The sequence below is a fragment of the Gymnogyps californianus genome, chromosome 14, assembly GCF_018139145.2.
Source record: "Gymnogyps californianus isolate 813 chromosome 14, ASM1813914v2, whole genome shotgun sequence".
Taxonomy (NCBI): Eukaryota; Metazoa; Chordata; class Aves; order Accipitriformes; family Cathartidae; genus Gymnogyps; species Gymnogyps californianus.
In genome coordinates, this window is record NC_059484.1 from 10638351 (window position 1) to 10782529 (window position 144179).

A 144179-nucleotide genomic window follows, 5' to 3' on the forward strand; every position below is an offset into this window, starting at 1 on the left:
AATTAAAAGTGTCCCTTCTCTTGCCACGTTTTAAAGTCCTGTAACAAAGAGGAAACATGAACGCTTGGGCCATGGGATTTCTCTGAATTATTAATCGTGGGAACAAAGGAGCAGGAGTTTTCCTCGCCAGGAGTAAGGCAAGCGGAGCACGGCTTCTCCTTGGGACTATGCAGGAGGAAAAGGTGATGGCTCTGCTACTAATGGACTGGTTTAGCCAGCTTTTGATTGTTTTGGATACACTCAGGGATGCTGCAATGACTCAGACAAAATTGCTGCTTTGTCTGAGAGACACGTTTACTTCTCAGGGTAATGAGTTGATCTCCGCTCTGATTAGATTTCACTGCAGTACTCGTTACCAGTGGGTGTTGGCAGGAATGGGAGTGGTGGAACGTTTAACTCAAAGGAGAGAACAGAGAGGAACCTGCTCTGCAAAGGGATATTTAAAAAAAAAAAAAAAGGGCATTAATTGCAGCGTAAGCTGATCATACATAATAGCAACCTCTTTCCACCTTCGCTCAGACAGTTTCTTCAGCTTGAAGCAGACCGATCTCTGGCAGCTCTGGAGATCAGCAGGAAGCAAAGGTGATTTACAGCCCTACCAACACCTCCTTCTGCCCTCCCACTCCAGCTGCGCCGGGCAGACGCATGAATCCTACTGGGGGGGTGAAATTCCCAGGGCAGAGGGTGCAGAGAGGCTCTCCCCATGGCTTACGCCCTGCGAAGGCGGTGTGTGGGTGCCTGCCTGCCTCTGAGCATGAAAAGACCTTGGGAAGCTTGGGACGGGGTCAAGTTGAAGCACATCCAGCTGCAGCTGGGAGAGGAGCCCAGCGGAGCTCACCCCGAGCTCCAGCCGCCGAAAGCCCTGGTGAATGTCACTGCTGCTCTGTATTCATCTTAAATATTATGATTCATTACAGTACATGGGAGAACTTTGTCTCAGGCAAACATGACATAAGAGTACAGCTGGGTGAATAATACCGGTGACATTTTCTACGGCAATTAATTAAAACTGAAATTCCAGTTTGATCCGGTGCTCTTCAAAGGCCTTCTCCAGGCATTCCCACACAGCTAAGTAGTCCTCGCACCGGTACGGGTGGAAATACTGAGCTCACGTACACAAGTGCTTGCGGAGGAGCAAACTTTATATGGGCTCACCGTGAGCTTTCATGGTGGGAAAACTCCCCAGCAGTTTTACTTCTCACATTACAGAGCAGGAATGAATTCCAGCCGGATACCTGAATATCAAAGAATGATTAGAGGGTGAAAAATAAATAGCTTGTCAAATGATTTTGAATAATAGACAAAAACGCTGCCCACTCATGGGCTGTTTCAAACGGAGGGAGAAAAGAGCTTTGCTTGCCAAGGTCTCTCGCAGCCCATGTGCAACAGGCCAGCACTTCGGCGGGGTGCTCATAGATGGGTTTGCCAGCTCAGGGAGAAACTACGATGGCCGGATCAGACCCTAGCATTGGGGCCCAAATTGTTGGTCACTGCCAACTCCCACATGACACCCAAATTAACTCCCCCTTGGCCTACGTGTGTTGCAAGTTCCTCTCCTCTCCCCTGAACTCTTCACGCCATAGCTGGGTTGTTCACCCTTTCCTGCCCGTGTGCTGGGCTGGGCTGCTATTCCCCGCTGCGTGCAGAGAGGCAGAAAATAGGAGTGGAGCAGGAGGGTGCTGAGCTCCGTGCCCTGCTGTGGTGATGCCCGTCTCTGCCAAGGAATCCCTCTGGTCCTGCCTCGGGGCTCCTGTTTGGAGCCGTGGTTTATTCTAGCAGCAGCGTAACCGCCTGGGCGCACAGCGCTCCTGCCATCTGTCCCAAACTTGCCTGATAAATAATTGATCGCAAATGCTTTGCAAAGCAGCCTTGTGCCTCTGGTAGCTCCTCACCCCGGCACACATCTCTGAAAAGGGTCCTCTTCTCATCCCTCCCAGAAAACATCTGGTGACAGCACTCAGTCTTTTCTAAGCCTTCAGGAAACTTTTGATCAAGAAGGTCAGTGTCTCCTTGCTTTGCTCACCACCAATGGGCCAGGTCAGCGCTCCGCTTCTGTGTCAGTATAATACTTTCCACACCAACCTCCGCAGCTTCCGAGAGGTCAGGTCTGAGCATGAGTCACACAGTGCTGGCTGGTGCCATCGCTTTGGGTTGGAAATGGTATTTAGTCTCTTGAGCTTTCTGAGACGCATGTATTTTAGTCTCAAACCCTGCAAGATATGGGGATCTGTTTCCTGGCTCATCACTTGGGCTGGACCATCTCTCACCCTGGGCTCCCTCTTGTCCGGGGTATCCCAGAGAAATGACTGCCTTCATACACTGTCCCAGTCCTACCTGTCATGTCTGCTAGGCTGTAGAGTGCTTAGATCCCTTCTATGTTTTGCCTTCCTGTTCCATTTTTAAAACATTTCTACCCTACACCCCCATCTTTTTTTCCCAGAGCCTCTCTTGTGCTGGTAGGTACCTTCAAGGCTGCCCTCTCCCCTTCCACGTTCTTCCTCAAAATCCTTCTCAGCCCAGAAGTGCACCGAAAACTTCAGCAGTGGTTTGGCAGCTGACATGCTATCCAGATAACCAGGCTTGTTTCCATGTGGTCTTTGCAGGGAGTGGGGTGAGATGGTTGGCCTCCAGCCCAGCTCTTCCTTCTGGCAAGAACAGAAGATTGGGGGGGGGACGGACACACGACACATCTGAAAACTGATTTTCATTTAATTTTGAAAAAGTCACAGAAATGTCCAGACCATTTCATTAGACATTTCAAACAAGGCTTTTTTTTTTTTTTAATCCTTTTTTTGATTCAGGCTGACTTTTCCTTTAAAAATGTTCTGCAGTTTGGTTATTACGAAGTCCAGCAGGAAACATTTTTGTCCAGTGCAAGCTGCCTCTTTTTAACTTCTAAAATCTCGGACAAACAAAATTACTTATTCATTTTTACAGAATTGTCAGTAAACTGAAAAATCATTTGCTCTCATGCTCCCTTACCTGGTCTGTCTGTACCCACTTGTTCCTCTCATTCGTACCTCGCCACATTTTTGTTGGGAAGTGCTGATACACCACTTAGCACAACAGAGCCTCTTTCATTACTAAGGCCCGTTGGGCACTGTTGTATTACAATAATAATATTAAATGGTTTGATCCACTTCCCTCTGAAGTCAGTAGATGTCCAGCATAGCGTTTCTTTCCCTTTCAAGTCACATGATAAAAGATCTCAGAAATCCTCTCTTTACCGTGGCTTTTTTACACCTGTGCTGCCCAGTGCTCAGCACAGAGCTCATTAGCTGCTACCAGAGAGATGAATGCTGACTGGGGAAAGGGCTGAGTGCCAACCTCTCAGATGGAAATGGTTTCCAATAATTCTCCAGGGGGCATTTTCTGGGAGCATGCAGTTGTTTGCACAGTGGTACACTCATTTCAGCCTGTATCTGGAATAGTACATTACCATACCAAATCTTGCTACCGGCTCCTCTGTGCCAACGGGAATTTCTTCTTTAGCATTTACTTAGGAGTGCATCTAGCAAGCTCTAGCTCTGAAGCCCAGTGAAAAAGAAAACAAGAAGTTTTACTAGGGTCAGGGCAGCAGAGATGATCCCTTTCTATCACAAAATACATCTGAGTTAGGGTGTTCCCCCAAGCTCAGTATTGCTGTGACTGGGTAAACTGTATGAGCCTAAGACGGGAGAACTGCGCCGTGCCTTCAGCTGAGGGCATGTTTCTCGTGGTAGGGAAAGCGTTTCCTCCCTCTCCCCCTCTCCCTGCATGTTCTCCCTCAGCAGTGACAAACCCAACCACCAGCCCTTCCCAAGCGAGTTTTGTGTGCGAGCACAGGGAATGTGTTTATTTGCCTGCAGAGTAACAAATCTGAGACTTAATCAGGCTTCTATTTCTTTCATTGCCCGAGGAAACCTGCAAATCTTAAATAGCTTTTCTGGTCTTGTTCTTTACATTCTAGAGGGGATTTTTACAAATCACTGAGCATTTTGCTTTGGTGGGCAGGTTAGTTCATGTTGCAGTATTACCAGCTATTGCTGTTATGGCAAAGGATCAATAGCATTTTCCACTGTGAATGTGCCTCCCCTCTTTCTTCCCCGGTCCCCCCCAGCCTTTTTGACTTTGTGGACTTTGACTGCAAGGCAAGCGGTTCCCTTCACTTTGCGAAGCAGCATCTTCTCCCACATAGAAAATTAGTTTAGCTTGGGATTTTCAGTGCAGCCTAAGATGTGTAGGTGCACAAACCCCAAAATTAGATTAATCTAAATCCCAAAGCAGCTTTGGAAAATCTCTGTTGAGGTCCCTTTTATCACTAAGGGACTTAAAAGCAAAATAAGTTGGTGATGACTTCAGATGCCTGATTTAATGTCTAGAATATTTTAGTTCCTTGGTTTTTTATATATTTTGGTGGAGTGGATGGATGCCTCAGCAACAACTGGGTTAACCACTCAGTCTGCCAAGACAGCTGACAACAGGGTTCAGACCTACGCTGATGTTTGGACAGCAGTGTGAGAATTTGGTGGCACTGAAGCTGATGTTAAGGCCTGGGTCTGAAAAAAGCAAAACTGGGGGAGAGCAGGCAAAGTGTATCCCCTGGTTCTCTTTCGCATTACTGTGTCCATAGGTGGACAGGAGACGTGTCAGAAGCTGCCACTGCCCCTCTTCTGGACACAGACATGAGTGGGTCAGACCTCTGCTGGGCTGGGGCAGAGCAGGGCGCTCTTGTAGGCAGCCGAGTCGGATGCAGAAGTGCAAAGCGGCAGGAGATATTCTAGGCAAGGACTAAGGCATAAAAGCTTATTACATGGGTACGGCCAGAGGCAGGTGAGGGAGAGCATTACTTTCCCTGGCAGAAGTGTTCTGACAGCTGTGGGAGCTGGGAACTGGAAGAGCCGGTAGAGCAGTGTAGGAGCTCAGGGCTGGAGCGGTGGTACCTCGGCAGGGCTAAGCCAGCCCCTGCTGCCAGCAGCTCTGTATTTCACTGCCCAACGCCCCGTCCTCACCCCACATCTTCCACCTTCTTTTCCATAAGCACTGCATGCGAAGGGCATGGACACGAGGGCGTAGTTGGTGGGAGGCTGTGGAGCAACAGGAGGAACAGCCTGAATGGCTTTGAACAGGTAATACCGGCAGCGTTGTGGCAGAAAGGAGAAGTTTGCTACAGGCAAGTCACAAGGCGATTTGTGTTTGGATTAGTTTTCTCAGTGTGGGAATAGAGGAAAGGCTAAAATTGAACATACAGCAGAAGAAATGACAGGCCTTCGACATAATGTTGAGTCAAAGACTGAGTCAAGGAGGAAGCCAAGGCTCAGACTGGTAGAGAAGGGACATTAGTACTTTCTGCAAAAGAAAATGTGAGAAGAGAAGGTTTGGGGGAAAAGATCGAGCACATACTTGGTTGCATGGCGTATGAGGACAGTTGTCCTGTGCTATGGCTGTGTGTTACTCAGTGAGGCGAGCCCTGGTCTGTCTCAGGGTAAGAGGTACATGTTGTTCAGATGGGTAAAAACTACCACTGTCGTAACATGGAGCCCAGGGCTCAAAAGAGAGAGAGAGGTAAAACCAGATTCTCACCACTGAGCATCTCCAAATGCAGTCACTCACAAAGAGCTTTCCGAGTAGCTCAGAAAGTTATTCCCAGAAGCCATATTCCTCAGGGGACTGTCACGACACACACTCACTCGCTGAATTCACTTGCACATAATAACAGGTGAGGAATGCACAGAGTAATGTTTTTTTCTGAAGATAACTGAGAAAAGGTGAGTTGTTTCAGTGGGGATCTGCAGTTTTTCACCCAAATCAACAAAACCAACAACAAGACCTGAATCAGGACCATCCTGTTTTCAAAGATGTGCCCTGGGAACAGGAACAGGTACATAACCAAACTGGAAATCATTACAGTACAGGCTTGCATGTGTATGGTTTAAAGAAGGCATTCAGGTCAGTCTCCACCCAGGAGGGATCCAAGCACACTCTGTACTGGGAAGGGAAAAGTCTGAGCCAACTATGTAATCATTCTCCACCTTATCATTGCCCCAACATGACTAATGAGCTAGGGACAGTCTGGAGGGAATGAGGAACATGGAAGCAGCAGCAAAAACAAAGTAGGTGTTTGCAACACCTCTTGTTCTGAACAAGTGCACTGAAATTATGCAGCAATCCTTCCTGCAAAGCAGAGGAAATGGCTCTAGATTAGGTGTGAGATGATTTTTTAATTTCTCCCCCAAATTAGCAGTTGTTTTTTTCCAATTTGGGTGGGGAGAGGTGAGAGTGGAGGAGTTGTTATATTTCAACTTTGATCTGATCTTCTTGTCTCAAGACTTCATTTCAAATTCTTGTAGCAGACCCTAGAAGTCAAAATGAGATTAGTTTTATAACTAGAGTTGCTGGTTATGTACATCATGTGCTTACTCCATACACATGGCCCCATTGCTTATTGCTTTGAAGACCAGGTCTGAACTAGGTAGATTTGTGTGAGCAATCTGCAGGGCAGGGACATGCTATGTCTGCCAGGCGTCAGTGCTCCTCATCTTTCTTTTCAAGTGGTAGATCCCACAGGTCAGGGGTGAAGATCCTCCTATCCAGTTATTTATAAAGTGTCTTTTGACAGAGCTGTGAGCGAGGGAGAACTTGGCTGTATTGTCAGTGACCAGAGCAAAAAAGCCCTTGCTTTCAGGAACACTAAATTAACTGCAAAATAAATAAATAAAATGAAGAGCGAGCTCTCGTTACTGTGCTGCAGGCATCATTTATTAGATGCTGCTGTACTGCAGAGTCCTTATCTCTCCCTCCAGATAGTGTAAATCAGAACTCCTGTTGCTGAAAACCCAAGAGTGTTCTCATCTGTCAGAGATTTAGCTGCCCTTTTCTTGTATGTTTTCCTAGAGAGTGATTTTTTATTTTTACTTTAACCCTCAGCATACTCATCATTCATGGCTTACACACTCAGGAAATAAAGGGCCAAGGAGGGATGCTCCAAGGTCTTTTGTTGCTGTTGATGAACATTTCTTTCTGTCCTTAGTGAGAGGATCTCTGTCAAAGGCAGATGCTTTAGCCATGCTAAATACATGGTGCTTTATGCAGTGTAAGAGTCAGGGCTCACAGACTGGTTTCTCCTTCTCTTCCCGATCCAGCTGCAGTCATCAGGCTTCACCCCCCCTGCACTGTGGCTTTTAATATTATTCCTCTAATGGGCTTAATGATTTTTCCGCTTCTGAAACATGAATCAAGTACACAAATTACTCTTAAAGGTACTCGGAAAAAGCTGTGCTTTTATTTAACTCCAGTGACTTCTCTCACTGAGAATCAGTGGTACCTCAGCCAGAGGCAGGAGAAGGAGATCCCATGTGGAGGGGTGATCCATCTCAGCAGGCAGTACATTTGGTGATTCATCATTGCTTTACCTCGTTTAAATACACTTTCCATTCGTCCTGAAGACTTACTGTGGAGATGGGGCCAAAAAATCTACTTTTAATTAGTTAGTGGCTCTCAGACTACAGGATGACTCTAGGAAATATGTTATCTTCTTGGCCCAGTGGATCCCTGTGCGATAGTAAGGGGCTTTGTGCAAAGAAGTCCGTTACTTATAGAGCATGGACTTTATGTGATAACCTTGCTTTTTGGTAATACTATTTAAATACTTGTGGGTACATACTTTTATGACCATTCTCATCCTTCTTCCCTTGTGTCTCTCTTGTCAGTGGGTCTCTTGGCCTTATTAAACTTGATGTCTTTCTTTAAAGTCACTCCAGTGCTCTTCCCTGCCGTAGCCATCATGCTTACGCCATTCATAACTTATCTGTGAGAACTGTCAACAAGGAAACAGTTGAGTTTTGAGGAAAAAAATGATAGTGCCTTGTCTCCAGTAAGACTGTATGTTAACTATTTGGGTAAAAACCCCCAGATTTTGTTTGCAGCAAAGACGTGGTTTTAGTTTGATTCCTCCTTTCAGCAAAGGTCCTGAGTAAACCAAATTGCTGTATCTATTTTTACCCATTTTTAATCTGTCTGTGAAACAGAGATGTCCTCAGGTTCTACTGTCCAATCAGAAGAATAGAAAGAAACTTTATGAGGAGCTCAAACAAATTAAAATAAATGTAACATGTTGACAAACAATCTGAGTTGTGGTATAGACATTTAAAAGTGTAAACTGATCATATGTTTTTGGGTTGGTGATCACGGACTACGAAAAATTAAATGGTGCCTAGCTCTACTACAAGTGTTTTGACAGCTAAATGACATACAGGAATGCTAAAAGGAGGTTTGTTTGTATACACTGTATATACATGTGTATATATACACATCACTTTAAATATGAGTAGAAGAGTATACTGTATGTGTGTGCTATATGCATTCTGGACTGAGATACTCTGCTCCAATCTTAGTGCAAATGAAGTGTCAAAAACCCTGTTTTTCATTCTTGCATCTTTCAGAGACAGATTCGAACAGCTGTTTTGTGCCCAGAAAATATTAGTCTCAGGAAATGGAGGGTCACCAAATCCAATTCCCTTTTATGGTGATTTTGATCCAGCTGTATTTAGCTTTCAAAGTTTCTTAAAAATCCAAACAAAGCACCCATCACTTTAGGAGAACTTCAGAAAGCAGCTCTGAAGCCTCCTAGCAACAACTGCTTAATTATCTCTGCAGGTTGGTGTTCTTGTTTTAAGCATCGGTAAAGCAATCTGTCACCAACCCGAACACTCAGTGCTGTAATTCCTGGGCCAGTTTCTGGCGCTCAGCAAGAGCTGACTGTTGCAACACATTTTGCACAAAGAACAGGGTTTGGCTTGAAGATCTACAGAACCTTGGATGAATTTCAGTCCACAGCCTACAGTAGTAGTTGACTCTGCGACATACACCTCAGGAAAGCTGCCAGAATTAAGTCAAGGCTGCACAAGAAGAAATAAGCCGGTGGATTTTTACTGGCCTGATAGGTCAAATGTACCACTTTTACTGTCCTGAAGAACCATTTATTACGATGCCCAACCATAACAGCAGAAAGATAGCTTATTATTTTGGGTGCTAGCAGATGACCTGGGGACACTGGAATTGCTTTGCTACAGATTTATTGGGTGAACTGTGTCCAAGTCAATTGGGTCAAGGTACTAAAAGATGTTTAGATGCTTGAATACTGTTGATACCAACACAAATTAGATTCCCAGTTCTTGTTTAGGTGCCCCCCTAGTCTGCCTCCACTCCTCCTTGTCAAATGTGTCCTGCTCCATTTCCTTGCTCATTTTTCATAGGGTGCCAGGGCTAAAAGACTGCGAGGCACCTGCTTCAGTGGTAAACAGCATGTAGAAGATGTGTGGACTTTCCCCGATAGGTCTAAATTGATATAGCAGGAGATCACAAACCCACAGGTTAAATTGGGCTGGCTTATAGTAGATTGGGATGTAGCTACTTTTCCTTACTAATTTTGTCTTGTACTGCAGAATCTGTTTTGTGGGTTTTTTTCCTTTTAAAATTATGCCTTTAATGCTAAGATTAAAAGATTATTTTCAGAATGCAGATTAATTACATGCAGTGCAATTGGCCCGGGTATAGTGAGAACTTGAAAAACATCTCAGAGGCATACTTATGGAATAGAGGGTATACATACAAAAAGTACCAGGACACCAACCTCAGGGATGGTGCAAGTACACTGCAAGAGAGGACCTGCCTTTACTATATAAAATTGTGTTGACACCGAAGCTCAGCAAAGGTATTTGTAAACCTGTCTGGCTCGTAAGATTAAATACTAGTCAGTGTGTCCTGCTGTCACCTCATTAAACTTCAGCATTTACTGATAATTGCTGATTTCCATATGTTGTTGAATTAGCTATATTCTGCAGCTGAAAACGTGCATAAAAGTGGAGGAGTGATTCAGATGCAAGAAGTCAGCAGAGTCAGCTGTCTATAATATAACCTGGAAACACAATACGGCTTAGAAATGGGCTTGTGTGGCCTGAAGGATATAGATAGAATCTTTTATCTCTGTCAGATATAGGCCAGAGCAGCAAAGTTCAGATCTAGTTTTGGATTACTGAACTAGTTCAATAATATCCAGCAGGAACCTGACCTCACCAGACACCCTGTCTGTTTTGAGGGTTTTGGAGATCTGCTTCTCTTGCACACTTCTACCCCCATTAGACCAAGTTACACCAGTGTAAAGTATAGAACTGGGTCTAGATCTACCATCCATAGAACTGAGGGATGCAAACTGGAAAACCACAGAGAACATCTTCTGCCTTTTTAGTAGGTGGAGTTTAGACTGCAGCAATGGAAGACTCAGTTCTGTTACTGAAAGATTTAATTATTGTATTCATTTTTATTACTAGTGGCTTTTAGGGCACCAATATGTTATGGGGTACTGCACAAACACAGGGGAAGAAATGGTCTGAAGAAACAAGAGAAGGGTTAGAATGAACTGAAAGATTCTCCAATGTAGAGAGGATGCCGAGGTATGCAGGATAGGTGATTAGTGTAAGGGAGCAATGCATAAGACTGTGGTGGAGGACACTTGAAATTCCAAACTCTAGAACTGCAGATACTAGACATTTCATGTTTCTGATGGGTTTTATTTTGCTCCTCTCCCTTTACATGGCACAACTTCCATTTGTTTTTCAGAATTTCAACTGTAAACTTCATATTCTCCCCCTCATCCTGCTTTTATCTTATTTATATCCAGGAGATTCTGTGCTTCTCTCAGGGCTGACATGCCCTGGCTTAAACTGGAGCTGCCCTGAGGATGATTTTATATTTAGTAGCTCCTTATGAGCTGCTCTCATTTGAAGCAGCCCAGACTGCCTGATATAATATCTACTGCGGAAATCTCTCTCTTGCCTCTCCTGATAGCAGTGTAATGATAAGGCTGAGCTTGAGAAGGGGCCAGGGCCTTATCCAAAGCGTGCCTGGGTAGCAGAGCCTTGCGGGGCACAGTTTCTAGCCCCTTTATGCCATCAGAGTAACCCACAAGATCTGTGGTAAGGGATTAAATTCTGTCCCACAAAATCTGTTGCCAGGAGAGCACAGCTATCAGCTTGTATCATTCAGAATATACCTGTATAAAAGGCCTAACCAAGTGCAACCTCTGATATTCTCCCCTCATATGCTGGGGTTTTTTTTCTGCATTTATTACAAGTTGGCCCCTTCTTAGAGTGGTGTATTTATTTGGAGGGCTTAAGAGAAAGAGGTCTTCTGCAGAAGTGATACAAATGCAAAATCACCTGGCTTCTCCCATCTTTTGGGTGTCAGCTTTTTAACAGGGAGCTTTCAGGAATCCACTTCTCGGTTTTTATACAAAGCTCCTGGCTTTAGTACCCAGGTGCTCTGATATGACCATTGCTCCCCATGCCAAGTCCTTGTGATAGTGATGGGGTGGAGCTCTGACCTGCAGCTTTCCTCTTCCCAATGGAAAAGCCAGCAGTGAAGGTTCACAGGACTGTGAAAGACCCACAGCTCTCCCTCCAGACACCCCACTGGGCTCCAGTCTGCAGCAGACAGGCCAGTCCCTTTTAAATTGGTCCCTATTTCAAGCCTGCGATGCTTTTAAGTATGACAGCGTGTGGGCGGGAAGTGGTGTATCAGATGGAGCACTGTCTCAGCTCTCAGCATCGTGAGCCTGCAGAATAAAGAAATGGCACAATATTGCCTCCGTGGAGAGCAGCCTTTCCTGGAACATTTGACTGAAGCAGCAACGTGGTAACACAGACGCCGGTCTCTCTAGATTTTGTTCCTGGAAAAGCCGTTCAATTATTGATAAGGGTCGCACTGACATCACCCAAAGACGACGAGGCTCTTGCTTGCCTTTAATAATTTCTTACTCAGCAGATCTTTCACTTACAGCTCAGCAGAATTGGCATTGCAGACACATCAGCTGAAATACAATATGCATGCTGGAAAGACAGACAGGCGACTGCCCAGCTTTTTCATTTGCAAACTAGAAAGGAATATAGAGCCGGCACCCCAGGTCGATTCTGCTCTACAAAATGCTAACTGCCATTATGGAGTTGGCACTACCAGGTTTTCTTTCCTGCTGATAACGTTTGGTCCTTGTTCATTGTTCAGAGCTGCCCTTCAGTTCCTCCTCCCCCACTTATCACATATGCTGGAAAGGAGGATTTCCCAATAAAGGTAAAGAGAAGGGACTGATACTAATGCTCCAGATCTAATTCAATTTAACAAGCACTACTCTAGCTAGTAAAGCTGCTGCTGTTTTGTTCAAAGTATAGTGCTGACAGCTTATGCAGGGAGGAGCATTAACCCCATCTGTTCCTTGTACGAGGTTTAGTATTCCAAGAGAACTTTTTTAATTAGAGAGAAAGCTTTAAGCCTAAATGTCCCTTTGAGACCTGGGACTGTCTTGGGTTTGTTTCTGTGAACGTGCCCTACAGAATCAGCACCAAGTGGGAAGCCAGGTGAAGCTTTGGAGGACCCCCATGGGATTCTGGCACTCTTAAACCTGAACCCATAGCAAATTTGGACCAGAAGTTGAACTGCCACCTAAAATAAATGCATATGAAGAGTCCCTTTTTTAACCTGTTTTATTGTTCATAGACATTTCTGAGTCTCCTGGTAGTGGCTGCCATTCACCTAACTAATGGGATCACTAGCTGCCTGTGAAGTAAGGAGGCTAATGATTGAGACTCATTAGAAAATGGAAGAGAGTGACTCTCTTATCAGCAGATCTGAATGCCAGGCGGGGCTTCCCATCAGTTTGAAAATGTGAGACCTGTAACTTCCCAGAAATTCCAGGCGGTGCTGCAAAATCAAAACCGTGCACCAGTGTCATACCTAGGGAAGGGTCAGCCTGGTCATGGAGTTTCAGTTCAGCACTTCCATTTTGTCTGAGGTCTCTGCAGCCTCAGAAGCTGTCAAACCAACTGCTTTTCCACTTCCACGTAGTTTTAACAGCAAGAGTTACGTGCGTGTTTAAGGAACCTGTTTACCGTGCAAAGGTAAACAGTCAGGTTCCATTTTCACAATTACTCCTGTGTTAGAGGTAGATGAAAACATTGGGTTGCCAGTGCTACTGCGTCACAGACGCAAACAATTTTCATCAGGGTGAAAGCCCGGATGATACCACCATGGCAACCAATTTTAAACAGAAACAATAGGCCAGCTCCTTCGCTGAAATAAAGGCACAGGACCCGAGGATCTGGTTCCATATTCCTACAACAGACAATACACTTTTTGAGCATTCATATTTTCTGTGTTTTTATTGCTTCTTTCCTCTGAGCATCTCAACATGCTGTTTGCAATTTATATGCAGTAAATACGGAATGAAGCCACCTCTGTGGGGCTAGCAGCAGTCAGAAAACAGCATGGTGGATAGCAGAAGTTCTTGCCAACTTCTGTATCTTTCCAGTTACAGAATCTTTAAGTCCCATGCAGAGAAGCCAGTCCAGTTTTACCCTTGAAAATCTCCAAAAAATAAACAACAAATCATTAATGTTGGAAAGATGAAGTGCTGAATCATGCCTCCCACGCTTTAGAACTTGTGTTCCACTGAGTCTAATTACTATATATACTTGCTACATAAATCTTTGAGCAGTCTCTTCCAAGAATATTCACTGTGAGGGTTGAAAAAGAGAAAGTTCTGATGAACAGTCTAACATGGGGACAATAGTTCTGGCCAAGCTCACTGGAACCTAATGTTGACTTATCTCATAGGAACGGGATTTTATTTGGCCCCAAACAACCTCAAGCAAACTTGAAATTGCCGTGAGAACAGTACAGTCAATGTGTAGATGACTGAGCATATAGAAACCGCAAGAAAATGTTGAACATATTTTTAAGCATTTTAACCAGTGTCTTTTGTGTATCCGAAACGAGGTGAAAATATGTTAAAATCCCACAAGCTCTCCCTCTCCCTTGTTGCAGCCAGCATGCCCTTAACAGAGTCAGTGGGTGTAGAAATAGGAAACTACTTTTTGCTTTTGCTTGCATCCCCATTGGGGATGGGGAGTTACTATTTAAAAAAAAAAAAAAAAATTGCTAACCTACAGCAAATTCAGGAAGGGCATGTATCAAGTACTCCACAGCTCTTAATTCTGAGAAGGAACTTCAATGCTCTGGCATTGTTTTCCCCTGTGCCATTCTTATCTGACAGGTAGTATCAGTTTCCAGAAACTATGTGGGTTTATTCTGTACTTTGTATTCTAATATAAACGGAGCTGAATACTTGTCATAGTCCTTTGGGCAGGGCTCCTTACTGCTGCAGAGTTTAATATTGAGATTGGCAACACTAAGTTAGCTGATGTAATCCGTTCCATTACAGATATTTACAGCACGCCATATTACAATACAAAGGCAGAGGTTTAGAGAGTAAAAAGATGTGACAAGCCAAAAAAGCCAACCCATTCAAAACTGAGGCTGACACTGCAGGGGTCTATTCCCCTCACTGTACATTCACAAAAATTTCTTTTAATGCCATTAGGAGCATACGTGATGCAAAATTCAGATCAGGCATAAAGCAAACGGCAACTCCACTGATGGCAAACAAAGTCACTGTTACACGCACTGCATCTGACTGTAGATCTGTCTTTAACATTAGCCAGTGACTCATGATCACCAGCATGTATTGTCCAAAGTCACTCCTAGGTTTCGCCATTCTTTGGCCAAACATCACAAGCCTTGGCTTATTGTAACACAGGGGAAAGGAGCAGCACAGAGGAGTGTTTGTTCCTCTTTCTAGCAGCCTCTTTATACTCCTGCAGTAGCCCAGGAGCTGATACAGTGATCTGTGAGTTATTACAAGTCAGAAAACTATGTGCAGCTTATTTATGCTTTCCAAGTCCTGGATATTTCCTCCTTGAATTTCTTGCTTACCTCTAAGTCTCATCAAGCCTCATCAAGCAGCTCTTTCAGATTCGAGGGTAGAAGCTGAGTGACTCCCTACCTGTTTAAGAGCCCATTTCTTTCCTACAGCTCTCCTGGAGGATCTGCGGCGTCTGTTGTGCAGAATCAGCACTTTCATTAGTCTTAATGGAGCCTCTTCTTGTGGAAGACACCGGAGAGGCTTCGCATGTAACTGAGGAATTTCTATTACAGACCATCGAGGAGATATACACCCCACACTGCCTGGTGCTTGTGATTTGAAGTGAAAAAAATACTGATAATATGGTATGAATGCAGTGCTGTGTTTCCGATACAGATGGGCCCAACCCAAGAGCTTGTTTCCCTGAATTTCTTAAAGTTCAAGGGAGGTTGGAGCCAAAGTGCTTAACTGAACAGTCTAATTTTGTGTTTAGTTTTATTTGGCATGGAAGTGGCAAAATTGGCTTTATGAAACAAATGTTGTTTGCCATACCATTAAATCAGTTTCTTGCCTTTTGCAATGGCTTCTCAGCGCCGTTGGTAAAAGAAATGTTGCTTTTCCAGTCTATCATGTAAAGTGATTTCAGCTATGTTTTTTCCATTCCTGACCTCTGCAATGCTTGCATTTTAGACAGTTTTATACACTTATTGATTACCTGATGTACTGTTCTAATTTCTAGGAAGTAAGAACATGGCCCTTAAATCATCCAGACTCTTTGAAATGTTTTAATTTCCTCAAGTAAATAGAGCATATTTTGCCAGGAATCTTAAACATATGATACATGGATCTGATTCCACTTTTACCGAGGTCTTGTATAACTCCCTTCACTTCAGTGAAATTACTCCTGATTAGCATTGACAATCAGGCCCAGAATATGGGGAGGGGAGTGGGTTAATGCCCTTTTTTCTGACATTGAGTGCTTTAAAAGCACTCTGAGACTGTAACCCATTACCATTTCTCAGTAAGTGCCCTCTGAGAGGATTGGGAAGGATTGAAGAGTTTTTAACCAGTAAGTCACTTCAGGTCTTTCACAAAACAGTAGCGATTTAGCCATTTCTAGCTACTGGCTGTTTGGTGATTAGGTATAGTTGGTAAGCTGGTGGTCTCAGCCACCGGTGGACAAGTGTCCATGCCACAGCCGCTGCTATCAAGTTAGTTCCCTTGCTGGCAATCTGGAAAGAGGGCGAATGGAGCATGGGTCTGGTTCTCTTCCCAGGCTTTGCAAGTTTTCCTGTCAACCAGGAAGGAAAGTGTTTTATAAAAATGCTTTACAGAAGTGTATTATTTGCCTCATCCAGAATTGTCATGCTCCAGCACCTAAATACGAAGGCTGATATTCTCTAGCAAACCCGTCAAACTCCCACACCGTAGATGACTCCTACAAGTTATAAGCACTCCCAAAATAGGGTTGGATTTTCACAGTGATAATTGAGAGCCATAAGTTTCCACCAGGGAGGCTCTGTAGGTGGGAGCAACAGCAGAGACTGTAGTATCAACAGAGTCGAGGCTTTTTACCAGGATGTTATCTAATTTTATTATAGTTTATATACCTCAATCCTATCCATGTATAGACTTTCTTTAGCGGATGTCTTCTGTACACAGTTATGGACTCATCTTTTGCCAGTGTGAGAAGAACGCTAGGGGAGCTAAGCAAAAGACTTTGTCCTTATGACTGCCCTAAGCCCTGGTTCAGGGAAATGTTCGTATTCAGGACGGTGCTTAAGCTTTATGGACATTGTTGAATCGTGCTGGCTTCAGTGAACTGATGACTAGAAAAAATGTTCATGCAGGGTTTTGTTTTCCTTCAAAAGAACTGAAAAGGTTACTTAGTGCTACCACTACTAAGGAAAACCTTAAACCGCCACCAACCACTCATTAGCTCAGTTCTGATGTAAATATCAGAATATTTAAATGCAAGTTAAATAACGAGAAGCTAAACAAAGCAATATTCTCAGTCACTGTAAGCAATAATTGTTGTTCTTTTGGGACTATATGGCCAGAAAGACTGAATCAAAGAACACTTATGAGTCACATTCTTATATGGTACACCGCCACCTCAAGCAAATAACACCAGAGTTGCATTGCGGGAATTGCTGTTGAGATCAGAATCTGCATATAGATATTCTGTCTCTCAAGTTCTGAAAGTACTGTTATATTTCAAGTCAAAGAGAAAAGAGAGAACAAATAACACAATTTATTGCTGCAGATTATTTTTATGCCTGTGTGCTCCATTTAAGAGAATAATCTGTAAATGACTTATTATCAAGAAAAGTTATTTGTTTGCACTAATCAAGCCTTAAACTTGGAGGCATAATATGGAACTAATTATTTTTAACTAACTAATCAACATGTTTCATTCATAAGTTGGGATTTATCAATATAGCACATGAAAGGAGAGAACATATTATTATTTCAATTTAGATAATATGCAAAAAGCACTGTGTTTGTAATGGCCTGCTTTCACTGAATATAATCAAGCTCCAAAGCTCTATTACAGGCTGGAAATAGCAGCAGCTTACTTTAATGAGATTTCTGGCTCTGGGCCCCAGCTGTTCGACGCAAGGCTCTCCCTTTGCTCTATGACCTACCAATATGTGCTGTCACCAGTAATGAGACAGGACCTATTTCCTAACATGGGGAAAAATTGGAAAGCATGAGTTCATTCTACTCTGTCGGTGGAAACACACCCTCTTTCCCCTGCAAGGCAGAAGGAGGGGAACACTGAATAGGCAACATCCCCCCTTCTCCCTTGCCAGTGGAAATATGACATGAAACCCATAAGGTAGAGAACTCAAAAGTGAGACCGAAACTCTCTTAACTCGTCCCCTTAGCACATGGAAAACCAATGTTCATTAGGCGCATACAGAATACGTCTCTCCCCTGTGAAGTACCCCAGCAGAGGACTTTACATTATCTGCAAGGCATGGGGAAGGGCGAACAGTAGCAGACTTAGGCTCTGAATTTTATGGATTTTGTGGAATTATGCTCATCTCAGAGCCGTGTTGGGAATGTGCCAGGAGCCAAAGAGCTGCACTTAATTTGCCTAAAATGGAGCAGATTACCACTGCTCTCCTTTTTAATAATGGAGATGCAGCCTGGAGACTACAGATTCCATCAAGCAACGCTCCAAAACGAGCCAAGCAGCCCAGGTGCTGCGCTGGAGACAGAGCATTGCACACTGGGACCCAGCCCCGAGGGCTGGGTCCTGAAACGCTGCAGTAAGGGGTACTGTGACTCCCGGGGGCGAAAAGAAGACCAATCTCACTTTGGTCACTCTGAATTGAACTCTTAATATTGTTCTCTTTGCTTTTTTATTATTATATCCCACACTTTTCAGAAAGTCTGTTCTTGAAAATGTTTGATTAGCTAACATTTGGGGGTTTTTATGCTATTTTTATCCTTAAGCTGTCACTTGGATTCATTAACGCTTCGCACGTGAATCTGGGTTTTTTAGGACAAGAAGCCAGTGTTTTTTCCCCTGAATAGCATTGTTAAGTATTTCAGGAATCTAAAATCCACAAACTATTTCTGTGCCCTGAATACAAACCTCTTTGGAAAAAGCCGATGAACAGCATTTTAGTCAGAAAATTGGAAGGTGTGTGCTTAATGCAATTTGAAATTAAATGATTTGGTGCTTTTCAATTTGTCTTTTTGCCCTTCCCAAATACCCAAAGGCACTAGCCCACTTTGTAAATGAATAGGCTATGAAATCTTATTTTGAGAAATGAAGGTGTCACCGAGTTGCAGTAAAAATTATACTTAGCACCAGTGCACTTTGTAAGCCCTGACTAATTGGCCCTTGCAACAGCCCTGATGCATTCCTCCTTTATTAATAAGAATTAAATAACCAGTTATTTTATTTTAGAAGTGGAAAAAAACCCCCCAAAACCCAAGAGATTGAGAAGCTAAGTCTCCATAGCATAAACAGCTTCTTTCCCATTAAATGCACTGAACGACTACTGCCTTCCAGATGCCTCTTGGACAACTGGTGGGTGCCTGCGGACAGGCTCTCCTGGCACACCTGGGGCTGGCTCACCCCCTGTGCTCAGGCTCAGCCTCCCAAATACTTGGAAAAGGGCACCCTGGCTGTGCCCGAGGCCGTGCTTGCAGGCTAACTGCGTTCATGGCAGACGAGCCTGTCTTGAAAGGGGTTTGGGGCAGCCCTTATCATACAGACCAGGCACCAGAGAGGTATCTCCCTCTTGCTTCCCACGTGGATGCAATGCTGTGATGCAGTTGTGATCAAAATTTAGGAACTTTCAGCTTCAGAAATCCCATCTTAGCACAGAGATATGCAAGGCTCTCTGCAAAAGCCTGCAGTGGGCAGACATCCCTCGTGTGCTTTTTTCCTTCTACAGTTTCAGAAATAAAATTATAAAGTTAGCTTTCAAATTTGCATTTTAAAGCTCCGTATCTGTGTGGAATTTTTTGTCCAGCTTGAGGAAGCAGTATCCTTAAATGAAAAAAGAAAAACACGTTTCCAAAGGCCACATCACCAGATTTTGAAGTACGGTGGTAAGAACATCACCGCCTTCGCAACCTACCTATTTCCTCTTCTAAATTATTTATGTATTTATTGTATTTTACATGAGCCATGGAAGCTAGAGGCATTTTTGCAGTGTCAGGTCATTCTAAAGTACATTCCATACAAAGAATAGGGCTGGAAAATACAGTTGTACATAATATTCTTCATTAATATTACATAATTACTGCACACAAAATAGTTCTCTGGGCAGTGATAAGGATTTTTTTCATAAAGAGTAAAGGCTCCAAGGCAATGTATTCCATTAAGGGGTTGCTTAACGTGTGAGGGTACATCAACATATAGTACCTTCATCCAGTTGCAGAAAAATGACGAAGCCAGCTTAGCCAAATGAAGCCATTAGCATGTATAATGTGTTTTACACAAGAGTTAAATGGTTTACTGGGTTTATAAAATCATACTTTGATATTGCAATGACCAAGCTGAGATATGATCCAGCAAACAGCAGTTGCAGCTGCATCAGCACAAAAATGAACTGTTGGATTTTCTCTGCGGCCTAGAGAACATTTTCTGCAGTCTTTGAAAATTGCTCTGAAATAAAAAAATTTTCTCTAGGTGTAGGCTAATATTAGCTACTGACAGCTTGCCTAGAGTTTTTAGCTCAGCCTTCCTGGAGCAATTATTTAGGATAAAATGTTGATGCAGCTTTTCAGGTCTGTTGGTTGCCTTTATTACCATTGAACGCGAGCAAGTCCTGCATCTTATGTGACACAGTAGACCTGAAGTAATGTGGAGGAACACCTGAGAGACTAATAATCCCATAAATGATCCCTCTGAATTTTAGTATAGCCCAGTGCACCCTTCCTAAAGTCCCTGTGTTGTAAGTATAGTGTTAATTTTGATTTTTAATTTGGTTTACTAAATTGTGTTAATATGCTGTAGACTGTTGTATGGACAAGATACAACCATTATTAATATAAAACTGGAGATCTGGACACCCTGATAGGGCTTTTGACATTCAAGAAAACATCAGGCCTTGTTACAGTTTTTGATACGTAAGATACAGTTGATAATTCTGCTCCTAGAAAAGAGATTCTTATCCTCTTTCTGCTCCTTTTCTTTTAAGGCAGAAGATGACTTTAAATGTACGGCAGTGAGACTTGAATTCTCAGGTTCCCCACCAACAGTGTTAAATAGGTGCATCAGTCTGATGTTTCTGTAATCGGCAATGGGTGCAGTGTTAACGTTTGAAGTTCGTGTGTTGAGTCACCGAGGGTTCACCTTTCTTTCCAGATGACACTGTGACAGCTGCAATCAGCAGATGCATGAGAGCTGACAGTCCTTTGAGTTAAAAAAAAGAGGGTTGCTGGCAAGGCATTTTCCATAAGGAGTTCCTTCTAAGCTCTGTAAGTCATTTCACTTCTTAGCTCAATAGGACCTTGATTTGTTAACACTGAGGGTGTATCACAAACCGCACATCTGCTCTCCCGGAGTCTCCCAGGATGAGGGGTGTGAGTGACTGAGCTGGAGAGGCTTCTTCTCGGGGATTCCATTTTTTTCAGGTTTAGTTTATCTGTGAGCTAGTTCTATTAAATTATCGTTAACGATTCCACATCTTATGGGTCATATGACCTTACCAAGGCTATGCGGTCCACCTGACAAAATTGTTCTGTTTTGTCCTGAAGATTTTCCCCTTTGCTGTGTTTCATTGGGCGTGTAAAACTGAAAGGTTGAATGGGCGCTACACCAGACCCAAGCGAACCACAGATCTCAAGATTGTTTCTGACTGAGTAAAAGTGAGCAAACAGATTTCTCTACACCAGTTCAGCTGTCCTCAATTTTTCCTGTGACCTGAGTCACAGTCAAGCGCTTATTGGGTGACGTGTTACGGTGAGACCGTCAGAATAAAAGCAGGCTAAGAAATCTAATCCTCAGAGGAGAGCAATATGTTCCCACTTGTGATTTAGTCTCACAGTGAAGAGGTTGTCAAGGGGCTTGCGATCCTGGAGATTGATTCTGGGGGGAGCCTGCTTCGTGCACAGTGCCATTGGCAGTCATCAGCTAAAGCTGCCTAATGATGTCAGCCGGAGTGGCCAGGGGAATCCTCTCCTGTAAGGTAGCCAGAAGAGTTAAATTGCTTCCAGAAATGAATCCATTAGGTGCTGATAGTGATTAGTATAAGGTACCATGATAACTCAAAGTACTTCATGTGTAATTCAGTCTGAAATCCCTTTCCGATGAAAGGTATTAGATACATCACGACTGAGCTGCAGGTGCCTATTTGGTGGATGTGGCAGCAAATCTGGGGACTGAATCTCACCGCTGTACGTGAGCAAATGCTATTGAGAAAACTCTCCCCCTTCCTCCCCATTGAAAATATCCTTGGATATTTATTGTTGAGGTAAAGGGAAATTTAGGATTAAATTTCTAAATTAGTTAGACTCACATTATTTAGATGCCCAAGGGTTTTTTTGGTTTTTTTTTTAATTATTTCGAGCTTACGTTTCAAGTTTCATCCAAAAGTTAGGTCATGGTATTAAGCTACAGGAAAATCAGTGTGTCACTTGCTACATGATAAAGGGTTCATTTGACTGTGCAAAGATTTGAGCTTATGGCTTGAGTGATTTAAAAGATCTTCTGTATACCGTTAGCTATCTGTTGAATTAGAGCAATAAGAAAGTTTTTAGGAATGCTTGTCGCTATTTTAATTTGCCTGTAATGAAATGCAACAACAATATCTTCATCACTCCATGGAAACTAGCCGGGTTTTGCAGTGTTAGACAGCTGGGAAAGGAAGATTGTCTCCTGTAAAACAAGGTGGCAAATGAAATTCTATTGCTATTAAAAGTAATTAATTTTAAAATGTTGGACAAATGTTTAAGCTAATCATGTAGTTGATTTGATGATTAGTTTCTGCAAAACTTATGTGACAATTAAAAAAAAAATCCTGTTGGTTTTCACGCATTCCAAATAAAGCTCAGACACATTATTTGAGGCTCTCTTTATGTCATCCAGTCATCAAAGTGGCAACTTCCTCACCAGTTGTTAAATGCACTTATTTATAGACACTACTCACTTTCTTCAGTGATTTATTCTTCTTTGCAACTAAATGTAGTGACTGCAATCCCTGGATATTGTTCAGGCATTTTTCCTCAAAGAGGCTGAATAAAATGACACAAATCCCGCTGGGCAGCTGATACCATCAAAATGTCAGCCGTTAAGAAACCTCCCATGGTTTCAGCAAACCATGTTTGTCAAGCAAAGTGATTAAAGTCAGATTTTGGAAGTTCTGCTCGTATCACTCTAGTTGATCTGCATCTACCCTAATGCATTGCAAGGGTGCGCCTGAAATTAAATTAAGGCCATCTACTCAGTCTTTCCCAAACTATTCCTGTAATAGTAATCTACTGCTGGAGCCAGGTTCATAGCTTCTTGACAGAAGTGGTTGTTAACCCTGAATCTGATGATGATGATAACAGTAACAGTATGACTAGAAAAATACAGAGGAAAATAATATTTAGTATCAGATGGGCTCACATAGGTTGCAAACAGTAAACAAAAGCAGAAATTATAACCCAGTAATTACATGTTCACAAAAAATGATGTTTTCACCATATGTAAACAAGTCCATTTTCACACATGGAAAAAAGGTATATACGATTGCAAAGAAAAAAGTTTATGTAATAAAAAAGTTGAGAAATACCAGGTTTGGTAAAAGTATCTGTATCATCCAAACCTAAAATCAGGTGACTGAGTAGCCTGGAAAGAGTCTTGGAGGAAGTAGTAGTGGACACCCCACTACTAAATGAAAATTATTCAGGAAATGTTTCTGCATGTTTCCTTTTCCACTTGATTTTTCTACTGGTGTATCTACATGTAGCTATTTTAATTTCACTATTTTGTGTTATTTAATTTTGAACTATATTTTTATTTGCATATTTTAATTTGTAGATGTGCAAAAAGGGCACCCATCCCAGAAATGAACTATTTTACAAAATGGATCTGTAGTACACAAATGTTTTGATGCTTGCCCTTGAACAATCCACATTCCTGTGCAAGAATGAATTTTAAAGTGCACGTCAGTTTTGGACCCATGGTTGTGCCCACAGACCAACTGTATATACAAAAAGCCAATCAGATGTGCAATGTGTGGTGTTATCCATCTGGTAATCGCAGTTGAAGTAAAACTGGAATTTCACTTTGTATGCCTGGCAGCTGGGGACAACCAAGCCCATTGCTTTTATACAGATTTGCTATGCATGATGAAGTAATAATCACTAAATGTTTAATAAATAACAGAGCTATATAAAACACATGCGGAATTAATATTTTATGTTATGCAACTTGCTGTAATATGCATTCACTTTCAATCCAGAACTTCCTAAAGTATACTAGAAACCAGGGCCTTTGTATTGGTTACTCGGACAGAATTTCTCGCTGGGGCAATCCCGTCCTAAGGTACCACGCGCTCAAGACAGTTTTACACTGGGCTGAGGTGAAGGTATGGTGGTCCAGGAGGCACTACACGAGCCACAAGAAAGTTCAAGATATCAGAGTAATGCAACAAAGGTCCTGTCTTCCCACCACCGCTCCGGCTCCGAGAGCTGCACTTCAGCGCGAACGCGTCTCTGTAATCCCCCTCCCCATAAACACCTCTATTTATAGCGCTTAAAATGTTGTAATGGCCTCATCCATCATCCCGAAAGACGAGACTTGCTGGCTGTCACAGCTCAAACCTCCTGTCCCTTCATTGACAAATACGGCTGAAAATCAGAAAAATCCCCCTTCAGCCCATGGGAGAGGCAGCAATTCCCCTCGCGCTGGATGGGGAGGACCTGGCCGGCACGGCGTGGGCCCCGCAGCAGAAACCATCCCTGAAAAACTCCAATCTGCTGCCCGTTTATTTGCTTCTATCTGCTCGTATCTTTCACTCGTTAGTTTTTTGCCTTTTTTAAAACCAACGTAACATAAGTTACTTGGGAAAGCCTTTAAAATACCTAAGTGAGTTGGAGTTTCAAAAGACTTTCAGATCGACCATCTCGGAAAACTCCCAAAGTTTTTCACATATTTTTAATACGACCGTCTGCCATTGTATCTGAATTCCATGTTTCAAGAGCTAAAAAGCAAGCAGAAGTCAGGTATTGTGGTATTTTCTCCACGTAAGTTGCCCTCCGAACATTTCGTTACATCATTTTGCTGACTTTCCGTTCCATGAGCGAGATGGCTCCAACGTGGTGGCCAGGCCTGGGCGGTTTAGGGAAGGTAAGGTTCGCTAGAGGGGCCTCAGCCCTTGGGTGCCGAAAGGTGTTACAAACAGGCAGCGTTTCAGGTAGGATTTGATTTTTAGATATTAGCCATGATATTACAGCAGGGCATGACTGTCAATGGACACCGGCTTGGGGTGCCCGCCACCAGCCCGGCCTGTCAAGGCCCGGCCCCACCGCCGGCCTTGCGCCGAGGAGGATGACCTGCCCTGCACAAAGATGGCCGCTCGCGGCGGCAACGGCGCCCCTCAGTCCAAGATGGTCGCCCCGCCGGCATCCGTCTGACCTTTTGCCCATACTTAGGATGGCTACCAAGCTGCGGGAGACGTGCCCAAAACAAAGGTGGCCGCCCCAGCCAGGGTGTTCCCTGCCCCTACCAAAAATGGCGGCGCGAAGCGGCAGCCGGCGGGCGGGGCGGGGCCTCCGCCCGGGGAGCTGGGGCCGGGGGCGGGGCGGGGGCGCGCCCGCCGCCGAACCGGAAGTGCCGCGCTGCCTCCTCCAGCTGGTTGTCATTTCGTGCGGCAGCTCGGTCCTGAGGAGACGGGGCTCGGCAGCGGCCGGGTGGGGAGGAGGGAGGCACCGGCTGCGGCACCGAGGCAGGAAGCGGCGGCCGCTGGGGGGGGTGGGGGGAGGGGAAGGAGACAGCAAAAAAACAAAAAGAAAAAGAGGCAAAACAAGGCAGCAGCAGCAGCGGAGGCTCCGCCGGAGGACCCGTCGCGGCCAGGCTCGCCGGCTACCGAAGCGCCTCCCGACTCCCCGGAGCCGGTGTCGCGGCAGCCCTCCCCCCTCTCCTGTCGCTCTTGCTCGCGGAGCCTCCCCCCTCTTTCCACCTCCCGGCAGCAGCGTCCCCCGCGGCGACCCTCCCGGCGCCCGGCCGGTTTACATGAGGGGGAAGGAAGCCCGCCTGGAGCCGAGAAGACGCGCAGCAGGGGAAGGACTGCTCCGAGGAGCCGCCGCCGCCGCCGCCGGACCCCGCGCCCCGGTTAGTCCGCCGGGCCCCCCCTCCGCTGCGCCCAGCGGCCGAGACCCTGTCCCGTAATCTCCGGGCGATTTGGGAGAACCGGTTAAACACCTTCCATGGGGGAGAGAGGAGCCCGGCCCCCCGCCGCCTGCACCTTCCCCTCCCTGCCGGAGGCTGCTCCTCTCCTGAGGTAAAAAAAATCCCTCCTGCCTTCCCCGACACCAGGACTCTTGCGAGGGAGGGGGGACACCGCGGGGGGCACCCCACAGAGACCCGGGGCCTGGCGAGCCGAGCCTGCCTGCGCCGCCCGCCCCTGCCCCGCTGGATGCCGAGTCCCTGAGGAGGAAAAACACACACACGCATATCCACTCGGCCTTTCAGCCAGGGGCTCGCTCGTCTGCAGGGAACCCACGTATCTGGGTGGAAGGAGGCGAGCCCCGCACCAGAAACCACCCTCCCAGCAGCAGTGAGAGCAAGAAAATCTCCTTCCCCTTCCTCCTGCACAACTCGCTGTCCCCTCCCTTCCCTTTTCCCGAACGCTGAATGCTGATTTCTGAGATGAAAATCTTCCTCTTCGGACAGCCAGGACTCATATGAAGGGCACGCAAATACTGGATCATAAATAAGAAGCGAGTCTGGCAAGCTCAGAAACCCAGCCCAAAAGGAGCAGCATCAAGAATCCACCCTTCTCCTGCACAACTCACTCCCCACCCAACACACATAGAATACTAATTTCCTGAGATAAGATCTTACCCCTTTAAACAACCACACACGCATACACACACACACAGAGTGTATATTATTACTAAATATAATAGGTTAAACCCAGCAGCACGGGAAAAAGCCTCTTCTGCAACTCACTCCCCCTTTTCACCCTTCTGAATGCTGAGATCCTGAGGTAAATTTTTCCCTTGCTCACAGCAAAGACTCTTTTTGAACAGGACACAAATATATATTAGATTATAGAGATGTATTAAATTATTCCAGATTTAAATCTATTTTTTGCTGCCAAGGGGTCGGGGGACCAGACGTCATTGTATATTTCTTTTTTTTTTTTTTTCTTCCCTCTTAACTCATTTATGGGCGAGTCAAGGCTGCTGAGGAGGAAAAAAACAGGATAGTTAGAATCTCTTTATCCTTATTCCCCAGAAGCTTTTTCTCTCATTGCTGTGCATTTCCTTTATAAAAAGGAAACCTCTTATGTTGTGAACCAAAGATTTATTTTTCCCTTCCTCCTGGCCAAAGGAAGGAAGCAGACATAAATTGACACATTTAAATAGTTGAAGAGATCTATCTTTTGCAAAAAACAAGCATCTTTATCCAAATCTGAAATAAATAGCGTGGAGGGAGAAACTGGAATATCTAGCTAAAACCAGGATACTTGCTAATCTTGCCTCAGAAGAGGACGAGGTAAACACTAAACATCAACTTGTTCTTACAGGGAGGATTCAAACCCTAAATATAATAAATGGGGGATTACGGGTTTGGAGTGTTAGTGCAAAACAACACTGGAAATAAGTCAGCTTTTCCAGTCAGATTTCATCCACATCTGCAGCCTCCACACCACCATCAAAATGCAACCCCCAGCCCTGCTGCTTTTATAAATAATAACACAGCTGCCAATGGCAGTAGTGCTGGGTCAGCTTGGCTCTTTCCTGCTCCAGCTGCCCATAATATTCAGGATGAGATTCTGGGGTCAGAAAAATCTAAAACTCAGCAACAGGAAAAGCAAGAGTCCCTAGAAAAACAGCAGCTTTCCCCTGGTCAAAGTCAGGAAGCAGGCATGCTCTCTGAACCTGAGAAAGCTAAAACTGAAGAAAATCAGGGCGATAATTCTTCAGAGAACGGCAATGGAAAGGAGAAAATAAGAATAGAATCGCCGGTGTTAACAGGATTTGATTATCAAGAGGCTTCGGGGCTAGGTACTTCGACACAGCCCTTGACATCCACTGCATCTTCTCTGACTGGTTTTAGTAACTGGTCTGCAGCTATAGCTCCTTCTTCTTCTACAATAATCAATGAAGATGCAAGTTTTTTTCACCAGGGAGGGGTCCCTACTGCCTCAGCTAATAATGGCGCTCTGCTGTTTCAGAATTTTCCACATCACGTCAGCCCTGGCTTTGGTGGTAGCTTTTCCCCCCAAATTGGACCCCTCTCTCAACACCACCCTCATCACCCCCATTTTCAGCATCATCACAATCAGCATCAGCAACAGAGGAGGTCTCCTGCAAGTCCTCATCCACCTCCATTCACACATAGAAATGCTGCTTTTAATCAGTTGCCTCATTTGGCTAATAATCTTAACAAGCCACCTTCTCCATGGAGCAGCTACCAAAGTCCATCGCCTACACCATCTTCATGGAGCCCTGGTGGCGGTGGATACGGTGGGTGGGGTGGGTCCCAAGGTCGAGACCACCGCAGGGGACTGAACGGAGGGATAACACCCTTGAACTCCATCTCGCCCTTAAAGAAGAATTTTGCAAGTAATCATATCCAGTTGCAGAAATACGCTCGACCCAGCTCAGCCTTTGCTCCCAAATCGTGGATGGAAGACAGTTTGAATAGAGCTGACAACATTTTTCCTTTTCAGGTGAGCATACTCTGTTATATCCATCAGAAAAACAACATGTAAGTGCATTAAAATGCCCTAGAAAGGGTTGGATGTTTGAACAGTACAGTCTGATTGTATGACTTCTGTGCTTGCAACTAAAAAAAAATATATGGCTAACTTGAAATGTCATAGTGTGAATTAAGATCTGAGCTGTGAATCATGGGGTTTTTTTAATAGTGGTGGTCATATAAGTATCTGTTGCCCACCAGACATCTGTATTAGCCAGTGTCCTTCAGCTTCATGCTTACACACATACAGAAATAGCCAATGGACAAATTTAGTTACAAGTAGCAAGCATATCTACAAAAAGGAGTAAGGAAAAAGTGCTGCCTGATGAAGTATGAAAGATCTGAGGCCTTCTAAAGTATTTGAGGATATACCGCATCTGAGAAAAAGTATTAAGTGATTGTATTTTGATTTACAGTATCATATGGACTTGTAGTGCAACATAATTTTTGTAGCATTTTTTGGAAACTTTGATTTTTATTTTTTTTTTTTTTAATTTACATGATGGTAATCAACGCAGTTTGCTTTCCTCAGTAATGGCAGCAAATTTTGGTTACAGGCCATTAAATCATCACCAAAAATAGATCTGGACGAGTGTCAGTTGGTGGTCTCCTGTATTTTAATATGGCCTTATCCTGGCAGGAGGCAGGTTGTCTGGCAGTTCAGCCTCTCCTTCTAGGCTGACCTTTTATAAATTTGAAAAGAACTGTATAATGTTGAACCTAATTGCAGTAAAAATTAAAACAGAAGCACTCTTCGTCTGACCACTGGTTAAATCTAGCTTGTGTGTGTGTGTGTGTGTGCCTTTTGTAAACTCCTTTAGGGTGAATCCAAAAACCCAAGAGTTCTTTTACATTTAGAGGGTTGTTTTTCAAGATCTTCAAATGAGGGCAGAAGTAAAAATTTCAAAATGATTGCAGTATTTCTAGCCATGCTGTAAGAACCAGGGTGACCTACTTTAAAATAATTTGAAAGATCTGTAGATAAAAACCGTGCAATATGTCTCATGTTATAAACCACCCTGAAGAAATATATTTAACAGTGACTTTGTGGATTCAGACATAGGAACAGTTCAGTTCTCCTTCGTAAACTGTTCAGTTTCCGTTTGGTTTGCAGGGCCTGCCTATGCAGCCTCTGACAACAGAGCAGCTGCTGGCAATAACTTTCCATTAGAGACCTTTTTTCTACTGCAGAGCTACTAGCTGGTTCAATATCAGGTAGAGCCCCTGTAAATTTAGAATGCATAGTAATAATTGATTTTAATGTCAGGATTTGTAATTAATATAATGAACCTGTGTCCAGCATACCAAATTTATACACTGAAACCATTAGAAAAAGGGACACAGCTGGAGTCGGTCTTTTTTCAGCCTCACTGCAGCGAGACTTGGCTCACAGTTTAATTCATTCTGTACCCTGACACATAGCTCATGTTCAGAGTGACAGAATGAGATCAAGTGTGTCCTTGCTGCTGTGTATAAGGCCCAAATATATATGCAGTGATAGAAATGTGCTTGGTTTGACATCAAGGAAATTTCAGGAAATTGGCAAAGTCAACCTTGACTTCTGGGTTGTGTTCCAAACATAAAATATCAGACACACGTATTTTGATCATAGTAAAGAAATAATTTTTGTGTAGCATGTTGGTATCTGTTTACATAAACACTAAGATGGAGCTGTACATGTCAAGACCAAGTCTGACACTCCTTCATGCCAAGAAAAGGAAAGTGTTGGAGTGCTTTCCAGTCTGTTACTATCACTTCTGTGAAGAAAAGGGCAGGGCAGCAAAACAGGACTTCAGCACTGCAGACCTAGAAAGATGCTGATTAATTTTGAAGCCATCTTGGACAACTGCTTTTTATAACTTTTTTTGTATAAAATCTTTAGCTCCTTTGGTCACTTAGTCATTTGTGTGTTGGAAGCATACTGAATTTTTGAAACGCTGGAAACAAATGATGTAAAATTTGACCTTTGATGTCTTTTTATTTTTTTTTATTATGCTGATTGTATGCCTGACTCAAAGCAGAAATAAGGAGTTTTGCTTATTGTATGTTTGTGTTCATGCATATATATATGAAGTATCCTTGATGATGCAATCATGTACTGGACAAGGCTATTTTGTTACTGGAATCTTCTTAGATTCCTGTTTAGGAAATAATTGAAAGCTGTCTTTGCTGCAGCAACATAATGGAGTAATTTGATACAACTATCCCTTTCATTTAATATTTATGTTTTGCTGCTTAAATCATTAACAAGTGTTCCTGCAATGTAGTGAAAATTAGTTTCTTTAGAAGGCAAGATGTAAACCAAATATTTGGGGATCACTTTCTTTTTTCTCAAAGGTTGTCTCTACTCCAAAGCTTGGTGAAACACACAGAAGTCTATGTTTTGATGGAAATCTTAGGGTAACCAAGTGTAAGTGCTCGTTTCCTCTTTGGCGAGGACAACATTGCATAATGTCCCTAAAAGCCACTAATGTGGACTACTGCTCACTTCAAATATTTCTGCCCATGGCCCTTAGACACTTGCGATGAAGTGGGCATTCCAAATGGCGCAGATGAAAGGAGAATACTGCGGTCATCTGTTTGATAATCTTGCAATTCGATGATTGCTTGCTTGGTATTGAGAGCTGCATGCAAAACATTGTGCTTTTTGTTCTAAGTGTTTTTAATTTGGAATTCTGTCTCATAACGTTTCAGAAGTAGCATGTCTAGGAACCTCTTGTTGCAGAGATGGAACTGGAAGCAAGGTCAGAGAAGAACTGTTACCAGATCCGTTAATGAAATTAAGTTTTGATATTGTGCTTTAGCCACTGGGCAGGCTTCCCCCTTCAAAGATCTTTTGAAAAGAGAAAAGCCATTGTTCTTTGTGTGTTCATTTGAAAAGGAAATGGTCTCCAAACGAAAAAATGGTTCTTGAATTAAAAAAAAAAAAAAAAAAAATTGAGTGTTTTGGATATATCCGCCTTCCCTGAGAATTAATAAATGAAAATGCTTTGACTATGACTATTGCATCTTACAAAGTTACTGATTTTTTAAATAATTCTTTCTAAATCTCTCCCAGCAGCACTGACAAACTAAGTTCTCAGTAATTGCATTTTACTGCAGCATTGCCCTCAAGATTGTTTTGGCTTTCCTTTTGCTATGTACTTGCACTTCCTCATGAGAGTGGAACATCCTGCCTGTTATGCAATGCATAAATCTTGCTTTGATAGGCATTTCCAGGTTTCCAGATCTCATCTTCAAATGCGTGACGAAGTTTTTTAAATTGGTCTTTGAAGGCACAAGAAGTAATAGTGTTCAGCTTTCTGTAAAAATGCTTAAAAATAATTTGTGTTTCTTCCTGGAATCAGGCTTGAAAATAACTGCCCATTTCAAAGAATTTTGTACATGACAGCAGTTCATTATATCCACTTGTTCAAAATGTTTTTTCCTTTCTTCTACAGTGGCTAGTTTCCAGGTATATAACCCCTTCCAAATCCATTGAGGGTCTGTGCCAGAGAGACTTTCTCTTCCCCCAGGCAGATATGGAATGTTTGAGAAAACACATACGTGATTACAGAATGTGTTTTAATTCTGAGCTATACATCCTGATTTGTTTGCCCATAGAAACGGGTTGATTTAATAAGTGCATTAAACAAATTCACAGGGAACTGGAATTAAAAAAATAACCTCTTGAATGCATTTGCCAATCTTTCCTCTTGAAGGAATTTTGCAAATAAATTTCTTTACCATGCCTCTATTTTAATATTTGTTCTTTGTTTTTGAGGAACCTTTTCATAAATCATGATGGCTGGTTGCATAAAATGAGGCTACTTGTTTTGCAGAATTTTATTTTTATTCTAGCAACAGCAATTATTCCAAGAAATTTCAAGCTATCATTTTAAAATAGAATAAATACTTGAAGTTGGATTTTTAAACGTCTGTTCACCCATTTTTCTATAACTACATCAGCTGTGTAGTAATTAGTGTTTTGTATGCCGTTCCCCACAGCTACTGATCTGTGGAATTAGAAGCACTCTAATGTGGTATGACATGCACAAGTTAAGTACTGTGGAAGTTAACACTGTTTTTGTTTTATAAACTTACTACTGATGTTAATACTTCAGCTTTGGCCCTCCTGTGCGTTTTTGACCTCAGGGTTTCTTTTTAAAGAGAGCTTTTGTTAGAAGCTATTTGAATTATGTTTGTATTTTCCTAAGATTAAAAGGAGTACTCTTATTAAGCATTTTGCTTTGAAAATTGCATGTTTAGCAGCCCAGCATAAAGACTGAGAACACAAGATATTGTGGAAAATAATTTCTGGAAGATACATAAAAAAACTTAATATGTAGCTAAAATAGAATCAGACATGTTACTGGAAATTTTTATAAAGGTCTGTAATTTCTAACACTTAAAAAAAAAAAAGTTGTTCAAGTTTGACTAAACCAGAAGTGCTGCCTCCCAAAAAAACTCCTATGTTATGCGTCACTTAACTTTTCCAGCTTTTTCTTATTGTTCCCTGGTGAAGCTATAAAAGATGATCAGGGCAGCATACAGCAACATCCTTTCAGGAAAAACCTGTTTATTCAAAGCCTTTAATTCACTGCATACTGGACTGGGAGCTGGAATACAGCATTTGCAGGGTGGTGGGAAGGAGGAGAAGCTTACCCAGAAGATAATCAAGTCCAAATTTGCTTCACAATTAAAAGAAAAATGTGGAACTTTTAGTACCTACCATATTACCTCTCCCTACACACTTTACTTTGCCTGAGACACAAGGCTTTCGAATTGTGGAAAATATGTACAAGGTTTCAGAAAGTTTCAGGCTTCCCGTGCTATAATGAGGGTAGCAAATGTAGTTGTGAGTTTTCTAATTTTCACAAGTATTCTAGCTTGACAAAGATTTAAATGTATAAAATAAGCCCCAGTTTTACAACTACACCTACTCCATGAATACTGCTTAATCACCTTCAATAAATTGCCTAATGGAATGGCATACTTTGCATTATTATTGATGCCTCGGTCTTCAGAGAATCATATTTTATAAGATTAGGCACAGCCTTAGCTACCAGCGAGTGCTCATACCTTGCCAGGCTTTACTTTTTGTACAGTTTGGGTTTTTAGCATTGGGAGGCCCATCGTGGGAAGCACTGAATAGAAACTCTCAGGTTCTGGGATCTTAATTGTTCAGGTGATGATAATGCTGTGATTAAATATAATGCATCTGCACTTTAATAGTTAAGTTAGATGTACATTTTTCTGATGTGCAAGAGAATTTAGGTATGGGATTTTTAAGTGCAAAGTATGATCTTCCTGTGCATGAAAAATTCATGTTTAATTTCTTTTGCATGGGAGGATGTCCCAGTATATATTGTACATGCTTAGTGCCAAGTGACTTTCTTTTTGGAATGAAATGTCTTTGGACTTTGAAAAATAAAATTGGAACAGGAATTAGAATTTAGTGATTTCATATTTACAAGTGGCTCCATTTTTTACAAGACCTCTAAACATAAAATAGTCTGTCTGGGTGCTAGTGGGGAAACCACTGTAGTCACAGAGGTGAAGTGGTTTGCCCATCTGTATGAATCCAATGACAATGTTGTGACATGAAGTCCTGAGTTCTACTCTCTATGCTTTAACAATGAGATTGCATTATTATGAGCACTCTACATACTTACAAATGATTTCTAGACAGTAGGAGAATCAGAATAATTTTATTTTTCTGTAGACAGAGCTGGCCAGTGTAGAGTTCAAAACTGTTGTTTGCTGTTGTAGAATATATACAGTCTCGATCGCTCTCTCCTAACCAGATCTGCTAGCTGTCACGTCTTGTATATTATTGTGAAAACAATACTGCTTATTCAAAATTATGTTTAATTAATGTCTTTTGAAATGTTGGCTGACATTTTAAACATAGTCATGTATTAAGACTGCAGGTTGATTTCTTTTTTTTTTTTTTTTTTGTGGCCTTGTGTTCCACCTGATGTCTTGCTGCCTCAGTTCTGTTTCCCAAGGATAAATGTGTGTGCCCTTTGAGGCCTCTGATAAAGCAACATTTTAGATGCCCTAAACAAATTTGTGTAAAGCCAAGTTCTTGTGATCAACCTGGGTAAATAATATCAGGCTGTAGTTAACTTATTTTGTTACTGAAGTGTACATACTCTGCTTTATTCCAGGGTAGTCATTACCCCTATATCTTTTCTTTATAAATAAATAAAAAAGTATACAGTAAGCAATCCAGCTCCATGGAAAGCACTGTAACTTTGTGAATTGATCCATTAAAAACACCACAATATTGTTATTAATTCTCTCTACATGAAGTCTTTTGAAGTAAACATCACTTTTTTCCTAAGTACAGCATGGCTTATGTGCTTTATAACTCATGACTAACATGTATCTGAGAATAGCTCACATTTAGTTACCAGTTAAGGATCAGTATCTTGACTGTTACAGCTTTTTTGATGTTACGGAATTAAATGTATAGTTACACATTTCTTCAGCAATATGGCCACTACCACTAACCTGTCATCAGTCTTTATATTAGGTATGTAATACATATATATATTTCAGATATGTGTTTCTGATAAAATGTGCTGGCCACCTTGGAAGTTAAGACTGGCAAAATTTGTGCTACTGTTTTCAAAGCAGTCTCACTATAAAAGGCCTTTAAATTGTATAAAAATTCTGAAAAACTACCAATGGTGACTTTCTCTAGTAGTGTGGACCCTTTCAGTATCAGGGCAAGTAGTCAACTAAATTAATGGAGTTCTTTTATAATAAGCACTGTGCAAACCTCTGAACCAGTTGAGCATGGCTTTGTGGCTGGTCTTTATTTAGGATGTACATGACTGACATCTTGTCATTGGATAGATGTATACAGGTTTACTTATATACCAAGTTCTTGAATTACTCTGCATTTCCAGAGAGGTGGACTGCTCCGTTAATTTCGGGAATATATCCAAATTCAATGTAACAGTAGTAGTGGCTCTTAGTGTTGTGCTTAACATGATTTGCTATCTTCTAATTGATAAGCAGAGACGTGGAGGAGCAAACTGTTCCAAACAACCCAGGAATAAGACTGATCTTCCCAGCGTTGAGGCTGGGGCAATTCAGCACCATGAATTGACAATGATGATTAGATATGCTGTAAGCACAGAGACCTTTTGTTGGAAAGATAGGCAAGAAATAGATAGTAATATATTGGTGTTTTGAGGATGCTCTAGCCTACGGCAGCCTTCTCCATTGCTATGACAAGTTACTGGAACCACTGGAGAATGTGAGTATGAATGTGGGCCACGTTTTAGCCAGTCCTCCTTTTGATGTGGTTGCTAATAGCTGCAGGTAGGAATATGACCAGTTAATCTCTTGTATCGGTGTGGAGGGTCGTGTTTTAAAATGTTTGCAGTACGATTAGAAGCTTATGGACCTTATACTACAAAAGTGACAGCTAGCTGGTTGACTCAGAAGGGGAAAACTATAAACTCCTCACCACAAAAAGCTTCCATTGGAGAATGTGGTGTCCCTATCAGCTAACCAGTTCAATTTTTTTTCTCAAATGTTTAAACTCTGTTCTCAATATTAAAAACTTACCATTGCAGCAAAACCCTCTGTTCGTTACTATAGCTCAACCCAACATAACACAGACATTATAGAGACAAGAGACTATCTTCAGGCTCACGTACACCTGTGCATACACAGCACAATAAACTAGAAATTACTCGGCCTGGGTTTCTTCCTTCATGTCTCTCAGACAACTGAAATGTTAAGTGCCACAAATTCAACACAGACTTGGAACTACTGAGGTTCTGCACTTTGTGAAATAAGAATTTTTTAGCTGTTCATGGGTTGGACTTGAGGTTAATTCCATGCAGAGAAACACAATACACAATGAAAGCCAGAATGGAAGAAGGAGTAGCTACTGAGGGATGTCAGGTTTTCAGAAAATGCTCCCACCTGTGGTTTAGGCTATTCTTCTCATGTTGTGAGGACTGCTGAAAATGTAGAGATTGTCTTCTAGCATCCATTCCTGAGTTACACAGCTGTTGGATCCTAATGGGTCCAGGATGCAGACCCAAGGACTTTCATTCAATCCTGCTAAGGTATTTTAGCGTAACTAGAGTTTGAAATAGTTATGAACTAGTAATGTATAAACCAAAACAATAAACTAAGTACTACCAGGAAAGGAAGAAACCAGTAGGAAATATGTGAAAGTAAAACACGGAATTTAAGAATTTAAATGCTCGTGATAGTTTCTCTAAGGTGCCTCAGTTACCTTGTAATATAAATGACCAAGGAAATAAATACTGTGGAGAGGCAGGGCAGTGCTATGCTTTTTATAGCAAATTTGATATTGGGCTAGACTAATAAAGCAAATGGTTCCAAACTCTGATCTTTCTCTGCTATTTGAAATGCAGCACATCCAGGTGGAAATAGTTCACTTGTTCTGTGTCAGTAATAAACTGTTCTGAAGACAGGAAAAATGTCAGAAAACTTTGTTGAAAAAGAGTGTTTTGTAGTGGTCAGAGTGTAACTTATGAACTTGGAAATGGATCAGGACTCTAGGAGCTAGTGGATTCCTTCTCTTAAAATAGTATTAGGTGTTTAAAGTCCAAGATGACTGATCATTGTCTGATATAAAGAATGCCTCTTGCAACACCGCAATCAATACTGCTTTAGCACTTCATCACCGGCGTAAAGGACATTATAACTTGATACACAACAGTCTTTGTGCAATACCGTTTTTTACTTCACCACTGGTTTTAAAAATGGTCAAAGCTGGATCTGTGTGCTTTGGAGAAATTTCAGCTTCACAGCTAGAGTTAGGGACAAAAAATGTATATTCACTGCTGTAATAACAATAGCTGTAGAGAAGCAGTTTAGAGCAAATTCTGTCTTGAATTGCTCACATTTTGCTTTCTTATTTGAACAGGTGCTATCCATGCTTGATCTCAGTTCAGAGGTGAATCTCTTAGCACATGAATGAAATAAAATCTTTAGAACTGAACTAGAGTTCTTCTTGGACACAGAAAAATTAAATTCAAGGTGGATTAATATAATTGTATAAAATTCTATCCAGGTGCTTCTTGGATAGGTGAATAATTTTGGGAATGAGAGTGGTTTTTTTTGCCTCCATTAGTGACCTTTTATGATACTGTAAAGATTTCAAAGTTTATCTGTAATTTCAGTTATTCTGAATTTGCTAATTAAAGTAATGCAGTGCTAGGATATTTCATGTTGTGTTACACTAATGTAGCGCCAGATTTGTACAATGTGGAATTTATTGTTTTAGTTGGGAAAGTCTGAACCATACATATGTTAAATGATGGCTTTGGTTAATATGAAGGAGAAATATTTGGTAAGTATACTTCAAATGGCTTGAGATAATGAAACAGTAAGGTACATGAAACATCTTGCCTCCCATTTGTGGAGTCCTCCTTCAATTCTAGTAATGCTTGGAATACCAAACTTGTGAAGTCAGGGAATTAAAAATCAGAGCTAAGTTGTCACCTAGTAAACCAGACTATTTGGGACACTACTGCTTGTATGGAATACTTTATAATTATACAGAATTTGAACTGACTGTACAGAATTAGATTATTTAAGTTGTTGGGGTAGTAGTTTAGGTGAAGGAAATTCTTTGTGTTTCTGGAATGTAGATTGTCTTAAATTCGGGCTGAAATACCTATTTTATGATTTCTCCTTGCAATTCTGTCTCCCAGGATATGATCTTTACTTCCTAACTGTGAAATTATTTTTAACAAAGTTTAACTGTATAGCAAGGAATACAAACTAAATAGTGAATTGGGGTTCTTAAATGGTCAGTTATGATAACTATAGATCAGATTCTTAAGAATATTCTGATTTTTAATATTCCTGTATCAGACTGACTTCAGTGGTGTATATGCTTTTGCTTAATTCTGCTGTTGCAATGTAGAACAAAAGTGAAGTTTTTATGTTTCAGATGGTCTTGTTCAACACTATGTGTTGCCTAAACTGGCTTTGTTTGTATTTGCTTGCAGGATCGCACAAGGACTTTTGACATGCATTCACTGGAGAACTCACTAATTGACATAATGAGAGCTGAAAATGATTCACTGAAAGGTAAATTTAGAAAGACTATTTCCTGCAGTAAATAATTGGGAAGACGTGCTTACTTAGAGTAAGAAACTTCCGTTTTGGTTAGGAAAAGTAAAGTTACATTGTGCACCTAATGCATGTTGGTCAGCTCGGATAGGCCTCCTTTTTTTCAGTTGTCTCTAGATGAAGCTGTTGCAACACATGAGCACTTGAGTGTGTTTTGTCTTTATACAAAACAACGTGAAACACAAACATAAGCTGATCTTTTGTGTAAGTTGCCAGTGTTGTTTTTAATAGATACAATGTGTGCAGCCTGTAAAAATGATCACTTCAGGAATCTTGTGCAGCTCAGTGAGATGTAACTTTTTGCTTAATAGTGTAGAAAGCTGAAGTCATAGTTCTTTCTGTCTTGGTGAAGAATGAGGTTTAACTATGTCATTTTGAGAAGAACACTGAGTATTTAATCGCAATTTTTTTTAGTTCTTTACCTCCCTTTTTGTTGCTGCCTTGAATTGCAGAATTCTTTGTACCATTGGGAAAGGAAAAGGGGATTGAACTGACTTGCAGTTAGGATTTTTTTTTTTTTTTTGGCAAAGGTAATCTTTCTTTGAAAATACCTCAACTTATAAAATATTCAAAGCATTGTCTACATATTTTATCTAAACCCTAAACCTGAATAGAAACTGCTTATGGTATACAATTTAGAAGTCTAGTTTCTTATTCTTGTTCTGTATAATGAGTAATCTATTTCAGTTCAATGGTTACTTGTATAGGTAAAAGTAGTCAAACTCTTACTTATGCTCATTATCTAAGCATTCAGTTTTGTTACCAGTCATGAGACCACTAAAAAAGAAACTTGCATTTGTGGTTTCTGAAAGTAAATTTGTTTCGATATCAAGGCTTGCGGTGTTAATGAAATCTGACTTGTTTTAATAGTGATTCTTGCTCAGAAGACCAACCTTTGAAAAAGTGGCAATAACTTGCATTTCTTGCATTCACCGTGGTCTGAAATGCAGCTTTCATTTCACATCCCCAGTACCGTACAGCAATTCGGGGTGATGAGAAACACCAAGAAATACACTTTCCTATTGAAATGACAAGGAGAGCTTGATCTAGATAAAAGTAATGCCAAATGACTTAAAAAGCCAAAATACATTCTCTCCTTATGTAGTGGGGGCCAGGCTTTTATTAATGACAAGTAGTAATAGCTTTTATTTGTTTTATATGCTCTCTGGCAACATCCTATGCTCCTAGCATTGTATACTGAACCAAGAATCAGGTGCCTTTCCTTGACTGCAGCAGCTGGGATTTGCCCTGAGACCTATTCAACTGTCAGGCAGGCCCAACCCAGGTTTCAGCTGCTGAAATCTGGCAAGATAACAACCCAAGGTGACATGGCTGTAGAACAAATAAAATTTCCCTGTAAATTTGAATTTAACAAAGTCAGGTTCATATGTATTTATATTCAGCAGCTGAACAAGGGTAGTTCTGTACAGTGCTATGATTTTTAGTTTAAACGCTTTGAAAAGATTCTTTGCAATTGAAATTTTTTTTTTTGAGTGCTTATCATGTTTTAAGAATGATGGAATAAGTGTGTCAGCAAAGAATACATGTAGTTCTGATATACGTTAATTCCTGCTTGAGCTTGATTGTTAATCCCCTCTGCAGAGTCATCTATGGTTTGTCTAAAGTTTTGTGTGCGTTGTATCATACTGATCGAAACAGTGATATCAGTCAGATATTGTTCTGGGAAGTATTTCTTAAGTTCTTTATAAATTGTTCTGTTTCGTGGTTAGTAGTTATAAAACTATAAAGAAAAAGCCTCAAAACTGAGATGAAAAATTTAAGCGATCCTACGTGAAATACTTTGTTGTGAAGTCTCATTTTTCAAGGATTTCCTCGGCAAAAACATTGTTTGCTTATAGTGAAATATGCAGTACACTGAATTTGACTGCTGCTTATCTGGCATAGCATACAGTAACTTAGTTGCTGTAATAGGAATGGATCTTTATTCAAACTAGCATCTACTGTGTTGTGGTAATGCTGCAGTGATCGTCCGTAAGTAAGGCGGGATTTGTAAGGAGAGGAAATACCTTTAGTTAAACCAACTGATACAGCTGGAAGAAAATTGTAAGTTGCTGGTACAAAACATATTTCAAGTCAAGTCTGAAGAAGGGCTCGTGATCACAAGCCTTTTGTGTTTTTTTCCATCTGTATCAGTTGGTGTATGGTTATGTCTTAGCACAGATTCTGTCTCTCCTGTTTTCACTTTTCTTGCCTCATCTTTATTTAAATTGATTGAAAGGAATCTTTAAAAAGCTTGGATCTAGAAATCTTAAAATTTGACAAATTATGGTTGTCAGTTCAAATCTTGCTTGCCATTTCAAACACCTGCAGTTAAATACGCAGATCCATAAGAAGTTTTTTGTTTTGCATTTTAAATGGGTTAATCAGTGCATACAGTGCTTTTAAACTAAAGTTGGATACTCTCAGAAAGGAAAAGCTTCTGGGTTTGAGACTTTAAAAATAGCCTGGGCAAGACACTAATAAAACATAGTGTAGAGAGCAATCTCAGAATGGCATGGAAATAATTTAGATGATCTAATAGGTCTCACTGCTATCTTGTGAGTCTTTTAGAGGCTTTAATATTGACTCAACATGAGTTTAGTATGTAACACTAACACCACCCCCTTTCGTATTGTAATAGACTTCAAGAGAAAGAGGTAGTATGTTAAAATATACCTTCAAAACAACTTAAAGAGTATGGACATGATAATAGATACCAGTCACAGTTTGGAACCTGCTGTCTCTTGGAAATAATTTCTATCTTTAAATGGTATGTTCAGAGCAGCAGGTTTTGGATCATGTAATAAAATTGTAAGTAGGAATTCTTCAAAATTTAACAAAATCCATTCACAGTGTGTACTTCTTGACTGAGGTGATTAGGCTGTGCTAGCCTTGGATATGTTTAGGACAGTAATAATTATGTTCTTGGGTTGTCTTGCTATATGAAATTAATAGTGTTTCCTGCTTGAGGTTCAAAGGTGAATCTTAAGTATTATTGATTCAGTACATTCAATATTACCTTTTAATGCTTTTGATAGGCATTTTACCATTTTTTTTCTTCTTTTTAAGGTATATTTTTATCCCTGCTCAAATCCTCTTCCTTTGCTGAGCAGCTGCCATTTCAATATGTTATTTTTATCCACATGAGTGAGTGTGCTGTGTGCTGCATAGCCAATGACAGCCTGCAGAAGCCTTTCCCTGGAGACTAATTGCATCTTCTTTACAATGTATTCGGCCTTCATGAGCTGAGCCTGGGATCCAGAGACTGATTTTTGAATCTGGGTCTTCCAGATGGCAATTTGAGCATTACTGTAATAGTAGTAGATTGACTAAATATTTCCTTGTTAAGTGACACTGAAATGTCTTTAAATACTTTAGAACCGCAGACTGTTTTATTACTGAAATATCCTATGGTTCAGTTCAGAATATAAGGTTATTGCCTGGAAATTATGCAAGGTGAAATGAATTAAAGCAGCAGGCCAATACATCTGCTTCTAGCAGTGCAAAGCACTCCTGTAAAATTTGGGTGTGAATAGCTCAGTATCTGCATGAATGCTATGAGTGTGAAATAGTCTCTAAAAATACTTATGCACAAAAAGGAAGGTTTTAGAAGTAGTGTAAGGTCAGAGTATACATACAGACACTGGGAGAGAGTGAAACAGCAGCTTTAAATTTGAGAGATGGAAAGCCAGAACGATAAGAACTGGCACCATTCAGGATTTCTCCGAGCAAGCGGATATACCTAACTGTATTTTTAAAGCAATCATCAGCCCCTTAATATTGATCTGAAAAACTACTTCAGATGTGAAGAAAGTAGGTAAACGTTATAAAGTGTTCTTTGATGAAAGGGATCAAAATAGTTTTGACAGCATTTTCTGAATATCGGATAAGAAACTGAACTAGTTGTTTCTTTTCTAGCTGTATGGATTATGCAACATGTTCATATTAATTGAGTAGAATGGGCCAGTTGGTTTCCTATATGATCCAGAAAATTAATGAGAATCTGGTGAGAATCAGTCCCAATTTTTGGCAAGGGCTAAATAACAAAGGCTATGATTCTTTTTAGGGAAGTGGTCCTTTATAGATGCACAGGACAAAATCTGAGCTATTTTAAAATGTAAAATAATAGATTTTGAGGTTTTTCTTAAATTTTAAAACCATCTTTGTTTTCATAGCAATGAGGAATGCTTGAGCTTGGTGGCTAAGATCAACCTTTCTTCCCTACTCTTGGTCTGTGCGAAGAGTTGTGTGATCTAGTTACTGGGTTCTGAAAGTCAAAGGTCTCTAGCAAATACGTACATCTGTACTGATGCTGCAGTCATCTTCACGCCTCTGCTGCCTCTTGTATGTGAGCGAGCTTTCACAGGGGAACCGTGGTGGTTGTACCTCAAACTCATGAGAACAGCATCAGTGATTGAGCTCGTTTGTGTGCCTTGTCTCAGAACAATCCTGTCTAAGGATTACTCATTTGCAAGTTTTTAATGTATCCAACTTAGGATAAAATGTACAAAACCTTTCGCTTCTACTGCACCAGGCTGTAGACAATTTTTTGTAGACAATTAAGGTTTGCTGTAATTGTCTTTGGAAACTGTCAATGAATTACTGTGTTGAATGTTTCCTACTCAGGATCTTCTTGAATTTTACCTCCTATGCAGTAACCAGGAAAGGCTAATGGGATTTGCAGACTTGAGTGCATATTAATTAAGAGGAAAACCAATTGTTTTACTATCTCAAAATATTGCTGAACTGGGTCTAATAGCAATAAACTACAACCCATGCTGATGGAGCTGTGATGGGGGAAACACAGTCTGTGTGAATTTTATTTGAAATCAGCAGCTCCCATTCCTGTTGCAATCCACTATTTTCAGTTAGGTTATAGTAGAAGTATTATAACTGCTATTAACAAGTAAAGGCATGCTTTCTTTCCAAATGCAGCTAATATTCAAAATTTCAGGGCAATATTCAATATTTTAATTTTTCAGTCTTTTGGTATGCTTTTTTCCCCAGTTTCTCTCTCGGCAGTTGAAGTGTTTGTTGATTTATCCCTACCTTTCCAATATTTGGGGTTTACCAGAGCCTTTTTCTAGAAACAGCCAACAATCTAGTAAGAAAATGAAATCACGTGCGCAACAGGAATGAACAGGTATCTTCTATTCATAAATACTGAGATCAGACCATAGATTGGATTCTAACCTTACACAGAAGTAATCACAACCATACATAATGTATGCTTTTACATTCATTGGCTATTATCTAATAAACTTCCAGCTTTCTCATTTAAATTGACATTTGCTTTTGTGGCTTGAACTAAATGCTTCTTTGTAAGAGATGCTTAATTTGATGAGGCTTAGAAAGGCAAAACTTGATTTGGAAGAAAAAAATCATGCCTCAAACTTGCAAAAAATATGAGGACTTGAACATAGCTGATATGCAGTGAGACATCAAAATAAAAACCCACCACACCGACTTTTCTTGCGAGGAGACACGTTCTATTGAGGATCCCTTCCGCGGTTCCCGAGCCGCGGTCGGCAGCCTCACCTGGCACTACCAAATACTCCGCAGCGGAGGTGAGCGCCTTTTTCATTTCAGACAGGGGCGAAGAGAAATGTTTTTTAAAGTGGTAGCCCGCTGCAACGTAGCTGAACACAGTCCAGTGTAAAAGCTAGCCCCCTCTGCACAGCCGATCTCGGGTTTAGAGGGGGCCCTCAGGCAGGAGGGGGTGTAGAAACCCCCCCTGCAGTTGTTGCCTGCGTGGACTATCCCGAACACTGTCTCTGTGCCCCTTCGGCTGCGGCGGAGCTGCTGCTGCTGCTGCTGCTTTCTGGCGTGCCTGTCCCTGGGCAATCTGCGCTGGCATATGAGGATTTCACACCGCAAGGTATCTTTGCTCTCCTAGTGGGGTTGCTCCTGTTCGGGCTGTGCTCAGCGATAGGCGACCGCAGGCATTGCTTCGTAATTGTAGCCGAACTTTTGCTGTGTTTTCAAGCTGGTGCAACTTGGCAAGACTTCTGTTGTAGTTAAGAAGGGGGAGAGGAAAATACTGCAGAGTATCACCTTCAGTGGCAGGTTCCAGTAACTTTGTTTGGAGCGTGCACTACTTTGAGCTCTGATTTAAAGGTCACCGTTTGTGTTGTGCTTCCTGAAGGCAACTTGAAGCCTGCGTGCTCTTCTCAGTTTGTGTAATACCGGTATTAAATAACAATGGAGACTTTTAATATGGCTGTATTCTTAAAGTCACAGGCAGGCCCTCCCCCCCCCCCCGCCCCGAATTCAGGCTTCTGATTCCTCACCTACAAAACCCACAGGCCCATCAGCAGTGCGAGTGCACTGAGTGTGGATTATTTGTGTAGCAAGAGAAAGAACATGGGCATATACAGGATATTTTTGACAGTTAAAGCCTTGAAACTAGACTGATTGCTAAGTTATGAAATGATTGCCTGGTTTTGTGGCACTGTATGCCATAAGAAAATGGAGTCAATTTAAAAAGTGGCTTTTAATTTATAGCAGTCTGGAATTGGCAGCATTTAGGCGGATGTAAATGAAACGAGAATTTGCCCGTTCTTTGGAAGACATGTGGACTGGAACACAGGTTGCCCTGAGGCAAAGGTAGAGTGTACTTTAGGTTAAGACTTTTGAGATTTTTTTTTCCTGATTATTCCTTGACTTTGGCACCTTAATTTTCTGTTACCAACTGCGAAAAGCCAAGACCCGTTTATACTATCTCTGAAAACATTGTGCATTACCTAATAAATAATTTAAACCATTTGTATCCGTGTACACTGATGCATATGATTTAAAAAATAAAGCAGTAGTTAAGTTACTGCTGTTCGTTTTACTGTTTGCTGCAAATTCTCTTATTACGATGAAAACTGCAAAAATCCCAGGACAGGGATGCAACATTCAAGATGGTATAATAAACATTTTTGTAATTATCTGCAATAATGTGGGAAATTATAGCACAATCCTAATTATGTGTGAAATGTAGCAGTTTAGTATTTGTTTTCAACGGTGGAAAATATCAGTTGGAAGAGATGAATTACTGTTGACATTAAAGTAATTCCCTTGGATTTATTGATACTCTTAAGTATGTGGGAAGTAGTTTGTAGGTTATGGTGCTGCTCAGAGTTTGGGGAATTTTTCAAAATGTCGACATTTATGTGCCTTTGGAACTGCATCTAGAACTTGAGTTTGACTTACGTTAAATATGTATAATGTTAAATATAGTACTGGAAGAAAATAAGGTAAGGAAACAGATACTGTTGGTTACCTATGCTGGTACTACTTCTCCACAAGAATTACTGAGTAGTTTAAACTTTCTGATAATGCCTGCGTTTTTATTGAAATACAGGTCTTGATAATGCAGATGTCAAACAACTAGATGTTTATACTTCACTACTGCAGGGTTTTGAGGTAGGGTATTAATTCAGCTGAGGAAGAGCAACACCTTGATTTATACTATCTGTCTAAAACGGAGCCATTGAGCAATAAGCTAAAGGGTATTAATGTAACCACCCTTTGAGGCCAGGAAATTCCTTCCCCTGCCACCACAGAGCAGTACAAATATCCCAGGGTTTTCTGATCCTGGTCCAGCTTTGAAATCAGTGTTACAATTCCTGTTAACTTCATTGGAGTATGAGACCTATGTTTTTTTTGTCCAATCTTGAAACATTTCTCATAGGCCCCTTGCCATGCCGTCCCATCTCCAGAGCCTGTATAGAAAATTAAATGCCTTTCATACTCCTTTAGACAAGATATGTCCTAGGAATGTATGTGCTGCAAATGATGTGTCAGTTAGAGATTTTTAAAACACGACAAAACACTGAAATACTGCTAAAAATTTTCATGGCTAAATCAGTGATTTGGTCTTCAGAAGTGTTACAGCCAACAAAATTGTGCTGAATTCCATGACAGCAGCCTTGCTAATCTGATTAAAACCTTTCTAAGGTTTTCTTGCTTTCTTTTTTATATTTTCATCTTTGTTAAATTAATTCCATCCCTTTGTTTAGAAATGTGTTTAATCTTCTGCCTTGTTTAATATCACTGTCCACCAAGTGGTGGTTTTTTCTGTTTTGTTTTGGTTTTTTTTTTCCTTTTTTCTCTTCTGAATTCTTGCTTTGATAATCTCTGACCATTCTGGATCATCTTCAAAGCAACCTTTAATTTGGAGCTGTATTCCATGAGTAGTGTCTGTTCCTTGTTTCAGAAGACAGAGAGCTCGCCTGCCTCCCCTCCCAAACTGCTGAAACTACCTGTCTTTCATCTTTTTGCTCACTTTGTTCACTTTTTTCCTTGATGTTGAATTGTTAGCTCTTTGAGTCTTTCGTTAGCCACATTTTGCATACTCTCTACCGTCACGTTTATCAGGCCAGAAATGGCATGAAAGGAGCAGAAAAAAAAGCCTGAAGTGCTTTTCTTAAACCTGGAGATAACGAAGAAATGGTAGGTATAATGAGAATAGGGATGAGTTTTGAGAAAAGATAAGGAGGTGACAGATGAGATATAAGTGTAAAGGGGAACAAGCTCCTAGGAAAGTCATACAGAAACACTTTGTAGTAGTGGGCAGTCTTTGCATATACCCAAGAGTGACTATGCAGCAGCCTGAAATCTGTTTTTTGCATGAATTACTTAAGATATTTTGAGAAAGAATTGTGATGCATATAGAATTTGTGTATTCAGTATCTACTTACTTTAATTCAGCATTAGGTAGAATGATGAGAACTGTTGGTGAGACAAATCTGAAAATACATCTTGCAGTAGATTTATCCATACTTGGCTTAATGTATTGTTTGTTGGAATGCAGACTGGTTAGCTGGGATGCTACTTTTTTGGTTGGTTGGGTTTTTTTTTTTCTTCACTGTAATGTTGATAGTTGGGCTTTCAGGTGGGTGGAGCAGTCAGTGCTGTCTGTACATATGCAAATGTCAAGTGTCTTTAGAGGTGCAGGGAGTGGTATTCTTTCAGCTTTACTTAGAAATCCTGTTAACAAGAATCCCAGCTCAGCAGTCAGATTGGATAGGTATGAGAAAAGGATAAATTTTGTGTATAGAATGTGAATATACTTGTGATAGATAAAATCAAATTTATAAAACAGTTTATAATACATTAATAAATGCCCATTAATTTATAGTAATGTTACATACAAATCTTCGTATTGTCATTAGTGTTAGTGTACAAATGATGAGGGAGATGAGGATAGCTTTCTGAAGGCATTTTAAAGAATGTCTTGGTTGTTCATGTGTCACTTTAAATTGTTATAATAAATAGTGTTGGTGTCTGGTCCTGTATACCATTTTGAATCTAGGCAGAGGAAATGAAGTACTGATTCCTTTAAAATACAGTTTTCTGTTTCTCTTCCCGTTTGGATTGGGTGTGGGGAAGTGTATAGTACAATTTTTTCACATATATTACTGGAAAAATTAGTGTCTTATGCTGTTTACTGTAAAAATAAAAAATGGGGAAATGTTATGCTGCAGAGACTTGAGCGTGCTTGTTGTTGACTTGCTTGTGTTACTATTTCCTTATTGTTTGGGAGTGAGGTAAGAGGATGCTTAAAAAAGGAACAAAGCCCTTATGTTGCATTCCAGGCTGTCTTGTGATCATTCCTTCCACAGACAAAAATAAGTTGCTTTGAACCTATTATTGTACTTAAGGAACTCTAGTTTTAAATCTTGCAGCATGTAAGTATATGCCAGTGTAAATCCAGCTCTTACAAGTCAAGTGCAGGAATTGCATTTCAGGTTATTCATTATTCATTAAAGCCTGGGCAGAATTCATGGCATAGGTATAGGTATGATGGTATAGGGAGATACCAGCATCTCTTGAGGTGAAATGCTACGTATAAAAAATCCAGGAACACAATGCACATGAACCATGACTGCGAATGGGAGTTTTGTGAAGTTTTTGCACCTCTTCCATATGTTTTCATAAGTTGTTCAATAAATTCTGTAATAGGTTCAATAAATTGTTCTTGTCACTTACAAAATAAATTGTCTAGCGATTTTTAGCATATGACATCCCATTCTTTCCTCCTGTCACAAAGTCCATCATTAGTATGTATTTTGGAATTTACTGAAGTTACCACATTTGAAGTAGTTCTGTGGCTGAGAACCTGATTTGCTCTTTGCTGGCAAAGCTGCGTAATGCTTTTCCTTCTCCCAGTTGCAAACTCTGCCTTTCATTTTTTATTTTTAAAGTGAATATAGTAATAGTTTAAGTGTTCAAAAGATAAATGCTGCCAGTTATTCCATATTATAAACTGGAAGACGTATTGAGGGAAAAGATTGGATGTTTTCGTAACTTCTTGTCTATTCTCCAGAAGTCATACATTAATACAAAATAAAGCTCAGTGCCACCAGCAGTAGGGTGCCTGCTTTTCTGAAATACATGTGTAATTTCAACTAACATCCAGTCTCCAGCAGAGGGTTGTGCTCCATAATTTGCTTTTCTGCTTTTGGTTTCTTATCTCTGACCCTGTGGGGGTTCCTGGAGGAGAGGCAAGAGTTATATTCAAATATATATGATATTTAAGAGTTCCACTTAAATTGATTTGCAGTAACCCAGTGTAACATAATTGGAATTACGGAAAAAAATATTGATACCTTGTAGACAAAGCTGTAGCTATGTTTAGGATTTACAGCAGATTAGGAGATGATTTCTCTGTATTCTTCTGTTTGATAGCGAAGAAAACTTCAAAGTTAGCTTTGAAGCCTCTGTATTTCTGAGAGGAGTGAGACTGGATTTGGTTTGTCACCTTTCATGAATAGTTAAGTGGTTGTTGAAATGTACGAAAGGTCACCTCTTGAGGTTCAGTCCGCGTGGTACTGTGTAGTCTGGCAGACTGAGAGCATCAGCAATAAGGGAATAATAATGGTGGTGGTTTTTAAAGCTCTCACACAAACCAAACTGCAGTGTTTTTATAGTTAACCTTCGCCCCCCCCCCCCCCCCCGCCCCATTTCCCCTTCAGACTTATGCTTGAATGGCATGCTGGAAGCATGTCTAGGACTTTTTGTCTCAGTTGCCCAATCTGGGAGTTAGCTTGAGCTTCTCACAAAGGTAGATTTGAACTGATGCTGGGCTGGATTGGCTGAGTTGGAAGCACATATGCCTTTCTGCCCTGGGTCGTGCAGTGGCAGTGGCTCTGGGTACCACTACAGCTGGGTTTGTGCAGTGCATGGGAATGAGAGCCAGTAGTGGTTCCCCCCCCCAAAGATTATTCTTTTCTGAATATAACTGCACAGTCTTTTCAGTAAGACAGTTTTGCTTTAGGCAGATTAAAGCCCTAAAATATTGGAGCTCATTGCACAAGCCTTGGAAACAGTAGCTTTCACTTCCACTGTTTCTCAGCTTCTCTGCCCCTCCACCCTGCCTGGTTATTTGATGTATAAAGTTGTCAACAATCAAACTATTAGAAGTTATTGTGCTGATAATCTGCTTTGTGCCATTCAGTCAGGTTCTACCTTTTTACCATGTGAACCCAATTAATTCAACGTAGTCACAGGTAAAACAGTGTTACCATCAGAAGAGCCAGCACTAAAAGGCTTTTATAGGTAGATTCTTTTCAGGGTTTTAGAAGAAAAGAAGCCTGTTTGCTAAAAAGCAATGTTGTTGGTTGTGTTTTGTGACAGTGACCTGGAATTTAAAGTGAAAGATTCTGCTCAGACCTGTACTCAAATGCTACAGAATACCAGAAACTTAATTTCGTTAGTGTTCTCGACAGAAGGAATGGGTAAATACTTGTCTTCAGGCATCTGGCTTTACTTGAAATAAAGCATAATACTTGCATCTACAGTACTAATCTTGTTTTTCAGCATTTGTTTGGACATTTTGGACATAAACTAGAGCTGTTTTTCTCGTCACGTGCTTTTTTTTTTTTTTTTTTACGTTGTGTTTCTTTAAAAATAAATTAGGAGGAAAAAATGCAGGTTTTGGCATCTCTGCTGCTTAATTTTGCAGAATCAGTACTTCCAAAGGTGTTAATCCTTGATTTTACTGTGCAGTCAAATGTAGTCTCTTTTCTGGTTTCATGCTGACTTTGACATTGCTAAAAGTGTGACAAATATACATTCTCCAGATGTATATATAGAGGTGTTTAATTTTTGTAAGATTGTTTTAGATTAAGAAAATACTATTTGAATGTTTTTCATTCTTTGAAGTTCAGTAGTGTTTGAAATCCACAAAATAGGGAATCTCTCATATCCCTTTTTAGTAGCTTATTTTTGAAAACAATTTTTAAAACAGGGATCTCATTTGACAATATCATAAAGATGGCTGTGACTGTACGACGCTAAGTTCTGACATGGAATAAGTTCACTGTCAGTGTAGATTTGTTAGAATTTTGATCAGTTTATTCTATATTGACAGAATTTATCCTGGATCAGGTATAACGTGTCTGTGACACTCTACCATGCGTCAGCTGTTGGTCCATAGTCAACATATGTGCTTGGGATAATTTGACAGAAATGGGATTATGTACTTGAACTAGGCAAAATTTTTGCACGCATGAACATGTCTTATGTTAACAATCATGGAACTGTAGCCTAATCCTTTTGTCCTTAACATTTTAGAACTAAAATGAAGGAATGCATAAAAACCAGTACTTTTTTGCCTGCCATGCAACACTTTATGACACTATCTGCTTTCCTATTGAAAATGTCATCTAAGACTTAAGTTGTAAGGCTCTTTTAAATAGGAAGAAATACCTTTGTGTATAATACACAGGTAGATATGATTTTTATGTTCTAATCTGAGAAAGTCTATATACCTCTCTGAAAATATCTGCCTTGGTCTCTGAATTACTCCTTCATATACAGAGATAATTTAACCAAAGGTAGGTTAAATATAGATTATCTTTATAATTTTGATTTTTCTGCTTTTGGTTTGGTAAGGATACGATTAGATTCTTCACTAGTGAAATAGGGCTTGAGATGACCTTACAGAACTTCTTGTGAAATGTACCGTTACCTGTGGTAGAAACATGTGGTCCACACATTACGTATGAAATGCATTGTGAAACATGAAGTGATGATAAAATCTAACTCTTGAGTTACAATCAACCCTACCTGCCCTCAGAGAGTAGTAGGGGGAAAAAAGGTAATAAAATACTATCGCTGGTATTTTAATGGCCTTGTGCACAGCATTGTCAATCTTGCTACAATTACAAAATACAGTTTAGTGTAGAATAATTTAGAAATAAGGCTTTGCTGTTGGAATGGCAAAACCAGATTGCACTTCAATTATTTTTCTATAATTTAAAAATAAAACTCATGAAAGCATAAATATTTTCTATAATAGATTCAAGGATATCTAGCTCACATTTAGAAATAATCCTGTGAAACTTTGATACTTCTGTTTCTCTAACAGTTAAGTCCTAAGTGAAACAGAAGACAGACCAGCACCAAATAACCTCTCTATCTTCTGTTTAGGGGAAGAAAACGACTAGCAGAGTAAACAGTTTCAGTGAAAGCTTGAAACTCTATGTTTGTATATTGATCATATTTGCCTTCCAGCCTAAGAAACTGGCCACCTCTGACCATCTACAGTTAAAAGTTTTTTAAATAATACGGAAAGGTTTCAATATAGTCTTAGAGAAAACCTTATTATCCCCCTTTTTTTAAAAATCTGGACTCTTACACTTTTCTCCATTTATATAATATTTAACAAATAGCTGACGATGGTATAGAGGCTTTGTTTTCCCTTCTACTCTTTACTGCTTTCATTTGCAAGAGTTGTAGCCTGTTTCCCCTGTAGTAGTTCCCTCATTTGTACTGCAGGTTATTGTTTGTCACTTTTTGTCCCTAAAAATCAGCAGCTAAAGTCATTACTTCGTTCATGAAAGCTTATGAAATTGGGATCACTTCAGCAAAATCTTGTTCAGCTTGAATATTTTTCCTAGAGCCTGTATGATTGGTGTAGAATATGAAAGAGTATATGCAAATTGACATAGGTTTCCTAGCTTTCCTGAAGCTGGATGGTGGGAACCTGTCTCAGTGGTAGAGCTAATGCCTGGTGGAAAGGTGTGATTGGGTCTTACTTCTTCTCACAGTCAGATTATGTAAAAAGTCAACATGAATATTTGTCCCTTTTAAGTTTCAAAAATATTTCTCTGGTAACTTCAGTGATTAATGTGCATAGAAACCTGAAATTCCTTGGAACTCACTAATGAAGCTAGTTTGGTTTGATCTTTGAGAGGAAAGAAATGAGAGCATATTAATGACTAATGCAAAAGATTGCAGTGTGGTACTATATTGGCCTCTGTGCCAAGGTAAAGAACAGAAGCCCTGCCTTGAGGAGCTCTTAGACTAAAGATATGAATTAAGTGCAGAATTGGACAGGTATTACATCAAGCTAGACTTTGCATGCCTTAAAACAACTATAGCAAGGTAGTAAGAATGAAGGTACAACCATAATTTAACTTTGAGCATTCAGTTGCTCTGTCCATTCCAGGGTTTTATGATGTTTATATTAATATTAACTATGGATGCTTGTATAATTCTCCTAGTTGTAATGTAGCCTTAGAAAGTTGGGATGACATTCACAGGAGATACAGATCATCTTGCTTGCTGGTCCCTTTGCTTTAAACAGTCTGCTCTTGAGCTGACCTTTTTATGTAAATCTTCCACAGTTAATGGCACAAAATACACCTGAAATTGCTACCATCCTGCAGATTGGAAGGCATCAAGAACCATTAAAGAGTGCCAGGTGCTCAGCCTGGGCACACTTTTTGCAGGACAAGCTTGTAGTAAGTTTGGGGTTTGAGTGATTTAGGACTCCTGTATACATTTTTCATGCTTCTTCAGCAGAATATCTTTGTCATTGGATTTATACAAAATTGCACGTGTGATTATACAGAACATGCTGACAGTCTTTTTGGGGCTTCCTATAGAGACAAGAAAGCTCAAGACTTTTAATTGGAGTTATGTTAGACACAAAAGATGTGATTTAAAAAAAAAAAAAAGAGAGGTGCCCAGGAGCCCATTAAGCGTCTCAAATGAAGAGCAGACACAAAAATTTGAGTGGGCTGCTTATTCATTAAGTTCCTTAAAATGAAAGACAATAAAACCAGCAGATTTTTTCAAAAGATCATTGGCTTTCTGTATGGCTTTATTTCTTACACAGAAAGGAGTGTTGCAGGAGGGCTGAGGTGACAAAATAATTGAAGGAGCTGCTAATAGCATTTTAAATTTCAGACTGATCTTATCAGAAAAATAACTCTGCATAGTTATTAATAAGCAGTTGAACCAGTTGCATAAACACTTTGTATTTTTTAGGTTTTGTAACATAATTCTTGCTCAAATATCTTGTGAGATTAGTAAATCTGTCCTAGGCCCTTTATGCAATTATCTGAAATGTTGAGGAAATGGGGAAAGGAAAAATAGATTTGAGGAATCTAAACCAGCGTTGTAGTTGTTTCATTTCTCAGCAGGGTATGGGCAAGCATCCTAATCTTCAGAATTAAATCTTTTTCTCTGGTTGGTAACAGTTACCTTAAGGCTTCATTTATGTTGCAGCTTAGCTGGGGTACTCCGGTAGCAAAGATTTCTCTTAATATGAAATTATGAAAGCCAGAGACAGAATTGGTAAATCACAGTTAGCTGTCTTCCTAGACTGCCAAAAGAGCATTCTTTAGTTTCAATGTTGTGTGTTACATTGTGTGAAATTAATGGCGTGTGATGAGCTCGGAATTCAATGAGCAGAGAAGGTTTGTATCTGTGCTGGACTGGGGTAGTTTATAAATGGTGGCTCCTGAGAAATGTTTTGAAATGTCAAATGTTGGTATTTTGTGGGTTAGATGAAGCAAATGCAGAAAATAAGAAGCAAATTGAGAAGACAAACCCTTAATATTTGGTTCTCAAAACCTCTTCAGTAGTATTTGGCACTGGAAATACTTCCTAGCTGGTGGCTGAGCTTTTTTTGTTGTTTTCTGTACTGGTAAAGGAGAAAAATCCTCTTGCCTTGAGTAACACAGGTGGCAAAGCAGTGAGGAGTCTGCTGACCTAAATTGTGGTCACAGATCCGCAGTGGGAATTGTATCTGTGCTGTGTGCTTTGTTGCCAAGAATGGGTGTATAAAGTGAAGGAGTTTGTGTGGTTTTGTTAGTAATTTAGAAACCACAAGCAAGATTTTTAGGGCTTTATAGGCAGAGCTGTTTTTGAAAGTGCTTGATGTTTTCTAAAACATGCAAAGGCTTCTGAGCTTTGTCAGAAATGGAGTAAGATTGCTGATTGCTTTCCATGAAAGACAAATTCCTTAAAACTTTCTACTTTGAGGACTATATGAGCATCTTGGATTTCTAAATTCAAAATTACCATGGAATAATTATACTTGTAAAGGCCCTCAGCCTTTAAGATTCTCCCATAAAGCCGGTACCTGTGTGAACACTCGAGAATATGCTCCAGTCTGAAGACTAGGGCTTCGTTATTTTGTATTCTTGGTGTTCATTGTGAGTATCTCTATCAGCAAAAGTTCAGAGAAGTAAAATGATCTTACAGATGTTAAATAATCATGAAGTAAATTGGATTGATATGATTTTTATTTTGAAAGAGGAAACGACTCCTGTTTTGTTGTGGTTTACAAATATTTAAATGCTTAAACTAATTGTCAGCCTCAATTTTGAATGAGGAAGCAAAATAAAATGCATGATGTGCTCAGAGTTTCTCATAGTACTTGCCAGGAGAATCCAAGTTTTGAAAACAGTTGGCCTGCTTTCAGATAAAGATTTTAATGAGATTAAAAGAGAAAGAATGAGCAAGTTTGATTAGAAAGTTTGGCCACATTCTGACAATGGGTCCTGTAAGCCAGCAAAGAAAAATGTTGTATTTTTTAGTGGTAGAATTGATTTGTTTTGGAAAATGAAAGTAGGAAGCAGTGGGTAACTGTCGAATAATTACAGCGAAGTGTACTAAGTTAGTATGAGAGAATCTATACTGTTGTACACAGACTGCAGGAGGTCTGAAAGGCAATTTTGGTGGCCCAGGTGTTTTCTCCTTGACTTAAGTTTTTCAGCTGGTTATTTGCCAGTAATAATTTAACCAAGGATTTTGTGGGTTATGCAAAGCTTTTATAGCAACCTAATTTCAAAACAGAAATTAACACAGTAGTCCTCCACTTCCCTTATGTTAGGGCTTTTCCTACAGTTCAGATGAAGATCAGTGTTAGAGTATGCTTGAACTTGGCAAGATAGAGAGCATGCTGGGTTGCAGAATGTGTCAGGAGACCTGGTGCGTGAGAGAAGATCCATTTACTTATAGGCATACACCCAGCAGAGGATTAAGGAATAGATTCAAAAATAAATATTTAAATTAAGAACTCAAATTGTTTTCAAAAAGTCTCTTTGAGTATACATATATACTTTGTCAGCCTCGTATCAACATGTTTTATCAATAAGTAACAGAGATGGTGCAAGGAAGGCATGGTATTGCGGGCGGTGGGGGAGGTCAGCTTGTGAACACCATTTTAAATGACCTGGAGTATGAAAAGGCTTGAGAATCACTGAGTTAGTATAAAGGCGATAAAACAAGGTCTTTTGGTCCTTATAACAATGATTGAAAGGCTGTTTTCTTTCTCATTTAACATGCAGCAAGGACATATGGGAGAAGGCGAGGTAACAATATTCCTATTTAATTTTCTAATGTTGACAATGTCTCATGGGAGAAATAACATTAAGTTGTTACTAGAGGGCAAACTCCAGAATTTAAGATTATAAAGGATCAGTTTCACATAAGTTTACATAGTCTGCATGCCATAAATAAACATTTTAACTGAATTAGGTAGTACTCCACAGTAGTAGTATTGAGGCTGAAATGATCACAATCCTTACAGTGGACATCATCTATATTGTTTGTTACACTGGAGGGCTACGTTGCTGTGTTTGTGTGTATGTTATGAATGCCAATGCTGGAGAAGTTTATTTTGGTTCTTTTGGGTGCTGATGGTTTTCTTGACGCAGCATAGACTGTAGTGAATATATGTCCTGGCCTGCTAGGTTAAAGAACCAGATCCTGCAAGCATGCTTGTTGAATTATCTAACAGCAGTGGTAATGCTGATGAACCTGAAAAGGTTGTTTAGGTATGGAGAACTGCTCCCTTCCAACAATACCTGCAGGATTGGGGTCTTCAGAGATGAAACAAATGACGTGTGTGTCAGTTCATTAGGGGAAAACAAAATAACATTTAAGTCTATAGTACAATAATCTTATCATAGTAGGAACCAGGTTTGCCTAGCTGATTATAGTTGACTTTTATTTTAATTAAAGGTATACAAAGATTCTTGAAATTTCAAATAAAGCAAGCTGACCAAGCCTTCCATTTTTTATTGGTATAAATTCTATGGACTGTGGATTTTATTGTATTTTTTCCTTTCAGCTTGTTAGGTGTTTGATTTTTGCATGGAAAATGTCTGGATATTGGAACTGGTCAAATTTTCTGTTTTCAAGATGTTTTCTTTTCTAAAATCAATTTATTTCAAAGGAAGGAAGCAAGAGTAGGATAAATTAACCTTACCAATACATTACTGTGGTAGATTGCAATGAATTCTGAAAAAGCAGACATAGTATATCACATCATAGGCAAAAGGAAATGTATCCTAAAACCTGTAGCACACTTCATTTATTTGCTTACTTTCCCTATATATATTTATTTATTCCTAAAATATTTCTTAAATGAGTAGAAGTCTATTCAGTTTGTTGTCTAGATATTGAATACTGTAACTAAAGGGTGAATTCATGGAAGAGATCAGCTTGTGTGCTCTATTTATGATGATATACAGTTGCATTTATAAATCAAAGAATCTTATTTAAAAGTAATAAATATTATTAAGGAAATCTATGATAAGGATTATCATAGAAGAATATTGGGCTGTGAGGGGAAGCATGCTTACAACATTTTCTCTTAGAGTGAGTCCATTAACAAAACTCTGTTGTAATATCTAAGTAAACTTGCTTCTAGGATTGACACAGTATTGCCTAGTTTTCAGTCTTCGTTTGCAGTAAATTACAGTGGGTCTTCCTGTTTTTATCAGGATATTTTTGTTATTTACAAGTGGGTGGTTTATGATATGTTTTGATATCAGGTAATTTAAATGTGTAATATATTTAGCTGGTAGAATTCTTGTTTTCCCATCTGCACCGTGAAATTGTATCTACTCATTGTAAGAAGCCGTTCACTGGAAAATGATACATACGGTTTAGGTTTAGTGATGTCTGCTATTGGGAAAGTCCCAGAAAAAAATTTGGCTTATATTCTCTTCTGTTTTTATACCTTTTTAAAAGAAATCTGATTGGAAACATGAAATATTATGGAAAATGGTCAACTTGAGCATCCATTAGAAGTACTGTTTTGTTTCAAATTTTCATTAGTTGTAGTGCAGTTACGAAGAAGGTAGCAACCTTTTCTCTGAAATAATGCATTTGAGTTACTGAATGATATTGAACGCTATAAGGGTCATGAAATTGAGAACATAACTGCTTATTAAGAGGGAAGATTGCAAGCAGTTCTACTGCTAATGCAGTAACTAGTGCATTTTTAAAAAAAATATTTAAACAGTGTGTGCTTTGTTCTGTTAGTATGTTTTTTTCCCTTTTTTTTTTTTTAACCCCCTGTTCAGGTCAGTCTTCACTGTTTCCAATGGAAGACGGGTTCTTGGATGATGGACGTGGGGATCAGACTCTTCACAGTGGTTTAGGATCACCTCACTGCTTCTCCCATCAGAATGGAGAAAGAGTGGAACGGTATTCCCGTAAAGTCTTCGTCGGCGGACTGCCACCAGATATTGATGAAGGTACACCCAGAAAATCTCATCCAGAACAGCTCCTTCTGGCTTAATGACAAAACCGTGGTGTGAAACCTTTTGTCTGTTAGCTAATGAATGATTGTTTTCCAAACTCTACGGAAAGGCTTCGATATGTAAATGGATCTTTGCATATTACCACTTTCAGTCCATGGCAAACATGAGATAATTCAAACCAGCTTAGGCTACAGCATTGTTCTGCCATTGAAGAACAAGATCATATGTTACCACGCATTTAACTGACTTCTACAGTATAAAAATTATAAAAAAGGGATATGGTGCAAAAATAAACAAGGAAATATCACCTGTTAAAACTCATAAATACATTGCTATAATTTTATAGGCACCAGAAGCCAGTAGTCGGAAAAGTATTGCTAGTAGTTTTATAAAGTTTGTATAGCATAGTAAGTCATAGCTCTTTATTTGAATGCTTATGTGTCGTTCTCAGAGGTTGTTTTCAGCAATAATTATGTCCTGTGGTAGCTTCTGTGCATGGTGAGGATTCAGGAATGAATCTGTGCAGAGGCAGTTGTGTACAGTGAGGAACCAGGAATTTGTGGTGGGTCCATCGTACAGACAAAGGTGACAGAATACTGCAGTTGTTATTTAAAAAAAAAAAAAAAAAAAAAATCACGCACAAATGTTGTGAAGCTTCATTTCATCAGAGTTCTGTATTCTGTATGTATGAGCATGCTGGTATAGTGGTTAAAAGAACTACAGCAACTGTAAATCTGAAAAGGTGCTTTTTCTTAATCACAGAATTGTTTTAATACCCACTTTTTGTGTCAGGGAGAGTGATTGTAGTGCACTGCAGTGTGTACTACTGTGATGTGACAACCTGACTTTCATGTCAGATGTAAGAGCTACTTTATTATTAAAAGGTCAACTATAACATGGTGTTTACAAGAGGAAAACTGATCTTAGAGTCTCTCGTTGTTGTTGTTGGAGCTTTGGTTTTTTTTTAACTTTGTCACTTTTGTGGGTTTAAAAGCAGATGAGCACATGAAGAGTTTGGTCTCTGTGGACCCTAATTATTGAAGAATAGGACCTTTCCTAAACCTGTGCTAGGAGGGTAGCTTGAATTTTTCAGAGTTGCTTCTGTCAGTGCTCTTCCTGTTAAATGCACAAGTGTGAATTAGAATAAGGAGTATACAATTTAAAATCTACATCACAGCTGAATTTTTGAGGTTTTTCTGATCCTGTTTCTAAAAGCATTTTCTGTAAGTGCTTCAACATTAAATTTGTATTAAGTGCTGTTTGAACAGAGATCTATTTTAAGAATAGATATGTAGTAAGTATTGTTCTCCTTGGTTTATATCTTCATTAGCATGTAACCTTGACACACTACCATTGCTGTATATGTTCCTGATGATCTGTAGTGCACAGAGAAGCTGTCAGTACAGTGGATTGTCAGTTGTTGTTTCATTAGCTATGTCATCAAAGAGTGTAAACAAACTGAAAAAGACATAATTAGTAACACCTTTTCACATTTCTAACCAAAATTGAGCATGGGGAATTGTGTGTTTGGAACCCCCAACAGCGTGCTAGTATGGAAGGCCCTGTAATACCATAAACAGAATACAGCAGTGCGGTGTGCCAATTTAAATGACGCTCCAGCAATGTGAAGTTTATTCTTTTTGTTTCAATTTTGTAATGAAAAATTCTTGTCCAGAGAACTTTAACTAGCAATGGTTCAAGTGTGTTTGTGGAGAAGGAAAAGGGAATAATCACTCATTTTCAAGAACAGAATTGCAACTAGAAGACTTCTATGGGACTAGCATATGCAAATTTATACCAGCAATTTGAGGTCAAAGGCAGAATTGAAATGGATGCAAGAATTGCTTCTTGATATAGTAATACGTTCTTGCCATCTCTCTTGTAAAATTACATAACTGTGTCCTGCAAGTTTACTCTGTTAGTTTGAGGTCAAGCTCAGATAGTGTTTGCACATGTGGCACTAGCATGTGATATGAACAAGCATGGCTGGATCTTGTGATAGTCCCTTCATTTTTTTCCGGACTTTCTGCAATTATAAGGCATTTTGGCAGAGGTGATTGCTTACTAGCTAGTCAGCAAATTGTCTCTAAACTCTTTGTGGGAGAATAGTTGAAGCTAGGTTATGATAGCTGTATAGATGCAGTGACTCCATTTCTGCGAATTAGTGGGTTACGAGCTTTTATTTATAATCATCAGTAGAAAGCAAAGCTTGATCTTTGACCTGTCTTGTTTTCTAATGTGTGTTCTGACTTGTCATAAAGATTCCCCATCAGCTGGTAAGCATTGCTATGAGCTGCTGAACCTTTAGGGTCACAGAATGTTTATTTATAGGATGAAGCTACCTGTATTCAGTGTTCTTCAAATGTCTTCCATTCAATTTATTTTAATTTCAATTTATGCCATTTCCTTTCTCTCTTTACAGATGAGATCACTGCTAGTTTTCGTCGCTTTGGACCTTTGATTGTAGACTGGCCACACAAGGCAGAGAGCAAATCTTATTTTCCTCCTAAAGGTGAATATCTGATAACCAATAACATATGAGCATTTTAGAATCATTTTTCTTGAGAAGACTCCATTTTAGACAAGATTTTTGTGACAATGACCCAATGTTTAGGGGGAAAAAAGTTGAATCCTTGGGATTGTTATAAACTGGTGGAATTTAGAATGTGGCTTTGCAATTATTCTGCACTAAAAGAATTCTTCCTTAACTTTCTGTTTTTACTTTATTCCATTTTCCTTTTTCTTCCCCTGTTGTTGTTCACTTTTGTAATAATAGTCAAGACTAGTCCTCTTTAAAGGGACTAAATGCCCTCCACAGAAGCTGGGAAGGATTTCTACCTTATATTAACAACCATCCTGGCAGGTTTGCCTCTACGGCTGTGGCTTTTGTTCAGTTCATACTGCTGGCTTACCCTTTTCGAAGGAAGTGGGGAGAGAGTGTGCTGATCAGCAAGCTCCCTGCTTTCCTTCATGTCTCTGCAGAGGACTTGCAGGAGGCTGGGTTGGAAATGTGTGAGAGCACATTAAAGTTTGTCCCTTACTGTGTGGTAGCATGATGACATGGTGCCAAGCATAATTCTGGGTTAAATTATTATCCTGTAGACAAATGGACAAAAGAAGTTATGTTTTTGTTTTCCCTTTCATAGGATATGCATTTTTGCTGTTTCAAGATGAAAGCTCTGTACAGGCACTGATTGATGCATGTATTGAAGAAGATGGAAAGCTCTATCTTTGTGTTTCCAGCCCAACTATCAAAGACAAACCGGTAGGTAGAAGTGTCAGGGCCTGCACAATTCCTGTATGATAACCAGAAATTGTCCTCTTCAGATGCCTTTTTTCCTTTTTTCTGTCTTCAGAGTGCTAATGTTTAAATTTCTTTAAGGCGTCAAATTAAGTTCTCAAAGAGAAGACCAACTTACTTATTTTTAAACTAGACATTGAGGTTTTTTAGTCTAGTTACAATTCATATTTTTGTTAGAAAAAAGTTTGCTAAATTTCACCATTGCTGATGTAATAAATATATTTCCAGACATGTATTTTATGCTTATTATTGATTAAAATGTAGAATTCATATTGTCTGAGTGTTGCATGTAACATGTTTTGACAGAGACAAATTAAATCCGAAAAAACATAATGTGGCATTGAACTGTAAAGTATAGTACAAATGGTTTTGGGGCTGATGCGAATCTGTTAGTAGTTGGAGAGACTTCTGCTATATTCCTATACTTCAAATTTGGCCAGCTGTAGGCAAATATAAAGCAGCTTGTTTTGCATAGTAAATAAACACGCAACTTTGCGCACTGGAGCCTGTTGCATTGAGATAACGCTAGTCTAGTGCTTACGCTTGGCTAGAACAACACGAATAGTGTAGATACGTGTGCACCAATGTGGTTCGTACAGCACGGTTCAGTCATGATTAAGTAAATGTGTAAGTAGAGGGTGAGTTTTTTCCTAGAAATTTGGGTAACAAGGAAGTGGTGAAATTTAGTATGATCAAATGGTCTGTCTTAACAGAGCTTATTACCATTTTGAGAAATGATTGCTGAACAAGTAGAAAATGAGTTTAGAAAGCACAGCCGTTTAAGAGGTTTTCATCTTTGTAGAATACTGTTTTAATTTATATTACTGAGATACTTTGAATTGTGAATGGTTAAAAAAAAAAGGCTTTTTGTCCATAGGTTCAGATCCGGCCTTGGAACCTTAGTGATAGTGATTTTGTTATGGATGGTTCACAGCCTCTTGACCCACGAAAAACCATTTTTGTTGGTGGTGTTCCTCGGCCTTTACGAGCAGGTACACTGCGTGTTCCGCAGCACTGGGCATGTTGAATATGCAGTCTGATTGGGGAGCAATGGGGAAAACAAGTTATTTCAGCAAGGGAAGTATTAAGTGTTCTTGACACTTAATAGCAGGGGACATGACTACAAATGGACTGTTTCATTTGATGCTTTTAGAAAAAATTACCAAGTCTACACCACTGTTTCGTTTTCCTTTCTGGTTTAGTGGAACTTGCAATGATAATGGATCGGCTGTATGGAGGGGTGTGCTATGCTGGAATTGACACAGACCCTGAGCTGAAGTACCCAAAAGGAGCTGGGCGGGTTGCATTTTCTAATCAACAGAGTTACATAGCTGCTATCAGTGCTCGCTTTGTTCAGCTGCAGCATGGAGAGATAGATAAACGGGTAAGGTCTTCAAGCATATTCTATTTTTGTTCAGTGCTTTCTCTAGAAATGCTTTTCCATGTAAATGTGTGTCATTGTGAAGACTGTAAATGTTATATCAGATTAATTGCATATTTAGGGCTAGATTGTGCCACTTAGATACAACACAGAATAAAAATGAAGAAGTGGTACAGAACTGTTGCTTCTGGAACGTGGGAGGCAACTGTGAAGCAGACTTTCTCAAATTGCTTAGCATAATGGGAAGCATGTCAGATGCCTTGCCCTTTTATAAGAATATTGCATTCGTCATATACTCCCACTGCAAGTATTTGCACTTGTAGTGTTTGTATAATGTCAGGGAGTAAGGTATCTGCCAAGGATGGAGCAGTTCTTACTCCTGTTCTATGTCTTTTGAGAGACTGGGCAGAATCTGGCCCTAGTGTTACACATTGTGTGCTGTGTGTTCCTAAAGAGCATCATAGTAACGCATTGTAAACTCATTAGTGTGCATTACAGCCTCACAGTCATCCTCCACAGCTTATGTAAAGGCTGTGTCTGGTTATTTTATTTCTTTATTATTATAAATTCAAGGAATATGCCAAATGGATCTGCAGTTTGCTTGCATCTGCCCTCTTCATCTATATAAAAAGTGACTTTGCCAATTACAGTGATCTTTGGGCGACAATTTTGAGAAACTCAGATCCTTACATCTACTGTTCTGTCTAATTCATGCTTTGTCTTTGGATTTTTCTTACATGACTGTCATTATTGATCTTAATTTTTAAGATCAAAATTACTACTATTTACTATTATTACTATTAAGATAAAATTACTACAGAGGAAAACCCCCAAAGTTGGCTGATTAGCTGATTATCATTTCACTTTTGCTTTGGCTATAAAGCTTGGGTAGAAGAATTGTAAGAACAGTTTGACTGTGGGCCTGCAAATTGGAATGTCTTTGTTCTAATCTTGGCTCTGAAATGAGTTCTGTACAGCTTTGAACAAATAATTTGGGCCGCCCTTGTGCAACTTCTGCTTGCATAAGCAGACGCTTGGGTGAATAAGTCCATTGAAGCTGGTGGGACTACAAATTTAAGTAAGTACTTGTGAACTCTAGCAAAGATTTTGCAATCTATTTCCCCTTCCTTGTCTCCTCCCAGTCCTCCTTATTTCCCCATTTTGTGTGTAGTTCAGAAGAAATGTGGGGAGATAAGTGCTCAGAGGATTCATTATAGGAGGGGTTGTGTGCATGAGAGAGATAAAAGTACAACAGTGGCAATACTACTTTTTATTAATAAGGTACTATTTATTAATAATTTTTCTAATAAAGTTTCTTTGTAAAAATAAAAATAAAATTAGTAACAAGAAGGGATTTCCTGTAAAATTAGGCAAGGAGGTGCTGCTAAAGGGTGTGCCCTTCAAAGAGATAATGCAAATTAAATGCTCAGTGGCCTGCAGCACCCACCACTGCAGACCTTATGTTGAGTGCTGCCACCCTAAGTGTGCCTGATGAAGTTGCTGTAATTTAAGCTTTTTCTCTGTAGCTGGGAAATTGCGCTAGACCTAGCACAAGTTAACAGTTGCAGGCCATATTTGGCACATGCACTTCAGCGCACACTGAATAAATGCGCTGAAGACTCTGACTAGTATCTATGGGTTGCAAACTTGCACAAAAACCAGTGCTGCAGTAACAGGCTAAAGCAAGCAGAGGTATAATTACCTGTGCTATAGTTTGGCCTCTGAATATGTCTGAGTAGACATAATAGAGCAGCAGAATTGCCACGTTAAGGAGGCCTGCATAGCATATTTGTAGGTTCTCCTCTTAGCACTTGTAGGAGACAACACTCATCAATGAATACCCAACCTCAAACTACATAGCAAGCTAGGTGATGAAGGGAGAATGTGGTGTTAGGAATATTTGTCTGCCTCTGCTCTTTTACAAATTCGTTCTTCTGAGTTGGCATGGAGGGGTGTTTGAGAAATGCAACTCTAGCAGTGGAAGAGGAGAAAAACTGAGGTCAAAAAAAAAAAAGGCTGCTGGACTGTCTTCAAGTAGTTTATATGTACTGTAAGCACAAATGACATCAAACTACTGCAGCGCTCTGGACTGTGATAAAATTGGGTAAGTTTAAAAACACAGGAACTTGTGAATGTCCTTATTTGAATGAGCTGGCATACCTCTGAGGCTTGTGAGATGCAGAAAGGAGCATCCCTAAGCCAGATGCAGAGATAACAGGTTAACAGTAGAGACACGAGTCACAGTCTGGATATTTGGAAATGTTTGTGAAAACATCTAATTAAATGAGCTTCAGAGAAGGCTCACAAACACTTCTAGAACAGGAACTTGTACCTATACTTTTTTAATGTGAAGTTTTGTTTTGTACTTCTGATATGTCACATGGACCTTTCACAGTTCTGTGGAGCAGAGGAATGGAGGTGATTACTGGTTTTGAGGTGAATCTGAGCCTTTAGGGGGTAGCAGTGCTGCAGTTGTGATTTAAACACGTAGGCATGTCTAAACGAGCTGTGCTGTAGCCAGCTTGGATACTGCGAGCAGCAAGGTTTGCCTCGCTGTCACAGAGAAAGTGCTCTGGAGTGCTGTGAGCAGCGTTTTGTAGCCCACAGTACAGCAGGCTTGGTTTTGGTATGCAAATGCCTAGATTAAAAAGCTAGTAGCCTGCAGATGTTGCAGTGTGGATGTATCCTTGGAGCACCAGCTGGTAAGTTCCTGTGAGTCATTATCAGTTAAGAACTTGAAGAAATTTTTCTTCTCCTTTCTTGTCTGCTGTACTGAATTACCGCTCATCATCTGGCCCTTAATGCCAACAGCGTAGGTGGCCATCAGTCCCATTTTAAGCTTTTCATTTGATCTCAACAAGATTAGGTGAGTTTCCTTTTGCTGAGAGGACTAAGCCACAGAAAAAGAAAACAGAAATGCGCTGTTTATTGAAGATAATAAATGAAATTTTTTAAAGTTGGAAATTCAGACATGGAAATTTGCAGACCATGTGCATATTTTATCTGCAGTTACAGTGTTGTGTAAACAGTTTACATTCCTACCTGAAAGGGTAGGAGCTTAATTGTGCATCACCATACTTAAAAATAAACCCCCAGAATTCTCCACAGTTTTGATGTGAGTCTGTGTGTCAGTTCTGCAGCGATGGGTTGATTGGTCCTTTCTGTAAATCAGTGACAGCATGTGTGATACTGATGGTCAGCATTGGTTTCTGGGTTTTTTTTAAGGATCAAGGAGGACAGTGGGAGCAGGGTTGTTCTCAAGTTAAGTGCCCATAGTTTTGGGTGTTTAATGGCTATGATCAAGTGTAATGAGGGGGAAGATCCTTAAGTGTAGTGTTCCCTACTACAGAACTGTGATCACAATCCTGCTAGAACACAGACAGTAAATAGTGTGGAATTGTCATTATCTACATTGTTATTAAGAATTGTAAACTTTCTTCTCATTTTCTGAATACAGGTGGAAGTTAAGCCATATGTCTTGGATGATCAGCTTTGTGATGAATGTCAGGGGGCCCGTTGCGGTGGAAAATTTGCTCCATTTTTCTGTGCTAATGTTACCTGTCTGCAGTATTACTGTGAATATTGCTGGGCTGCTATCCATTCACGCGCTGGCAGGGAATTCCACAAGCCCCTGGTGAAGGAGGGAGGAGATCGCCCAAGACATATTTCATTCCGCTGGAACTAAATGATCACTGCAGTGCTCATATGCAGGCCTCAAATTAAGTGCACTCTTCTGTTATCCTGATTGTCCCTACCCCACCCTCCCCTTTCTCTTATTCAAGATAGCATGTCCTTTTGTAGTAGTCTGTAATTTAACAATAGTATAATGAAAGAATGACCTATAATATGGGTATTTTGTAGAATCTTGTCATTGAAAACTGTATTGGGAACTCCTTTTCGTATTGATAACGTTGCAAGTGAGTTGCATTCTCTTGTCTTTACTACCGAGAGAACTCTTGATTTCATGCAACATTTTCTTAGAGGAGAGAAAAATATTAAGAAAAGAGAATTGAAACAATAGAGTATTTTGGTTTTTTAATTAAATTATTGTTAATAAAGAACATAAGAATACTTTTATTAAAATAACCGTGTAACAATAACACTATCAGTCTGTTCTGACACTTTTCCCCCAGGGAAGCCTGTTTTTGCCTCTCTTTTTGTTTCGACTTCAGATTTTTCCAGCAACAGATGAAATTAGCATTTACCTACCAACAGGAAAGAGCATGTTTAAAGCAACAAAAATGCATGAGCAAAGTTGAAGCAGCATTATAATAATGATCTCTTTTAAAAATCTGTTAAGGGTTTTGAGGCTGAAATTTTAGCTCAGTATGTATCTGACCGTGCCTCTGACTACCACCCACATCCAAATTACTAACGAGATAGGCAGAGCTTACTATATTTTCATCAAAATGATTACATTTTAAGAATTCCTGAATGTAAAAGTTGAGTAAAGTTACTACTGAGGGGGGAGTGCACCTTTTTTTTTTTCCTTTAAGAGAACTCAATTGTCTGGTTACAGCCCTAGAAATCCTACCAAAGCTAGAGTAATGACAACTAGTTAACTGGCATTTCCTCTCCTGAAGGATAAATATATAGATTTTATTTTTGATGGCTATATATAACTCTATATCCTAATATACTAACATTCATCAGGGGCCAGCCTTTGCTCTCCATTTTGACATGAAAAAGTAGAAAACCTAAAGATACCTCAAGGATATCACTGATTTTTACTGAAGTTTTGATATTCCGTTGTGTCACACAAACTAAAATTGACTGCTTATTCGTTTCCCATCTTGGATGTAAAGTTAGTTTTAAATACACTCTAACTTAGTTGTAACAGAAGGCATGAACCTAAGTAGTTTCCAAGTCTTGTTTTGCACTGTTTTCTGAATTTGTGCATGAAATGGTGCAAGTGTGCATATGCCTTTCTTACTCTTCCTGTAGAAAGAATCCCAACTAAGATTCCACCTCTTCAGAACTGAATATGGGGAAATAAAGAAACACAGGTATTTGAAGTGCCAACATTGCTAAGTTAATGCCTGCTTTATTATAAATAAGTTCTACCTTGAGAAGCATTAACACAGTACATGTTAATTGAATGATAAAGAGTGGGTGCAGGGGTTTAGTTTGAAATAGTTGAATGAAGGAGTAGTTCTGAAAATTATTTTTATTACTTTTGAACTAATGCCCTGGCCAACTTCTCAAATGATTATTTAGCAGTGTGCAAACAAACAAATGTAGTGGCAATCTTCTGAACTGCCAGAGCGGCATGGTACCATCTTAGATTCTCTCAAACCAAAGACTTGCCTCAGCACTGCTTGGAAAACATCTGCTCCGTTAAAAGCCTTTGTCGGCCCCCCTCATCCCGTTCCCCTAGCCCAGATTATCTTTATGAGAAGCAGTTTTTATTTTCAATACAGGCTTTAATGAACTATACCTTACCAAGTTCCAAAGGTCAAAATGGAGACATTTGCTGTCTACTAGTCAAGTATAGAAAGGGAGCTGCTTTTAATGAAATCCCTGAAAATATTGACAACAGTAATGCAAATGCAGAGTGCTCTTGTGTAGATTGTCAGGGACTTTTTTTTCTCTGAAGTACATAATTATAGTTGGAATGTTCCTTTAATTTTTTTAATGCTTGTAGGTGGCTTGGGGTGTGCTATTGTGCCGATCCTACCCAGTAAACAGGTGAGATGGGTTACCATTACAAGAAATAACACTGTTTGAGAACTAGCTTTGAATAATAATTTTCCCTTTGTACATGACCTGCTGAATTTCGGTACAGTGTTTTTGTAGCTAACTTATTTTGTCATGCACATAATGTATATTTGTTATGCACTACTTTTGTATATCTTGTTTTTCCAACAGTGAGCATTTTTAGGCACACTTTTCACTGACGGGATATCTCTTTATGCAATACCTCAATTTTTCATATTGCAAAGAGTAGCTTTTTGTACTTTTATTACTGAGAGATCTTCATATACTTCATTTTTTAATATAAATAATTTTAATAAATTTTATTTTCTTATATTCTGCTTTTTATACATTTCAGTGCTCTGCATACATTTTGAATTATGGATGTTGTGCACTGGCAATGCTATTTTAGAATCTGCAGAGAAAAGAAAGCATGTTGCTTAAACATCTTAGCCCAGCACCAGGTATTTGGTGTACATATAATTTAAGAAATAGTATATGTAAAGTTGAGAATTAAAGAAGAAAAGCATGAAAGTGACAAATGACACTGTCTTTAGACCCATGAAATTTAAATGCATAAATATAGTGTAGAAATTTAAAAGTCAAGAAACATCAAAATTGTCTACCGCTTCTTACTAAGTTTTTAAAAATTATACACAAATGCAGACGTTTTTGGTGAATGTTTAGCCATTTTTAATATTAATAAAAAATTGATGTTAGGTGTTTGATGCAGAAATGTGTCTGCTCTTTTAAATTATATTTAAAGAGTAAAAGAGAGCCTGCTAGGTGGCAGGCATGTAATGTTAGTATGCATGACTAATGTAAGAAATTGTTATTCTACTAATATTCACTTGTGATTGTGTGACAAGCGTGTTTACAGATTATTTGGTTACACTTCGATTTACAGGGCATAAACAATTATATACATTACTCTGTACTTAAATAGTGATTACATGTCCTTCTGATTACTTGGGATTTGTAGTTGGGGTTACCATGTAGCTCCAAACATAATTAACATGTAATTGGGTTACCAGTCTTAGGGTATCACTTCAATTTGCAAAGGGGTTAATAAGCATGTAGTTTTATCACACTAGCATGGCACTGGCCATGTATTTACAATGTAGTTACAGAGTAATTACATGGTTATTTTTGCAATGTAAAATAAAGTGTTTCTGATTATTTTATATGTAAAGGAACCCCACTGCCCCGTGCTTTTTGGTATAGTATATACTTCTCCATACACAGACCTCTGCAGAATGCAAATTTAAAACTTGCAGTGAATCGATTTAGCGTTTTATAAGGATGCTGTTGGAAAGACTTGATAATTCACCCCTTTTGTTTTTGAAGAGTTAAAACCTTCTGTTAAAAGGTGATTTAAAACTTGAATGTGATGAATTGTGGCAAGTTAACTTCAAGTTATGTGCAATACCTATTTCAGACTTCTGGAAGATCTTTGCAGTGTAATTCTTTGTTTTTAATTGCAGACATTTAAAAATGTCATTTTCTACTGTTCTAGTAAATCCTCTTTCTTGCTGGTGTTTCTAAAGAAGAGAATCAGAAATCAATCTTTCTACTAATGTAAATTTGAGATTATTTTTAAAAAAATGGAATAAAAAGTTTTGGTCATTTGCTTTATTTTATTATCTTATTTTAAAGCTACTGTGATAGCATTGTAAGAATTGGGACAATATTGTATTCAACTGTTTTATTTTTTATATTTTTAAATTTTAAAGTATAATTAGTTTTTATAATTTTCATCAGATTTTTTGTTATATTTTTTGGAAGTGAAACTTTTAGCAAGTGGGTGTCTAGTTTTTACTAATCCCTAATATGTTTTTCCCCCAATGTATTGCTCATATTATCAGAAGGAAAAGTTATTTAAGTATGTCAGTTAATTGTACTACTTGGCTGAATTTCCATATAGTTTTTACTGTGTATGGGGAGGTTGTAGTATTTATTATAGCATTTTAAATAAGGGTAATTCATTTTTTATTAAAGTCATTTTCACGTTTAAGTTCATATTTTTGTATGTTCTACTCTAAGTTATATAACACAAGTTACTTTTTTAAAGAGTTCATTTGTTGAAGTGCTAGTGAAAATTAATGTTATTAAATAGTTTGCAAATGACTATTTATACCAGTATGCATATAATTTTTAAATATTTGTAATGTGAGATGTTGAATGAATAAAACTTTTAACTCAATGTTTCTTCTTAACCTTTTTATTTTAAGCTTCCTGTAGAAACATGTTCCTTGGTGGCTGAAGCTCATAGGGCTCGGGGAAGTGATTTTGATGAAGTGTACGGCACATGTCTGGCTATATGAGGTGTAAAGTACTTTAGGCTAAGTTCTGCAGTCCTGTTCTGGTCAAAACATGGAGCATGGTTTTGCAGGGGGTGTGTGAGGGAGGGTATAACGGCTTGAGGGATGCCGAGTACCCTGAACACTGCATTAAATTGGTACAAAATCGATGTGCAATGCTGCAGAAATGGAAAGGGCGATGTCTAGAGGACTGTAGAACTGCTCTCTGTTGAATCAGGCTGTAAGAAGAACCCTTTTTACTGCTTGTGTCCAGACGTTGTCTTTAGGGAATGTTGAATGCTAACTACTTGGTGCTTGTTGAGTGTTCGTTAGAAATCTTGTGTAGCTTTGGAAAAGCCTTTCAGGAGTTTCAGCACTGCCATTTCTATTTTTTGCACAGCCTTAAGCATATCAACCTAGCCAAAGAATTGTAGTTGGATCACTTGTTTCCACTTAATGCTCTCTGCAGCTAATTCATAGGGGCAAAGATGAAAACCAATACACAGCTGCGAAATCACGCTAACTGGGCAGGTGACATGTTCAATGAGAAGAATACCACTGAGGCACATGTAATGCATCATGTCAGTCAGAAACCACTGTGCAGCTGGGACAAAAAGGTGACCAGAGTAGAGCCAAGCAAGATGTGGACAGACAAGGCTTCTTTTTTAATTGTCTCATGGTTGTGATCTGATACTAACAGAAGGAAAAAGTCTGGCATTTTAAAGAGCTTGCTAGTGTCAGCCTTTAATTTAAAATATCTAAACTTGAGATGTCTAAAAAGTCATGTGAAGTGTTACAGCCTTATGTATCTGCTCTTCAAGGACTATTCAACAGGAATTATGCATAAAGGATTCAAGAGTTTTGCATCCTCAGTGGGTAGAAATTCCCCAAACTTTGTTGGTCTTCTTACTTTGATACAAAGAGCTAAGCTTCAATGAAGTACAATTCTGATTGGTCTGGAAGTAGCTCTGCCAAGTGAAACTGTGAGTTGGAATATGCACATGTACCTTGTGAGAAAAAAACTGCTGCCCAAAATACAGTACTGCAGTAGGAATCGAACTGTGCTCACTGCACTGATCAGCACTTTGCTGTTGGCGTCTGAGCCGCTAATCTCTTGTGCCATCATCTAAGGAATGGTGTTGTAAATGTTAAATAGATGTTGAGTATCATTCTTTTCTGTGGGTGCTTCAGGAAATGCAGATCTTACAGAATTGAGCTATAACGGGATTAGTTCTGCAAGATGCTAATCACTCCAATTCCCACTGGCTTCAGATGATGCAAACTTAGAAGCTAATGCCTTTAGAAACTAGTTTTTAACAAGAATGCAAAGTTTCGCTGGTGACTCCGCGCAGATACTTCCAATCCCTTAAAATGGCTATTTAAAAATAAACAGAAAATGCTGGTACGCTTTGGATCAAGCATACAGAGGCTAGAGATGCATTGTCTGCCCAGTGAATAATGAATTCCTCAGTGCTTCATTTTGTGCCAGCCAAACAGCACCAGACAGCATTGACCCGTTTTTAGCGTGTGACTTGGCTGGTAACGGAAGCGTTATCTCTCCGTTCTCTGCGTTGGTATTGTTAGGAAATAGTCATAGTTCAGCCTCTCCCAGTGTGATAACAAGTTCTTGACATTGTTTTCAAGTGCAAATGGTCTTTTAGAAAGCATGTGCTTATCAGTGGTTTATCTGATCATGTGTTTTAACAAGTACGACAGACTTGAAATTTGGTCCTGGAATACCGGAGGTTTAAGTCTCTTGATGCCATGGTGGTGGCATTGGTGACGTCCTTCAGAAACAAGGTGCTCCCTGACTGATTTCAATTCAAAATGCTATAAACCTAGAGGTGTTTATCAGGATATACCATCTGATTTACAGTTGGGGATGCGTATATTCTTTCTAAAATTTCCTATATGAAGATTGCAAAATGCTTTGTTGCATGTTTAATAAATGAAATTTTATTACATAGGCAGAGGCTAAAAAATTCAACTCAATAAGGTGAAATGTCAGATGTCTGGAGTGTTCAAAACTAATCACTCTTGGTAGTGATGGCCTTGGCTGATTCTGAATTGCTGAGAAGTAACTTTCTAGGAAAGATGATACAACAAATCACTTTCAGGTTTCAGTTTGTCCTGAAACTATAAATAAATGCTACAGGCAGACTCCAGAAGATGGAGGTATGCCTGCTGGGCAGAATTTCAGAATTTCCACAGTACATGAATCTCAACTATTTTCTTTCAGCACAAACTGCTCCTCGAGCAGTCAGCCACCAGCTTTCTCTTGGGTGCTACTTTCACTAAATGAAGTGCTACATACCACATCAGTGAAGAAACTCTGTTTGGGTGGAGATGGATATAACCCATCTAGTACAGATTTAAAGGTAAGGTATATTTTAAAGAGAGTCTCTTAGCTGTCAAGTCATTGTTGGACAGTTTCTACTGTCTGTCCCGATTCTCCAGCTGCTGTTTATTCAGTGCTATGAAAGCCCGCTCAGCCACAGTCCAAAATGCACATTGCTTGCCTACAGGAAATCTAAGACAAATAATAGCCTCAGAAAGGATAGATGAGGAAAAAACACTGACATCTCTTCCTCTGTGTAAAATAAGCTGATTCAGTCTGTCAGTATGAAAAACAGCCTCTGGGATAAGAATATACTTGCAGCTGTCTTTGCAGTCACAGAAATTGAAGGGGGCAGGGGGGTTGAATGGGTGCTCTAAATACATTACTGAACTCCCCATTTAAGATGGGGAGAAAGTCTGTCTGAAACTTGATGCTCCGATTAATGCTATCAGGTATCACCTGTTTTCATGACACATGAACTATAATTTGCTGACTTTTTGTAGGGCTTGTCAGACAATTTGATACTAAATGTTAATTTATTTGAACGTGTCACTAAGGGAAGCTCCCTCAGTCACCTTGTTTATGGAGCTTGGGAGACCATAGTGTGGTACTATTCTGTTAAGGTTCCTTCACAAAATTTGCTAGTCAAAAGTTCTCAGTCCTCCTTGTGTATATATATAAAATATGGAAATATATGATTTGTGTTTGATTGTGTTTTTCTTTCTGAAATTTAATTTTGGTGAGTCATGAAAGCTGAGATTAAATCCTCTGAACACAACGCAGATAAAGGGTAACGGTGAGAACCCATTTTGGGGTTTGCATTAATCTTAAAGTTTAAAATGGACTTAGTTTTATCGCTGTCAGCTATGTGGCATTTTTTAATTCCAAAACTGTATGGCAGGGTGAGTTGCTGTGCTTTTCATGTGAATGAAGAACATTGATTTTACTTAAATGGCAGACTGATAGCGTAGATGCAGTTGACACACGCTGCGTGCCTTAGTAACTCTTAACACAGTTTTGTAATCTGTGGAAGGGTAGCAATTCGCACATAGAGCAATTAATTAAAAAAAAAAAAAGTCTCCGCCAACCTTCTCCAACCCAACCTTTGAGAAAATGTTTGCTCAATCTAAATCACCATCTCATGCTGCTGCTGACTCATGAACCAGGATCAGTTTGCTTAGCACTTGTTTATGCCTTGCTATGCATGTGAAAGCATTAAGTTGTCAATTTAGCAAAGCATCATTTTTCAAGACAGTGCTTGTCACTTTAAGCACACGCCCAATATTGGTTTGTGTATGGAGTACATTCATGCCAAGTGTTTCTGAATTTTCTTTCAGTGAGTTAAATGCATTTTCTTAGGTTTTTGAGGAACATTCTCATTGTAAGCAGCAGGCAGTAGCCCCCAGCTTTGCTTCACCGGGCCAGCTGTTCACAGGCAGATGTTGCTCTGTACACACTGGCAGAATCAACTCGGCTCTTCAGTCAGTGGCAAGAAAATTTGCTCAAGCATTGCTTTTACAGGGGGATGTCTTTGGAGGAATGTGATGGCAGAACAAAGCAGTGACTGCTTCAATTTTCTCTGCAGAGCTAGCAATCCTTGGAGACAGAAGCCCTGCTCTGTTCCTTTTCTGGCAGCATCCTTATGTCTCTCGGGGTAGGGAGGGAGGGGATGTTCAGTATCTGGAACAGTTCTGCGAAGACCTTAGTACCATTACAAAGTGGACTTACTACTGAGGAATGAGTATGTTCAGTGGTATTTATACTGTAGTTAAATAGGACTGTCTCATATATGCAGACAGCTGTATTGGTGATTACGTTAGCCTGCAGGCACACTTTGGCCTAAGATCATGTTAGATTTCAGAAGAGAGGCTAAGAAAACGTGAGCGTTCTGTGCTTGGACAGACGGTCTTGGAAGACCCACATTACCGCTGAATCTAAGGATGATTTAGTGATTTTTGCTTTTTATATCCTGTACCGAACCAGTGTTCTTCCAGGATGTGAGAGAACAATATCTGGAGGTTTATCGTAGGTAGGACTAAACTTCCGCATCTGTGTGTTCACAGAGGGTCTAACTGCACATGCCCCAGAATTGCACTAGTAACATTTAATATCATAGTCCCTGCAGCCTAAAATTTGGTGAAGTTTTACTATCTCTGATTTGGAAACAAGGGATGTCATCATTAAATACCAATAACTTGCACATTTGTGTGGAAAAATGAAATCAGAGAAACTGAAGTCCTTGCCTGCCTTTTGCTGTATCCATGTGACTACAAGTCTTTCCCGGAAATAAGGCTGTTTAATTCTGGTGTTAAATCTTCGGTGCTCATTTTGCCTTTTTGGGTTTCCCCCACAGTTTTATTTCAGATTGGCAATCTCTATTTAAATACTCTAACACAGATTTCTTCTAAGCCAAGGGTTTCAGTCTCATTGACTTGGGTTTTGATTATAAATTCTGTGGATCTTCTTAGATCCATAATTTGAAAATCTCTCAAGGATTTGAAAATCTCCCAGGTTTGAAAATCTCTCAGGTTTGAAAATCTCTCAAGGAAAGGCTCAGGCTTTTATGTAACAAACTTAGTTTATAGTCTGCTAAATATTTTTATGCGCAGCATGGAGAAATGTGAAAATATGCCTCTCCTTATGACTGGTGTGGATGAAGTGAATCCCACATGTATGGTTTGTAAAGCAATCTGAGATATGCAGGTTCATTAATATGAAATGCAGGTGTGTTAAAATGGCAGCTGGCCATTTTATCTCTCTGCTGCACTGTGTTATTGCTTACATAATTAACTGTGAGATCCATTGTAAATTATGAAATTTTACAAGTAAGCAAAAGCTGAAGGCATAATGTATTGCTTCGATTTACCAGAAGTGGTGAGTTTTGTTTTTATAATGATTCCTAGTTATATTAATAAATGGTCCCCAATGTATTCTGTAAAGTAACCACATTCTAATAAAATACCTCACTCCAGCGACTCTTATTAAATATTCTGTGAAAATGAAGGAGATACAGTAATTGTTTGTGCTACTGCTGAGGGTATAATTAACAAGGTTTGACTGTAGCTGTTTTCAGAATTAGCATACTTTCCACGTAAAAATCCCTGTTAACAGTGTTAAGATTCATATTTCAGATGTATTCACAGTTTGCAGTTGATCAAGACAATGTAATACTTAATAAGCAATCTGCCTTGCCTGAATTATGTTGAATCATGTGAGTACTTTGTTTAACTCCATTGCAAAGAATCCTCATAGAAAAACAAATCTCCAACAGGAGAAGGAGTTTCCTTTTTGCAGGTTATCACTAGGGAATCAGGGAATCACTAAATGTGCACGCAGCAATGTCCCATCAGCTCCTTCCTTCCTTCTCCTTGGCATAAGCTGTAGGCTGGCTACCACCAAAACCTACCTTATTTTAAAATGATAGTCAAGGTTAATAGATGATGGTGCATACTTGGCCAAAGTAAAACTGAAACAATAGAATTCAGGAAACAATGCAAGTTCTGAGCTGGAGAAGCTGACATTTGAATACAAAACAAATCGCATGATGAGTTGCAGGCTGAAAGCTAAGAATCTGGTCTATTTTTAATGAGACAGTTGAAGATGTGGTGAAAAGCCGAGATGTTTGTTCAAATACAGAGATAGTGGCTAGGTGGTAGTCAGTTCACACATGTGGAAAGGAGGATGAAGAACAGTGTGCAGCTAAAATAGCTGAATTTTCCAGTTCTGCAGATCACTCAGAGATTTTTAGGTGGCATTGATTTTTGTCAGTAGCAATAGATCCTAAACGGGATCTGAGCTGAATTTGCATTTGAAATCGAAGTCCTGGCAATGTGCTGTTGGGAAAAGTGGACAAAACGTGCCATACAAGGCATTTGTATTAGCAGAGTCGACGCTTATTCCATAAATATAGATGCTGAGAAAACGACTGATTTGGCAGCCCTGCGGCCATGACGGGGCCATAGGAAGGAAGCAGCCTGCCAGTTGGCAAAGGGAGCTCCTGGTCAGGAAGATACAGCAGCAAGTGTTCATGCACAGTGCGAAGACAGTCATGGAATGAAAACGGTGCTGTTTAGGTTTATGTGCATGTGTTCAGCGGGGTTTTGTGGTGTGGACGGAGACTCGTGTATTTCAGCAAAAGGAGGGCTTTCTTTACCAGCGCTTTGTGATTAATGGACATGACGAAGTTTGCACTCCAGGATCAGTTTTTAATGAAGCTATTTGGTTGCCTCTCTCTGGGCCTAATGCCCCCAAACTGAACTCGCTGACTGCTACCTCACTAGGCCAATTTGTTAGCTCAGGTCTTTGCAGAGGAGGAGGGAGTCTCTGGTGTTTAGGGGTTTTTTTGAGATCACAGTTGATCTCAAGGCTACTGACTTGGTGGTTGTATCGTATGTGTGACCTCCTTTTTAGTCCGTACACTTTGGAGCCTGCAGTAGATGCCCTTTTGTCATTGGGAAATATCAAATTACTCTGGCAAACTGTCAGGCTGTGCCTCTGGAAGTTCTTTTCCTCTTTTTCAACGGCATACACAAAGTGCCTTTTTCTGACAGTGTATAAAATACCTGGAAATCCTGGGATACTTCGCAGAAGAGTGCTGTGGGTTTTTTTCCCTGTCCTGAGCTCCCCATCTTCATGTCAGGTCGCTGCAGGAGCAGGGACACAGGCTTGTTCGGTAGGTAAGGCTGCCACCTCGTGGGGTCCGTCTGCACAGCACCCTGCCCTGCCGAGGGGACAAGGTGACAGCAGCCCTGGAGACCTCAAGGACTCTCAGCCTCCTCAAAGGCTGGGGAAAGACTCCGGTTTGCGTCGTGAGCTTTTCGGATCCTTTCGCAAGGGCGACAGATTGTCAGCGCCATTCATATTGCTGGTGCTGCTAAAACAATTAGAAAAAGGTCTTCTCGGAGAATTTATTCTTTCTAATTCGTAATGCTTTCCCTCCTCTGAGCAGCTAAGTGTGCTGAAACTCTGGGAAATAATACAGAGCGCTATTTCAGTGCCAAAGCAAAACTCAATGGGACTTGTGCTCTTAAGTGGTTTGAGAAATCCCATTTGTCACTGGCCATATCTCATAAACCCACTGCTGCAGTGGGGCATGTCTCTTTAGAGCACCTTCACGGGAAGGACTCCCTACTGCGATGGGCATCCTCTCGGTATCGCGCAACGCGCATATACGCCTGCTGTTGCTTGAAGGACAAAATGACAACAGGTATGTAATGTTTCATAAATGTTGTTCAGGAGGTGGCTGGAGCCACCCACCCATGCACTCGCAGGGAAGTTGTTTGGGGTACACCGGTGTGAAAATTCATTATACCAATGCAGGAACTGCAGAAGCACCCACACCAAAGAGATGCCGCTTGTTCCTCTTTTGTAAATCGCAGCAGAGACAAACAATGTATCACTGCCTTCAGCCTGGAGTCCCCTATATCACTTTATCAATAACTTGCATCAAATATATCAATATATGACTTCAGGCAGCATACTTTGTGCTAAACCCTAACTAATGCTGGCCAAAAGCAACCTTGTGGAGCAGGTTACTACTGAGAGAGAGAGAGACTGGGATGGTACAAGGCCTGCTCCTATTCTGCACTAAGCTTGTCGTTCCTTCCTGCTCAGAAAGCAGTTATTTCTCCCTTTTTCACCATCCAGCTGGGACACCGAAATGGGACGATGGCAATCAGACAGGACTAGGCAGCAGGGGTGCTCTGCAGGTCCCCCCACGCCATGCCTGCCCAGAAGAAGGGGCCGCTGGCGCTGTGCACCCCACAGTGCGACGGCCGGGATGCCTGCCCCCCGAGTCCCCATCTCTCCTCAGCGCCCTGCCTCGGCGGGGCCTCACCGCCATCCTGCCCCACCACAGATGGAGCCTGGCTGCAGCCAGGGCAGGCCGCGCATGCAGCTCGTTTATGTCAACAGCTTCGGCTCCCACCGCTGCGGCTCCATCATCCGCTATGGCAGGGGCTGCCGACAGGCTGAGGTGGGCTGGGCTGGGCCCCTGCTTTCCCAGCCGAGCCCCATGGGGGAGGCCGGGAGGCAGAGGGCCGCCCTGGCGCCAGGAGACAAGGCCAGTCCTGGGCCGCCTGCTGCCAGTGGGAGGGTGCAGGTGGTGGGGAGCTGTGGCGTGGTGAAGCCTGTCAGCTGCCATCGAGGTACGTGTTGCTGAGCCCGGGGACCTCTCTGCCCCTGGGCATGGGAGAGCACAGGGCTGAGCCCCCGCCATGTCCCCCTCTTCTGGCGGGAAACCATTTCCCTGTGGTGCGTTGTTGATACTGTCCCACTAGGGTCTTCCCTCTCAGACTGTGCGCACTGAGGAGTGAAGGTGGCATGATTGTTTTTCTTTAATGTGCCCGGTACAGTCGGACTGGGTATTTAGGCAGGAGGTGGAACATGATGTTAAACTTACATGAGTGAAAAATTTAATATTTTTGCCCCAAACTCTCACATCGTTGAGCTACAGCGTCTCCATCCTGTTAAATGAGGTGGCTGCCTGCAGTGCAGCCTTCCTTGTCCTTTCCTGTGCTAGTGATAAGGCCAAAAATAAGCTACGTCCAACGGGGCTGCTCTGGTACACACCAAACTTCGGGGTCCTTCCTGCCTCTTCTCAGGAGGTTCCTGCCTAACCAGAGAGCCACTGTGCTGCTGGCTCCCTCGTTGCTGTGACAGCTCGAGGATGTTTCTTAATGGCTTTGTGGCTGGGACCAAGGAAACTTGGGATGGGCATGGGCGTGGGTGCCTTTTTTTATAAAAGCAAACAAAAAAGATTAGGCAGTTTTCCACTGGTTGTGATTTGTTACGAAACACAGCTCTGCTGCACAGGATGAAATGGAGTGAAAATGGAGAACATGACCTGGCTTCTGGAGAAGAAGCCGGGCTGTGAGCTGGAAAGGATGGGTGACACAGATAGGGTGGTCCTGAATTTTACTAACTTGTTGCTCTTGAGATGTTTTCATTTTCTTGTATTTTCTCCTCCTAAAAGCCATTTTTCAAAGATGACAAAGTGAAATGTTACATTAGTCTGTAATTAAAAGCACCAGTTCTGCCAGGTTATTATCTAAGTGATGCCAACCTGTGGCTTGGAGGCAGCCTGTGACTATCGGTAACTCAAAGCCTTGCTCCTGCGATGTGGCTGCCTTGGGTATCTGGTGGTGGGGCTGTGGTGGCCTGGAGGATGCTGCTTGGCCTGAAGCCCTGCTGCGGCAAGGGATGAGCCCGTGGCTGTGACCACGTTCAGCATCCCCACATGGGTCATCCTTTTGCTCAGCTCATGCCATGCCCTGCCTGTCCAGCAGCTCCCCAGAAAGCCACCATCCTCACCCCACTGGGAACTCATCAGAGTCCTTCCTCCTTGGGGCTATGTGTGTCCTGAGTCCACAAGATCAACCTGCCCTTCTTGCTTCTGTTTTTTAGTGCTAGCAGAGGTGATTTGTCTGGTTTCTTGCCTCAGTCTACTCACCTCCTCTTTGAGCTCAGGCAGAATTTTAGTAGCTGCCATAGCAAGGGGAAAAAGAGGGAATTAAAAACTAGTTTGTATTGCCCAGAAGCCTGTTGTCCTAATTTTTTGTTGCTGTACAGTTTTGAAATCTGTTTTGTGGAGTTTGAGAGACACCCACTTGCCTATTGGTTATAATGGAGAAAATAAGCAAGGCAATAGTCAGCATGATGTAAGGACTGACATCCTGTAATGTGCTGGGACCAGAAATAAATATCCCTCTGGAAGATGTACAGCTTCCTCAGGAATATATTGTAAACACTTGGAATATGCTTTCTAAACTGTCTTCCTAGGTGACCTTCGAGAGGCTAAGGCTGACACCTTTGACTTTCCCTTCCCTTCAAGAAATGTTGATAAAGTAATTAAACGAAAGAAGCAAAAGGTATAAAATGTGGGAGCTGAATTAGCTGCCTTTGCATTTGAGAAAATTGCTTCCTGCTTGTTCTGTGTATGTCTATGTGAGAGCATGAGGGAGATTAAAAGATTGAATTGGTAGTCTGTTACTGAAAACCATACTTACAGAAAAGAAAAATGGTATTATTTTCCCTCTCTGGAGGCTTTAAAATTCTGGCTCTCTTTCAATAAAGCACTTAAGTGTGTTCTTACCTTGAAAAATGAGAGTGTGCTGTTGACTTAAAGCCTGTACTGAAATGCTTTGCTGGATTGGGGCCAGGGTGCTGCACACCTTGCTGGGTGAAACCCAGCAGGGAACAGCTCTGCAGCTCCTCTTCCTCTTATGTTTCAAGCAAAGAAATCCCACAGGTTACAAATAAGCGAAGGCAAGAATCAGAGATATTAACACCATACTAGTAGCAATATGAAATTACTTTCTGTTTCACAAATGTATTTCTATTCCTGTTCAGTAGTTCAACAAACGCTTGAAATTTTAAAAGGCACATTTATTAAAACAGTAACCCATTATGAGATTTTGTAATGTGTGAAGTACAAGTAATCAGCTAGACTATAATATAGTAATGTCACAGATACTTGATTTAAAACCAGCAAAATACTACTGACTTCAGAAGAACAGCTAATAACATACTATAATACCGCTCTTCTAGTACATTAAATAGTCTTCAAAAAGAATGAGGAATATGTATTATGTTTTAGCAATAAATGTCCATGAGAAAGGAATTATCTTTAGATTTAAACTAGTTTCACGGATGGGGTCCAGCAAAAGTCATAACGTTAGCATGTTAACAGCCATTTATATTTGTTAGGCTGCCTCTCTGTCTGAGCGCCTTTGTCAACAGTTCCAATTTAATATTTTCAATGCACAAGTTTGAAATGTGCCCACTATAGATGGAGCTTTATGCCTCTAAAATAAAGGTCATCAATATCTATAAAACAGATTAATATAGATTTGATATGAAATAGGCAAGGCCATTGCTATTCTGGAATCTGAGCATGGGGTCTGAATTATGCTGCTGTTGAGGGATTACATGGGAAAGGTTTTGCTCCTGGAAAAATAAGCAATCTTATTTTTCCTCCCATTTTGGATAACTTTGAAGAGAGTTTAATGGCTCCACACACATTTTCATAAGATCTTCTTATCTAGAAGGGCACTTCACAAGTCCTGGATAAACAAGAGTTCTAGGCAAGAAAGGAGGAGGATATCTCATGTGGAAAATTGTGGAGTAATTTATGTTTTTTGACTTTTAAATAGAGGTGATTCTTCCAGTATATCCCACATATATATCCCTCCTCCACATCTCCCCATTCCCAATCCTCAACAAAAAAACAGTTGGACTTCATAGCCATGCTGGAAAATTCAAAGTTCTGCCCTATAGATGTTTTAATGCAAAATTTTTATTTGCTTCACTGAGAAAGTTCAATTTTATCTTTCAGTCCAAAGTCTGGCTTAAGGTCTGGAAAGTAATTTCAAAAATGCTTGAAGAAAATGAAAAGTTCAGAAGTCGACTCTTGACTTGCAGTCAGTTTAGTGGAGAAGGTAGGCAATGAACTGATAATGTTTTATTTTACTAGAGAAAACAAATTATTAATGCAAGTGCTTTGACTTAAGATCCCTAGGTTTAAGGTCCATTCAGCTGTTTGTTTTAGGTAGTAGGTTTTACAACTCACAAATTATGGAATTCATTGCATACTTTAGACACTTCTAGCCATATTTGAAAAACCCTTGTGTTTCATTGAGGGTCTTATATGTATTAATTTGGAGGAAGGATGGCAGAAGTGTTTGCTGCAGTCTAACGTTAAAGACATGAACATAAAATATCTGCAAGTTTTTCTGAACATGTGAAATATGTAATTAAACTATTATTCACAGATCGGTCTAAGGCAGTACTTGTATGAATAATAACGTATTTTTTCACATAGGAAAATAGTGGTTGGTTTCATACGGACAATAAATAAATTAGATGCTCCCCAAAAGTAACTGTAACACAATTTAACATAACCATCAAACATGTTCTCACACTGTGCCTTGAATACAGCTATTTCATTACTAGAAAATGACTCAGGAATTAAAACTGGTGCTATACATTGAGCCAACTTCAATTAGAGACATTGTAGTTGCTGCACAATTTAAGATAATACAGTGTATGCTTACAAATGTAATTGGAATTTCTGGCCTCACAGTCTGATGAGTTTTTAGGAAAGAGAATATACTAGTCCATGAAGAGTTACCAGGCAAGTTAAAAAATGGCATATTCACCCACAGCACTTCTGCTTACTGGTGCATACTGATTAGATTTCCACATACACGACAAGAAAATACTCCCTCAAAAAATTTCTTCATGAGAACAAAAGAAGTGCAATTCTGGTTCAAAACAGAAATCTGTCTACCTCAATGAATGTCCCCTGCGACCTACAGTGGATGTTATTGGAATAGTAGAAGAAATTCCTCAAAATGCTGCAACAACGTATTCCACAATTCTGCAAATATTCTGCGTTATGTGGAAAAGCACTTCTTCTGTTTGCTTTAAAACCAATTCCTGATTAATTCTGGTATTATGAGATGCTGGATATTAATTATGTGCTATTCATATTCTTTATACCAATCAAGATTCCATTGGCCTCTGTCATATTTCTATGCTGAGAAGTTCCAGTCTACTAAATCTCTCCTCATATGGAAACTGTTTCCTGGCTCTGATAATCCTTATTCTCTTATCTTTGCCATCAATTAAAATGCTATCCGCTTCTCTATATGGTGCATTGTTCATCCATATTATTGCTCATTTGTTTGCAGTAATGAGAGAGAGTAATTATTTGGAACCGTAACACTATGTCTAACTCATGCCTGTATAAGTGAGTACCTGCGATATACAAGAATTCCACAGGGCTGGGCATGGGTACCCTTCCTCCTGAACCCATCCATTCCTGCTAGCCAGGAGGGGTTTGGTGGAGGGGGTGTGTGTCTTTCGGATCAATAGTGTCTTAGGACTTTTTCTGCTATAACACCTGTTGCAGAAACCATTGTAGCACTGTGCTTCTCTACCTGATCTAAAGGTTTTGATCTAGCAGCTTCCACATACTTTCTCCTATAGCTTATATCATTGCAGAAGTTTTTGTGCACAGCTATTAATGTATGTAGGACATATACATAGATGTAGATGTAGGACACTGAAGAAAAAAAAAAGTCTTCCAGGATTTTTGTTTGCTTGCTTTCAAGAAAAAGGAGAACAAGAGACAAGGAAAAAGGAGTAGAAATCTTTAATAGGTGATTGCCTCCAAAATTTCAAGTTATTGTAAAAAAACCCCCAAAATTCTGCTGATACGTGATTTCCGAGGTGGATGTACCATCTTAACATAATGGCTGCTAATCTGCTTTTCTGTTTGTTATGGATATGCAATGATGTGCTGCTTTGTCCGGCTTGTATTTATGGACAGGGCCCATTTCCTTTTCAGTTACTCATTTCTTTTTGTCTTCTGGAGGGAGAGCATTATCTTTATATATAATTTCCAGTGACTTAAAAAAAAAACCCAACCCAACCAACCAACTAATCCCACCCCCCCAACTTACTCTATCCTTAATGGTAATTATACCTCATTTTTCAGCAGCTTTAATTGAGAATCTACTATTAAGCTCTATTTAGGTGAAAACCATCAATTCTAATACCTTCTTTCTAATTAGCAGATTTTACACAACATCAAATCAAGGAGATAAGTCTCCTATTGATCTGAATTTTTCATTAAACAAGAAGCAAATGGAATAATTTTAGCAGACATTTAGATATGGATCAACAAATCTGAATAAATTGGGTTCATTTTTATCTTTTTTTTTTAACTAGATTAATAAAGCTAGAAAATTAATGCTGCATTTTATTGCCTCTATAAATAGTTTTCTTGAGAGAACAAAAATCTACTTGAATTCTAATGCTACCTATTTACTCCTTGGAATGTTGCAATTAAGATTAGATTCAGTGTGGCTGAAAATGACAATGTGCTTCCACATAATATTCTCCCACAGGCAATAATATGAACCAAAGTTCACAGAATGAGGCATCCTACCTGGACAGGGTATGTACGTAGTCCATTAATTCCCAAGCAAGCTTTAATGCTAAAATAAACAAAACAATCATATTAAAAAGATGCACTGATATTGTTTAGTGTTATTAAGAAGTACCAGTTGCATACTTCAGTATTACTGACATTGGGCTCAAATGTTTTTCAAGATTTCAGTCAAGTTTGGGAAGCAGAATAGCTCTGTCCTCAGCAGGAAGGGCTGTGTGCATTGCCAAGGGTGGGAGGTGGATTTTGCCTTTTTATTGAGCTAAATCCTTCTGTGACGGTCTAAAGTAATATTTGAAGAATGTCAATAGAGTCTTTATTTGTCACACTTTATATCTGACTTTTTTAGATTAAAGGGAATGCACCACTTCACTTTTGTCATCTTTTTTCTCTAGGAGGAGTCCATCTTTGGCTGGGTATAGCAAGAAAATAAAGGAAGATTCAATTGAAAAGGAAATATAAAAGTAGTGAAAGTTTTTATTTTGATCTAGTTCTTACTGAAGTCGGTGGCAAGACTGCAGGTGATTTCAGTGAACACAGGTTCTCTGTTGTTTGTTTGGCATGCGTGCTTCTACTGTTTAAGAGGTTTGTTTTTACAGTGGCTTAAACAGCTCTGTTGCGAGATATTTATTTCAAGTCATTAAGTCTAGTGTTTCACTTAGCTATTAGTTTTCGAAAGCTTTTTAATGAGCATAATATTGTGACAGTTTGCTTGCAAAAGAATAGAGATGCACATTTAGTGTTGACTCTGTATTTATATCTATTTTTTTGTAGCTTGTCAGAATCATAAACAAACACAAATTCAGTAAGGCAGAACTCCACACAAGATATAAAGAAACACTTTTTTTCTTACTGATTTGAATAAATTTGACTTTATTGTATTAAAATAATACACAATTACCCTTCTGTTCATTCATCCATTTATACATGAATCTCAGCAACTATTTTGAATATGAAACCAGGTGAATGTTTTCTGTGTCACTGTTCATCGTGAAGCACATAATGATATCATCATAATCAGAAGGTATTGTTTATCTAGGTGACTTCAGTAACACGATACAATTTTCTTCTGTTATGGAGTTTCATACTTGAACTCTTGATTGACTGTTAAACCCTTTTAAACTAGCAAATTGTGTAAATGGAACATGAAGACTGCATAAAAATAGTATGTATATGGATTTCATCTCTGTAGATAAAACATGCACCTGTCACAATTAGACGTCCTTGGTTTCAATAAAAGGATTGTTTTCTCATTGCATAATGTCTTCTTGTTTGCAGATATGATGACTGGAATGTCAGAGTGTTGAGCTTTGATAACATGCTAATGATCGTGTCATTAAGCAGCAAAGCATTTGGAAGGGTTCAATCTCTGTTTTCTTAATAGTAAAACTGCAAGTATATAACTGGAATGTGGCTTTTTGATGACAGCTCTGGCATCAAGGTTCTTTTCTGATTCGTGGTTGAGTAATATTCTGATTTTACTTAAAATAGTTGACATTTCAGCTTGGAAAAGGAAGTGAGAAAGCAAAGTATTCAATCAAGATGTGATCATTTTTCTGGCAGAGCAAAAATGTCATAGTTCTTTGGTATTTTCAAAACACATGTTTGGAGTCACATGTATTTTTTATTTTTTAATTTTTTTTACCAAATGAGATGATCTCCCTGTTCCCACAGTTCTATCAATGAAATGTTTGCATGGGGAGTATTTAGTTTATAATCCTGGGCTGTAAATTGTAGAGTTGTTGCTCTAATGTTTCTTTTCTTGTAAACTGCAGCTGCAGTTGGTACCTTTACTGGTACAGACTTAAGGGGCCCTGGAAATGAAGCTTTTCTTCCAGATGCATAATTGTTACTTTTACAGGATAGATGAGATGCATTAACCTAAATCTCTGAATGAAATTCAGCCAACTCATTAAGATTATTTGGATGAATATAGACTTTTGTCTGTGGGACTATGCTAAATCATTTTAAAAGGAAGAAATTATAAAAGATAAATATGGCCCTAGATCATCCTTATCCATATACCTCTTACAATCTGGAAAGTCTGTACAGGTTGGTTGTCAGTAGCTGCCAGGGCTATCTGATAGTGTTTTACCTGCTTCCTGCAGCCACTTCATGCGTGTGAACAACCAGAAGGTGCAAGGGAAGACTCAGACCCCATAAAACAGATTTGATCTATTATTGGCACACATGTGCGAATGCAGGAGTGCCAGCTTCCCCTTTGTGTGTTCAGGGACCAGTGAGGTGCGATAGTCTAGCCCCGGCATTGCCCAGCTTCAGCGGCTTTGCTAGATTTTGTGGGGATTCAGAGTAGCCTAGACTTATGTGCTGTGCTGCTCTGTTTTCATCCAGGTGTGATTTGAGGGGAGGGCCTATGCAGCATTAACCTTGCCATATGGTTTTATACTTGTTAACATTCTGCTAATCAAGAGAAAGAAGTAACTACTGCCTTCCTTATTAATCCCAGAAATTCTATCTTCTTGCCTACTTGTCTTAGCCCTTGTCCAACATGCCTCTGTTCTGCTTTCACCTTGCTTCCAGCTCACTCCAGAATGCAGTTCATGTCCAGAGTGGAGGCTGGTCAGCAGCAGGGCTTTCTCAGCCTGCAACGTGTGTGAAACCGCAAGTAAGAGCCAGCAGCGCCTTCCCCAGAAACCCTGTGGTGGTGATGATATAACTAATTGGTTGGGATCTACTAATAGAAAAGAACTTTCAGTTGGCAGTACTTTGAAAGGGCTCTTACATTTCAGATGACTTTGGGCCAGAACAGCTAATGCAGTGGGGCAAAAAGATATATGCTGATTCAGGTTCAATTTCTAAGTCTTTGGGTGATGAAGTCTAGCTTTCTACTGTAGTGACCGGATTTCAAAGGCACTGTTGTGAACAAGGGTAGTCAGAGCAGTTAAACTGCTGAAAAGTCTGGAGGAAAACCTAGCTCAAGATATACAAACCAGACCAGCTGACACATACACCATCACCATCCGCTCAGACCCCTGTAGTAATGCTTTCCTTTGTTTAATTCATATGACCATTTAACTGCAAACTACAGAAGAGAACGTAATTGTAGTGTTGCATTAAAATATGCTTATATGATCCAAGTAACATGTTCAACAAGAAAAAAAAGGGTTGGTTTATACAGGAAAAACTTTATTTAAACCCTCTTTGTTAAAAGGAGTCAGAAATAAATACGGGAACCTCAGGGCACTAGATCATATACTTGAGATTCAGAAAACAACTGATCCTCCTCTGAACTCCTTAATCATCACTGCAGAACCAAAAGCAAGTGTCATACCATCCTGCTGTGGTTCCTGGGAAGCAGTGTTGTTCTTTCACATTCTTCAAAATGCGTTATCAGTTACCTGAAGTTTTTAATAACAAATCTCACTTGGAGTGTGAACCGAAGCAGATGTGCAAACATAAAGGTCACACTTTGTCTTTGCTTTGCCTTGTTTGCAGTACATAATTTACCTTTCTACACAGAACAAAAACTCTAGCTTATTCTAAAAGTTCAAAAATTTTTCACCTCAACCCTGTGAACAGTTGCCAAGAGATCTGAGGAGGCACCTTGCGGTATACAGGTGGGAGGGAGCAGCCAGGGCACACAGAGTAGCTGAAGGCATTACTGCTGAATTCTTGTTATCCGTAAATAATAGTGTCAGCCACTTGTCTCAAGTTCTTAAAGTTGGTCTGAACAAGTGTTCTTTTGTACTGTTTCATAAATACAAATGACTATATTAAGGTAAGCAATGGAGAGTAAGGGCTTTGGTTTTTATATTGCTATTCCATGCTAGTTAGAGATTTATTGGTAAAACAAAGTTTAGCTGGAAATAGCACATCTGCTGGGCCTGAAATGTTTCGATTGAAGTTATCCCATTTGGTGAGTTCTTGCCAAATTGAACTCCCCTGGTTCCTGGAGCACTTCCTGGCAGGTCAGCCCAGGCAATGCAACCTCCTCTGTCTTGGAGTAGTCTGTCCAATGGCACCAAGGACTGTCCAGGGCTTGGGGGCTTGAAACTCCAGCCAGTGGTCTTGGGCTACCACTTCCAACCTGCTGTAAAGCTAAAAGCAAGAAAATCCTGGGAGCTTGAACTCCACTTGGATTTCCATGTCTGGAAGCGCTAAGAAGCTTGGCTGAAGCAGGACTGCCGGAGCTCCTGCGCTCCCTGACGTGGAGCTGTGACTTTGGGCAGGCTTCCCGGGGTAGTTCTCAGCATCCAGGCTGCACCGGAGCCAGAGGGTCTTGGGAGCTCCCACAGCTACTGTGTGGAGCTGGCGTTCGCAGATGCTGCTGCTATTGCCAGAGACTGTGTCACTGATCAGCCACAGGCTTGGGAACTTGGGAACTGTGTTTTGGAAGTGTTTTGATGTTTCTGAAGTGACCTTTCTGGGAATTTCCAGTTTGTGGGCATTTTCAAAAGAGTTTGTTTCCTGCTTGATTTGGACCAAAGCCACCAATTCAGATAAAACCTCATTTCCTGCAAACTGAACGCTTGGCTTGCCAGACAGCTCTTCTGCTTGTGCCTCATCTGCTCTGGTGTTGTGGTGAATCAGATTCCTCCGCCCTAACAGCAGAGGTTCTGCAGTCCCATGGCCTGTGAGGTTATCATAGCTTGGCCATTACAACGTAATCAATCACCAAAGTTAATAATATTTCATTGCTGATTCCTTCCATGAAAAGATTTCAGCTCTTAAGCAAAAGTTGAGAACAGGATGTGGAGTTTCTAACATGGTCAGATTTCGGGAAAGTATAAGGTGACCTTTGTCTTCCCTGAACATTTACATCCAGTAAATGTCTTTGTCTTTAGGGCCCCCTCTGGTAGTCAATGTTCATGTTTTAACTTCAAAGCTTCTAACACAATTTTGCATGGACTCTGACCAAAGAATAGCCTTCAGCAGGCAGTTCAGTTCTGGTGCATTTTTTTGGGGAAGTGACTGAAAGCAAATTTTGGGCATATGTGACATTTTATGTGTGCAGTGGGTCCTTAAATACAAAACAAAGCAGGATGCAACTTTGATTTATAGCTCTTGTAAATAATTCTCAGTGACATGGGCAGGTTTGTGTATTATGTATATTTTCATTGCATAAGCACTTATATAACTATGATGATAGGAATTTGCATAAAAAACGAAGCAGCCATACTTTGATGAGTTTAACATTATAGGCTTTCCAGCAAATTGAAGTAGCAGGGGAACCTATTGCTTAAGTGGAAGCTTACTTTATGAGGAAGAGAGCAAACTTTATTGAAGCGTATTAAGGCCACAGTGAATTTTTAATAAATATTCACAGGAAGTTGCTCACTTGTTAGTGAAAGCATCACGGCCATCTGATCTGATGCAGAAAAATTCACGTTTGAAAGTTTCTGCCTGCCTTGTAGCTAGTGAAAATCAATGTGTGTAGCTGCAATTTCATGTTGTTAGGAGCAAAAGATATGGAGGTCCCTAAGGAAAAAGGGACTATACCTTGATCCAGAGAGAGGGTGAATACCTCCTGGAAGATGCTGAGTACTTTCACCTCCCATTGACTGTGGCACCTCTTAGAATGGGTTATATTGCTTCTTCTGTGCTGTACGTGTGGAGCAGATTAATGAGAGGATCTCTTCTTTCTCTAAATGTGAACCCACATGTGTGTCTCATCCGAGTGGTTCAGCTGAACTGCAGATGCTGCTGGGCTGCTTGTGAACATGGCTGATTTGTGTACTCTCCCAGAGATCATGACAAGAATACATTCATGCTGTGAATGTGTGAAATTTATTGCGCACCTGGCATTCCTGCATAGACAAGGAATGGAAGCAGATTAAAAGAGCTGTGCAGGAAGATTCACTAAGGCACTGACAAATGCTCCTTCTCTTCCAGAACGTTTGTAATCTCTTGTATTTTGAAAAGAATAATAAATTAACATGGCTTTTTTTTCCTGTTCTGCTGTATGCTTGTTTTCTTGTTCCTAATGTGTGTGTGACAGGAAGTCAGTGGCGCCGATGTAATTCTGTATAATGGATGAGCTCCTCCACAGCAATGACTACAAGTAGTTAACCCCAACTTAAAATGTACGTGATCACTTTTTACACCCCTTGGTATTTTAAATTCCTTCAACTACATAGAGGGTAAAAATTCTTGACTATGGTGCTAATTTGTCTGTGGAGTGATCTCCCAAGGAAAAGAACATAAATGCCCTCCTCGCTTGACTCTGTTGTCCTAGACTGAGCAAAACAACGGGGGATGAGCAGTGAGGAGCAGTTTGGAGCATGGGCAGGGAACCTCTACAGGTCTGCAGTTCCCTCAGGCAAGCATTTTAGTGGCAATAGTCCCATATTTTGGGTTGAGGTTGAGGTTGTGGTGAGATTCCTTTCCATGTTGATGTGCTCTGTCTAAATGTTACTTTCCATCCACATCGTGGTGTTTTCCCCAGGAAAACACAGATCTGAATTCTAACTGTATACATTTGTTAAGTCACAGGACTCGGATCAGGGCTGGGTTTGGCTTAAACTGTCTCCTGAACTTCTGTACTGGTTTTCATTGTTGTATTAGACTAATTTTGAAATGAATTAACATGAATGTTTGAGAAACAAACATGATCTTTTGGTAGAAGAGTCTGAGGTGGATGATGTTACTCCTGGGATTGCCCTACCTCAACTACTGTGACTCGTCTGACTTCCTGAGACTTTGTCCTCACTTTGTGCCTTTAAGTTTTGTAGTTTCTCTTCTTAGTAATTCCTACTGCCTGTTCACATGTTTTCAAATATTTTCATTGAAAGCCTGATCCCAGTTTTTCAATTATAATAATGAGCAAGAACACTATAGGGAAAAATGCATGGTGTGCAGGAAATTTATTTTATGAAAAGAGACAATGAGCATAAGAATTTCATAGATCAAGGAGCAAGTAAGTAAAATAATATTCATTAACATTGAAGAGAAGTTGATTTATATGTTCAGGCTTGAACTGGGTAGAGGTTGAACTACTCTGTGACTGACATTTTGTTTACAAGTTGCAGAATTTACAACACAGTGAAATGATATACCCAAGCCCTATTACAAATATTATGCCTCTTAACAACAGCCAATAATCTTCAGTGTAAACTGATAATGAAAACAATAATTCTACTCTGATTTGTTTAACTGGAAATAGAAAATAATTGTGGTGGGTTGACCCTGGCTGGACGCCAGGTGCCCACCAAAGCCACTCTATCACTCCCCTCCTCAGCTGGACAGGGGAGAGAAAATATAACGACAGGCTCATGGGTCGAGATAAGGACAGGGAGAGCACTCAGCAATTACCGTCATGGGCAAAACAGACTCGACTTGGGGAAAAAAAATTAATTACCAGTCAAATCAGAGTAGGATAATGAGAAATAAAACCAAATCTTAAAAACACCTTCCCCCCACCCCTCCCTTCTTCCCGGGCTTAACTTTACTCCCGATTTTCTCTACCTCCTCCCCCCGAGCGGCGCAGGGGGACGGGGAATGGGGGTTGCGGTCAGTTCATCACACGTTGTCTCTGCTGCTCCTTTCTCCTCAGGGGGAGGACTCCTCACACTCTTCCCCTGCTCCAGCGTGGGGTCCCTCCCACGGGAGACAGTCCTTCACGAACTTCTCCAACGTGAGTCCTTCCCACAGGTGGCAGTTCTTCACGAACTGCTCCAGCGTGGGTCCCTTCCACGGGGTGCAGTCCTTCAGGAACAGACTGCTCCAGCGTGGGTCCCCCATGGGGTCACAAGCCCTGCCAGCAAACCTGCTCCAGCCTGGGCTCCTCTCTCCACGGGGCCACAGGTCCTGCCAGGAGCCTGCTCCAGCATGGGCTTCCCACGGGGTCACAGCCTCCTTCGGGCATCCGCCTGCTCCGGCATGGGGTCCTCCATGGGCTGCAGGTGGAGATCTGCTCCACCATGGACCTCCATGGGCTGCAGGGGGACAGCCTGCCTCACCATGGTCTTCATCACCATGGGCTGCAGGGGAATCTCTGCTCCGGCGCCTGGAGCACCTCCTCCCCCTCCTTCTTCCCTGACCTTGGTGTCTGCAGAGTTGTTCCTCTCACAGATTCTCGCTCCTCTCTCCGGCTGCTGTTGCTGTTGTGCAGCAACTTTTCCCGCTTCTGAAATCTGTTATCCCAGAGGCGCTACCACCATCGCTGATGGGCTCGGCCTTGCCCAGCGGTGGGTCCGACTTGGAGCCGGCTGGCATCGGCTGTATCGGACATAGGGGAAGCTTCTGGCAGCTTCTCACAGAAGCCACCCCTGTAGCACCTGTGCTACCAAAACCTTGCCATGCAAACCCAATACATTAATATGCCGTGGGAGACTTATTAAAAGAATAAGAGAGACATACATTTTTGATGACAGAAGAAATATATTGTTTATTCCTCTGGAGTCTCATGTTGCTCATATTGCTGCTTTGTCTTATTGCCTGTCACTGAGCTGCTCTGTCTGGGTGGAAATGTCAGATTCTGTATTCACTCCATAAGAAAATCTGTATGTTACTCTTTGATTTCTCATATTCAGCTGGGTTTGCTTTGATGTTGTCCCTAGAGAATGTTCACTTTTAGGATCTTGCTGACAACTTTGGGCATCTACTTTTTCCACAAAGCATCCTGCTACATAAATTTACTCCTGGTAGTTTGTCTGTTTCTGAAAAAGGCATTTTGCAAAGAGGTATTTTCAAACTGAAATGGGGCATACTGACCCTAAGTAGTTACACGGCTAGTTCAGTCTCATGGAGGAAATGGAAGTTACTGGATGTAATGCCAAGGAGGGCTTTCAGAGATTCAATATCTCTCTGCACATCTCCCTCCACCACACTGCCAAAATTCTCAGATGGTGTCACTGAAAGATGTTGCTTAAAATGTGCTTCTACCCTGAAAAGTCGTAAGATAAAAGCAGCATCTGCTCACTTATCACAGGTTCTTGCTGCTAGTACTCACAACTAAAAGTCTTGTAGTGAAAAAGTAGCTCTAACTGCCAGTGCTTGAGTGCTGGCAATGTTGAGCTGTGTTCTCTGGGTTATATAGAGTATCTCCAGCAGAGCTTAGTTCTGTTTAGTTATCAGTAGATTTGCAGCTACATGGAAGGTACTTTACAGTGGTAGTAATGCACAAAAAGGAATGGGATTCACCTCCTTGCCCCTTAGCTATGTTACTCTGAAGAGCATTCAAGTATAACCAACAAAAGTTAATATATTAAACTCTGTGAGCATAGCAGTGTGTTCAAGTGAGTAGACATGCTGAGCAAGCAGATAACCTTATTTGCAAGCTTATTTTTCATTGTGTAACCACACTTTCCATGGGTTTGCACAAGTGATTCTGGAGATTTAACATCAGTGTGTTTGTGAAGTGTTGCTTAAGACATCTCTTAAGTCAGAGGATCTGCCTAGGTGTCGCTGAGGTACTATTTTGGCTAGCAGGATATTCATTGCCAATGTTGATGTGCATGAAAATGATTTGGTTTTCAGATCCAGAATGCATTTGCAAGCTATGAAAGACATCACTTTGCTTTTCAACGAAGTGCTCTCATGTCCCTTGGTAATTACCAGATAAAGGTGGAAAGCCACAATGCCATTTCTATGGAGTTACAATGCAATGTTTCCTTTGCATTTTTTAATAATATTTCCTAGTCCCTCAGTTGAAAATAGCCATTTTTGCTGACAGAGGAGCTAGAGTAGTTCAAATGTATGCATTCAGTGGAAGATAACTATAGAGTCTGTGAATCTCTTTGGATGGTCAAATCACTTCAGATGATATAATCTGTAATATATTGAAAGTTGGGGAAAGAGTTGCTGCAAATGCACTTTCTTGCTTGGAGCATCTGCCACACGGGGAGAAGCTGACAGAGTTGGGATTGTTCAGCCTGGAGAAGGCTCAGGGGGCTCAGAGCCAGCCTCTTCTCAGTTGTGCCCAGTGACAGGACAAGGGACAACGGGCCCAAACTGAAACACAGGAAATTTCGTTTAAAGATAAGAAAAACTATTTTACTATGGGAGTGGCTGAACACTGGAACAGGTTTCCCAAAGCATTTGTGGTGTCTGCATCCTTGGAGATATTCAAAACTCAACTGGAAATGGCGCCGAGCAACCTGCTCTTGCTGTCTCTGCTTTAAGCAGGGGGTTTGCACTGGGTGGTCTCCAGAGGTTCCTGCCAGCCTCAGTGATGCTGTACATGAATGATATGAAATGCTCTGATAGGCGCCTGGTCCAGTGCCCCTCTAGGACCGGAGGGCTTTGGCTCAGGATCTGGAGAGCGGGCAATGTCTGGGACAAGACCGGGCTTCTGTCATCATTTGCAAACTATGTGCTTTTGGATTTTCTTACAGCCTCCACATTTTGAAGGTCCTAATTATCATCCTGAGCCGAACTATCACAGTGACATTCATCTCTGTGCAGAGCATCAGAAAAGGACTTTGCAAGGTTTATAACTTGCTATATGTTCACATAGATCCTAGCCCAGACAGTCATTGGAGGTTCATTTCTGGTATTACTACAATATTAAAACATTATATTGTAGTAATTTAATCAATAATCTTTAGTGAGTGTTTATATGTGCTTCTTCAGACCCATAGAGCATAAGTCCTACACTTTCCCTTATCTGTGGGATGCAACCTGCCAGCTTTCTTTGTAGGTATCTATTCCTGGTCTATTCTGCAGCAACCTGAAGTTGTAGTTACAGTGAAAAATCTTCTTGAGTCTTGAGCTGAACATGCCTCTGATGGATGGGATCTGAGGGGATCTCTGCTACTGAGCTTAAGAAACCTTTCCTGAATTTCCTGAATATGAACTCCCAAAACCTTATGATGTGATTGATTTTTTGCAGATGATTCTGAGAAGATCAAAAAGCTACCTGCCAACAATTTTTAACACTCTGAGCAAGTTATTCAATGTTAAGTTTTATATATGGCAGAATCCTATTCTTAAAACCAGAAAAACTCTCTTGGATGAAATTTACTGCAGAAGTTTGGCCTTATGCAGAAATGTGATACAGAAAATTCCAGCCCAAGCATTAAAAACTGGCGAAGCTATCGGAAACAGGCTCTTTAATGGACCATGTAAGGTGATGTTAGTAGCAGGTAGTTTTAGCTGCCCCACCTCTACTGACTGCCTCTCAGCACTTCTCGCTCTAGACATTGAACCGCTGTGCTGTGAACAAGCTCATACCAAAGCATTCAGCACTTTCACTTGCTCTGCCAAAGTATGGCTTTAAATGAATTTTCACAAGTGAGTTCTAAAAGGCTTTATTATGGAAACAGTTCACGCCTTTTAGGAGTATATTTAGGTCTTCTAAAATGTGCCAAGTTGCAAGCTCTGGAGGCAAATTCTATATTTATAAACAAATCAGGCTAAAGTCATCCCAAAGTATCCTCTGTCTCCAAGCAAAGTGCTTCAGCCTCATCCTGCAGGGGCTGGTGATCTCAGCGATGCTGGCGAGTGGGACTGCGTTTGCTGGCAGGCCAGCCTGGCACTCTGTGGCCGTACCTCCTGCCGTGGTGGTGAAGCGTTACCAGTCTGGCTTCTGGAAACAGGAGGAGAGTCTCGTACAAAGCCGCGCAGGGCCAGTGGCTTGTTCCTGCCCTGCCGTTCCAGCATTTGAGTGGGCACCAGAGAGCAGTGACTGGCCTTGTGCAACGCCCTGGTGAGGGACACAGTGGTCAATGGCAATGTGGGCCAAAGGGCGGCAATGGGGTGCCCACTTGACCCCGTAGCAGCACCAGTCCTGTCTCCTTGCAGCACCACAGCCGCCCTGGGGCCCTCTCCAGCCCCCAGCCCTCTCTGTGACTGCATTTGTGCCTGCGCAGCACGCTGCAGAAGCGTCACAGCTCGCACGCGGCCCTCTACGGCCTTTGTGCAACTGCATTTGTGCATGCATGACATATTCCTCCAGCGCCGCGGCTGCCGCGGGGCCCTCTCCGGCCCACGCCCCCCGTGCAGTCGCACCCGTGCCCGTGCAGTGCCTTCCCGCAGCCCCACAGCCCACCCGCGGCCCCTCCGCAGCCGCACCCACGCCACCCGGCCCCGCCCTCGGCCTGCAGGGGGCGCCACCGCCCGCCGGGGCGCGCGGCCGTGCGCGGCGGGGACGCCAGGGGGTGCCCGAGGCCGCGCGGCGCCGCGCGGGGGCGCGGCGCGTGCGCGCGCGCGCGGCGGGCGGCGGGCGGGCGGGGGCCGGGGGAGCGGGGGGGGGGGGGGGGGGGGAGCTGCCGCCCGCGCCCGCCCTCAGTCGCGCTTGCGGAGCGGCAGCCGAGCGCAGGGCGCAGCGCTGTCCCTTCAGCACCGCTCCCCCGCGCGCCTCATTACCGCAAATAAAAATTAACGGAAACCTTTTCCCCCCCCCCTCGCCTCCGCCTTCCCCCGCCCCCCCCCGCCGCAGCGCCCGGGCCGAGCCGCCGCCGGTGACCTCGTGGTTTGCAGTAAGTAGGGGCTCGGGGGCGGCGGGAGGGGCGCGGAGGGGTGCCCGCAGCCCCCCCCCCCTCCCCGGCATCCCCCCCCCTGCGGCGCGACCCCCAGCCCCGCCGCCCCCGGGGGAGCTGGGAGGAGGGGACCCCCGAGTCCCCCAGGGTGTGGGGTTTGCAAGGGTGGGTTTCTGCACCATCAAGGGGGCTGCAAAAAAAAAAAGGGGGGGGGGATCAAAAGCACCCCTGGGGCCGGACTGCCAGCGGAATATGCGCCCTGTCCCCGTGAATGTTTGCAGTTGTTTCGGTGGTGGTGGCAGTCCCAATCGGGAATGCCGTTTGCGGTGTCGGTGCGTTGGGAGCAGCCGTGCTTGGGCTCACGGCGGGGGTTTTTAAGGGGTGTTTGTGGGGTGTCTGCGTAAGGCACGGCAAAATGCATGTGTGAAGTCAAGTCGTGGTGTGGTGTGCGGTGTGTCTAGAAAGCCAGGTGTGAAAGCCCGGGTAACGGATACGCTCAGTCAAACCAAGCAGGGTGAGGCAGAAATCCTCCCCTTCCCACTACACTTGTGACATTGATCATCTCGCTGGTTTTAGGTCTGGAAAGCAAGGTCCAAGAATGGTGAAGCTGGGGAGTAATTTGAATGACAAGAACAGCAAACAACCATCCAACGAAGATGGTTTTCAGACAGTTCCTTTGATCACACCTTTGGAAGTAAATCACCTGCAGTTCCCGGCTCCGGAAAAGGTAAAACAAAATCGAATGGCGCTCCTGCATGATTACGCACACATACATGCCCCTTGGTTTTCACTGCCTTGGTGACTTACTGGTCTCTGCTGATGTGAACTGTGGCATAGTGTTTATTCAATAAATAAAGAGGGGTTAGCTTTCATAGTGTGTTTATCTGTTTTAACATGGCAAATAAGCACGCAGCTGTCCCCCAACTCCTTCCCTCCTCAAAAAACCCCAAAATATTCCTTCGTAAATACAACTGGAAAAAGCTTAGCGTGTTTCTCTTGCAAGCACTGGAGAAACTGAGGAGCAGTTTACAATGCGTTATTATCAGTAAGATTAATTGCCTGCATTGAGAGTAATGTGATAACTCTTCCAAAATAAGCAGCTATTTTAATTATCTCAGTTAAGGTTTGTTTTCTTCTCCGTGGCTTTGCAAAGCTTATTTGGGCATTGAGGATGCTGATTTCTCTGAAGAGAGCGGCTGAGTTCCCCCATGCACGGGGTGGTGATGGAGCAATCCAGGGATTCGTTTCCCGGATTGGCTCCAGCCAGGGGACAGCTTTCTCCCCTGCCCACTCAACACTCTCAGAACTGAATGCAGCACTGAAATGTCCAGAAATGTGCATCGGTGATTGGCTGCGGTTTGGTGGTTGGGATTTTTTAGATGCAGTATGTACTAGGAAATCTTTTGTCTATATCGATGCAGTGATGATGCATATCAATATAACCTGGTGAGGACACGATGAGACCATAAAAATCTGTATGCCCCAACAGTCCTTACAAAAACAAAGCCTGTCTGCAATGTAGTTCCCAGATACCACAGAGATGGAGCCAACTCACCCGAAAACACAGACAGCGTGATTAGATCTCACAGGATAATGGAATAATAGTAAAATTAACACTGATGATTATTGAACATATATCCTGTTTTTACTTTGGTACAAAATGAATTTTCTCTAAATACATTAGGAGAACATGATGATGGATGTGATAAAACTGTCTAGATAGACAAACTGTGTTTATTTTATGATAGAGCTGAGGCTACTGCCTTGACATCCTGGGAACCAGAGCCGTGCCAGACAAAGGAGCTAGTTTCATTCTCCGTGTGCCTCATGGCAATCAGGAGCAACTTTGCTGCATTCAGGAGAGTTACACTTCCATGAGTTGTTGTGAGTGATAGGCTAAACCAGCCCTTATCTATGAGTCTGATAAATAAGATTAAGCAAAATAATTCAGGCAAAGCAGTATGATTTATCATAAACATCTGAAAAGCTGAGAGGAAAATATAGATGTGTAAAAGTAGCTCATTTGATGCTAGTACAAATGGCTCATTGAGATCATGCAGTGTCACACGACGTGAAATTTAAATGACTCGTATCAGGTGAGACATGGATAACCTAACAAAAATCCTTTCAAGCTAATAAAGTGGTAATGAGTGTTCTCACGACCACCACGTTCCAATTGCCTGTTGGTGAACAAACACTGGAGTGTATTGGTCTGGTGTGATTCCTTGCTGATTTTTCTGTTTAAACATGCCTACATCAATAATTCACATGTTGTTAGGTTACATTATCTTCATTAGCATACATTACTGTCAATGCCTCTACTGACATCCATATTTTTCTTTGCTGGAAGAGTGGGATGTATCTCCAGGAGTGCTAAGCGTGGTTCAGAACTCATTAGAGTCAACGGTATTGATTTCTGCAGGCTGTGGTTCAGCTCCTGTGTGCAGTAGGCCTGGAGTTAGCGGCAACTGGAGATCTGTTCACAAGGAGAGGTTATTTATGATAAAAGCAAAATAATTCACAATCTGTTTCCTTTGCTCTTTGTAGAACAGATTCTGTTGGGGTGAGTTAACCCTAGGGCAGAGGGTCTGTTTAAAGACCGGCTAATAAGGAGTTGAGCCTCAGGTGAAAAGCTTGGGCAAAGGTTAAGTGATAGGGGGAAATTTCAGCTTTGTACTTGGGAAAGCAAAGCTGCTACTGAATTCAGTCAGACGGTGAGCCTGAGGAAGAGTAGACATGGATTTCAAGTCTTTCAGAGTATACTCTTGTTTGGACTTGCCTTGCAGTCAGGAGGCAGGGTTAAAAAAAACCCCAACCTAAAATCGATTTGACTTTTTTTCTATCTATTCCTAAAACCTGCCAGCAGCTGATTGTTAGCTTGCTGCTCTCTTTTAACCACAAGGAGGCAATGCTCCCGGCCCTGCTCCCTGCCCTGCTCCCTGCCCGCCCTCCGCTGCCGCGCATCACACCGCCTTCGCCACTGCAACAAAGAGCTGGTGCGCCCTGGCATTCTCCTGTAAGTGAAATCTAGAAAAAAAAAGAAAAAAACCCTACTAAATACTCCCCTTTCTGGGCTTCTCTTCGCCGTTAGAGGGTATCTTCATTTAAGAAACTATGAGCTCTCAACCTGGATCTAACCTTGGATCCAGGGCAATCCAGGGTGCATCAAAACCAGAGCAAGGAGGTTTGACTGCAGCCTGGGGCTGTGTACTTGCTCTAGCTTCAGTCTGTCTGGTAAGGGAGGAGTAGTACAGCTTTGGCTAGCGATCCAAGAGGATACCAGTCTGTGCTGGGCAACCCAACTGCTGTTACTACCACTGTGCAATAATGCCTTCACCTGGTGCATGTATATTGCATGGCAAAGGTTTGCAAGCTCTGTTAATTTATAGGCTTTTTCCAGTTCAGTCTTAGACACCTGCATGCAAGTTGAAGAAAAACAAACCTGTTGTCAGTGTACTTACCTTTGCAGATCCCTAAAAGCACCCTGCAAAGCCTATGGAATCTACAGACTGAAAATTGTGTTTTAAGGGCTTTAAATACCTGTTTTTAATTCATTTTAAGGATATTTTTGTAACTGGATCACTTGAGAGTCACTCGAAGTGACTCTCAACATTAACCTCTGTAGGTGTTTCACCATAGCTTCATCTCTTTCAAAGTGTTTTCTGTGTCTGGCCCCCTTTTCAGAGAAAGGACATAGAGAAAGAATATAAAAATGAGGCTTTTGCTCATATGATGTAACCCCTGAAGCCCATCTCTTTTCAGATATGTTCCTTGATTATGAGAAATCATGTGGGGGGTGATAGGGGGAAACACTTTCTTAAAGGTATGCTTAAACTTATTGGCTGTCTTTTTGGGGATGCTTTCCTGACAGGCTTGTTTTTCTAAGCACTGTGAGCTTAGCAGCTCCCTCTGACTTCCACCTTGATGCTGTTGGAAAAATCCAGGCAGGAATTCAGGAAGCTTGAATTTGGCAACCTTTTTTTAAAATTATTGGCCACGGGACTGACCATTTCTTTTTCCACCAAACGAGGATGTCTCCTCCCAAGGCTCGTGCTAGTTCTCCTGCAGCATCAGCATTCTTGTCATTCTGTCAGCAGTTGTATGGCTGCAAGGGGAGAAATGTACCCGGGACAGTAATTTCTCCCCTAGAGTGCTAAGCCTGCTGTGTATTTATATTTGTTGACTATCTTCAAGCATTTCCCTTGCCCCCTGTTCTCTTACTGGGGTGGCATTTGCAGAAGGCAGACAGATGCTCTTAAATCATTTTTGCATGGCCTTTTTGCTGAAATCCATCCATGTAACAGGAATAATAGCCATCACCGGTGACAAGCCCTTGACCTGGCTTTTTATGTCTCTGAATTTCATTTCTTCTTATTCAAAAAGAAAAAAAAAGAAGTCTTTTTTCTTTTAGGACCAAAGGGGGAAAGGCTAGCTGTTCACTTGTTTTCCTAGGCGTAGACAAAGTGCTTTGGCTGTAATTGTTATGAGCCTCTGCAATGATAATGCTAAAAGATACGCAGCTTTTCAGGGACCATACCGTTTCACTGAAATTTTAAATGAGACCAACAACTGGGGACCCCTTGGTCTCATAGGCTCGCTTCACAATAATCCCGCAGGAAATGCCTCTGTTCTGGCAGTAAAAATCCTAATTTTACATAACACAAAAGTGCATGAAAGCTATTGTCAGGGCTGAAAAAAATATCTGGCATCTCTTTTGTGGTGAAGGCTGCAGAAGGCTTATCATGTGGTCCATTGTTCTTTATTTTGAATGCATCTGGAAGCTTGAGAAATAATTTCTCTGGTGACAAATTCCTGCCATCCAACCCAAAAAAGAAAAAAATAGATGTAACTGCTCTCTTCAAATGCTTTTCCCATCCCGTGTTCCTGTCTCTTGCCCAGCCTGGCCGCACCCCTCTCTGAGTGGCCGAGGCCATGCGTTTACACAGAGTAATCAAGAGTTCCTGAAAATCAGGAGGGTCCCTTGTGTTCACAGCCTGTCCCTATTGGTTTAACAGAAAATAATGTTTTGTCCTGGCCAGCTGAGCGGGCATAATTAATAGTACGCTGGATGAGTGCTTTTGTACCTAGGGGACTACTTGCAGCTCTGTCCTGAAATACTGATGTCAGTCCGCCCTCTGCGAAGCCTAGCAGCGCACGGCGGCTCTAGCCAGCCTGAAGGTACATGCCGTCAGGGCAGCATGGAGCTGGTTTCGGGGTGCTGCTACATGTGGTGGGGCCAGAGACAGCTCAGCCTTCCCTGCCAATGTCTGGATAGGCTCCTGATGCAGCTGGGGGCAGGCGTCTGTGCTCCTGCTCCTGCTGCTGGTGAGTTTGGTGGGATGGAGCAAATGGCAAAAGGAGAGATGGGGCAGGGCTAGTAATTGTGGCAGTTGAAGGAAGGAAGAGTAAAAGGGAGGAGGAGGATGCAAAGGGAAAGAAAGCATGAATAAAAGAAAGGAAGGGAATAAAAAGAGAGCATTGCAAATATGAAGGAACGGGCAGGCTGTCTTGCCTTTCCCCATCCTTTCCTTTCTCCACTTGGGATACTCTGCCTAATCACCACAAATACCAAAGCCTGAGCCTTCCTCTCCCGTGACATTTGTCCCCCTCCTGCACTGTGCAAATCCATTTCTCTTCTAAATGTGTATTTGAATGCAAACACTGCCTCTGCTCATTAAGCTGTAATAAATATTTGCAGCAACGCACACTCTGGCAGTGCAGGGTTTCTGGGGTAACCTTTTTGATTTTGTTTGCATGTTTTGGACAGCCCTACTTGAGGTTCTTGGCTGTTCTTTGGATAGAGCCTTCCCCTAGCACACTGAACACCTCTGCTCGCAGGCGATCCACTCGTGGCAGGACTGCACTGCAATCCAAGCATGTGCTCACAGCCTTCGCAGACACCTGGGGTAGCATTCGACTGCCTCACTTGCGTACAGATAACGTGTTGCTACTGCAGATCTCCACTACAGAAAATCTCAGTATTTGTGTAGCCTGCGCAGAAATTTCTCTCCTTAGCTGCACTGCTATCAGTGATTGAATTAGGTGGTTTAAAGGTAGCTCGTGCCTGTTTTTGTGAGCTCCATTGCCTCTCCTAAACCCAGTTATGTCTGCACTGCAATTCCTAGAGCTGCATTCTGCAGAAACAGCAGAAATGGACACAGGAAAAGTGTGTTAGGGTATGGATGTTTGGCTAAGCCTGTTGCAATCTATTCTTTTTTCTAACATGAAAGCCCATTGCTGCAGGTGGAAGTTATTTCAGCAAGATCATGAAGTGAACCCCACATACCAGTTACTTACTGGACTGGAAAGTAAGACTGGGCAGGATTCTTGACTAGTGTAAATCAGTGTAGTTTAGATGAAATCAATGGAGCTCTGCTAATTTACCCTAGCCAATTTACCATCACTACAGCTGAGTGATTGATTCTTTTGTCTGCTTTGCTATACTCTCTCCTGGCTGAACCTACTGAAATCAATTTTTGTTACCCCTTCGCAGCCTCCTGTGGGTTCCTGATGGTTATGGTCACCTAGGGATTTGTAGGGAGACTTAGCTGAATAATTTCCAAGCTCCCTTTGTGCTTGCGAGCTATGCGTTTCTCTTCTCAGCTGCTTTCAGCTCCCAACGCAGCCTTTGCATTCTGTGCTGCCTTTCATTGGTGATGCCAGGGCTGATTACATTTGCTGTCTTTGTCCTTTTGTGAAGTTCCTTACGCCTGGAATATCCTCCTGGCACTGATTCAGGAGACCACTTTTTTCCTACTACCCTTTGTGAAACTCATTTCCAGCACTACAGCCATTAGATGAGCTGATACAGGGGAAAAAAAGCAGTGTTTCTACTGACTGTGGCTTTCTCCATTGACTATGAATTTGATCCCAGGGCATCCTTTTCTTACATTTTCCTCTTTTTTTTCTTTTTGCTGCTTGATATTTCAGGCATTTTATGTATTAAAATAGTGATTAGGATGCCATGGGGACTACCATTACATACACCCCAAATGCCAATTTTAATACTGATCTCTGGAAAGTGTACCTGCTGAGATGTGTTCATCCTGTAGATTTGGAAGCATAGCTGCCTCTCCCATGGGATCGGACATAGTCATAATTATATGGGAAGGTTTTTAAATACCTAATTGTCTAAAAGTCTGGGAATTTGCAGCATGATGATTGCCAGGTAGTCCGAGATTACTGGTCCACCCAGTCCAGTGTGTCCTGTTTCTAGCAGTAGCCAGTGCAAGAGTCAGAAAGAGGTACAGGAGATGCTGCAGTAGGCATGGAGCTGCTCATGTCTATCAATGTTTCATCCTAAGCCTGCAAAGAAAGAGATTGTTTTAAGCCCTGAAACATGATTTTTCCATCTCTTTTCCTATACTCTTTTACTGCTGAAGTATTTTAACTTCAGCTACTGTTGGCAACATGCACATCTCATTTGCTCTTTGAAGCTGGCTATGTGTGAGGATTAGAGCTTGTAGGTCACTGGAGAATTTTGTGCGTGAGCAGGTGGTGAATTTTAGCCATCCCTTGGCTTGTAGCATAGAAACCAACTCAGTCACAGCAGATTTAGTGCCAAGACTGCGGGTCACCATTTTACTATCATCAGTAACCTGGACAGCATGCTACAGCTGGGACTCGGTCTAAGGTCTTTCTCAGCTACTGATGGGTAATGAAGGCAAAGGAAACCATGATGTCAGTGCCAGTGATAAGTTTGTATTTTCTGTTCTCTCTCTGCAATGAATGAAGAAAGGCATGGAAAGGAATGAAGCCGAGAGTGTCATTTTCATTTAAAAGTGAGCATAACTAGTCCCCATGGAAACTGATGGGGGTATTACAACCATTTTGTGGGACTACAAAGTCCAGCTTTGAACTTGGAAGAAACCTTTCTCCTTGGTAGGAGAAACACATTTTGTTTATCTCTTCTGTCAATGTGAAAGCCACTCTGAGTGAGAGACTCTTCATTATTAATAATCCCGGGAAGTAGTATTTTAAATTTTTATGGTTTGCACTTTGCAGCACCTGAACCACAATATATTACATGCACCGTGGCAGTGAAGTGGGAATTACAGCAGGGCTGCATGTCCTTTTCCAAATGAATAATTTAAAGTTTTCACAATGCCAGTTATGTTAAATATTATTACTCATTTCTTCAGGGAAAACCATAGAGCTCAAACGCAAATATAAAGTGGCAATAAATGATGTTACATTTAGCCAGTCTGAGACAAGACTCAGAATTCATATCAGTTCATTTTCTGAAACACTTACTTCATCCCATTGCAGGAAAACCCTTTTTAAGGTTCCATGCTTAATGCGATATTTTTCCATTTGTCACATTTCATGTCTACTCTGCTCCTTCCTCCTCAAAGCAAATGCTTTTAATATAGTCCACTTGGTTAGAAGCTTGCTTTTTTTCTTTCAGCAGCCAAAATTCTAGATTTCCCAGCACTCTCCTACTGTTTACTTTCTCAAGGTTGTCAATGATGGATTTCCTGCTGGTGTATGCAGACTCTCATCTGTTGTTTCTCACCTCAGCACACCTATACTTTTCCAAAGCAGCACTACAGAGAAGGTGCCTGGTCCTGCATTCATTAAAGCCGAGGAAAGGTTTCCTATTGATTCCAGTGGTGTCACTAGCATTAAGCCTACAATAGTAAGTGCATTTAGGTTTAGGACTCGATAAACGTATTAGCAAACAGCATCATTAGAAAAATCTTGCTTGTCTGGAGCTGCATGATAGACATGGCTTGTTGTCCTGTCATGTTTGGGTTTTTATAACTTTTACATGCTATTCTCTATAGACTGCTACTGAGCTCTTGCAGAAAAGTGTTTGAGGGATTGGAATGAGGAACCAGAAGATGCAAGAAAGAAAATAGAAAGTAAAAACCTTTCAAGACATGGGGAGTGTAGTTACATCTGCTAACCTAGGATGATTGAGGACAACAATTCTGCAGAGAGCTGCCATTTTCCATAGAGCATCTGACTTCCTACCCACCCCAGCCATATCTTGCTAGCCCCTAATGCCAAGAATGTTATATTTATATGGAGAATGTGCTGGAGCTACTATTATCACTGAGTTAATGAAAACCTGAGAAAACATGGTGCACTGGAAGTAGCAGCGAGCCGTGGTCTGTCTTCCTGACTCAACCACCAATTGCTGGTGTGACTCAGCACATTACTAAGCTTCTTTTTTTTCTCTTTTTTTCCTTATTCCTCCATCAGTAATATGGGGATAGTGGGGTCATGCTGGTATGTAAAGCGCTTTAAGCGGTCTTGCTGAAAAATGCCACAGGAGCCCTAAGCATTAGTATTATAACTGGCTGTGGGAAGGTGATTGAAGCCAGCTTAAGCTCTGATCTGGCCAAAGCACTTAACTTTAAATATCTGACTAACCCAGCTGATGTTAATAGGACTACTTGCATGCTTAAGTGCTTTGCTGAATTGGAAGTTAATGAGTTCAAATGCTAGATAAACTTGGTTATGGAGGAAGCTGTAAGGACTGCAGTGTGAATTCCTGTAATTAGATGTGTCTTTTTGCCGGTCCATGGAAGCCCTTTTCTCTCTTCCTGTATTCTTACAATCAGTCTGCAAACTTCATGCAGGACGCAACTTTCAAAGAACAATTTTATTTTGAATGTAAAATGAAGAAAGTCCCATGTAATTTATTTGTGTCCCCTTTATTGCATCTGCCATAAGCAGCACAGTCTCTTTGCAATTTAAAGGTGGAGAGTCTCTGGGAAATAGTGTGAAAACTTTAAGAACAGATCACGGCAGCAACATAATTTGCAGGGAGGTCCCTCGAGCTAGTATTCGTCTAGGCTGCATCCACAGTACAGACTTTAAAGGACTACAGATGGGCTGGACTAAGCTGGCAGGGAGGCTGCTCTCTTTGGTGGACGATCACAACACACAAATTGGGGCACAGGCATAAGCTGGTGCTGGATTACGGCCTAGATAATGAAACACAAAGGCTGACAAGTGTCCAAAATAGTTCAAAGGGTATTTATCCAGCAATCGCAAAGGCTCAGACAATCCAAAAAGCTGATGTGACTGTTCTTGCTTTTTAATATTCATTTGCAGGGGTGCAGGTTGCTTCATGAGGTGAATAAAAATAATAATAATTTTCTGCCCCAGTAAGCTCGCGGTTAGGGAAGCCAACCTAAAACAGCCAGACTCTTCTCACCATGAGGAGTATGAGTTAAGACAAGCCTTAGGGAGCATGCAGGAGGAGGTGAGAGCTCAAGGAGCCAAGTGCGGAGAATGGGCAGAATGGTGTTTCTGCAGTGGGGGTGGAGAGGGGGCTAATTGTCTTTTTTGGGGAGTATTCAAGAGACTACTTGTCCATTTAAGCACTGGTTCGATTGTTTGCGTTTATTGTCTGTACTCAGGAGGCCAGAGCACAGTCAAGTATTGCTGCCAGCTCTGGGAGTTACCCCCTTACAGCAGTTAATTTCCACTGTAACAGCATTGCAGAGAAGGGAATGAGGAGATGGGCATTTCTTTCACTTCAGTTTGCTTTGAATTGCAACCTACACAGGACCCCAATTTTATACTCCCTTTCACCGGTTTCAATCAAGAATAACTCTACTGAAGTCAGCAAAGCTGCAAAACGGACAAGAAGAGGGAATAGGGATCATTCTGTTTGCTGTGGTCTGTAATAAACGCCAGTAGCTCTCCCAGAAAACCTGTCGTGGTGTGAGATGAATGTAGCTTGTTTGCATTGAAACAGTGGGATCCTGGGCTCTGATGGAACTGCTCTGGGGCAGCCAGTGATAAATGAATGCTGATCATTGCGCTGACTGTGGAGTCAGTGGGGTTTTTATTACTGTACATCCAACAGCAATTTGGTTAGAATTTCTGGAAGACTTTACTGCCAGGAATTTTTTCTTAGTGACAAAATGGAAAGAAAAGGTGAAAAAGGAGTGATGGCAGGGAACGGGGGGAAGGAAATCTTCTTCCCCACTCAACCCAAATCAGAAAACTGGAAAATGAAAACAGAACAAAGAACCAAAACAGCAGAAACCCAATAATGCTAAAAATACAGAAAAATTTCTTTATAAGATTAATTATTCCTTTTCTAAATTTGCACTTAGATTAATACTTTGTGCTTTAGAAAAGTTCTTTTGGGTTTTAACCAGCTCTCATTTAAACTTGTTTCAGAGACACTCACAACTGACACATGCATGGGAGGCTGTCAGCGTAGCAAATGTTCCGCTAAAAACTGTGTATGGAAGGGTGTGTGTGTATCTGTGTATTATCATCTGACAGTGTTCACTCCTGTCTCTGGATACTGCTAAGGTAGCCCTGACTGGGGTGGTCTCACCAGTGCAGGAGGCTCAAGGAGTGTGATGAACACAACTCAATTTCCAGAAGCCTTTGCACGGGCATCCTGATGGCAGCTTGTTGGATGGAGAAGGGGTGAATGTTGCTGCAAAAGTGGGATCCATGCTCAGACTTATTTATTTAGACTGTAGGGGACTGAACAAGAGGTAGCTCTTTTCTTCTAAATGTGCACCCCGTGCCCTCAGCAAAATTGCATTTTTATTGTTACTGCCACAATTTTGAATGCTACCCCCACACTACAGGTTTTCGGTTTTCTGTTTGTCCTTTGTCATCTTGTCACACTACAAGAAGAGCCGGAAGGAGGATCCGGGGAACTACAGGCCTGTCAGCCTGACCTCGGTGCTGGGGAAGGTTATGGAGCCGATCATCTTGAGTGCCATCACGTGGCATGTATGAGACAACCAGGTGATCAGGCCCAGTCAGCATGGTTTTATGAAAGGCAGGTCCTGCTTGACCAACCTGATCTGCTTCTATGACAAGGTGACCCGCTTAGTGGATGAGGGAAAGGCTGTGGATGTTGTCTACCTCGACTTTAGTAAAGCCTTTGACACTGTTTCCCACAGCATTCTCCTGGAGAAACCGGCTGCTCAGGGCTTGGACGGGCGTACTCTTTGCTGGGTAAAAAACTGGCTGGGTGGCCGGGCCCAAAGAGTGCTGGTGAATGGAGTTAAATCCAGTTGGTGGCTGGTCACAAGTGGTGTTCCCCAGGGCTCAGTACTGGGGCCAGTTCTGTTTAATATCTTTATCAATGATCTGGACGAGGGGATCGAGTGCACCCTCAGTAAGTTTGCAGATGACACCAAGCTGGGCAGGAGCGTTGATCTGCTTGAGGGTAGGAAGGCTCTACAGAGGGATCTGGACAGGCTGGATCGATGGGCCGAGGCCAGTTGTATGAGGTTCAACAAGGCACTTGGGTCGCAACAACCCCATGCAACGCTACAGGCTTGGGGAAAAGTGGCTGGAAAGCTGCCTGGCGGAAAAGGACCTGGGGGTGTTGGTCGACATCTGGCTGAAGATGAGCCAGCAGTGTGCCCAGGTGGCCAAGAAGGCCAATAGCATCCTGGCTTGTATCAGAAATAGTGTGGCCAGCGGGACTAGGGAAGTGATCGTCCCCCTGTACTTGGCACTGGTGAGACTGCACCTCGAATACTGTGTTCAGTTTTGGGCCCCTCACTACAAGAAAGACATTGAGGTGCTGGAGCGTGTCCAAAGAAGGGCAATGAAGCTGGTGGAGGGTCTAGAGCACAAGTCCTGTGAGGAGCGGCTGAGGGAACTGGGGTTGTTTATCCTGGAGAAAAGGAGGCTGAGGGGAGACCTTATCGCTCTCTACAGCTGCCTGAAAGGAGGTTGTAGCAAGGTGGGGGTCAGTCTCTTTTCCCAGGTAACAAGTGATAGGACAAGACGAAATGGCCTCAAGTTGCACCAGGGGAGGTTTAGATTGGATATTAGGAAAAATTTCTTCACCGAAAGGGTTGTCAAGCACTGGAACAGGCTGCCCAGGGAAGTGGTTGAGTCACCATCCCTGGAGGTATTTAAAAGATGTGTGGACGTGGTTTAGAGGTGGACTTGGCAGTGTTAGGTTTACAGTTGGACTCAATGATCTCAAAGGTCTTTTCCACCCTAACCGATTCTATGATTCTGTGATTCCATGATTTTATTTCTGTGCTCTCCTTTTAAGAGGAGACCTTACTGACTGCCCTGTCTTTCTTCTGCTGAGTAATTCCACCAGGTGCCTGACAAAGATACTTCTGGAGAGCAGATATTTAGCTTTTGCAATGCCAAAAGGCATTTAGCAAAGGTACTTCTTACCTCCTCTACTAAAGCTTTTTGATACCTCTGCAAATTTCTCTGCAAAGCACTAACCAGCAGGATGACTATGGCTCTGTGCACACACACATTTTGCTGCTGGCACAGTCAGCAAATTGGGTTTAAAGTAGCTTCTGATCTGGCTGGGGACTGAGCTTACTTATTTATTCACAGACGTGATAGACATTGCTACTGGACTTGAATCTGATGCCTTGTGAAGGGCTGTGTGGGTTTCTTTTCAGTCTCATGCTGTATCCCTGTAGACAGCATAATTCAAACTTTCCTGCTTATAGGATATTGGCTGAATGTAACAACAGTTAAAAAATACCCGTAAGAAAACTGGCGTTAATGACAAAGAGTGGAAGAAAATTAAATTATATCTAGAAACAAGTAAGGCTTTTAATTTTTTTTTCCTTATATCCGGGCTTCATGGTGCTTCATTAAGACCTAACATTAGAATTTGTGCAAAAGCCCTCATGTATATTTAAAAATTTTGTCTGCAACTAAGTTTTACATCAAGCAGGAAGCATGAATTTGGGAGAATTGGATATTGTGACTGGTAGGTTTGAAAACAGAATGAGTGCAATTTCTGAACACTGGTTGGCAGGTGTTGATGGCTGACATTCTGTAATTTACTGTACTGGGTTTACAAAAGGCCAGCGAGGAGACTGGAAAGCTCGAGGCCAGCTGCCTGGAGTCCTGAGTGCGCTTCCCTCCTTTCGAGTGAGAAAATGAGCTTGTTGCTTGTTTGTAACTCAGAGCTAACCTGGGCCAGTTTGTCTCGGCTGGAGAGGGAGCTTTGCTTTTATTGGTCCACAGTGTGCTGGACTGCATTTCAGAGCATAGTGGGGTTTGATTCAATAGTAGGTTCAGAGTAGGGTTAGGGTTCATCCCAAACCCACCGAATCAAGCTTGTCCCCATGTGTCATTTCCCATCATCTATGTTGTGTCATCAGAAATCCTGAGTTCCAAAATGCTAATATAAATATATTTGGGTAGCTTTTTGTCCCCTTTTCTTCCCAAGTCTTAATGTTGCAAATGCTACTGTAATAAATATTATGGAGAGGGATTCACTGAAGGATGTAAATATTCATCAGTCTTTAATGATTTGCATTTGAATCCAGAAAATTGGCTTATGACTCCATGTTGATTTTGTCTCACTCTGATTTTCACATGGCATTAAGTGCAGGAGGATTAAATACCTGGGATTTTCTCTGGTCCAAACCAGACTTTGCTATGTTCATTTGGAAACAAGTTCTTCATTAGCTGGTAACTCAACCTTGTGCATCACTTAATCTTTTTCAATCCTTCAAGACTTTTTGTTTCTAACAAAGAGCTTTAGGATCACTCTTGTTACTGTCATATGAAGCAGTCACCACTCCTGGAGTATTTAATTTTCACCTTGGCAAGGCTGACGGCTGCGTAGTCCTGCAATTCAGAATGGGAGGACAAAAAGTGGAAGTGATGGCCCTGGGATTGAGCGCTTCGATATTCTTTCTATCCTTTTGTGTTTAACCTATCTGAACTTTGCAAACCACACCAAACCGTTGTATGCTTTGTGGACCTTGTCCCTGGGTTGGGAATCCTGTGCAGAAGCGCAGTGGTAGTGTGTGCTGACACCCACAGCCCCCTTCTCTAGGGATGAGCTCCAGCTCTTGGCCAGTGCTGAAGACAGGGCCATTTTGTCTTCTCTTGCATTTTCCAGCTAGAGTAAGATAGTGTGGCTATGCTGGCATGCTCTTACAATGCTATTCAGCTGCATAGGCTCATGGATGGGCAGTCTTTTAAGATTCTCCTGTATAATGGGATGGATACGCTCACTCTGAAGGGCTGTTAGTTTCAGAGTACAGCCCCGATGCTCGTCCCCTCTGGGAGCAGTTGGCATTAGGTGTTAACTTTTCTGTGTTTGCAGTGGGTACATTTTACCTAAAATATTTAGGGTCATTCTAGATTACAAATAAATTCAATGTAGATTGACAATGCAATTTTGGTAATTTGACCGTACCTTTTTAAAAGCCACTCATGGCTTCTCCATTGGCGTAAGACACCTCATTTTTATAAGATTAGTAGGACCTGGATTAGTCAGCAAATGACACTGAGAACTTCTGGGGAAAACCCAAGGTGATAGTACGAGATTAATATTGATAATCTGGAGCCTGAATAAATGAGACATCAGATGGCCTACATTTAAATTGGCTTCAGTGGAACTTGTTAGGACAGGGCTTTTAATAAATGAGGCTCTTCTTTAGGATGGGCTGTTATTCTGCGTGTTCTGCCTGTTGAATACGATATAAAAATTATATGCCTAGTCCTAAACAAAAGTGGGTGTCAAAAATTTTGCTGTCAGCTATTTTAAGACTCAATGTGATAAGCTTACTGTCCTAGGTCTGTGTATCTGTCTCTCTTAGTTCCTGAGGGTATGATGAGTTTGTGTTAATTTATGGTTGTAAGATACTTGTGTAGGTCCAGGGGATGGTTTGTATAGAAAAGCTTAGAAAACAAAAAAAATGTATGCTGTGTGCAGAAACCTTAAAAGTGTTGATATTTTCCAGGTAATTGTGAAAACAAGAACAGAATATCAGCCTGACCAGAAGAACAAAGGAAAACTCAGAGTGCCCAAAATTGCTGAATTCACAGTCAGTTTCACTGATGGTGTAACAGAAAGACTAAAGGTAAGAAGTGGTTATTCTGCTGCCTTCTGATGCAAATGCCATTCATTTTAAAATAACTGAATCAAAGTGACAGTAAAGACATAACAAATTTAACACTCCACTCATCACTAGGGTCAAAGAGAGGTTTATCTGCATGAGTATAAAGCTTTTTTTTTTTAGGACAGGCATGAAAATACCTTCATAACTAGGTCTTCAAAACTAGATTGATAGGACAAGGGGTAATGGCTTTAAACTGAAAGAGGGTAGATTTAGATTAGATGTAAAGAAGAAGTTCTTTACTGTGAGGGTGGTGAGGCACTGGAGCAGGTTGCTCAGAGAGGCTGTGAATGCCCCATCCCTGGAAGCATTCAAGGCCAGGTTGGATGGGGCTTTGAGCAACCTGGTCTAGTGGAAGGTGTCGCTGCCCATGGCAGGGGGCTTGGAACTAGGTGATCTTTAAGGTCCCTTCCAACCCAAACCATTCTATGATTCTATGATTCTATGATCTAAAGTAGGAAATGTTTTCCTTTTCCCAGGAAAAGTTATGAAAATATTTTCCAGCCCAAATTGAAAGTAAAACAAGTTTGAATCTTTTTTCTTCTCAAACATTTGTGTTTAAAAAGAATAAAAAAATCACAGTGAAGATTGATTGTAACAGTTTGTTTCACCTTTTAAAATTTTTGTCTTGTAGTCGAACAACCCTTTTCATATTTAAAATATTTTATTATTATATGATTATATTATTATATGATTATATTATTATAGATTAAAAGCCATTTCAAACTAGATAAAAAAAGAGATATTAGACAAGTATCCAAGCAGCGTATCCTGTCCTGTAAGCAGTTTTGGTTCACAGGAATTGGAATTTTCTGATGAAAAATGGTTCCTTGAGAAATTTTCAACAGGCTCTACTCAAACATGGAAAGAAACTCATGAATTATTGAGTGCCCTCAGTTCCTGTTGACTGCAGCATATTAGAATGGCTCAGTTCCTCCTAAAATTAGACTCCAAGCGTGTAGCTGCTAGTATTTTCTCCCTTTTCATTGAGAAGATATGGTGTTTTTCCTAAACCACAGAGCATGGGAGTGATAAAAATGTGAGATCTGATTTCACATTTCCTAGGTCAGAGGAAATATCAATGATTTGAGTAGAAAACAGAGAGAGTAGGCAGTGCCTAGCTATAGTCCTGCTCCTTGAAAAGCTAGGATTGGGCTTATAAATTTTTGTGAAAGGGTATCATCCCCGACAATTAACAGGAATTGACTCAAGGAACTGCATAGTCTTTCATTTGGCCCAGTTGTTCTTAGTTTTGCAAGAAATAAAAAAAATTATTATAATTATTTTCTAGTAATTTAGAAGAAAACTATCACTTTTAAAATTGGAATGTGATCCAGGAAAAATTGTTACCATTCATCCTTGATAAACTTTGAGATAAGGCTTGTTCAACTTACTGGAAGGAGAAATGTTTAGCTGCTCTCTTCTGAAGCACTACAGAATGGCACTGTTTCTGTTTTTTCCAGAAATTCACTAACATACATTTCACAAGGACAATTCTGTTGCTTTCATCCAGGATATTTAAAGCCATAATTTATTCTTAAGAGGTCTGTGAATAAATGTTTATGGTTTCTTGGGTTTTTTTTCAGTGGACATCACATGTTTTGATCTAAATTACTTACCAGGGGCTGTTGATTTTGACCGAGTTCTTCACTGATCTTATTGCGTGCATAGTACCTATTTACCACGAATAGTGCCTCTCCGTTGGTACTACTAGTAAAGTAAACAGCGAATTAGCCACAGTTAAATCCCCAGTTTTGGAAACTGCAGCAGACGTTTTCCAGTGTGAGCAACGTACAAATCAGAACCAGACACAATGTGCCTGAGAAACAACAGTAAATGTAGACTCTCCTGGAAGTGATGTGTTGGCTTGTGACCCACAATAAATGGCATTATTGTTGATATTGTAAGTAATGGTGCTTCACTGGATATTTAAAAGTTAATCCTGCAGCCCTGAACAGTGTTAAGGTCAGTGTAAGACCAAGTTTTAATCCCATCAAAAGATCTGGCCCTGTTATTTAAAAAAGCAATCAAGAACATCTCATTCTTACACACTGTGCATGCTGGAGGCCCATAAGTTAGATATATAGCTCATCCACTGCTATGGATAAATCTCATTTCATCTACTCCTTCTATAGAGTATCTTATTTTTCTCATTCTTCAAACCCCCAACTTGCTGTTGGATTCAAACCTCTCCTTTTGATGTATTTTTTCCTCTCCCCTTCCTATTTTCAGTGCGGTTCTCCCATTGCTCTCACCCATGGGTGCAGGAGGACTGCACAGCAGCAGGCGGGGGGGAGCTGGAGGCTCCAGCGGTGTGCACAGCACTGACAGAGGTTTAAGCTGCCTTCCCCTTTGCTGCGTGGTGGGAATGGCTATGGGAGCTGTGCCTCTTCCTATGCAGCCTGGCAGCATGACAGTTTCATTTTTAATCTATTTCCTTTCCCTAAAGTCCATATGATTTCCATTCTCTGCTCTTCAATGTCAACTTATTAATCACTCAGCCTCTCGTCTAATACTGGATAAGACTATAAGCCTCTCCCTGCCTGCTTTTCATAAGGCTTCCATGTATCGTATTAAGTTTGTAGTATTATTTCCTGACAAAAATGAGCTGAGATAATAGGTAATATTTCATTACCTTTTGTAATGTTTTTTATTGCACCACATTTTTGTACCAGTGCATATTTTTAGTGAAGTTATTAAAAATACTGCCCTCTGGTTATAAGCAGGCCTATTATCTGGTACTGATGAAATCATTTTACATTTGTTTTTTGTAAGAGGAAATCATAGTAAATACTTAACTTTTATTATCTCAGTTTGGCTACACTTTTAAAAGCTGAAAAAAAGATAATATAAGTGAGATCATCATATTTTCTTTTGCTGGCTGATTGCTTTGTATAGCCTTCCAGTATGTGGTGTGTAGGAAATCTCATCCACAACTTCTTGCTAACATGCTGATTAAAATTAAAGCATTCATCTATACTTGAGCTGGGCTGTTGGTAGCTATACACTGGCAGAAGCAAGTAAATCACCCCAGTGATTTCTGCAAGAGAAATGATGGAGGGAGAGGCCAGTAGTCCATCCAAGTGTAGATGGTCCATTGGTTTAGAGCACTCCAAATATGTGAGAGCTGTATGGGAAATGCATGTACAACTAGTGTGAGTCCACAGCAATGCTTGAATTCAAGGGTTTTCATAGGGAGCCATTTTGCTACTACAGCTCTACTAATCTGTGTATGAGGAGCAATACGTCTCAGCACGTGGTACCTGTATGTTGGGGAAAGAGACAGGACAGTAAGAGGATGCGAAGAAATAGCCGCGAGGTCCTCTCCTATCTGCTACTGCACTACTTTGGCATCCTGGAGAATACAAAGTGGGACGTCTTGTATTTTATTTTTCACCCAAATGGTAGAATTATCGTCAATTCAAACAGAAGTATGTCAAAGTGAATATCATTAATGAGTGTGTGTGGAAAAATGCTGCCGGACTCCATATTTATGACTGTGCTCCCCACCCACTAACAACCTCTCTGCAGGGGTTTTTAACATTTCTGTTTCAGTCTATGAAGTGCTTTTCTTTCCTCTCTACTTCTGATCACTTGGTATGGGAAAGTTCTCAGGGAAGAAGGAAACTCTTCCCAAATTCTTGTTTTGTTTCTGAGTCATGTAGCTGCGTTATACAGAAGAGCAGGTTCTCTGGGGGAAATTTTGGGGCCATATGAACATGGCGGTCAAATCCACAGATGCCCTTTATTCTGCCTTTTGGGTATCTTTTATTGAAGAGGCTAATGAATTATTAGACAACTTTCTCGCATGAGCAAGCCAAAGCCAGAATTTAAGCTTATGCATGCATATTTTTCATCCATCCAGAATAGCACAGATCTGAGCTCTTTAATTATCGTAAAGAAGAGACTGTCCCTAGGCAACGGTTCTCATTTCACACTACCTCTTCCAGGAATTTTAGATAGCTTCTGCAACTTGTCACATCTCCTAATAGATGAGATTATGATTCTCTATAGCTCAGCACACAGTGTCCTGGAAGTTTGACCAATTAGGCTTATTCTTCAGCTGGATGAGTCACCCCATACATACTTTATAACAAATGTTTAAATAGTTGTGTGTAGATGGGTTACAAGAAAATGATGTTAAAATAGTATTATGGTTGAGCCATCCATACATAAAAGAAATTTCTTTTATCGTTTTACTCCTCCACAGAGAAGCAATGACAACATTTTTTCTAAGCTGACTGGCAGTGATTTATAGACCTTGCCTCCTCCAGACTGTTTATGCCTTTGGAGTGTGTACCTCTAGGAAGTTTTTGAACTGCAAAGATCTTATTTTGCAGTAACGATGTATACCAAGGTTTCTCAGTCTGGAGGGGAATGGTGTCTGGTGTTTGCCTTCCATTTTGCATGCTTTGAAGGTAGCTCATGTTACCATGCTTTGCCATCCAGTGATGACACTGAGGTGCATTAGAAAAGGCCTGCAAATGTGATGACTCTCTCCATCACGTTCCTTTGCGGGACAACAGATCTAACCCTTTGCATTTGAGGCAGGGCTTACTGCTTCTTTTTGCCAGTGATATCCTCTGTTACAGCTTTTAAGAACAATTCTCATATGTGAGTATCATCATTCCTGTGAGTTTCTGCCCTTATTTCTATCAGTACTGAAATGAGATCAAATCCTCTTTTGCTTTTCAAGCAGATTATCCATTGAATGAAGTCTTGTTACTTTTGGAGGACAGAGTTTCCAGTGACTCCTTTTGTCTTCCAACCAGTCCAGATAACATGGAAATCAACCAGAAGCGTTTGTAAGGTGAAGAGTGGGTTTCTACCCACTTTCTTGACTGTCACTTAGCTGAAGCTTGTGTTCAGGACATCAGCACCCTACTTAAGAAGAAACAAGGTGGAGGATGGATTTTGTTGCTGATGGATTTTGTGCTTGATCCAGTCAGATCCAGTGAGTGCAGGTAGACCTGTGCTAGCCCTGAGTTTGCCCAGATTTTTCTAGCTCCAAATAGCACCAGAAAAGGTACTGGAGTGGTCTTTCAGCATAGGCTTACAACACGGAGCATCAGATTAACACACATAACTGCCTGTCGGTTACTGGTTTGGGGCAAGTTGCTCTCTTTATTACACAAGTAAGTTCACGTGCAACCAGTTTGACCTCTGTTATCACTAAATGCCATAGAGCTATTCATTACTGCCTTTTCAGGGAGACAATGATTTAATGACTATTAGCTGGGTGATAGTTACCTACCGTAGTTATCTGACTTCTCAAGTCTACCACAGTTCTTTCTTTTTCATGGATCATTTAAGAAAGTTGAAGTTATTGGTCTTTCAGAGTTGGAATAATTAAACTATGTACTTGTCTTTAACAGAACAAGTTGGGAGTGGGTGTACGGGGGAGAAATTGAGATATTTAAGATGTTTTCTTATGAGCAATTTATCTACCTGGAAAAATCATCTGCAAGTATTGATCATTACTTCACTGAAGAAGACTGGGAACTTCACTCTTTTTGCTACAAGTTGGCAAGATCCATTTTCAGAGTCACTGGCTGTGTAATCTGTTCCTGTTGAGTATGCAATGACAGTATGTTTCTTATCATTAGATCAACTCTCTCCTCCCTCCACCCTGAAACTGCTCTAATACATGCAGATCCAGTAACCAGTGGATGTAATTATTCACCACACTTTTCATCAGGTTCTTAAAATATAGTGGAACCTATTCAAATGTTTCTGTTATTGAAATGCTCATACTGAAACAATTATTTTCCTCTGACCTAATGTTAAAGACTTAGAACAAAATCGGTTTGTCTCCAGCCACACCCTGCAAAACAGACATTGATGCAATAATTGTTCATTATCAAAAAGAAGCCAGTATCTGAAACGCTTGGCTCCTAATTAAGAAAGATTTTTCTGGGCCAGGGCCAGGGCTTGATTGCCTGTTGGTAACAGCTTTGCTGTAATGGAAGATGCTTCCCCTGCTTGCGCCACTAGAATCTGACCCATCGAATCCCCAGGGTATTCAGCTAGATCTTGTAGGGGAAGGATCCTCATGTGACAGGCATTGCAATTCAGAAGAAAGGAAAGCCCTGGGCTTGTATGCTTGTGGAGGCAGGTGGGGAGCAGGTCTTGATCACTTTCTTTCCGTAGGTAAGATCCGCTGAGATGTGAGCACAAGGTGTCTTGTACAGTGTGGTGCAGAGAATTGCGGTGTGGCCTCTGGACTGTCAAATTGGCTGCACTGTGAGCATAGCTTTGAGAAATGCCTCATTTCCCTGAATGCATACATTTATCTACCTGCCCACCCTGCCCTTGTTTTTAAAGGGCGCATCACCATTGCAGCTGTGTAGGTGGCAACTCTCCCTTGCTCTGCTGCACACAGACCCAGCCCCAAATGTGGCATTCCTCTCTTTCTGCTCCCCCCGCTCCCCCTTCCCAAACTCCCATTCCATGCCATGGTTCCTGCAAACTTCTCCGAAGGATGTTCTGCTTTCACCTGTAGGCTGTTGCTTTAAGCTGATAGTTCTTCCTCTAACCTGCAAAGGAATGAATCCCAGAAAAAATGGCATGTGTCTTTTCATTGTGCCCATTCAATAGCTAAATAAATTTAAAGATTCCTTTAATTGTTAAGTTACTACAGGGCAGGAGTAGCTCATAGAGAAAGGACTCCTCTGAGTGTGAGCAGGACAATTTTCCTTACTGCTTTTTAATACTAACAATAACAATGTTACCATGGCGACTGCCACATCACATCGGTTATCTGGAAGATGCAGAGTGGCTGCTGAAAGATCCCATTACACTGACTAATGTGAGTGGTGCTCGAGGGAGGGAACATGCTCTAATACACAGAGATTTTTCTCACTTTGGTGATAATTGCTAATGTGGCTGAGATATTGTTTCCAGGCTGCACAGCACTCGGATGAGCTGTGTGATCCAGGAGGACAAGGGACAAAGCGGAGGGAGATCAGAAAGGTGGCAGGCACAGGGGAGCAGTGGCAATAGCATTCAGGCATCTTGTTGCACTGGCACCAGCATCAGGGATGGTATAGTGGTTTCCTGTTAGGCCTTGCATTCAAAGAGAGGCTTGGAGAGATATCAGTATGAAGGGGTTGATTTCAGTCTCCAGGGACTGATTTGGAGGCTTATTCACTCCCTTTGGGAGTTCTCAACTATCATCAGGCAATCTCATTCCCAGTGGGCTCAGATGCAGTGGGCATGTTCTTGCAGGGGTGTCAGGCAGCTCTCACTACACCTAAGTGTTCTCCAAACAGTGATGGAATGACTTGTCTCTGGAGCCCGAGCTTTGCCCTGTCTTTGGAGGTTGAATATTTTCCACTGCAATGCAGAGGGTCACAGTTTCTCCTTTCTCAGAAATCCACTGCCCAGCCCTGCCTGGCCTTTTGTCTACTTACATCTGATGCGAACTAGCACCTGCATGGATTCAGACTCTCGCTTGTGGTGTGTATGAAAGGAAGTGAGAAATGTTGCTTATCATCTTTCTGGCTGAGCTCAGAAATCATTCTTCTCCTCCTCTGGCTGTAATGGGAAGAGAAGAGGATAGGTCATATCTGTCCTAGTTGGTCTCACAGCTTGCATGCAGGTAGATTGATAGAGCCATTTGCGATCATCAGTGACAATTCGGAGCTGTGAAGATGAACTGAATGTGGATTTGTGGCTCAGCTGCCAGAAAACAGGTATTTCTGATCACATCCCCAGGTATGGTACTATAAACTCTGCAAGGTTTCTGCTGTCTGGGTAAAAGTCTGTGGGTTTTGTAAGAGTTCCCAGCTAATACCTGGCTTTCTGGTAGAGGCTAGGTCCCAAGAAGGTAAAGACAGGAAGAGTTTCCATGTCTAAAACACACTCAAGAAAAGTATGTTTTGATTTAACTAGAATGCTCTATACGACTGGCTTAGGGACCACGTAGCAAAGCAAAGAAAAAACAAAAAAGACATGGCTTTTATATGGAAATGATCATTCCTTAAAGTGTATTCCTGTTTTATATTCTTTTTTACAGAAACATACACACATACTCTTTTGCAAAGTCAGAAAAACCACCTCAAATATCTTTTATTTTTGCCATCTGCAAGCACTGACAGAGTAATCAGCTGAAGAGATTCGTTCAGGGTTATTTTTTTCCTTTAATTGATTTTTGGAGAGAAGAAGAAAGTTAATTGCTATGCAGAAAATGTCTAAAAATGGAAGTCACAGAGAATATTCAGATGCCTAAGGGTTTGTGGGGTAGACCTGCTGAATCTAAATTCTCCAGACCATGATATGTTGGAGGAAGGAAGGCGTTACAGAGCAGAAACCTCAACTGACCCTTTGCTTTGGAACAAAATGCTTGAAAAAGATTTTCATAAGCGATTGCGTGGAGATACCCATTCTGCTAATTACAAAATGTAATTGCAGTTTCCATTTAGTCTGAATGATTTCTTACATGGCATCTTTGTCTTCAACAACACAATGCCATGTTTCGTTCTGGTACCTCTGCCACCCCACAGTAAACCCTATTTGTTGGGTAATTTTCTTGTCAGCATTTGAGGTGGAATGAAATATGCTTAATGCTAGTTCAGCTAATGTAGCAAAAGGGACCAAATGGGATGGAGGAGGAAAGAGTTTTCAGCTGACTGAAGCCAAGGCAAAGTTTATTGACTGTCATGAAGTGCATTTTGAGTCTTGCAGCCAAACCACAGAATGCTAAAAAAAAAAATAATCAGGGAAGTGAAATGCTTCACTCATACATTTTTTTTCCATGTAATGTTTCATTCTCTCTATTTATAAAGCAGCACAGGCTGCTGATTGAATGTTAAACAGACCTGAGCTCCCTCTTGTTAGTACTTGCAGATGTATTAAGCCTGTTGGGTCAGATCCACAGCTAATGGAACTGGCCTCATGCCTTTGAAGGCATCATAATCAGCTAGATTATTCATTTTTGTTGTTTGTTTTTAAAAGAGTAGCTTTTGTAAGTCATTTGCAGCAATAAAGCTTCACATTTCTAATTTAAAATGGAAAGGCTTTTAATTCTTAACTTACCCAGGGGACACTTTGCTCGCCAAATCCTCACTCTGTCCTTGTATGAAGCACCCACATAATAAGAATAAGTTTTTTAAGAGAAATGGTTGTACTGGACCATGAATGCTGCCATATTATTAGCTTTATTTCCTGACCCGTGAGGGTAGACATAGATGCTGAAATGCGTGTGAATACGTTGACCTTGAAGGAATGAACTTCCAATTGATTTTTTTTTTTTTAACCACAAGAGTGCACTGAACAAAGGTGTTTTAATTTGTGCAAGCTTGACCTTCGATTTCATTTTATCTCAGAATTCCGTGGGACAGGGGAGTGGTAGGGAAAAGTTATCTTGTGCCCTGGCATATGAAGAACTTAAATTGTTCTGGACATTTTTAAATCCAGTCTTCTGTTGTTGATGGCTGATGAGGAAAATGGTAGTGTCACATGTAAAATCAAAATATAAGAAAGCGATGGGAGAGGCAAATACACAAGAAAACATGCCTGGAGGAATACCATTTTGTGCCTTAGCCCAGTACATCAATACTCAAGTCTGAAAAGTTTGCTTTGAAAATGGCCCTGCCTGTGGAAGAAGGTAATGTCATAAAGCAGACCTCAGCTTTTCCCTAGAACCAGCCTGATCCTTGGCTGTGGGATGGTGTTGGTGCTTGGGTGGTTTTGCACACACGGGCCCAGAAAAAGCCAGGCTTTTGAGGACTTCAATGCTTGCAGCTTTGGGTGGATCTTGCTGGAGTGTCTGTGAGTACCAGTGGGGAGCAAGCTGTGGAGCTGGACCTCAGTGTGTGTCAGGTGTCAAAGAAAGCCAGCAGCAGAGCAAAGAACTCAGCCTGCATTTCCCAAGTCTGTTGCTGTGTGCTAATCCCTGGACCCGTTCTTACTCAGGGCTCCTAATTCTTTCCCTGCACCAAATCCAATGTGAGGGAAGCAGGGAGAGGGGATGATTTTGCATGTATGAGACTCTTCAGAGGTTGAGTCTTGGCAGGCAAAGGGTAGGCAAGGAGACATTTTATTGATGACTTGATTTATCTTGTATTCCTGTTAATGCATTTAAAAAGGGCCCTTGATGAGCTGGGGCATCCATTGTCATGTCCCACGTGAAGTGACTGGAGGAATTGTCACAGCCAAGACTTTGCACAATGCAATGGGAAATTGCAGCATGTCACTGATGAAGGGTTAGCTGTGGAGACGATGTATCTGTCTGCTGCAATCCCACTAATTGAAAAACCATCTCAAATTAGTGATCTGGAAGGAAGCCTCTTCCAGCATTGCTCAGCTCATGAAATGCTATGTATGTCAGGTGTTATTAGGACCGTAGGTTTGGGAATAAAAGCACCTTTATAAGAAGTGTTCCTGAGTCACCCCACTTGTTTAATTCTGGGCTTTTGCTTCTTTTCTTTTGAAGGTAGCAGAGTCACAGAAATAAGGAGGGAAGGCTTATGATAGTTGAAAAAGGAAGAAAATACTCTTGTAGGAGGAGGGGAAAAAGGCCTTTAAACACCTCTATGATCTGCCAAAAAGGCCGAGTATTTATTTGGTGTTCCTAGAAACAATATTATAGCATCTCAATATATCAACCTATTCTGATGAAGGATTTTTTAATGGCATTAAGTGGCAGAAAAGAAAAAGCAAACCAAACGGAGCTTTTTATTTACCTAAGTGGAAATTCACTAATATTCAATGGTGGAAGCATCCTTATTGAAAATGGCATTTTAGAACTTCCATAAGGAACAGGGGCTTGGAAACCAAGCCATGAATTTTCCATTCAAGGGGTTTGAGTTGGCACAGAAAGACGTCATGCAGACCGCAGCTGGCACCAGACACAGTTAAAAAGATCTGAGGCTATTAGTGCCTAAACAGCCACTAGAAATTATATTACATGATGGAGACTGGCTAATATAATTGAGCCAGCTAGTTATTGTGTGCATAATTTAATTATTTGACAAATTGCTTAGAAACACGGTGTTCTTGTTCCACACTCGTGCTGCACTCACAGTATTACAAGGTGCAGAGCAGAGGAATTGCTGATGGGTGTGTAGTCATCTTGGAAGATAGATGTTTCTTTTTAAGATTTGCAAACTTGGAGAGGTTCACTGGTGTAGTCATGGTGGGGTGGTGTATGCAGAGACGGGTAGAGCCAATGGGGACATGGCTGGGATAGCAAACTGGCTCAGAGACAGCTAGTGCTGTTTCAAGTGGATACCTTTGAGGCTTTAGGGTAGTTGGAGAAATGACCCTCTCTTTTCTCTACTCTGTGAGTCCTTTGGACTTTGATTGCTGGGCTGTGTGGGCTGAAAGGAACCCATGAAATAGGGGAGCAGATGTGAGATGTTTTTGGACCCCATGATTATACCATCCTCATGGATGGTGTTCAGTATTCTTAGGAGAATTGGAGCCAAATTGGTTTATGGTTATGAATTCTAAGATAAAGGACCAAAAAAAAACCCCCTTAAGCTTCATGTAAGAAGCCGTGCAGCACTAAGGAATATTTTCCCATAGCTCTGAAGATTTAGATACATGACAAAGGATGTTCCCCTCTTAGAAAGCATCTCCTAAGAGATGCTACTTAAGAATCTGGACACCATCTGGAATAAAGCTGTGCTGTAATAATAAAGGACAAATCCTACATCTTCTTGAACAGTACCAAGCAAATATGAAGAGCCAATTGTGTCACTTTTTCTCAGTTAGCCTTTCAAAATTTCAGAGGCTAAGCTGTTGCCATAAAATCAGCAAAATCAGCAACTTATTACAAAAAGATTTTTAACAATCGGGAGTGAAATGCCATTTTTGAAGAAGTGCAGCCAAATAATTTTTACCTGCAGAATGGATCAGGCTGTTTAACAGGGTGCTGGGCAATGCACGACACCATTTCTTTGGCTGAGTCTGAACAGTGGAGCAGCTCTTTTTGGGGTGTGTTTCAGACTCCTTATCCCCCTGGTCGATCCATCTGAGTGTCCTGTCAGCCTGTGGCTCCCTCCCTGCCTACGTGCCTGAGTTTTCTTAAAATAGCAACATGGATTCAAATGATGGGGTGGTTCACACTTGGATTTCATCCTGGCATACAGGTGGGAGGCAGCCAGGATAGACAGCTGGATCCAGGAGCTGGGAAGTGCTCCTGAGTCTTTCACTTCAGCTGTAGCTTTCGTGTTGAGATCTAATGTTGTCAGTCTTACATCTAATTATCAGCTGGAAGAAGTTATGGGATGAAGGGGAAAAAATTACCTTCCTGAATTTTTCACTGTCAAGCAGAAATCCTTATAATGAGATCATGAGTGTATGAACGTATACTGAGATGCCCTTATAGCTGAAACCTTTCTACTGAGCGGCGGGACCTCTGGGACTGGCCCTGTGGCAAACGGATTGATAATTTTGTGATTTTTTTTTCTTGCATGCAAGTTAACTAGGTTGTCAATGGATTGATAGGTTTCCAGGTGTAATGGTATTGGCATAAACTATGGAAAGAGCCTTGTTGCCTATCCAAGCATAGCTCTTATGCCCTTCTGTGAAAATAACCTTGACAGAATTTCTGCTAATTTTGTTTATAACAAATTTTGCCTCATTCAGAGTCTTTCTTCTTCTACAAAGAGAAAATTAAAACCAAGGAATTTCTTCAACCGAATTGCCTATTAAAGGTCACAAAATTTCCCAATACCCAGCAACATTGAAGGTATCTTGGAGAACCAGACATGGTATCGGTGGTGACATCCTTTCCTGACAAACTTGAACGTGAAGAGGGTGAGACTGCAGTGCAGGAACAGACAGAGGCATCTGGCTTCTGAGGTGCCTTATTCACATTACAGCTGCTAAGACTAGGAAGACTGTGCAGGATTTTGTAGGGATTTTTCCATGGTAAATGATCTTTACCTGGGAATTAAACTGATCTCCTTCACAGTAATACACAACTGTACACTCTGAGAGCATTAACTCTTCTCTGGGTGCTGCTTGTCTGACTGGTTTTCCTATGGACAGCAATGCTTTTCCTGGTTGTGGCATTTTCTTGGCTGTACTCCTATTTTGAGCGTATATAAGCATATATATTGCATGCTCTGAGCAGTGGGAAAGGTGTCCAAAGTCAAACATTTATTTGCCAGGTTTAGAAAAAAAATCATGCTTGAGATCTAAGATGTGCCACCCACGCTGATTAAAACCTCTGCTTGCTAGCCTCTCGCAAGAGTTGCATGAGCACGGAAGAGATATTCTGCGCTGTGTTCTTTGGACAGATTGATAGAGATCACATCACCTGTTTGCATCCTGAGAATTGCTCCACTTAGGTGGCAAATGGAGGGTGGTTTCAAATGCCTGGGCACCTGGGGCTTATGCCTAATCCACAAACAGCAGGTGGTACTTGCTGAGTTCTTCCAAAGCTGGACTGAATGCAGCTGTTTTCTCCCCAAAGAAAGGGCAGCACAGTGATTTTCCAAATGAATTTTAGACAGCAGATGATAAGGCTGCTGCCTGAGTATGAGCAGTGAGGGGTTTGAGCTTTAGTAGTGAAGCACAAGGATTGCAGTGCCGTACCAGACTAGCTGACCATCTCATTTGGAAACCCATTTTAGTGACCCAGAGGCAGATGTGTCAGAGCAATGTGTGAAAATCCAAAATGGACAATTTCTTACCCCTCTGAAGACACTTGAGCCTACAGAAGGTGCCTACTAATTCTAGTGTCCTGTAGGAAACTGAAGGAGATGTAGACACCTGACTGCCTTTGTGGATCTGGGTCTAAATGACTGGTTCATGCCATCAAAGACGAGAACTCGGTAGGGGAAGAGGTGGCTGTGCCTTTTGTTTTATTAAGCCCTACTTCAAGCCACGTGGAGGCTCTCCATATGAATGTCTCATCTTTCTGGAATCTTACTGAGCTGCTTCTGCCGACCATATTGTACAGAGTAAATTTGTTAGACTAATTGTGATTAATTTCATAGATTAATTGTGGTTTGGGTTAGAAAAAACAACCCTTTACTTCTTCAAAAGGTGTTGCTTCACAGTTTTGTAGGATGTCTTCTTCTGTGTTTCACTGTGAGGTGGCTTGCATTTGAATGCCTATGTTACTTTCTCTCCCTATCCAATTTTTTTTTTACCATTTTTATGCTGAGTCCTCGCAGTGTGTGACACCATCAGCCGAGCCTGCGAACAAAACATAAAGGTGGAATGACAAGCCCTGACACCAGGGCCATGATTATAAGTTATGTTCCTCCAGCTGCTAATGCAAGTATTATGTGGCTTAAGTGGGAACAAAACCACACCCCCACAACTCACCAGCACAGGTTGGATGCTGAATACTAATAGAGAGCCGTCTGCATCCAGTCCCCACTGGGAAAAAAAATATTTGTCAACTCAGTTCAAACAGTGCATAAATTTGAGGGAACTGCCATCTGCTGACAGACCCTTCCCCCACCTATGCTGCCTGAAAATCCTTCCTTATGAATATCTGCTCTGTGCAGTAGTATTCCCATCAACCTCTGTTCAGGATTTGCCTTTCTCCCCTTCCTTTTTCCCCCAGGTACTTCCAGAGAGTTCAGGTTTCCCAGGACTCTAAGGCACCGAAATACCTCACTGGTTTGTGTGACAGTCAGTACCAGCCCAAGGCTCTGTAGCTCAGCAGGTTATCAGTATTACTGTCAAAGCCCCTAAGGCTCGATTTTTGGAGGGACCAGCAGCTCCCTGCTCTTTTTGACTTCCATGGGGAGTGAAGGGTGCAAACCCTCTCTGAAAACTAAGGGCACAAACCAGAATTTTTTTGCCAAGGAAAACAATAAGGAATAAAAATGTAGAAACCTTGCAATAGAAAAGGCTATTAAAAGAATGCCCTGCTGTTTAGATGTGGCATTGTTCTCTGGTTTGCTTTTAAATAAGGCTTTTCGTTGTAGCTAGAGAGGGAAAAAGGGGATTTTTGATGAAAAAAAAAATCATGGGCAGCTGTTGAAATCAAAGAGAGTAAGAGGCGTACTTCGATGGACAGCATGAAAGCCAGGTTAACTGTAGCACCATTGCAATTAGGTATCATCTCACTGGAGCAAAACCTAGTGGCAACTTATGTCCTGTTGCCTGATGAGGATATATCTTCTTTTTATCCGTGCTGCTGTGAAAATGCTACGTGTACTTCATCTATGGGAAAGGTGGGGAGGAGCCAAGCCAAGTGTGCTGTTGTTGATGGGAGGTTGACATCATCTTTCACGGATGTTAAGGGCCTCTTTCCATGTTTTGTGGAGGATGGGGAGTTTTTTGGTGTGGTAACGATGTTCTCTCTTCTCCATTCCAGCAGACACTCCCCTCTTAAGGGAACCTTTGGGAATCATATAAGACTTTGGGGAAAGGGCGGGCAAATCCCCCCCTTCTTTTACCCAGTCGAGCAGTCACATGTGACAGATTCATGCCTGCAGCACTTCTAGGTTTTATCTGCTCACTAAATTTTATTTCCCCTCTGTGAGTGTTTATATTGCTTAGAGACTGCCAAGGTTCATGTTAATCGTAAAAAAAAGTGGAGGTTTATTAGGTATTGCAGCTCTGTGATTCTTTGGTGTTTGAATGTTAATGAAGCTTTGTATGCTCTGTAATAGCTGGAGAGGTGGATCTTAGCTCTGGTGTGGCAAAATATCCGGGGGTGGATTTTTCTTCCCTTCCCTCTGGGTTTTAACATCTTACATGACATTTCATCCCAGAGCAATTTTACGCTATGTATCATCACATGTAATATTGTGTCACGCTGTAATTTTGCAAGTGCATGAAACGGCAGGAGGGAGGTGAGAATGGGCTCAATTACACCCTGGAGGGAGGGGTGAGCTCAGTGGAGGGACCTGCTCCTGGGAGGTAATGAATTGGGTGTCAGCACTTTGCCAGAGCAGAGCAACAGAGCAGAGGGGAATTTATTATTTTTAGGGGCTCAGTGGGCAGACAAGAGGAAAGGAACCCGTCAAATCGCATTACTAATGGTCATTTCCATAGGCTGTGCATGTGTGTGGGATTTAGCAAAAGAAGGGACATTCATTCTCGCTCCAGACAGCTCGGTTCTTTCTTTTTCTGAAGGCTAAAGGAAGAATTTGGCCATTTTAACTGGCTCAGAGTGAGAAGCCTTCAAAGCAACTTTGGTGACAACTCTTGGGGAAGGCAGACACAGAGTCATTCCGGGTGAGGGAGACATCTGACAGTTCAGGGATATTCCCCTTTCACAGCCTCTTCTCTGGGTGCGGTCAGCCCTGATGGATCCCTCTGGTGATGCAGAGGGAGAAAGGAACCAGGTAGACATTAGAGCAGGAGGAATCATAGCACAGGGTGTATGTGTCCTGCTGGTGTGCAGCTCTTGCTAGCCCTGATGATGAAGGTTGTATTTACTGAAGAAAGCTAGAGGATGAGCAGCTTCTTATTTCTCAGGAACAAGAGGTACTTTCTCACTGAGTTACGCTCTATGCATTCCCAGGTGGCATTCAGTGTAGTTTCATTGCCCTTTGTCTCTTCCTTTGCCCTGAGCACAAGTTTGTTCCTTCAGCTTAACCCAAGCAAGATTTCTTTTTTCATTGTACATTGTATTTAGGGCAGAGCAACCAAACCGGAGAGCTGAGCATTTCTTATTTTCTGAATTTCTAGCCAGGGCTGCCCTCTAAGCATTGGCTTTGGTAGAGCAAGATGTACGTCTTGCTATAGTGCCTTCAAACTAACCTCAAAGGGGACTTGTGTCATTGTCATCTTTGTATTACTACATAAATTGTTATTGGAGGAAGTACCAGGCCTAACATGCTCCCCTTTTAAATGGGGAAGACTCAATAAACATGTATTCTACAGGGGGAAATGCTCTTCCACATTGGCCTGCCAGAGCTGGGTTGTGATGGGTCTTTTTGGAGAGGGGTCTTTTTTCCCAGGTCTCCTGTTGGAAAAAGTAGAGAGTGCTGGCATACTTAATCCAGGAAGTCTCTCCTTTTGACTATACTTTTTCAAAGTGACTTTTTAAAAATTTTTCAGGTGTAATATAACTTCTTTTTGGGGCAGAAATCATGGCAAATTCCATTTCCATTTCCCTTGAATCCAGCTGAGACTTATTCCTCTTCAGGACTATGAAAAGGGATATGGCTTCCCCAGGTTGGGAACCCATGGGCTACCGTAAAGCTGGTCTGAAATATTTCTATTCAAACTTGCAGGCAAGTGTGCTTTGGTGGAGAGGAGGTAGAGTCCGTATTTTCTTGGTCAGACTAGTGCAAATTCATACAACTGTACTGCTTTTCTACTAGCTACCTTTTCAGCACACCAGGACTCTCTTACACATGTTCTCTTATGAGATCCAGCAGTAAGTGCTTCTCCCTCTGCAGCTGCCTTTTGCTTAATTGACCCATTTTGCAGCAGATTAGGCCCCAAGGAGGAGGTTAATATAAGTAGTTATTCTAAAAGGTGGGTCGGGGCTTCAGTGAACTGTTCATCATTGGAAAAGCCTGTTAGCCCCAATCTTCTTACCTTTTTACACTTTATTCTAAAATATTCTGACTTAACAATGAACTTATGAATCTCTCCTGCTGGATATAGTCTCCACACCTCTCTCTTTCCTGAGTTTTGAACTGGACGTGTTGGGTCAGATTTAACACCATGCATGCAGATTTACCTTCACTCTTTCTATTTGTCTTAAAACAGCAGAATTGTAGCTCTGGATCTTCCAGCATTGCAGGTGGCGTTGCCAGGGCTGCTTTAGCTTCTCTGAGTAATAGTCCCAGTGTGCTGTGTGCAGTGTAGGAATACCTCTCACCAGGCAGTCCGTCTTTCTGCAGGATTCGTGAGGGTGAGAAGTCTTTTCCTGCACTGCAAGCAATTACAGTGGCCCCTTTGAGTCTGTGCAGGGATTGTGTATCATATAGGTTCTCAGAATTACAGCTGCTATGATGACCAAAGGAGAGAATTAGAGCAAAATTCAGTGTGAACCAATATTAAGCAGTTAGTATATCTTTATTGATATAATAGTACTAATATTACATAATATTATTGTTATATTAATAATATTATATTGATGAATTCTGAGATGTGGCCAGCTTGCTCTTTATTAGCTGCTGTTCCTGACAAGCTTGTCCACTATACTGTAGGAATTATCTCCGTATTTCCCCACTTTCTACCATCACCAGTCTCCTATACGTTAGTTAAGGAACAACTTCTGCCTGTACATACTATTCAATTTCTTGAACACCCATACAAGAAAATAAAGAGGATTGTGACATGACTGTAACAACAAAAGGGTGGATGAACCCTGAAAGACTAGATGGAGCTGAAAAATTTGTGGCTTTTCCTTGCTAGGGCAGTAAATGATAATGATTGCCTTTAGTACAGGTAGGTGCAGCTCTGATATTGAGAAGAGGGCATGTTTTGGAGGATGAGCACATGCATGGTATGGTGGTGGCATGCCTGCAGGTAGGGGCATTAGCTGGGGTCAGGCACACAGTCCCTGCCACGTCCTACCCTTGCGGTTCTCTCAGTGGATGGCTTTTGATGTGACCAGGGAAAATTTGCAGCCCTGGGCTTGGCTTCTGGTGCCATGATGAGAAAGTGGGATTCTGAAGCAAACAGGTTGTGGGTAGGAAAAAGCCTCATTAATCGCTATCCCTCCTGTAAACCCATGCCTGACGTCAAACTTTTGCTGTAGGAACTTCTTCAGCGTGAGCTCTCACAGTCTCACTGAGCACAGGAACATTGCAGCCCCTTCCTTAAGCAGGCAAACATCCTGCAAAATGCGTGCTGCTGGTGCTCAGTCCCAGTGAGCCAGAGCAAGCTGGGGGGGTGCCGCAGCTCCCTCCCCATGCTGCTGGCCGTGCAACGGCTTTAAATGTTTCCCCTACTGCTGTTCCCACCCCCATCATCTCTGTAAGTGAGTTCATTTGATTAGGACTCTAGTTTGCATGGTAACACTGGAGCCCCAGGGATTATGATATTTTTTTCATGCCAATCCAGATGAGTGTGAGACAGCAGTCTCGACAGGATGGGTTGCTGTAATTTAGGCGGTAGAAGTCCAGAGCCATTTATGCTGCATTTGCGGAATTACCAGCTGGGACTAAGAAAGCTTTGGGGAAGGGGAGAACGAGAGTGCATTTGGGACCCTTGCTCAGTCCTTAGGGGAGGACACAGCTCAGCTAAAATCCAGGATCAGGGCCTCAGCCCAGGCATCTGAATGGGGCCAGGAAACTTGCTGTTGAATGAACTATTTAAGAGGGACCTGGAAGGGCTGGAGAGAAGGGAGCTACAGCAAAGAAACAGAATGGTGCTGCAAAGTAACCTGCTTGGGAATGAGGAGAGGGGGAATATTTGAGCACCAAACAGGGTATTGTGTCTGCTACCTCCAACACTGGCATCTGCTCTTGGGCATGCTGCGGGATTTACATGCTGGGCTTTGTCGGTGTCGGGGTTTTGTCCTTTTACAGCTTTGATAAATAGAGAAGGATTCCCTTTCTCCCACCCTCCCTTCTGCAGGGTACTCAAGGCACAACTTATCCTTGTCCATCACCCAGAAGGCACAAAGGGATGTGTACTACGAAGGCTTCATTCTTCCTACCTGCTCACCTACCTCTGCTATCAGAAAAGCGGGATCTTGCCATGGTTATAAGGCAGTTTATCTGCACAGTTTAGACCCCGAATGTGGGTGCTGACTGCTGGCAGATCCTGCTGGGCCAGCAGATGATGCTGCCGGTTGAACAGCTGAGAGCATGGGAACGCAAAGCCACCGAGAACACCAAATGTCTCAGCAAAATCCATACATTTGCAAGGGGTTAAACCCAGGAATGTGCACTCCTGAAGGTCTGTGGGGGGATGGAAATGATGTGAGAATTCAGGGCTATTGGATCTAGCATTCATTTAATTACCATGCTTAGTTAAGTACTGCACAGTGGAGTGAAGACTGCAGTCTGTTAGGATGGCTGTTACTGTAAGTCATTTAATTATGAGGTTGCTCATATGCCATTTTAACATATGTAGAGTAACATTATCCCTCTTTTGTAGGTCACTATTCTCATAAGTCTGGCTCTTGCATTCCTTGCCTGCATAGTGTTTCTTGTGGTATACAAAGCCTTTACTTACGACCACAGTTGCCCAGATGGATTTGTTTATAAGGTAAGAAACTTCAGACAGATGAATTGCCTGAGATAATGATAGACTCTAATTGACTACATGGTTACAGTCTAGTCTGCTTTTTTGACCAGGCCAAACAGAACATTTGGCAAGAATGTGTTGAAATGGGAAAAGTGTTATGGGAAATGCGGACTTGCATCTGCCTCCATCAGCTACTGTTACACTGTAATTGTTGGGATTAGCATTTGGTGAACACTACAGACAGATGTTCAGGAACAATCCCCCATATTTGTGAATGGATTTATTGCAGCTGGAATCCCACGTTTGCTTCCCACGTTCAAGTGACTGAGGTTTACTGGCATACATTTTAATGCAAAGCAAACTCCCAGAGTGCTGGCACATGTGTCCTTTGTGAAAGAAATCAGAATTTGCCCATGTAGTTCATTTTTAGGTGCTTTTGAGCCTCTGTCAATCAAGAACAAAACCATGCAACTTAATTGCTAAAACCCCACTGCCCAGTGATTTTATATTGAATATTCACAGAGAACTATTTGCCAGGTCTGTTGAGATTTTTAAAAAAAAAAAAAAAGTTTGCAAAATAGTTCACTGACTCCTTACTGTGAATAAACTCATAAACTCACAGGAGTCTTGACCACACTGGGGACATTGTGTGGGCTGGAAAATAGAGTAAGGATGTTGGTGTATTAGTCATTGTGAATTATTCTCTTAGGTTATATAAAAATGAAGTTAGGATGGAGTCATGAATTTCAGAATCAGATCCAAACCAGAACTTCTGAAAAGATTAAAGGTTTTGGACTCAGATTTCAGCTAGTCACATTGAACTGGGAGTTGGGGTATCTCATAATTTAATAATAATTGTACCTGGGGCCCTTTGTGCCCTTGGTGCTACTTTGACTCCGGTGAATACCAACCAGTCCGACATTTGTTACCATTTGATTGCTCTTTTACAGTTATTGCAAAGCGAATTGTTTTATCTGTGCAGTTCTTAGCACACAAGTGTCCGCACTAGCACAGCAGAGATGCATGGGCAGTGTCTGCAGAGACAAGAAGCTCTGACAAGGGCTGGCCAGTTGGGCTACGCTTCCTACCATCCCCGACCAAGGTGGTCGTCCTACAGGTCAGAGATAACGCACTGTAACAGAGCAGCACGTAAGCAGCTTACTCTGCCTCTGCCTGTCCTCTACTTGTCTGAGGATTAATTCTGGACTTCGCTCTACAGGGCTTTCAGTCCAGCACGCGATAAGAGCTGCTCAGTCAGCCCTGCTAGGACTCCAGCAAGGGGCCTTGGTCTCTGTGCATGCCAGTAACGTACCAAACCAGTCAGACCTTCATTTTACAGTCCCCGTTTCCCATCCACGGATGAAATCAGCCTGCAATCAGGGTTGCCAATAGCAACAGGTTTTGAAGGCTGCTGCCCGACTCTAAACTTTGTGTGTTCCCATGGCGCTGAAAGGCAGTCGGGGCTGCGCAGCAGACGCTCTTGCTGCAGCAAGTCTGAGTCAAACGTCATCCACGTGAACAGCTAACCCTGAGATTTTTAAAGCGAGAGCCTGAGGCTGATGGGACCACTCTTGACCTTTCTTGCTTTCTCCCCGCTTCCAGCACAAGCGGTGCATCCCGGCCTCACTGGACGCGTACTACTCTGCACAGGATTCCAACTCCCGGGGCAGGTTCTACACCGTCATCAGCCACTACAGCATGGCCAAGCAGACCAGCTCCCGAGCCGTATCGCCCTGGCTGTCTTCAGGATCGGTAAACCATGAAGCTAAGGCTGCCAAGACAGAAGGTCATTAAAGTTAACAAGTAGTGATGGGCAAAGTGGGAGGGTGGGGGGACAACACCAGGTCTATACTGCATTGCTCTAGCTGAGGGTACTGTGCTAACAGCACGACAGGAATAACTAAAACCCAAGTGCAGGAGTCATCTTAATGGATATTTCTTTTCGTGCATTGTTCTCGTTGATTTGTAATCGAGTCGAGCTCTTGTACAAAGGCATGTTTGATGTTGACTGTACCTTACGATGTAAAAATATTTTTAAATCATTGCTTAACTATTTGTTAGAAAAAGAAATTAAAAAACAAAAAAAGCAAATTAGATAAACAGCCAGAGAGGATAAAAGCAGCAAAGAGATTCCCGCAAAGTTTTAACATTGCTGGAAAGCTGTGACAGTGGCTTAACATGCAGTGAAGGAACAGCTGAAATCCTTTCCAGAGAGGGGGTAGAGAGAACCTGGTACAAAGACATTGTGATGATGTTTAGCTTGCCAAAGGGGGGATATTTTGCTGTCAAATTGAATCTAGCATCCGTGTTCATTTGCTAATAGAGAAATACAAGCATCCCCTCCTCCCTCAAACATACATACGTGCAAACACACATGCACACACACCCCTGCACAGTGGCCTAAGTAAATCCAGGAAGATCTAGGCATTCGTAATGAGCCGCCACTGTGCTGGTGATCTTGGCTGGGCTCTGAGGCTGAAATCCTGGTTGCTATTTGTATATGGAGCTGGATGGAAGCAGAGAGAGGCTGCTGTAGTGAAATCATGAATATACTTCTGAGCACAGGACTAGGAGTCAGGAGATCAGGGCTTTATTTCTGCTTCTGGCACAGATTCCCTGCATGAACTTTGGCAATTTACGTGAGGCTTCATCCTTTGGGACCTCTCTCCTGAGGGTCACCAAGAGACAAAGAAATGCCATTATGAATTGAGGAGCCTCTCAAGAGCACAGAACAGTATAGAGCCTCTAACTTTTCAGCCCCTAATTTTCTTTCACCCATGAAATGGGATGCTCTTGCTTCTCTCCTTCAGCTTCAGATGCTTCAGTATTTAATGTCATTCTAGGTAATTAGAGAGGGATGGCCGTAGAATGCTCTCAGAGTACAAGGGTCCCATCAAATTTCTGCTTGCAAACACAGACCAGACCCCAAGCTTAATCCAGTCCTGGCCAATGTAAAACATCCTCTCCCCACAAATGGCATGTGCAATTAGTGCAGACTGGTGGCATTTTAAAAAAAAAAAGGATTCTCTTTTTTCAGAGCTGCAAGCCATTGCTGCAAAGCAGCTCTGCTCCTCAGTAGTGCAGGCAGGGTGAGACTGAGCAGCAGGAGCAGAGTACACAGGGAAGGCAAGGTTCACATTTGACTAAGGCTGCTTTTTCAGATTTGTGGCTAGACTGGGATGGAAATTAGGTACTGGCCCCTTCTTCCCCCGCATTGGGCAGTTTTGTCCTCCATTTCGCATACATAGACGCTAGAGGGTGTAAATGAGGGCAGAACTCCTCAGTCCTAACAGGCATCATGATAAATAACTGTATAGTGTAGCTAAAAATGTAGTGCCAAATGCCATTGTCTGATTTCCTATCCTTCCTTCCCCTTCCACCTGTAAATTCATTTCTCACTCAAAATGTACAAACCACCCCCTCCACCAACAATCAAAACTCCAGCAAACCACTGAACAGTTTATAATTTTGTGGTGTATTTTTTGTCAGTAGGTAGCAGAGACTGAAGTATTTTTTGGTGTAATTCTTGAACTTTTCTGACGGGATTAAAATAAAGCTAGATGTGACTGATCATCTCTGTGGCTCCGGCAGGTTTTTTTTGGAGACTCGTGCCTTGGGCTGGGAGGTGATGGGTGGTGATGTGTGCGTGCCTGGTGCTGCTGAGTGTGGCTGCAGCGGAGACTGCACCTTTGCACGGGACCCGAGGTGACTCTGGCTTTCAGAAGGCATTTTCAGACCTTGTTACTTCCACCTTTAATGGTTAGGGGTTTATTCCCTACGTTCCTACCCATTTTTCAATTGCAAATAGAAAAATAGTAATTAAAACCAAGCTGATCTTCTATTGGTGATTCTTGACTTTACGGATGGACTTCCCCTCCCTTCCCATTTTAAGGCCAACAAATGATAGAAGCTTTGGCTGGCAGCAATGTCTCCTTTGCCATCTACTCCCGATGCAAGTGTTCATGTATGCTGGAGCAGGCCCCGTAAGAAAGGCTGTTACAAAAAGGAGTGCTGCAGAGAAATACAGCTGACAAACCAAGAGTCACAGCTGAACTTTGAAAAAGTTGAGCTCTGTATGCAAACTCTGCAGCTTGGTTTCTAACAAAGCCACAACTATATTCATCTCACCTTCTTCAGAAAACAGATTGTATTTCCTCAAATCCTTCAACTCTTTGAAATGGAATGATACCCTGGCATTAAATTGGCTCATTCCCAAAGGCTAAAGAATGTTTTATAAAAACCTTTGGATGGCTTTCCTTCCAAAAAAAAGTGTATTCAGAGTTGTGAAATTGAGCTACTGTAGGAGAGAAACCACTCTGGTGTTAGAGGTCACCACCGAGTACTTGTGAAATGTATTAGAAAGGATTCAACGTGCTTTGCAGAATTGAGTCACGGGATAATTTGATCATGGTATTTCTACTGCCACTTTCCCAGTAATACTCTAACCGTATGTTTACTGTGATCTAAAAAACCCAGGAATCAAATCATTTGAATTAAAAGGTTCTAGCTATTATTAGATAAGTGAGTCAGTGGGGATAACTATTCCTATTTAATAAAGGAAAGACCAAAATCTGTATGGAGCAGAATGGAAAAAAAGACCCAAGGAAGACTCATGGGAGAGCAAAAGAAACCAAATAACCCAACTCCAGCTGCAAGTTCCATTACTGTGAATGTTATTATTACCAGTTTTGTACAAGCTGCAGTAGGGCTGCCAAGATCAACTACGTATTTTAATCACAGTAACAGAGAGAGAGAGTAAATTGAAATTGTAGTACATCTTCTTCTTATTTCAGTCTTTAAAAACCTCCTTCAAGGTTGATCATATGTTTTCAATGCTGATTAAAGTAGCGTATCGGTGATAGTACAGTCTCATCCTGGCTGTCATCTCTCTGTGAAGTCTAAAGCTCCTGACTGGCTCTACAGAGTAGTGGTTTTGTGAGCTAGTGTCTGGGCGAGTGCTCAGTCTGAGCTCTGAATGGTACCGATGAACAAGAGCCTTCCCTCTTCTTCTCCCAACATTTATGTGATAGCCAAGTCAAGTCAGCTCCAACGTCTTCATCTGTGACTGACGCTGCTAAAGCATGAGTCCCTTTGGGCGATCTTCTCTGTTATACTAGATTGCTGCAGTGGGCTTAGATTTTGAATTCTCCACCAAAATATGCTTGTGGACCACTGGGACTGGAAGAGTTGATTTCTCTTCTGAGGCAGTCATGCAGGAGATGGGTGCCCGGACTCTTTGTTTGTCCTAGATGGAGTGGTAGGAAGGGATGAACCAGAAGTGTCAGCACATGAATGAGCTCATCTTGCGGGGACAAGGGCATCCTGAACAGGCAGCAATCCTGTGGAATGACTGGCAGAACAGGTGGGAAAAAAATAGCTTTACTAAAGGTGTGGGGATGCCGTGACGGGAACTCAACTGCCCCCAGCCTAGGCTCGGGAAGGGAAGGAAGAAATTGTGGCTGTTGGAGCCTGAGAAAGATCAAGAGCAAGAGAAAAAGAGATTGCTACCAGCCAAGACATGGAAGCAAGCATTGCTTTTCTGTCGTAACCCAATGACCCTAAAGCACTATATCCTGCTTGACTAATGTAGACTGTCTTGTTTTGGAAAAGCTGCCCATTGTTGCTACAAACATCTGCTGACTGCAGCGTGCCCCGAGGGGAATCGCTGCACCGCTGATTCAAATCCTCTTGGACTGCCTGCAAAAACAGTGTGAGAAAAGGAGGTGCCGATGGCAGGACCCCGCTGGCACACCGTTGATGAAAACAGAGATGTCTGTCCAGAGTCTTGGAGGTTACTTCATGCTTTGGATCCATGTTAGAAAGACAGCTCAAGGTGCTGCCAGTGCTTCTGTTACGAGATCAGAAAAGGAACAGTCCCTGTCCCTTTGCATGTAGGTTTTTTTTTTCCCCTTTATCCTCCTCTGTGCTTGCCAGCTGTTTCTGGTTTGTAATAATACCTCAAGTGATAAGTGTAAGGGTCATGCACTGAACTGTCTACAATCACATTTTATATGATTAGTCAGGGTTTTTTTAAAGCACCCTAATTATTACAGTCAAACCGGATTAAGCTATTCCTCTAATAGATTTTCAGTTCCTGTAAAATAGGCCAGAGAAAATGACTTACAGGAGGGGATGGGGGAAGGGAAGGCTCTTTCCTTCCATCTCTTTGGCCTTTGCTTTTTTCAAATACTAGCAGTGGCAGCGGCGTTACAGGGATCTTGCTGAGAGCACTGGATGAGTGCCCAGCAAAGTCAGGGGTCGCTGGTACTCAGCTCCCCTTCTCACCTGGACTGGTGCCCTTTGAGGGGTAAAAAAGGTAAAATCCTTTTGATTGAGAATGTTACTTTACTCAGGAGGGTGGATGACAAGTCATTTGATGGGTTGTGGGTTGCTCCATCATGGAAAATAATCCACGGCAAGTAGAAGTAAAGGAAGGTGATAAATGCGGTGGCATTATGCCTGAACCACTCGTCAGTGGGAAAGGCTGGGCAGGATTAGTGCCGAAGAGGCTTTTGTCCTGCAGTAGGCAGACTGTGAATGGTAAAAGCAGAGCAAGAGGAAATGGAAAAGCCTCTTAACAGCAGGTTACACAGTTCATCCTGGCATGGCCAGCGCCCTGCCCTGCTCTGACTGACAGGATTGCCCGAGCCCGAGCCCGCTGCCGTGGCAGGACTCATCTGCCAGGGATGTGCATCGCTTCCGTCCACCGAGGGCTCCTGCCTGTGCGGAGGGGCTGCTGCAGCTGCTGGCAGTCCCCATTAGCGCAGAGGTGGGGGGTCGGAAACAAGATGCCCCGTGGCTTCCCTTGCTGACAACACAAAGCGTGAGCACTACTGGTGTGAGCAATAATGAAAACGCTGCAAACTGAGGCAGCCATTAATAAAATATTTACACCACTTGGGCAGCGGTGTTTTAGACGAATCGCGTGCCGAGGCTTCCCCGTGGCAAGCGGTGATTGATGGTGACATTATTACTTACTGCTCCCCTGCCCTCCTTCATCGGCACAGCTTATTGAAGGCCAGTGTTCACCAGCTGCAAATGGCCAAGGAGAGTCTAGCCCTTCACAGTCCCAGGGGTTAAAAAGAGCCAAGCCCATGCTACGTGGGGCTGCAAAGTCACAGCAAGCCCAGCTCTCCTTTAAAGTCCGTAGATCCATGCCAGCAGGTTGCTTTAAGCAGCAACACAGTGCAAATCCGAGGGAGGTACTGTCTGCTGCAGCAAGAGGAGCGATGCCCAGCAGCAATGCCAGCTTGTGCCAGCAGCTTTCCAGCCACTGCTTGAATGCTATGGTGGCACCAGGTGTCTGCAGGGGCTGGTGCTGGGGGCTCCACCAGTACCATCTCCCTGCTGGATGAGTGCGCAGCTACCCATGGCCTTTGGACAATCTGAAAACCCAAGCTCCCAAGCAGTCACTAAATATCTTCTCCGCAAGCTGCTTTGCAGGCCTATGGGTGAACCCTGCTCGTTTGGACAACAGCCAGTGCAGGTAATTACCTTGCCCTGTCACTCAAATGGAAACAGCACTGTAGCATTGCACAGGTTTCTGCTAAACAGTCGCTTATTCTCAACCCCTCCAGTCGTGGCTACATTTCAATGGTGGGTAAATTGATTTCTGTGTATATTTTGTATGCCAGGTTATTACAATTACTCTTCAGGATCCTTTGGGATGAAAGGCTATTATAGAGATGAAAGCTCATTAACAATAAATATAAAGGGTCAAAACTCCCCATAAAAATGTATTAGAAACAGATTCTAGTTTGGAAATGTAAATATAGCATTTGGCAGCAGTCCGGACTGGCTAGTCTGGTGTGCAAGACAGCTTAATCCACTGGGAAGATGTGGCTATTTTTATAGCAGCCAGTAGAATAACTGTGTGAATTACAGAGTTTTGGCTCACTGGAAAAACAACTCCCCCCTGCCACCCAGGAAAAAAGGCATTGTTGGGGGGGAGTTGGAATAAGATAATTTCTTCTGCTAAAAATAGAATTTTTGTAGTAGAGCTGCAGCATCTTTGGGAATTTACAAGTATAAATGTTAAAGAAAAAAACAAAAATAAAGGTGAAGTGAATTTTGAAATGATAGCGGTAGGAATGAAAGTACCTAAACAGTGAAAAAAACCACCATTTTTTTTCAGATATGTTTTCATAAATTCATAAATGCAGGGGAAGCTGAACCTGTCTTTTCCCAAAAACATTTGACCCACCAACATTTCCAATACTTTTCCATGCAAGTACTTTGAGCAAACTCCAGCTACCTCACACACACAGGGGTGTAAATGAGCCCACATCATGCCAGTTTATGGCACACGATGACATCCCCCCAACACACAGCTTATTGGAGGTGCCATTTTGTTTTGCGGAGTCTCAGCTGTTATTGTAGTGGAGCCGTGGTTGTTTCTGTACTCTTACAACAGGAGAGGATCCCTGGGGACTCTGCAAGGAGGATGCAGGCAAACACACATGGCAATGATTTGGAGATACGGACTGCTCCATGCATTCAAGCAGGACCAGCATTTCAAACACAACCTTGTTAGCTGTCGGATGATAATGCCTATGAGCAGGTTGCAGGTTGCACAAGCTCATTGGAGTAGAGTTTGGTCTGATGCTGCAAGTAATGGGTATTTCAGAGGAACCATTTTTCTCAATCTGATCCTCAGGCTGAAGGTCTAAAAGAAAATAACGGAGGGAGAGAAGTGGGTTTATGATTTTTGCTGAGGAAGAGGCAGCGTCAGCAGAAGTGGGCTCCCGCGGGGCTCCGGCGTCACAGTTCAGCGTGAGCTGGCTCAGGCTCCAGTTCATGGAGGTGTCACAGCCACTCAACCTTTAAAGGTGTAGCATTCCCTCCTTGCTCCACATTATCTCTTGAGAAGGCATTTTTCTGATGGTTTTGATCAATTGGCATAGTCACTGAGACCTTAAGATGAGCAATTAATATGTTAAAATCTTTGGCTCATATAAATTACATTAATCTGTGCACACTCCACAGCTGTGCTGTCACCCCACCTTGCAACGTACCCCATTATCTTTTTACTTGTGTGTCCTGACCTTGCTTAAAAAAAAGACAGTGAAGCTTTTTTTAAAAAAAAAACAAGACATGCCACTTTAACCTCCTCAAACTAAATAAACAAAGAAGGGGAGAAAAATCTATTCTGTTCCTTATTCAGCACCAGGGTTTTGTGGCTTTTTCCTGCTGCATTCAATCTGTGCGGCACAGTGGTGACTGCCTATAAAAAAGGGATGCCTGGCCATCTCTTCAGCCCTTTTATTTCCAGCATATTTTGGCACGTATATGATGGAAAAGCTGTTGATTTTCGCACAGACACATATTAATAACCTGCCCAACGGAGGGAGCACGAGAAATAAAACATCTGGGTCCATACAGCAGCTGATATTTCGTAGGTATTGGTGGTTGCTTCTGTGAAAAGTTATTACGAGGCCCATTAAAACTGCAGCAGGACTGTGAGGGTTTGAGTGCACCATCAGAGACTGAGAGAATACAGAAGGGCACAGCAAGGCTGTTAACTGGCACGTCTGCCGATGTGCATGTGTGGGTGTGCGTGGCATGCATACATCTATTTGCCTCTGGCTAGCTGTATACACACAAGTGCTCTCCACAAAAAACCACATACAAACAAGAAGAGGCAACTCTGGTAAACTGTAAGTATGTTTTCAAGAAAACACCTCCTCCCATTACTGCTGTTATTACTTTAAAGGACATACAGCCATAATTCATCTGCTAGAACTAATTCTGATTCAATGGGGATTTACTGCTATTAAAGAAATGGGCCTTATACTGCTTTTTGTGGATCCCATATATGCTTTATTGCTGCATAGAGGAAAACCTGAAGATCCTAAGTGAACTCAGGGTTTACCTGTGCTACAGCCTCTGCAAACACGCTGCAAAAAGACAATGCCTCGGAAAAACGTGATTGAAGAGAGTGGGCGGGCGGCCAAAGGAGGCAGGAGCGGTACCTGCATGGAGGTGAAATAACTTGCCCAAAGGCTGAGCGATTCCTGAAAATGGTGAGGCTGGGAGAAAACAAACCCACAGCCTGAACCAGTCACTGGGCAGTGAAAAGCCCTGTTGGAGGTGAATTGGTTTTAAAGCGATTAGCCCAGTGGATCTGCAGCTGTACGAAGGACCCCCCTGCTCGATGCCCCAGGGGAGGTGTGCAGCGAGTGGCACACGGTGCCCACGCTTCCCGGTTTATCCGGAGAGTATCAGCAAGGGTTTATCTATTTCAGTCCTTTTCTCCAGCAAATGGTAGTCACTGTGGTGGTCAAATACTGTAAGGAGAAAATAAACTCTGCAGGAACAGTAAGCCCCATGTACCTGAGCTCATGTTGTGTCTCTGGGCAAGCAATGAATGGAAATGTCAGCTCAGAAAGCAAAGGGTATCCGGGACTATTTTCCTTGGTCATCACCCTGCCAGCACGGCTAATGTTGCACCTGATTGATTAAAATGCACAGAACACAGTTATCTGTAACAATTTGCTCTTGTTTATTAAAATTAATAAATGAATGGCACTGGATGAGACAGAGCCGCCCGCTAATTGGTTTGGAGTTGCAGCAAATTTTTGTAGCAGGTTGCAGCCTGACAATGCGTTTAAAGCATCAAGAATACAGGTAATTCAGCCCAGAGTCCATCCCCAATTTGATGACATCTGTGCAATGTAAGTAAGCTGAAAAAGAACCGGGTTTTAAAAACATAAGTTGAAAAAATGAGAAACATTTCTTCATCCTCCTGCCAGGTCGAAGAGAGAGAGAGGGAGATGCTAAATGGAGCAATGAAGAATTTATTTATCCCTCACCTTTCTTTCTTTTTTTTTTCTTTCAGGGAAAGTGATGGGATCATGTTTCTGACCCAGGTGAGCAGGCTGCACACCCACCTTGCAGTCC

At 41.6% G+C, this 144179-nt stretch overlaps 3 protein-coding genes across 7 annotated transcripts; all 3 read left to right on the forward strand.

Annotated features, from left to right (window-relative positions):
* Nucleotides 1–25200: 25200 nt before the first annotated feature.
* Nucleotides 25201–70594, forward strand: CPEB4 (cytoplasmic polyadenylation element binding protein 4). Of its 4 annotated transcripts, none has more exons than XR_007767309.1 (9): nucleotides 25201–28086; nucleotides 38111–38192; nucleotides 57836–58009; nucleotides 60438–60527; nucleotides 61162–61280; nucleotides 62194–62308; nucleotides 62519–62700; nucleotides 66155–67703; nucleotides 68342–70594. XR_007767309.1 is itself a non-coding variant. In XM_050905576.1 (9 exons), exons 1-9 carry the CDS (start codon nucleotides 26965–26967, stop codon nucleotides 66380–66382), a joined length of 2136 nt encoding a protein of 711 aa, XP_050761533.1. In that variant the 5' UTR covers nucleotides 25201–26964; the 3' UTR covers nucleotides 66383–70594. The 4 variants fall into 4 exon arrangements, 3 of the variants coding, with proteins under 3 accessions (XP_050761533.1, XP_050761532.1, XP_050761534.1); XM_050905576.1 differs by adding an exon at nucleotides 55811–55834 and having other exon boundaries at nucleotides 66155–70594; XM_050905575.1 differs by having other exon boundaries at nucleotides 66155–70594.
* Nucleotides 70595–78808: 8214 nt separating this feature from the next.
* On the forward strand, nucleotides 78809–85728 carry C14H5orf47 (chromosome 14 C5orf47 homolog). Its single transcript, XM_050905607.1, has 5 exons — nucleotides 78809–79175; nucleotides 80809–80897; nucleotides 82364–82466; nucleotides 84942–84991; nucleotides 85378–85728. The coding sequence occupies exons 1-5, from the start codon at nucleotides 78809–78811 to the stop codon at nucleotides 85402–85404; spliced, it is 636 nt and encodes a 211-aa protein (XP_050761564.1). The 3' UTR covers nucleotides 85405–85728.
* Nucleotides 85729–97960: 12232 nt separating this feature from the next.
* NSG2 (neuronal vesicle trafficking associated 2) lies at nucleotides 97961–135074 on the forward strand. Of its 2 annotated transcripts, none has more exons than XM_050905486.1 (4): nucleotides 97961–98089; nucleotides 113049–113168; nucleotides 133191–133301; nucleotides 134883–135074. In XM_050905486.1, the coding sequence occupies exons 1-4, from the start codon at nucleotides 97961–97963 to the stop codon at nucleotides 135072–135074; spliced, it is 552 nt and encodes a 183-aa protein (XP_050761443.1). The 2 variants fall into 2 exon arrangements, with proteins under 2 accessions (XP_050761443.1, XP_050761444.1); XM_050905487.1 differs by having other exon boundaries at nucleotides 113049–113132.
* Nucleotides 135075–144179: the final 9105 nt, after the last annotated feature.

What these genes read in the sequence shown, in the direction of transcription:
- C14H5orf47 (XM_050905607.1), top strand. Translation starts at nt 78,809, where the DNA reads ATGCCTGCCCCCCGAGTCCCCATCTCTCCTCAGCGCCCTGCCTCGGCG. An exon ending in GCCTGTCAGCTGCCATCGAG is followed by an intron (nt 79,176 to 80,808) that starts GTACGTGTTGCT and finishes CTGTCTTCCTAG; the next exon opens with GTGACCTTCGAGAGGCTAAG. An exon ending in TTAAACGAAAGAAGCAAAAG is followed by an intron (nt 80,898 to 82,363) that starts GTATAAAATGTG and finishes TTTATCTTTCAG; the next exon opens with TCCAAAGTCTGGCTTAAGGT.
- CPEB4 (XM_050905576.1), top strand. Translation starts at nt 26,965, where the DNA reads ATGGGGGATTACGGGTTTGGAGTGTTAGTGCAAAACAACACTGGAAAT. An exon ending in GACATATGGGAGAAGGCGAG is followed by an intron (nt 55,835 to 57,835) that starts GTAACAATATTC and finishes CCCCCTGTTCAG; the next exon opens with GTCAGTCTTCACTGTTTCCA. An exon ending in ATCTTATTTTCCTCCTAAAG is followed by an intron (nt 60,528 to 61,161) that starts GTGAATATCTGA and finishes TCCCTTTCATAG; the next exon opens with GATATGCATTTTTGCTGTTT.
- NSG2 (XM_050905486.1), top strand. Translation starts at nt 97,961, where the DNA reads ATGGTGAAGCTGGGGAGTAATTTGAATGACAAGAACAGCAAACAACCA. An exon ending in GTGTAACAGAAAGACTAAAG is followed by an intron (nt 113,169 to 133,190) that starts GTAAGAAGTGGT and finishes CCTCTTTTGTAG; the next exon opens with GTCACTATTCTCATAAGTCT. An exon ending in CAGATGGATTTGTTTATAAG is followed by an intron (nt 133,302 to 134,882) that starts GTAAGAAACTTC and finishes CCCCGCTTCCAG; the next exon opens with CACAAGCGGTGCATCCCGGC.